Source organism: Perca fluviatilis, chromosome 11 (assembly GCF_010015445.1).
Source record: "Perca fluviatilis chromosome 11, GENO_Pfluv_1.0, whole genome shotgun sequence".
NCBI lineage: Eukaryota > Metazoa > Chordata > Actinopteri > Perciformes > Percidae > Perca > Perca fluviatilis.
The window spans coordinates 7,841,305-7,964,816 of NC_053122.1; the positions used below are offsets into that span (position 1 = coordinate 7,841,305).

At 41.2% G+C, this 123,512-nt stretch overlaps 4 protein-coding genes across 13 annotated transcripts; 1 reads left to right on the plus strand and 3 right to left on the minus strand.

The window, feature by feature from the left end:
• Positions 1-25,089: 25,089 nt before the first annotated feature.
• On the minus strand, positions 25,090-28,813 carry shhb (sonic hedgehog signaling molecule b). Its single transcript, XM_039814952.1, has 3 exons — positions 28,391-28,813; positions 27,146-27,407; positions 25,090-25,923 (listed from the first exon to the last, which is right to left on the minus strand). Exons 1-3 carry the CDS (start codon positions 28,685-28,687, stop codon positions 25,241-25,243), a joined length of 1,242 nt encoding a protein of 413 aa, XP_039670886.1. The 5' UTR covers positions 28,688-28,813; the 3' UTR covers positions 25,090-25,240.
• Positions 28,814-44,193: 15,380 nt separating this feature from the next.
• dnai4 (dynein axonemal intermediate chain 4) lies at positions 44,194-60,983 on the plus strand. Of its 4 annotated transcripts, none has more exons than XR_005640625.1 (18): positions 44,194-44,894; positions 46,067-46,235; positions 46,361-46,524; positions 47,322-47,428; positions 47,534-47,690; positions 48,112-48,251; positions 49,282-49,446; positions 49,527-49,712; positions 50,707-50,861; positions 52,403-52,489; positions 53,384-53,538; positions 53,710-53,870; positions 54,237-54,361; positions 54,556-54,654; positions 56,790-57,016; positions 57,862-58,015; positions 59,264-59,367; positions 59,748-60,983. XR_005640625.1 is itself a non-coding variant. In XM_039814950.1 (18 exons), exons 2-18 carry the CDS (start codon positions 45,919-45,921, stop codon positions 59,356-59,358), a joined length of 2,388 nt encoding a protein of 795 aa, XP_039670884.1. In that variant the 5' UTR covers positions 44,911-45,730; positions 45,822-45,918; the 3' UTR covers positions 59,359-59,514. The 4 variants fall into 4 exon arrangements, 3 of the variants coding, with proteins under 3 accessions (XP_039670885.1, XP_039670884.1, XP_039670883.1); XM_039814950.1 differs by lacking the exons at positions 44,194-44,894; positions 59,748-60,983 and adding exons at positions 44,911-45,730; positions 45,822-45,962 and having other exon boundaries at positions 56,790-57,014; positions 59,264-59,514; XM_039814951.1 differs by lacking the exon at positions 59,748-60,983 and having other exon boundaries at positions 59,264-59,514.
• Positions 60,984-62,900: 1,917 nt separating this feature from the next.
• asph (aspartate beta-hydroxylase) lies at positions 62,901-97,473 on the minus strand. Of its 7 annotated transcripts, XM_039814956.1 has the most exons (13): positions 88,407-88,634; positions 85,722-85,883; positions 83,812-83,856; positions 81,797-81,865; positions 70,336-70,425; positions 69,034-69,114; positions 68,633-68,736; positions 68,257-68,328; positions 67,089-67,526; positions 66,572-67,055; positions 64,684-64,734; positions 64,453-64,485; positions 62,901-63,576 (listed from the first exon to the last, which is right to left on the minus strand). In XM_039814956.1, the coding sequence occupies exons 1-13, from the start codon at positions 88,489-88,491 to the stop codon at positions 63,569-63,571; spliced, it is 1,722 nt and encodes a 573-aa protein (XP_039670890.1). In that variant the 5' UTR covers positions 88,492-88,634; the 3' UTR covers positions 62,901-63,568. The 7 variants fall into 7 exon arrangements, with proteins under 7 accessions (XP_039670890.1, XP_039670891.1, XP_039670893.1 ...); XM_039814957.1 differs by lacking the exon at positions 88,407-88,634 and adding an exon at positions 97,276-97,473 and having other exon boundaries at positions 66,572-67,526; XM_039814959.1 differs by lacking the exon at positions 88,407-88,634 and adding an exon at positions 90,835-90,951 and having other exon boundaries at positions 66,572-67,526.
• Positions 97,474-110,707: 13,234 nt separating this feature from the next.
• On the minus strand, positions 110,708-119,763 carry ttpa (tocopherol (alpha) transfer protein). Its single transcript, XM_039816546.1, has 5 exons — positions 119,509-119,763; positions 116,904-117,057; positions 115,814-116,007; positions 113,265-113,375; positions 110,708-113,106 (listed from the first exon to the last, which is right to left on the minus strand). Exons 1-5 carry the CDS (start codon positions 119,686-119,688, stop codon positions 112,876-112,878), a joined length of 870 nt encoding a protein of 289 aa, XP_039672480.1. The 5' UTR covers positions 119,689-119,763; the 3' UTR covers positions 110,708-112,875.
• Positions 119,764-123,512: the final 3,749 nt, after the last annotated feature.

A 123,512-nucleotide genomic window follows, 5' to 3' on the forward strand; every position in this document is an offset into this window, starting at 1 on the left:
AGGAAGGTCTGGCAATGCGAGACTACACCCGAGTTGACCGCGTTCCAGTAAAACAAGTTGGCATAACCGTTATTTCACAGTGGGGTTTACACTAGCCGGGTTAGCCATTGTTAGCAACACCAGTTGATAACAACGCATTACTCTGTTTTCTGTGCATACAAACAGCCTAGCAACATGTCCAGAGATAGAAGTTGAACAGTGCTGTGTACGAATGATATAGTTAGACATAAATAGGACAAAAGAGCTAATTCACTTTAAATTACTACAGCTTTCAGTGTAACAATACTATCCTCTCATTACTATCCCCTATACTGTCCTCTCAAGAAGAACGACAGCACCGGTCGTAGTAAATGTGACTCTTGTCTATAGAGAGGAAAGGGGGAAGTCCAGATAGCTCCACAACAACTGACCACAACTTGTGCAGGTTAAAGTCCGGACTGCACTTTACGCATTCAGGCAGCCGTTAGGGTCCGAAGGTTCAATTGACATACAATTTGTTATCTGCTTGTGACATGCAAACAGGCCGCACAAGGTTTCACACGGATACTTAAAAATCTGTGACCATGCGCATGTGCGCCTAAGTGTTCTGACTTCACGTGTGGGAAACACATCCGCACTGTGGAGAATCCCAATGTATCCGATTGGGGATCCCGGGACAAAATCTTATCAAATGGGGGTCTGTGGACTAATTTGTGTCATCTTAGGGGTCCTTGATGTGAACAAGTTTGGGAACGACCGATATAGTCCATCTCAATGCCAAATTAAAACACAAACATGCAATAGAGACGGACAAAAGAATATGGTAAAAAAACACTAATATCTCGTGCTGTAAGCTACTTATAAATCCACACCTATTGTTAGTCTCATCTGGACAACCAGCACTGTTACAATGTGCCCTTGACAGCAGAGAGTGCTCGGTGTCTGTGATCAGCTGTGACAGCTATCAGTGACAGCTAATTCAAAGCTCCTCAATCTAAACTAAAGGCCCGCTCTGATAAACTCTGCCTCGTCGAAAGGATTATTGACCTCCTCAGTGGTGTATAATAAGGTGCCTGCGTGACAAGATAATTGTTTCTCCTCTTTGTGTGTGTGTGTGTGTGTGTGTGTGTGTGTGTGTGTGTGTGTGTGTGTGTGTGTGTGTGTGTGTGTGTGTGTGTGTGTGTGTGTGTGTGTGTGTGTTGTTGTTGAAGAGGGGGCACTGATTTGCTGCAGTGGCAGATGTTAATGGTGTGTCTTTCTGATACAGGGCATGGCTGTTATAATGAAGCATCAATTCCAGTGTGTTTCGGAGTAAACATGCTCACTGGATCAACAGAATCTGACAGGTGGAATAGACTCACAGCGTTGAAACAATGTTTCTTCACTCTATAATCAGCCAAGTCGACGAGCTAACTAAATTATTAAAGAACGTAATGTTAGTATTCAAAAGCGCCGATGTTATGCTGCAAGCATTCTCCTCTGCTCAGCGTAACGGGGCTTGGCCCCTACAACTACGCTTCTGCAATAAAACCTTCGCAAGTTAAAGAGCCGAAGTCCCGCCCCTTCCGGTGGACCTCATGGGACCTAAACTCGGAAAAAATATGAATGGTAGTGAACGGGGAGAGGCAAATTATTTTTTTATCCCGTTTGAATTGAGCCATGGATTACAAATATGATGTTCGTCAATTTAAAAGATAAGTTTTCAACCGAAGAAAGTCTCAGTTAGCCGTAGGTTTGTCATATGACCACTTAGTTTTGTGTGAAACCGCTCAGTGGACTACATCTCCCGTCTCACACAATCTACCTCACCTAGCTTGATGATTGGCTTGCTCGCTAGCTAGCTAGCTTAGCTCTGTTAAAAAACACATGTAACGTTATCTTAACTGCTGTGTTTTATCCAGTCAAGTGTTTTCAGCAGGTAAGCAAAAGAACAAGCGAGATCCTCTGCTCATTAGAGTAACATCACATCCCCGGTACGATACACAGAGACATCGTAGCTTCAGCCAGACGTCATCCATGTGTGTTTCACAGTCTTATACTTCAACAGTTTAACAATAAACTGACACTTTCTTCGGTTGAAAAATTATCTTTTAAATTGACGAACATCATATTTGTAATCCATGGCTCAATTCAAATGGGATCAAAAAATAATTATTATCTCTCCATTGACCCTCGTTCATATTTTTTCGAAAGATAGGTCCCATTGGCCGGAAGTAGAAGGGCGTGACTTCGGCTCTCTATACGTTCTCAATACACCTGTTCAACAAGCATGTAAACATGTCAAAAAGAGATATTTCGATCTGCTCTGTCCACTATAATTTACAGAAGCTCAGCAAGCTAGCTTGGCCAATAATGAATAGTTACGGACAAGCTAAAACAATAGCTGACTAGCTAAACAGACCGGTAGCTTTATACTTTTTAGCAACTGCTTCCGGAAGAAAAGGCTGCTCCTGTGCATCCTCGCTCATACCTCCTCAGAGATTCATCCTCGATCCTCACTCCTCTGGGCGGGAACCCGAGCTTTGAGACGGCATTCACAAAGGAGGGCCAGAACAACTTCCAGTTCAAATGAGGAGCGAGAAGATATCAAATAAAAGACTTGGGAAGCAGCCGACGTCTGTGGGGCGTGTGCAGGGTTCAGGGCCACAAAAGCTCTCCTGGCTTTGCCGGTCAGAAGGGGAATGAGACGACCAGCCCAGTCTCGTCGTTGTCAGGAATTGCGAGGCTTGGACCCAAAAAATGCAGAGTTGAGGTAATTTATTAAACAAAAAACTTACAAAATAAGGTGTCCTGAAGAAGGCAGGCAGGCACAAACGAAGATACAAGAAAAAAACAGGAGCAGAAGAGCAAGACAAACGACGCAAAGACAGCACAAAAATGATAGGTAGGAAAGGGAAAACAAAGGCCACGAAACAAGGGGCTCAGGAACAAGGGGGTGAAATACGCTTCAGAGACAGGAAAATAGGATAAAATCTGGGTGGAGAAAGTGAAAGAACAGCGCTTTGTCCCTCCCTCATTACCACCACTGAGGTGCCGTTGAGCAAGGCCCTTAACCCCAACCGCTCCAGTGGAGCTGCTCAGTGGCCAGCAGATCAGACTGTGGTTGTACTGGGCAGCTTCCAGGTATGAATGTGGAACTGTGTGAATGTGACAGGTCGTCGTTGCAAATGAGAAGTTGTTCTCAATTGACTTACCTGGATAAATAAAGGTTAAATAAAAAAAAGAGAGAGAGAGAGAGAGAGACTACAAAATAAAACAGGAAACACTACAACAGAAACGCACAATCGTGACAGTCGTGGCCATTTGTACACTGGCGCCGGTCTTTTAAAAGTGGTCAGGAAATGTCCAATGTCATGCGACTCTTCTAATCTGACCAGTTTGAGTTCTCCCCCCGTGGCTCTTGACGCTGACCTGTTCACAGCTGCAGTTGGGCGAGCTGGTGGTTGAGGACACTTAGTTTCTGCTCCCGTTTGAGCTCCTCCTTCTTCTGCCTCTTGTCCCTCTCATGAAAGTTTTCAAACATCTGGGCTATAGGCTGGAGAAATTTGCCGAAATTTGCTGAAGATGGCCGTGGATCCACCACGGGCTGCCAACTCATCGTCCGAAGCTCCTCAAAGGCTCAGCTTGATGCTGCTGTGGTTGGGGCTGCGGCTGCTCTGGAGGCATCGCTGTAGTTACTTCAGACGCCACACGCCGATTAGCCAGGCACGTGAATGAGAGGGTTCATCACCAGTATAAGTGAACAGCAGTAGAGTCCCATGCAGATATGAATACAATAAGTGATCAAAATTCTATTCAATTCTATTGAATTTATGGCGTTTTTTATTATTATTTGCTTTTACCTGTGTAATCTGTAAAGCATATTGGGTTGCCTTTGGGTATGAAATGTGCTAAATAAATAAATTTGCCTTGCCTTGCCTTTGTACACGCCCTTATTAGCAAAGACATATCCAAATTAACAGATCAAATATCTGACCAAAGGGTGAGATAAATAAAGGGAGAAGAAAAGGCCGCTGGGCATGTGTGTGCCTTTCTTTAGGGAACGGGTTTCCCCGTGACACCAAGTCAAAATACTTTTGAATTCAAAACAAATAATGAAGCAATATTAATCCAGCAGAACAAATCTGCAGATTATCATTCTGGATCGCTGCTGAAAACTGGAAAACATATCTGCAGATTTGGGTCTTCTTATGAGTCATGAAAGATTTAGAGGCAAAAAGAAGAATTCCACTGTCAACTCTTCTCCTCCATCTTTATCAAAATCTGATTCAGGCCTTTAAAAGATTTTTCAAAAAAACAGAACAAAGGACATTGTGTTTGCCAGTGCACCAAAATTGCACCTCAAACAGCTCTCAACCACTGAATAGTAGATGGAGCTCCTGGAGTATGTGAAGGAAAAAGCTGGCACTGGATCAAACCTGACAGGCAATCTTTAACGCTGGGAATCCTAAATTACAGCCCTGCTACTGAACGTCAAGGTTAATTCCCTCGCCCAGTGTAATGAAATGATTCCACGTGACACCTCCAATTGGTGCCTTTGGATCCCTGCCCACCACAGGAGCTCCCTGTTACACAGGCTTTAAAATAGACATTAAATGGAAATAATATTGGCAAGGCGACATTCACCAGGAAAATGACTTTTTTATTGTAAAACTCCCTGCAGCTCTGTGTTCTTGTGTTATTAATTATTATGATGGCAATTGATAAAAAAGACATTTGACAAAAAAAAGAAGTACAAAGTAAAAAGCTCTCCTTTATATGCATCAAAATAATATATATTATATATTTATTACAGTATGCCCAACAAAACAATAAAATGTGCATGCGAAGACACAGTCATTCTGGAATTAAGCCAGCTGTCTTGTTTACGTGGCATACAATCTGCCATTTCCCTGCTCCCCCTCTCTCCATGCTCCACCAGTTCATGTGCCCCCTTTACCCCTAACCATCCCCCCCAAAAACCATCCACATACCCTCCCTCCGTCTGACTCCCCCTCTCCCTCCCATCACCCTGTGTCTTTTGTGTTCAACGCCATCAGGCAGATAATGTCACAGGCAGCCAGCTTCATTGGCTCTGTACCTGAATGAAGTTAGACTGAGATCAAATCAATTTACAATTGGGTCTCTTATCCTCCCTGTTTTGGCCCTTCAATGCTAAGGCCGCGGCGCCTCTGTGTGCTATTTTGAAAACACCTTTTCCACGCATTTGAATGCGTCAGAAACACATGCGGCGAAAACTGGGAAATGTGGAAAACGGAGCATTTAGAAAACATTGACACAGACATGGTTGAATGTGTCAGCGTGTCAAGGTTGGGCGGGTGGTGGTCGAGGGTGGGTGGGTGGGTGGGAGGGGTGGATGAGCAAGCAGCTCATGTGACCAGAGTCCTATCACAGAATGTAAGTGTAAGTAATGTATTAATCATAACTAATAACTTTAGTTCATTTACAGTAAACTAACCATAACTGTGCTGTTGCTGCCATGTGCAGATATTGTAGAAAGTGAGAATTCTAGAGATTTTGATCTTGAATGTAAGAAAGAAAGAAAGAAAGAAAGAAAGAAAGAAAGAAAGAAAGAAAGAAAGAAAGAAAGAAAGACAACGTGATTCAGGGTTTTGCAGACTCATCCAATACCAATCAATCCAAATATATTGTCTGGCGATAGAGCTACAGGGATTAACTTTACCTTGTTTGTTAATTGATTATGTACTGTATATCATCATTTTCTGATGAAGACCACAAGCTGTGGTTGAACGCTCCCAAGAATCTAGTAAGTAAACCTTTGTGATTATTTTGTCAACCTATCGGTCAATCAATCAATCCGTTTTTGTTTTTTTGTCAGTGAAATGTAATCCCATCAGCTCCTTCAATTTGTGCATAATTCACCATTCAACTCACAAATGCTCCATGTCTACCTAAAGCATTTCTATGGCCACTATGTTGTTTACAGGCATTTACTTCTCTAATCTACTGTATATTGTAGGCTAGAGCTGAAGATCTTTGCCCTAACCTGGTCGGGTTCGGTCTTAATTTCTATCATTTTACAAGGGCTCCGGCTTGCGCTCCGGCTTGTGCTCCGGGTTGCGCGGTAAATGAGCGGTCAGGTGATGCATTTCGATTAGCGCGAAAATGGATGCTGAGGAGGTGAAACGGAGGCTGGCCTCTGGAGGACTTATTTTATTTCTTTGTTCCAACTTCCAAGTAATAAATAATAAAAAAAAAATTATAAATGACTCATTCTTGCCAAAATGCAAAAGACCTGTGTGTGTGTACACATTTGAATAATGTCAGGCTGTAAACAGGTTTTTAAAAAGCTGTCAATCAATATGTACTTCTCAGGCTAACTTTTAAGGCCCGATTATAGCCCTACTGTAGGCTACCATGCATCTGTACATCAGTTTTACGGTAGATATGTTGGCCTGTGGAAAGCAGCAGGGGTCTAGTGTTGTAATTCTGAAAACATGTCCGACTATTAAATTCTTTTTTTAGTGTGGTACACTACTTCCTTGTAACCAGGTGACAGTTGCCATGGTTTATGAAGTGCTTGACTTCTGCAGGGAAACTATTCCACCTTGGTCTTATCACAGTAATGTGGCACCAAATGTTAGTTGTTTATACATAAAGGGCTGTTGGTTTTAACAAGCGCTTATTCTTCTGTTTACTGTGTGTCCTCGGTGATCCTGCAAGTGTTTGTTTTCCACAAAATACCAATTAACCCCATCCTCGGCTCGCCTCCTCTATGTTGGTAGATGGGATTACACACTAGATGACTTGGCTCTGTTCCTGTTGTCAAAGTCTACAACATGACATTTTAAATGTGCCCCAGTGATATTTTAGTTGGTTTGCTTCTCCTGACTGGAATATAGTATAACGGATTACACCTCAAAGCATCGCTGAATCCAAGATGGTACAAAGCTCCGATCAGTACGTGTTTTTCATAATTGCCGTTCTGGTTTCATCGGACAGTTGTATTGCTCCATGTTTACATGCTGTTAGATTTAGTGTTTGACTGCTGCTTCCACGTCAGCCCAATATTGGCTTGGCCTGGCAGATACTGGGTGTTAGGAATGAAAACAAGCGTTGGGGTTAGCAGTTGCTGGTTTTAGTGACACTACTACGCAGGGTTGTAGTACTTGAGTCCGGACTCATCTAGTCTGGCTATCACCAGACCAAGCTCAATCTTTTAAGGTTGAACATTAGTCTGGGGAGTCTGCTCTGTATTTTCTACTGCACAAGAGGCGTGATCAACGGGCACAGTTCAAATGACTCTGTGCGCGATTGGATAGTCTTTCAACCAATCAGACCAACGATCTGGGTGATGTGGCAGCGACAGCGGCAATCAACGGGTTGGTGCGCCTTGGTGGCCGCCATGATGAATGTAAACAAAAAGCTGCTCTGTCACTTCTCTACCATCATCGTGTTAAACCCGCCAATAGCACGCCAGGTGGAAAAGCCAGTTTGTGATTGATCTCTGCAAAATTGTAACGGAAGCAGGATAGATAAACGTACAGGTTGCCAGCCTTAGCTGCAGGGCGAAATCAAATCGCCGGCAGATCGGACTCGGCCATTGTACTCGCTAAATATTCTGGATGGTCTCGACCGAGTCCAGCACTATATGCTTTTTTTCTAAAGTAACTTCCTCCTTTACAAACAGAATCATCGATGAAGCGCGCTTGTTCAGAAAACAGGTATTAGTTTAATTCAGAATCCATCTAGAACAGGCATCGTGATTGGTCCCCTGATTTGCGCCTGGCTCAATCATCAGGTATCAATCATTTTGATTTGGGCCACAGACAAGTGATAAGTTCAAGAATCTGAACATTTTCATTTTTAGTGACACCTGTGTTTCTTGTTATATGTTACATTTTCCATCGGCAGTCCAGAATGTTCTTGTTACACCAGAATACCATCTAAAATGTGAAGTTGCACATCATTTTTATGTGACTTTAAGCAAAATTGTTATACTCAAAGTAAATAATATGGCCTAATTTGATCCTACAGCGTGTTATTTTGCAATTGCTTTTTGATTATTACAAATAATAAAGCAAAATGGTCATCTTAAAATAAAAGATATACTGGCCCTCACATCACATAAATTATGAACAGGTAAGTAAGTAGTCTGGAAGATTTTTATTTTTTTTTCTGTCTTAACTGTCTTTCATTTGGATTACGTTTTGACTTGGACTCAAACCTCTTTGGACTCGGTCTTGACTCAGTCTCTAGTGCTGGCCTTGGTCTTGACAAATGTGGACTTGACTACAGCTCTGCTACTAAGTTTTCATTGTTATGCTGCGTTTTGAATCCAAAATTAGTTTTAGAAGCAGAAATAATCTCCGTCCTTTCTACCCATCTGACAACGCACCGGTGCGCCGGTGAAAACGGGACGCAGATTGTCTAACTTTACTCTGCGGTTGAATTTAATGTATGTATAAGTTGAAAATAATTGGGGGCCAGTCCAGGTCATGTCAGTCTCTCCATCAGTGTTACTAAAACTATAGTCTTGCATTCCCAGATCTGCCTACACTGCCTATCTATTCTGGGATAGTGGAAAAAAAAAAGTGTATTTCTTTGAACCACTCACAGTGATCCTGGGCACCACTAAGCCCCGATAGAGCTCAACAGTGATCGCCCACTTTTTGAACAACTCTGGTTCCGGATGTGATTTTCTCCATTTAATATCTCCATTGTCATTTCAGAAATGCTTACAAAAATAATTTTAAAGGAACACGCTGACTTATTGGGAATTTAGCTTATTCACCGTAACCCCCAGAGTAAGATAAGTCGATACATACCCTTCTCATCTCCGTGCGTGCTGCAACGCTGTCTGACGGCTCCAGCATTAGCTTAGCCTAGCACAGATCCTGCAGGTAACTGGTTCCAACTAGCCTACTGCTCCGAATTGTGACAAAAGTGACAAAATAAGCTTTACAGCACGCACGGAGATGAGAAGGGTATGTATCGACTTGTCTAACTCTGGGGGTTACGGTGAATGAGCTAAATTCCCTATAAGTCGGCGTGTTCCTTTAAGCCTGGAACCAAGCCAACCAGCTACGAGATAAATCGTGACTATAAAACATTTGAGGCACAAGGTACAAGTCTGTGTACAGAAACGATCATATGGCAGGTGCGGTAAACATTTCCATAGCACCACCAGTCAGAGACGCAGTTACGCTTAGGAGTGTGGGTAATGTTGTATTTCTCCATGACATCGCGAACAAAACATGTTTTTCTAAAAACATTCAGACTCGGCATACACCTTTGTTTTACAATCTCGTAGCTTGTGGTAAGTCTACCTTGGATGGTTTGGACATTACTGGTTAATTATGGAGAAAAGGGACGGGATTTTCACTTCCGGAACCACAGTGTTTAACTCTAAAGAGGAGAATGCCAGAGGGGAGGAAAACGTGCCCGGATGTCTGGTTTTATCCCGGCAATGTACATCCGTTGAGTCAGATTACTGAAACTATAATGATTACCAGCTCAAAGATTGATTCTCCCCTCTGTAAAGATGCATACAGTCACTGTACATACCACACATTCTCCACATTCTGTCTCCATATTGTACACGCACTATCCAAGCAATTCCAGTCAGAACGCAGCAGTGAGCGTGCCTGGTGTGTGATGCTGTCGGCAGGAGAAGCTGTACCATGGCTGAACAGCCCAACATCTTCATTCACTGCCTGTCGCAATGATCTGACACACTCCATCTCAACACCGGAACCTTTCACTGAGTGTGTGTGTGTGTGTGTGTGTGTGTGTGTGTGTGTGTGTGTGTGTGTGTGTGTGTGTGTGTGTGTAGGATGCAGTGTTCTGCATATTGCCTGAGGACAGTATCCTGTCACGCTCATCAATTTGCTTTCAGTCCTGCAGGTGCACAACGCTTCTGCTAATCTTTTCATGATAACTGCTATACCAAACTGTATATCTGTAGAGGTGTGTGTGTGTGTGTGTGTGTGTGTGTGTGTGTGTGTGTGTGTGTGTGTGTGTGTGTGTGTGTGTGTGTGTGTGTGTGTGCGCGTGTGTGAGATAGAACAGAAAGAGAGAGAGAGAGGACATGACAGACAAACTCCAAAGGCAAAGACACAATAAACTGGAAACAGAGAGAATATTGAATATTCAATTCAATTCAACCTGAGTCTCAGCGGGCTGGTGGCCAGCAACAGTAACTCCGCTAGCTAGCTGCTACCTGAAGGAAATGGCAGCAGCCGGGTGTTTGATCCTAGCAAACTTTGTGTTGCTCTTTGTTGCTGTTGCAGCAGTAACAGAAAGTTTGCTGATCTGGGAGTCTGATCCTGGTGGTCCAGGATCAGACCATGGGGATCAGACTCCCGGCGCTGGGTGTAGCAGCTGCTGGTTTTTTCAAGCAGCAGCACAGTTTGTGCTGTCTTATAGATATGTGTGCTGTCTCTGGTCTGCTAAGCTCAAGTACCATTTAAAAAATATATATATGTTTACTGGGATTTAAAAGGCCAAAGGTCATGCAACAGTGGACCTTAAGCCAAGAACCAGAAATTGAGTTTGAGGTTTTGTTTCAGTTTATTACTGAGTTGGTGTTTATTTATTTTTTTGTTCCACCTGATTTCACTCTCTAGTTTCTCCCTGTGAAGAATACTCTATGTTATACACCTATCTATCCATCTGTCCATCCTCAGACTCACCACTTATACCAGCCCCAATGAAAAAAGACGTTAAATTAAATCCTTGAGGCTCATATCACACGATACCAGTCGTGTGAAGGGATGCGTGTCAATGTTTACCAACCCTCACAAATGGCAAACAAGCATGGCAGAATTGTGTGTATGTGTGTGCGTGTGTGTGTGTGTATGTGTGTGTATATAGAGCAGCTGCTACTCTCTGGGCGTCTCCTAGGACCACAGCAGGTCTCTGAATGTTTGTGTTGTTTGTTATATGTGTGTGTGTGTGTTTGTTTGTGTGTGTGTGTGTGTGTGTGTGTGTGTGTGTGTGTGTGTGTGTGTGTGTGTGTGTGTGTGTGTGTGTGTGTGTGTGTGTGTGTGTGTGTGTTTGTGTGTTTGTGTGTGTGTGTGTGTGTGTGTGTTTTTTGCTTAGAGAGGCATATGAAGGACACTTCAATGAGACGGGCAACAAAACCATCAGACAAAGGCCTAGATAACACACATACAAAGTTACATTTAGAGGAATGTTCTTTCGACATTTCCTCTTTCTCTTTAAAGTAACGTGGCCTCCAAAAATGTTGTGAAATTAGCGTGATCTCTCAAAATGTTACTGTTTTCCTCTTTCTGATTTTGGTATCGGAACCTGTGACTTGACTTGCCCAGGAAAAAATGGCTCGGGGACCAGTCACATGTCTGGAGATTAGCTGAAATTTCGCCTGGACCTAAAACAACTTTCCATGCATTAAATTGAGAGGTGTCATAGCGAAGGGGGCTGCCCATAGACAGGCGCCCATGCAAGCAGATGGCGGTTCAGTGCCTTGCTCAAGGGCACATCAGGAAGTGAACTGGCATCTCTCCAGCTACCAGTGCACACTCCGTACTTGGTCCATACAGAGAATTGAACCGGCAAACCTCCAGTTCCCAAGCACAAGTGATGTTCCGACAGATGAGTAGGCTCAACACATTCTCACTCTCCCATCGCGTAAAATATGGACACTTGGTCATGGGCCTTTGGCATTTGTTATTCACGCTAAAAGTCTCCTTTAGCACCAGGACTCATGGCGTCCTTTGGCGTTTGTTATTCACGCTAAAAGTCTCCTTTAGCACCAGGACTCTTGGCGTCCTTTGGCTTTTGTTATTCACGCTAAAAGTCTCCTTTAGCGTTGGGACTCTTGGTGTCCTTTGGCTTTTGTTATTCACGCTAAAAGTTTCCTTTAGCGTTGGGACTCTTGGCGTCCTTTGGCTTTTGTTATTCACGCTAAAAGTCTCCTTTAGCGTTGGGACTCTTGGCGTCTTTTGGCTTTTGTTATTCACGCTAAAAGTCTCCTTTAGCGTTGGGACTCTTGATGTCACTTTTGAGGCTCTGGGTCGGGACCTATACTGACTGACATGCGGCACAAGGAGAGGACAGATAAGTTTGGGAAAAGATTGTGGGTGGGGTTACAAAATGTGTTTCTGTGAGACGCAGGACAAGAACGGGAAAGTCCTGTGTTGTTTGACCCATCCAGCACCCCAACCAACCTCCTTACGCTGCATTTTGGTCTTCATACTACTCGCTACCGTTGTCGCACTTAATACTATTTCATGTTACAGCGCCACGGTTGCGCTGCTGCTCTGCCCGGTGCGTTCCATACATATGCTTTTTGCATCGTATCTGACGCTGAGAGCCACTGCCCAAGCGTCGGAGCGAGAACGGGTTGGTAGAATGCAACAACAAATGCTTTGAACTCACTATCCAGATGAAAACGTCCATAACCACTGCATTGCCTAGCAATGTTGCTAGTGCACGCTATACGGTGTCTAAAAATTGTTTTGCTGTAATATGCGATGGTGGCAGCAGCCGCTGGGCAGTTAAAGTGATGGTTCGGGGTAATTTCACCCTAGGTTCCTTTGCACTATGACCTCGAGCCAAAAACCCCCCATAAGCTTTTTTCACCTGGGTCTAACATTGGGAGAGTTAGCGTTATCAGCAGAATAGCTTAGTGCAGGTGCTAATGGATCCACGTTTGTATCTTGTAAGTTACCCCACTAATAATGCCCGAAATGATACCAAACGTTTACACTAGTACAAATAGGTTCTGTACTCATAAAACGATGGATTGGAAAGTTTGTAAGTACACCAGAAGTTTATGTAAATAACACTTGCCTGTTGGCTTCTGCTCTCTGCTGCTACTGCTGCTACTGCGTACAGCGGGGTAGAGCGCCCCTACAAATTACACCAATCGAAAGAACAAAAATATTTATTAATTTAACTTTTTTTTTTTAAGTAAGTGCTGTAGTATAACTAGCAGGAGACAAGTTACAATTGAGGTAAGTTTGGAGACATTACCTTATTTAATCATTAAATTAATAAATATTTTTGTTGTATCTCTTTTCGGTGTTGTAATTTGTAGACGGCCCTAAGCACTCGTCTAACTGCACGTAGCAGCAGCAGCAACAGCAGCAGCAGCAGAGGGCAGAAGCCAACAGGTAAGTGTTATTTACATAAACTTCTGGTGTACTTACAAACTTTCCAATCCATCATTTTATGAGTACATAACCTAGTAGAAGTTTAGTAGTGTAGAAGTTTGGTATCATTTCGGGCATTATTAGTGGGGTCATTTACGAGATACAAACGTGGATCCATTAGCCCCTGTGCTAAGCTATTCAGCTGATCAAGCTAACTCGTCCAATGTTAGACGCAGCTGAAAAAAGCTTCTGGGGGGGTTGTCTGGCTAGACGTCATGGTCCAAAGGACCCTAGGGTGAAATTACTCCGAACCATCACTTTAATATTGTTTAGACAGCTCCATGTTGTCTGCCTTGGTGATGTTTTATTCTGCTGTTGAAGAAGTGTTAGGTCATTTAATTTGTGCAGTTTAGTGCCGTACAGAAATAGAATGTACTATTGGTTCGGACATAAGGGGTAATGTTGCTGATATTGTTCCACTAGTGTGTACAGCGCTGTATTAGCATAAACATTTCAAGGCCTTACCCCAACCACCCTCCCCTTTAAAAATGTAACGCGTTTACTCAATTTAACTGACCTACTTTTGCTTTTATTGTAGTATGTTTTCATACAAGTACTTTTACTTTTACTTGAGTAAAGTAACAGTACTTTTACTTAAGTAGCCTACAATATTCTAGTACTCTTTCCATCTCTGCTAATTACAAGGAAAATAGAAAAGGTTTTCACATGTTACCCTTTCAATTAATTAATTCCAATCCAATTAATTGCTGCTGTAACCTCAAGATTAATTTCGTGCACAGCAGAGCAGCTGAACATGCAAAAATGTCAAATGTGTATAAGCTTACAACTTGACATATATGGAGATTAATAATAAGATCATATAATACATATCCTATAATGAATGAGTGAATGAGTGAATGAATTTAGTAAAGCACTTCCCTTTAGGAAATTCCTTCCAACGCACTGTAACTTAAATAACAGCTACAGACTATTGTCTGTATTTGCCCTGTATTTATTGTAATTATGATAACCTAAACTGAGCTAAAAACCCTGTAACTACAGCCAACCAAATATAGGTGTTTGCCAAGTGACTGCTGTTGGGCTCTCGATTATGGAGAAAAATCATAATAACAATATTTTGTCAATAATGAAATCCCGATTATTTAACAAAATTACTCATTGACTTTTGGAAAGTTGTTACATTTATTGAATTTAAAAAACAGTGAAACAGTTTAACAAATCAACAGTGAAAACACCTTGAACTGTGACATTTACCTTAAAGTGCTCATATTATGCTTTTTGGCTTTTTCCCTTTCCTTTATTGTGTTATATATCTTTTTGTGCATGTTATAGGTTTACAAAGTGAAAAAGCCCAAAGTCCCCCCCAAAGGGACTTACCATCTCCAACAGAAAACACTGTTCACCAACTGCTCCAAACAGCTCTATTGTAGTCCAGCCTTTACTTCAGAGACAAACGTGGTCACTTTGGAACACACGTTATAATGCTCGCCTAGCTGCTAGCATGGCAAACCCTCATACTCTGCTTCTGACTGGCTAGTAGTCCTTACCTAGGTACTGTCAGGGCACGCCCTCATACTCTGCTTCTGACTGGCTAGTAGTCCTCACCTAGCTACTGCACGTGTGCGACTCCCAACAAAGATGGAACTCTGTAGCTAAAACAGAGAGTTCAACACACAGGGTGAAAAGAGGAGCTGCAGCAATGTGCAGCACAACAAAAATATGGTGTTTTTTGAAAATTAAACCACATAAACCTATTCTGATAAATACAATTATGAACCTGAACGTGAGCATAATATGAGCACTTTAATCCTTTTCCCGTTGAACTTTTTGAATTCCCCTTGTGAACACAAGTCAAAATAAAAGTCTACTTGCAAAATGTAATGTGTAATATAATAACATTGTTCTCAATTACATTGCTTTCGTGATCGTTAGGAGCCGAAATCAAAATTGTGATCAAAATTTTATTAATTGCACAGCCCTATGCTGTGGTAAGGACGCTGCAGAAGTGCTACTCTACTTACTTTAGAGGTAGTCTAAATGGCCAACAGGTCCGAGTGCGGCCTGTGGATTTACTCACAGAACGTAAAAAGTGGCTCATGGCATTTCTAACACAAAGTGAATGTTGACTCCAATACATAATGTTTTCAGGTCAAGTGTGGTCCATGTTCCTCATGCTGTCATTGTCTCAGAGCTGTGCTTCCCTCTAGTGTTGAACATCTGTCTGCAACAGATACAAACACATCTGAATAGAATGGACTAGTTAGTGACAAAACAAGCAAAAACTGCAATTTTTCTAAAGAGTATCATGAAAAGCAATATTTGAGGTTTTGATCTAACCTGGTTTGGGTGGGTTTTTTTGTCTTGGTTTGGCTGCTTTTCTTCTCTGTTTAGCTATTTTTTCTTGCAGGATAATTAGTTCCAAATGGAGGCCATTGTTGTAAAAAGAAATCTCAATGTGTGTGTTAAAGATCTGACGTTTAGGATCTAAAATGCGTCCCTCGGCTCAGTGTATTGTTCTGATGTTTGTGCTGTTAGCTCTCGCCGCTCAAGGTCAGGAAGCGTTTCTATTCAGGGCTTTATCATTAGACTAGGCGATGAGCTCTGACAATGGCTCGGAGACAGATCGATTCACCTGGCCGCGGCTCTTTCACTCGCTGCTCTCTCAATCAATATTCCCTGTCAGACTCAGCACGAGCCCAGCACGTCCCGTCTGCTCTGCTCGGGCTCTGATTGAAGGCCAGAGGAGGAAAAGATAAGTGTTTTTTTTTTACTTCATGAAACGTAAGTTAGCAAATATATCAGGCTGAATTGAATGCGTGTAATGCCTTCATACACTCTGGAGAAAGTATATATTGAAAGATTAAAGACAAGACTACGGCTCTGTGGGGTCATGCAGTTTCAAATTGTGGTCAAAGTGTGGTCTTGACTAGTCTAATGTATTGTAGTGGGTGTACTGTACTGTATATAAATATTGGCCAGAATCTGCATTTGGAGGAGTGGGGGCCATATCATAGTGGGGGGGGTCAGGGTGTCCTCCCCCAGGGAAGTTTTGAGCATCAACGACTTCATTTCCTGTATTCTTATACACTTTTATGCACCAATTTACAGTGGAAATACCTTTATTTAGCCTATGTGAAGAAGAAACACACAGATGACAGTTCAAAATATATCAAAAATATAATGGAAAGTATGTTGTTATGGGTCATCGGGCATTTTTAAGTGGGTATATGGAAATCCTGGAGCTTTCTTAGTGGGTATACTGCGTATACCTGCGTATCACGTAGACCAGTGGTTCCCAACCTTTTTTCCTTGCGCGCCTCGACTCATGTCTAAGAAAAGCTGAGCCCCCCCGAAACCAAAGTTGAGGTAACTCTCGAGATAGAGCCTTACTTTCTTTTTTGATACAGAGGAGTTATCAGCACTTTTACGTTTCTCCGCCATGTTTCATTCATAAAATAGTGATGCTGTGGCGGCAGGAAAGACGAGGATGATAGCAGCTAGCAGCTAACAGCTAGCAGCTAGCAGCTAGCAGCTGACCTGATGACAGCAAGGGTCCCAGGTTAAGAGGTCCCGGAGGTTTGGCCTACTAAGTAGCCTGCCTACAATTTTAAGCGAGAACAAAAATATATAGTTTTCATACAGACTTTTGTATACATTATATATTCTAGTGTATTATCATAATTTGTTTAACATGTGCAAATATTTTTATTTTTTTTACCTCAACCTCAAACTTGGGAACCACTGACGTAGACTACACCACTGGTCTAGACCGACTCTATTTGTAAAGTGTCCTGAGATAACTTCTGTTATGATTTGACACTATAAATACAACTATATTGAATCTAGAGTTGGTCAATAATAATACACACATTCTGGGATACGAGAAAAAAACGCTCCGAGTTGTTTGCATTTCTTTAAAACAATCACAGACGTCTTGGGCGTCGCTAAGCTCTGGACGCGACGACGCTAGCTCTGCAAAATAGTTTTGGGAAGGAACTTGTTTTGGTGGAACATTTGCACCCGGCAAAAGAAAACGCCACATCCAAAATTAAATGAAGTTAACTGTTCACACAATACAGTAACGTGAGCAATTTAAATTAGCTGATACATGGTTAAACCTCATTAGCTCTTACCAGTGTATCGCCGTGTGTATTTCGTCCACAGCAATCCCAACAATCGCTCCCAAAACGTCCCAGTTAGCGAGTAAATGCCCTAAATATATTCTTTGTAAATCTTTATGAAGAACCAAGCAGGCCTGCCTTGTTGCACGATCCATATTTTCTTCAAAACGTGACATTTTTCAGCGTGTAGCTCACTAGCTCGAAGTTTGCTGTTTGTTTCCCGAACCGATGGGAGAGAGCGGAAATAGAGGGACACCCGGCTCAATGTCAGGCAATTATCCTGGAAATGTACCTCCGTTGATCCAGACTAGTGTTGATGTGACGCTTAGATGCCACCATGTGTTGTTGGTTCTGGTCTATTCATGGAGCTCATTGACAATAGAAAAACCATGATAATTATGCCAGCCTTATACCAAAAATGTTTCAAGATTAGTAAATGGGGTGTTTGGTTGCCTACAAATTAGATGGGAAATAGTCTCAAACTAGTTTTAATCACAGAATGTATTGCATCATATTCTGTTTCTTTGCTTTCTTACAGTAGAACAGCTTCAGCTCTGTTTTTGATTGTTTTCAGAGCTTTGGTGTCTAATTGCTATGACTTCAGCCTTTCTGCCCCCACAAAGGAAAAAAGCCTGTGTGGGAAATGCAGTGTATGTATGTGTGTGTGTGTGTGTGTGTGTGTGTGTGTGTGTGTGTGTGTGTGTGTGTGTGTGTGTGTGTGTGTGTGTCCGTAGCCTATGTGTAGGGATTAAAGACAGTCGACAACAGAATCAATGTGTTTTCTTTTGACATGCCCAAGCAGGATGACGCCTCGTTGCCCGGGGACCTCCACCGGCTGTCTGCTCTGTCTGTGAACTGAACCTCAAACAATGTTATCTCCTTCTCTCTGTCTCTCTTTGCCTCTGTCTGCATCTTTATCTCTTCATATTGCTCTGTTGCCACCACCCCCTCTTAAATTACAATCTTTTTTTTGTTGTTGTTGAGATTTCTGGCTCTGGCTCTCTCAATTAGTTCCCCTAATTTGGTTCCTTCAGGTAAATAATAGGCCTACGTGTGGCTAATGTGGCTTTTACGTATGTATATATATATATATATATATATATATATATATATATACACTGTGCAGGAGTGGTGTGTGTGCTTCATGGCAGGAAATAAAGAAAGGCCTTCTTATTCCCAGGGGGGGATTTGCTTTTCAGGTTTTTATTGTGATAGACAGCAGATGAGTGGAAATTACATTTTCCTTACCAATGATACCTGAGAGCTTAAGGGAAGGGAACAGTTCAATTTAGCCGAGAAAATGTTACTGTGAGTGGGGTACAGGGTACCGTGAGGTCCCGGTCGTTTAAATGGCCAACCCTTATTTTATTTTATTCCACTTCCTATTCATTTATTCTCATTTCATATGATTTTATTTATTTTAATTTATCTGTCTTTATGCTGCTGCAACACCTGAATTTCCAGGTGTTGTAGGCTTGTAAAGGTGTCTTGGCCCTGTTCAAAATTTCACTTGTTAAAAAAATAAATCATAATTTTTAAATATGTTTTATAACAATCCAAAGCAGAAATGCTGTTTGTATAAAATTTAAAAAAAAAAGCACAGGTCAAGGTTCGGTCTTTAGCTTTGTGTCATTGTACTTTATATATGTATGTGTGTGTGTGTGTGTGTGTGTGTGTGTGTGTGTGTGTGTGTGTGTGTGTGTGTGTGTGTGTGTGTGTGTGTGTGTGTGATAGTCTTGGGCTGCTCATTAAACCTGTGGGGGATCACAGTAAAAAAATGGCAGGCCATATGCAGATTTTCAAGGTCACAGGAACACACACACACACACACACACACACACACACTTTCAAGGTCCACATGCCGCCTTGACCACAGATTGTCTTTGCTAATAAGCTCCAACAAACAAAGGTAGTACTGAAGTAACCTTTAAGGAGACCAAGCCAACCTTAGTTTTTTTCTTATTAATGAATCTTCTTTTATATTACAGAAACCGGAAAAAAGCATTCTCAAATTGTAGACATAGTGGCCACATAGTGTTTACAGTTCTGTCCACCATAGTGTCTTCAGATTGTTTTCTAGATGTTTACCTGCCTTCCCAGCCCGTCCTCACCCAGAAAACGACCGTATGGGTCGATTATTCAAAGAGCTCGTAACGATTACAATTGTGTTTTTTGCTAGACGAAGGCTCTGAAGGCCGGGGCTCATGTCCCTCGTGAAACGAAAAGACGCAGCGGATGACAGTGTCTGGACGGATGGACACAATGACGTCCCTGACGTCCTCATTTTAGTAGTTTTACGTGACTCCTTTCAAACCAATCCCTGATGTGTTTCTAACCCTAAGTATTTTTGGTGCCTAAACTTAATAAGTTTCGTATCCCGACATGTACTACGTGTTTAAAACTGTGCCCGTTATTTCAAACAGAACGGTCACATGATTAAACCGCCACCACGTCGTATATGTGTTGATTTGGGAGTCTTTGGAAATCGACCTATAATGTTGTTTAGGTATGAGGATGCGTTAGCCTCACCGGACTTCCAGAGCAACAATAATGGTAGCAACTATAGTTACAAATGTAAGATTTAGTTCAGTGGCAGATGCAAACAACACAATGGTCCATTATCATCCAGAACCATTATCTGCTGAAGAGCACTGCTTAAACATGGTCAGGTACTTTTTTACCTTCATATTTTCTCCTCGACAATGTTCTGCCTATATGTAAACTATTCATCCAGTGCTCCATCAATACTCTGCATCCCGAGACAGTTGCAAACCTGAAAAGGCAAATTCCTTTAAAGGTCCAGTGTGTAACGTGTTTAGTTGTTCTTTATCTAAATCGTTGTTGCCCGTTCACAAACATGTCCTTTTTCATGAATATTTACCACCACCATCAATTCCTTTTGGCTTGAAATTTTACATTTGCATTCATCATGCGCCATCTTGAAATAGGTTAGCCGGTAAGGGACATACAGGACATACTGCTCCGCCTTTTGCGTTTTTCGCTGTCACATGATAAACTAACAGGTGCTGCTAACGCTGCTAACGGGTATCGTAGCTTCCCGGCCGCCGGCAAGTTTGAAGAAGGAAACGTATTCAAAATCCAAATTTCAGGAACAGGAGTCTTCTTCTTCTTCTTCGATATTGAAAAGAGCAAGCGACCGGCTTTTTGAAGCGTGAAGGCTACCGTAGCTGTAATACGTACTTTGAACTGCGTGGCGCGAGTGAGTTGATTGCGATATATGATCTCAACGCTAGATGGGAGAAATTCCTACACATTGGACCTTTAAATTGTTGCTTTTGAAAGGTAAAAAATATATACTATATATAATACAAACATATGGGTGGCTACTTTGAAGAATCTAAAATATAAGACATGTTTTCAGTTATTTCACACTTTTTAGTTAAGTACATCATTTCATATGTGTTCATTCATAGTTTTGATGCCTTCAGTGAGAATCTACAATGTAAATAGTCATGAAAATTAAAAGGAAACGCATTGAATGAGAAGGTGTGTCCAAACTTTTGGCCTGTACTATATATATATATATATATAGAGTGTGGATGGAGGGAGCGAGAGCGAGGGAACGAGAGCGAGGGAACGGAGCCAAATAAAGAGGAGGGGAGTGGACAAACAGAGGAAGCAAAAGAGGAAAGTCAGGCAAGGAGAAGAGCTTTGGGGTTATGGGAGGATGGAGAGTGCTGAGATGGGATCTGGCCCGACTGCGTTGTTCTGTGTCACTTGAAGGTCTTTTTCCATCAGCTGCCAGCGTCCTGTAGAGAGAAACCTGCTGATGGCAGGAAGATCCTCTCAGCTGGGTCAAAGTTACCTCCACATGTTTCCTCCGAGGCCTGTTAAGGACTGGGAGGAGCGCTGACGGCTGATACCATCAGAGAGCAATCTAGTGTGAAAACGGAGCTCTTTAGCAACCACCGTAGTGTTAGAATGCAGGTCAGATTATTAGACTGGAGATAATGGATTAGAGGGCCTGTGAAATGCAACGACTGTTAAATGTGACGAGCCGGTCTGATCAAACATTGTGTAATAGTAGGAACTGTAACATGCAGATTTTTTTTTAGCGCTGCAAATCCAGCCTATCCTAACTTCACCTTGTAATAAAAACTGAATTTTCTTCACCCTTCAATCGTATCCTGCAAAAAAATACTTTTTTTGAATTTTTTGTTCTGTTCAGTTAAAATGTAAACATTAAGACTAAAGAAGAATGTCAGCTTTTATAAGCTGCATGATTGACGCTAGAATTGATAGTTCGGAGCAGGCTATCTTTCATGAACACTTTGTACATATAGCTAGGAAAAGTAATGCATAGGAACGAATGTGTATTCCACGTGTTTATAATTATAACTGTATGCAGCACAATGACTGCTGATGTATAATAGCGGGAAGTGCCGCGTAGGGAGGATGATGATAGTGAAATGCACGCCACCTGGAAGATATCAGTTGGCAAGATGAATCCATAGCTTATGATCAGGACCAGCCTCAGCACACATGTTATCAAAAGTAAACAGCGCCATCTAGTGGTTATCACAGCACACTACAAGGGGCTAAAGACTGCTGTAGATCAGAGGGGAAAGACCTGTGGCAAAGATTGGATACTCGGTGAGAGTTAGGGTAATAACAGCAAGTCAGTTATTTATCTTTGGCCTCTGATTTGGCAGTTGTGGGGCAGAGGCGTTTCCAGTGGCGAGTCAAGTGGGGTGGCACGGGGGGGACCAATAATCAGTCAAGGGGGGACCTGGGGGTATTTTATCAGAATACAGAATAGAAAATCTGCATAGAAATATTGGCTAGAACAACATAATGCAATTCTACTAAATAAAGCATCACATTCATTATTAGTTTCACTTGTTTTGTTATTTTAAACAAATTGCACCTGCGTGAAGCTGGTCCCCCATGTCATCCAAAAATTATTTCAAACACTGCTATTCGTTTGTGCCGGTTTGTGCCGTAATAATTATTGTTTGTGCTGTTAAGGGTTTTATGTAATTCAACTTTACATTTTCTGGCCAGTGACATCACCCAGCCCCCCATTAATGCCCAAATCTCCAACAAAATGGTCTCAATCGTTTGTGCTGATTTGTCCGTTAAAAGAAACATTTGTGCTACTTCAGTTTTTACGTCATCAGGATTTCTTTGTTACACGGCTACTGTTTGTGCTGCAAAGGCTTCTGACACCAGCCATCACTCCCATTAACGGCACAAATCAGCACAAACGTAGCACAAACGATTGAGAGATTCGGACATTAATGGGGGGCTGTGTGACTGTTTTTTTCACTGTTTTTAATAATTTTTTGATGACATGGGGGGCCAGCTTCACGCAGGTCTGGTTCCACGGTATCAGAATTTTGGATAGTCATCATGGAAACATTCATTGGTCACGTGACCAGGGCTGGGAAGATTGGCAGAACAGGCAGCCAAGGGACAGTACTCCGATCCAATGGAAATCACAATTGTCACATTGACAGCACTCTAACCCAATGGATTTGGAAAGGCACCGGGGTGGTGGTGGTGGTGGTGGGGGGGGCGGCGAGGGGGGACACAATCATATTTCGGGGGGGGGGGGCAGGTGCCACCCCGTGCTCCCCCTCTAGCCCTGCCTCTGTTGTGGGGGCCACAGTGTCAGACTTCAATGTATCGGAAAATTTCGGAAAAACTAGGTGGAAACGGGTGTGGCGTATATTGAAAAGTCTGGCTTGATTTAAGGTTTCGAATGCAACTGTTGACCTTTTTATATCATGAACACCTAGTCACAGAAACAGAAAGGGATTTTGAGCCTTCTCTGTAGTAGCCCCCAAACTCTGGAATTCCCTCCCACCCCATATCAAATCATTTAATACAATTGCTAGTTTTAAATCTAATCTGAAGATGCATTTTTACTCTCTTGCTTTTAACTCCCTTTGATTCCTAATGTTTTTTTGTTTTTTTTTAAGATTCAGAGCTATGAACTGAACTTATCTTTTTCATATCTTTTTGTATTTACAAACGTTCCATTGTTGTTTTATTTTAGGTTATATTCTACCTTTGTCTAACTATATTCATGGTACCTTGCACATGTGATTATGTATCTTTAAGGCATACTGTTTCTGCCTTCCCTGCTCTACCTGTAAAGCACTTTGGGTCAACTGTTGTTCATTTAAATGTGCTCTACAAATAAAATGACTTGACTTGACGTTTCCATAAATCTTGTATTTATATTTGACGATAGCTGGGTCTGGGGAAGGTACATTCACAGCCCATTTCCAGAGGGGCGTCACCAACGGACGCTGCTCAAATGCCTCTGGGCGCAATTGGATAGTCCTTCAACCAATCAGACCAACGATCAGAGCAGCGACAGCGGCATCAACGGATTGCTGCGCTTCAGGTGGCCGTCATGTTGAATGTTGAATGTAAACTATCATCAATATAATGTCTCGATTTGGAAAAATTGGAAATGGGCTTGAATGGGCTCTTGGCCAGACTGACTTGCAGAGCAAATCTCAAATTTGCCGGAAGTTCATCAGGGTTTTCCCAGTCTAATTTGATGAGAGTCTCGAGTTCAAATGTTTTGCAATTTTTAGTTCAAGTGAAGCAAATGCCAGCTCTGGAAAATTTCAGCTCCTTTATGGCCCCAACCAGCGATACATGGCTTTAACAATGAACAGGTTTCTTCCTGCAACAGCTCACCTTTGAGGAACGTTTGCATAAGACACTCCTCAGTGCTCCATAGTTCAAACAGTTGCTAGAATGCAATCAACATTGTATTTATCTGTGAAAAACCTACAGTACATTAAATATGCTGAAATTATATTAAAGTGTTATATAGCCCTTGAGTCAATAATACAGTTAGGGAGATTGAACCGTGGGCTGTCTGCCCGCAAGGCTTTAGTACCTAAATGAAGCAATGATTGCTTGAGGCCACTTATTAGTTAGAGGTCAACAAATATGATGTGTATGAATATGATGTATAAAAAATATCATTTATTGATTCCAACATATCATCCATGTAAATATAATTGGCTGTAACAGTCAGTCATAACAATCACATTAACTCTGCATTCATAAATACATGATTCATATAATAATACATCATTCAGCACGGTTCTTAGACACAAACACGTTAACAAATGTAACATTCTCATATAGCACATAGGTCATTCACAACCATTCTGTCAGTAACGCAGGAAAAAAAAATCATTTAACCATCTCCCATATATGTGTGAGTGTGTGTGTGTGTTTAGCCTAGCTTAGCATGAAGACAGGAAGCAAAGAAACTGCAAGCATGCTATTTTGTTACTTCAAATGTGTTTTTAACACCATTTATATAGGGTTGTAAAATATTTGACAAATTCCTACAGTATGTAACTAACTGTTTCACTCATTGCCCGATTACAGGATGTGATTCTAATAGACAGACAAAGTTATTTTGTCTGTACTTTTTTGAGCATTTTTAAGAATTAGCAATTTAGCTATTTACTGACTTTGACATGTTAATGCACTTTATTTTGTAGCCTAAAGGTGTTCTTTAATTTCTTGGGGCTATTGACTAAAATCATCATCATCATATAAAACAACTCTTGCCCGTTTACATCTTAACTGACCTACTAACGTTTACACACAAATAAGTTTACTGGAAATTTCTTTAAAGCTATAATGCGTAGTTTCTGTCGCCCCCATGAGGAATTCTAAGTAAGTCGGCTCGTCCACATGATACAAGCCTTTCGTGATCGCGCACCGCCCCCACCCCTCCTCCTCCACGCAGTTGCTAGTAGCCAAGGAGGACATGGAGGAGTAAAAAAAACATGATGGACTCTTCAGAAGAGGTAATAATCTTCACTTAAGTTTCTGCGCGCGAAAGTCGCCGGACACCACAATCTTCTGAACATAGTCATGCTGAGAAATCCAGAGAGAGTTGTGTGGAGCTGATAGTCTTAATTAGCTTTGTAACAACTCATTTGGCAATGGCTTGAATGTATTGGCTAGCAACTTTACAATGTTACCCGCCCAAGTTCATTTCTACCTGCATTTGGCAGGTGGGCGTGTGTCAATTTAAAGCCCCGTTTGTGGGTGAAAAGAGCTGCTGTCCAGAACCCAACTTCCCACATGGTAGAGGAGCTCGGGGTACCAGTGGACGCCCTCCGTTTGGTACACACTGCTGAGCTCTTTCACCATCCCGACCAGGGACAAGAATGAGCGCCACAGCCGGACTGGCACAAAAACCCAGTGTGCAAGGTCATGATCCTCAACCACCGCATAGCAAGATGCCAAAACCCAGTCAACTATGATGGTTCCGTGAGATGTTACGGGTGCATAAGACCCTCGATATTTCTCCACACGAATTCTTGTCACTCTTGCAGGAATGAGGTGGTCCGGACGGTCATTCCCAACAACAAGAAGCCACTGTCCTACTTTTACATTGCTGGAGAACACGGCCCTAATGTCGCTGCTGTTGGTGCCGTTGTTGTTGCTCATAACAAAGACCAGGTGAGCTGCAGTCAGTGTTAGTCTGCAGCGTGGCTCTTCAGTCTCCAGGACGTGGAACTCTCTCATAATCTGCTGGTCCTGGTCCATGAACATTAGAAAGTCACTAGGAACAAGATTTCCTTGTTGGTCGGCGGCCAGCACCTTGTCCCCCAACTGGAGCTCCTTCAGTGGTTTAGTCCTTCCGTCTGACAGGATCACGATGGACGAACCAGGGAAGCAACCTCCAGACTTAGCTGCCACCGAGTTTTCTGCAAGTGGCAACAGCATAAACACTAGAGTTGATGAATAGGTTTAGTAAGAACTATAAACATGCTGAATTAATGAGTGGGTTACCATAAAGGCTGAGGGAAAAACCTAAAAAAACCTAGTACAAAGTGTAGTCCGACCATGTTTATGAGCAAAAGTGCTTATATGTGTACTAAATGGCCACACTCCGATACCGATACATGAACTTGCATATCGGCCGATACAGAGTCCTGATCCAATACCAGTGCGTAAAACAATTATATACAGTATACTGTATAGATACTATTGCTAAAAAGTTTGGAGTCACTTAGAAGTTTCCATTCCACTCCATTATAGACAGAATACCAGCTGAGATCAGTTGCATTGTGTTTTTAACAAGGGCAGCAGTTTTCAGATTACATTATGTGCTTACATAATTGCAAAAGGGTTCTCCAATGTTTTCTCAGTTAGCCTTTTAAAATGATATCAGATTAGTAAACAGAATAAAGCCTTTGGAACATTGGCTGAATGGTTGCTGATAATGGGCAATGTAGATATTGCATTAAAGATCAGCCACTTCTTTCTACAACAGTCGAGAACCCTTTTGCAATTATGTAAGCACATAATGTAATCTGAGAACTGCTGCCCTGGTCAAAAATAGCAATGCAACTGATCTCTGCTGGTATTCTGTCTGTAATGGAGTGGAATGAAAATTTTTAAGTGACCCCAAACTTTTGACCGGTAGTGTATTTTATTATGTTTTAAAGCTGTATACTATTAACCCTGTGTGATATGATTTATATAATTGCTGTGGGGCCTGGCTCAGGTTAAACCCTAAACGTAAAACATAGAACTCGCCATTGGGCTGGACAACTTTTAGCAAACATAGCCTAAATAAACTACTTTAAGGTTGATTATTTTCAGGGCTTCATATTAGGTGGCATGGGATCAGCTCATAGCTTGGCATACTCGCTGATGCCGATACCGATACCACTATTTTAGGCAGTGTCGGAGGCATTTCCAATACTGGTATCGGCAACTTTTATGCAAACAGGGTTGCTGGTGCACACTATCAGACTGCAATTTTGCCCTTTACATTGTTTCATTCAGTGATATGTTTTAAAAAAAAACATATACAAATAAATGGCCTTAAAAAAAGTGCATCCTGCGTAAAAGAGCTGTAAGTCATGCCAATGGGACTGTGTGTATAAATATCATAGGTTATGACAGATTTGGTCCACCCACCTGCTTTCACAGAGCAGTGGATGTGGGCTTTGGACTCATAGTATACCCAGTCGAAGCCCGCCTCGACCGCCAGCCTGGACAGCATGCCGTACTTGCTCTTGTCCCGGTCGGAGGTGGTGATGTCCACCGCCCTGCCCTCATAGTGCAGAGACTCCTCAGAATGATGGCCGTCCTCATCCCAGCCCTCCGTGACTCGAAGTTTAACCCCGGGCCACTGATTCATGACTGAAATAGCCAAAGAGTTCAGCTTGTCCTTACACCTCTGAAAAGGGAAGAGACGTGTCACGTTCAGATCATTGACATCCCAGATCTCAGCAACTAACTCGGTGACAAGTTGTTATAAAGTGTAATGACCCATCAGCTCTCTCACTGTAAACATAGGCTATTATTATTATTATTTTGGAACCATGCTGATTTGTATGAATACTATTTGGTCATGGCTTTGATGTGGGCATTTAGTTTTGGTGTGTGGTCATTTTGGCTACATCTTCTTTTTGAATGTTGGCACCCATGATACTGTACAGCCACAGTTCACCAGTCCACGGATTGGACTGACAGTCACAGCCAAAGACAATGTAGAGATGTCAGTTCCCTGACCTGCATGTCTGTGGGGGAAACCTGAGAAAACTCATTTCCAAGAAGAAAATAAATAGAGTGATTAAAAGTTTTACAGATGATTTATGTAAGACTCCAATCATTTTATAATTACAAGGTTGTAATAATTTAGGGTATTTGGGGTGAAACCATAACCCATATACATCTTTTATCTTGTCTGTCGCATGTAAAGACAAGAGCAGCTAAGTTTACTGAAACATGAATGTTGTCATATAATGTCACGGCGACCCAACAAATCTGAGAAATCTGCCGATTTGGACCTGGCTGCTGACAGACCAACATATCTTTCACTTCGAGTCCCCCGCAAAACGAAAGAAGCTGTAATCACATCACATCACATCACATCACATCACACACACACACACACACACACACACACACACACACACACACACACACACACACACACACACACACACACACACACACACACACACACACACACACACACACACTAATTGAAACTCTAGACGCGCTGTACACCAGACATCACGGTTCACCGGCAAGAGAGAGAGAGAGACAGCGATGCGCTCTTGTGCCGCTTCACGTCCCACATTCATCTTCCCATAGCGACGAAATAAATTCCAACTAAATAAAACAGACTGAAACAGGTAGCCTATTCTTACTTACTTGTGTCATGAGTCGGTCCGCGTTGGTGTTTTCCTCATCCTTAAAAATAATATCGGGGTTGTAGCTGGGAGTCAGGTCCTTGAACCTGTCCGAGTTGCGCGTGATCTTGCCTTCGCACTTGCCGCTGGCCCCCAGGGTTTTCTCCGCCACGTTGGGGATGAACTGTTTCAGCGCCAGCGGCGTCAGCTTCTTGGGGTGCCTGCGCTTCCCGTGTCCCCTGCCCGGTCCGCAGCCCGAGCCGACGGACGTCAGCAGCAGGCAGAGGGACGCCGACAGCATCACTCTCATCAGGACCATCTTTTGGTCTACCTGGACAGTCCTGCAGCCTTATATCCCGCTAGCTCTCCCACTTCAATTGGAGCAGTGCAGGTGCCATAACTACACTACTGTAGGTCCGTCTGACTGACTGTCCATCTCACTCTCTCTCTCTCTCTCTCTCTCTCACTCTGACACACACACACACACACACACACACACACACACACACACACACACACACACACACACACACACACACACACACACACACACACACACACACACACACACTTTCTATATAGGCCTATTCTTTATTTATTCAATTAACTTTTTATGAAATTATTAAGGATTATTATTTAATCTTGCCTGAATTTTTTTGACTTTCTGTTAACTGTAGGCCTATTATACGTGCCTGCCTGGCATTATGTGCCTGCAAGGAAAACAAATCGTTATGCAAATGTGTTCATTCCTTCAGGTATCAGGATACTAAACACAAGCGGTTGATGTGTCCGTGTTGTCACTGGGATGATTGTTGTCATTATGTATTTATTTATTTATGTTATTTACATGGATGCGACAGACTGTAAAAATGAATTGCCCCTTGGGGATTAATAAAGTATTCATCTGTATCAATATGGAGTCTAAAGATAATCAGCCTGTAAAATATTCATCAGTAGAACATGAACTTCCCTCAAACCTAGGCAAGAAGAGCGCACCTCAGTGTACTCAATGGTAGCTGCTAATATTGACAAGGAGTGTTTAGTTGTGGATGAAAACATTATATCTCCAGTTTAGGGCATGTTTATGTTTTTCAGTAGCCTGATAAGCCAGACCCACAAATGACATTTGCTGCATGCTAGGGTGTGTCTAGATTTCTAGGAGAGTTTTTCAGTGAGTTGAAGAAGAAAAAAAAGGAAGAAAATAGGCAACAAGAATGTCTCACAGTAAAGCAGACTAATGCTATTTTCAGAGGTTTTGAAAGGTTGAGATTTTACCTGACTACAGCCAAATTCACTTCATGTTGAATGTCACATTAATCTGCAAAGTAACAAGCAACTCCCGTGGACGGACAAATATCAAAGCTGATCCTGAATATATAGCCTAATCCCACAGGTGATTGAGGTCTTTGGGAGAGACTACGATCTGTAATTATCAGCGGTGGAAGAAGTATTCAGATCCTTTATATAAGTTAAAGTACTAATACCACACAGTAGAAATACTCTGTTACAAGTAAAAGTCCTGCATTGAAAATGTTACTTAAAAAGGTCCAATGTGTAGGAATTTCTCCCATCTAGCGTTGAGATCGTATATCGCAATCAACTCTCTCGCGCCACGCAGTTCAAAGTACGTATTACAGCTACGGTAGCCGTTTGGTGTCTCTTTCGATTCCCCTTTACCTTCATCAGATCTTTCCATCTTTGGAAGGCAGCTCCTTTTTCTGGGCGAAGAAGACTCCTGTTCCTGAAATTTGGATTTTGAATACGTGTGGTCCTCCGTGTTTCCTTCTTCAAACTTGCCGGAGCCCGGAAGCTACGATACCCGTTAGCAGCATTAGCAGCACCTGTGAGTTTATCATGTGACAGCAAAAACGTGAAAGGCGGAGCAGTATGTCCTGTATGTCCCTTACCGGCTAACATATTTCAAGATGGAGCATGAATATAGAGCGTCTACCCCAAGGGGGTAAGCTTCGCTTCAGAACTCGAATCTCCAATGGCGCCATTTTGTTGCTACAAAGGTATCACCTCCTGTTAGCATTCCACTGACCGCCATTTTTTTTTTACGTCACTTGACAGCGAATAACTTTACATCTGAAGCATTTAAAGACTCCATTTGTCCATTGTTTAGTTCTAAAGTAACACAACAACGTATAAAAGGCTCCATTACCTTGTACCTCACGTTATGGCTCCGTAGCAGACGTTTTTGTAAAAATAGGCTAACGATTGTGTCATAACCACGAGACTTACTGTCACACAGCAGAGGAATTACCGTATAGTACAGGAGAAGCTCACAGGAAGTTTCGACTTACATGAGCTGTTTAGGTTTAATTACTAATGTTAACTAGCATGTTAGTTAGCAATAATTAGCCTGTGCCCATGTTATCTCCTTACATATACCTACATATTGGGAATGACTGAGATTTCTCTTGGCACAGCTACCAGAAGACTTACAACTTTCAGACAGGTTGCTCACGTCACATTTACGTTGTCTCTCTCAGTTGGAGGCTGCGCAGTAAAGCAAGAGATCACTGGAAAAGTGATTCTAACAGCCTTCACTGGTCTCCGTCCAGAGCAACGGGGTCTATTGGTCCATTATATATATGTCAATGGTCTACCCCAGTTCATGCGAATGCAAATGTAAAATTTCAAGCCAAAAGGAATACTTGGAATTGATGGTGCTGGTAAATATTCATGAAAAAGGACAAGTTTGTGAACGGGCAACACAGATTTTGATAATGAACAACTAAACACGTTTACACACTGAGGGCTCTATCTTGCACTCAGCGCAATTGCCTTTGTACACCGACGCATGTATCATTCCTATTTTGCACCCGACGCACAGCGGACTTTTCCCTCCACAGACGCACGTCGGTAAATTAGGGAATGTATTTGCGCTCCCGGGGGCGGTTCAGCAAAAAGAGAAGGCGTGTTCCGGCGCAAATGTTCCCTGGTGCTATTTTGCAGTTTCAGAAAACAATTCCGCCACAGACCAGGAAAAACCTGGTTTAAAGTCAGTGGCACTAGTTTAAAGTCAGTAGCACGTTATTCAGATGCTATTTTAGGGGCGCATGCTTGGCCATATAGTAGCGTGTGCACAACACGCATACACTTTGCTTCTCTCATCTACACGGACGCAGCAGTTCCCATTTTTGCAAAAAAAACATAATTACAAGGAAAAATATTACTGAAAATGCGCTTCAGGTGTTTGGATAGGTCAGGAGGCACTTTACAGTACAGTCCTCAAAAAGTCGCAGCATTCTTTGTGGCTTGTTGTGTTTTACACAACATTTCCATGAATCCTGGATGTGTTGACATAAATGAGGAAATATTAGAGGACTTAAGGAGACGTGATGTTGAACTGGACACTCTGGCGGATTCTGGTCCGGGAGTGGCAATGCGCGATGCGGTCCTGGTGGAGCGGGTGGACGGAGATGGAGTGGGGGGAGGAGGAAGGGGCACAACAGGTGCAGATGGTGCGTTTGGAGGCCCACGCTCCATGACTGCAGCAATCCTCTGCAGACTTGAGGAGATGCGCCCGAGAGGCCGCAGCAACATCGCCACCCGGCCAAGACGGGCATTTATTACTTTGCCGCATCCCGGACAGCTCCCGCTGGCGTGCGCCAGGCAAATCCGCCGTCATAATAGCAATCCGCCATGGAACAAGCGCGCCTGCTCTTAAAGGGAATGTGAGATGACGCTCTGATTGGTTATTTTCACGTACCTAGCTACTTCAGACCAACCCATTTTAGATTTGCGTCGGGCGCAAGACTCATTTTTCCCGCCGGTATAATACCAACAGCGCCCGAGATCCGCCCACAAAGCTACTTGCGTTTCACGTTTGATACTTGCGTTTCAGATCGTTAAAATAGGGCCTTGAGCCTTTAAGTAAAAGTATGTAAGTATCATCAGGAAAATGTACTTAAAGTATTTTAGAAACTGGAAACAATCCCAACAGTTCAATCAACAGTTCAGGTCAATCAACTAAGTGTTTAATCAGCTAATCCTTTCAGCTGTATGTAGGTCTATATATTGTTGGGTAGTTTAATTTATAATAAAACATGAATTAACCACATACGTTTTATGTGCAAAAATCTTAATTTGTAAAGTAACTAGTAACTAAAGCTGTCAGATGAATGTAGTGGAGTAAATAGTACAATATGTCTCTCCGAGATGTAGCGGAGTAAAAGTAGAAAGTGGCATGAAAAGAAAAGACTCAAGTAAAGTACAAGTGCCTCAAATGTTTTTGCCTCAAATTAACTACAGTACTTGAGTAAATGTACTTAGTTACAATCCACACACATTGTGGGTTTTAAAAGGCTGCTTTAATACTTTTTAGATTAAATCTGTTCTCTGCCTAAAACCAGTTAAAGACATTATTAAGCTGGTTTAAGGCATACATGATTTCATTACAGATGTAATAAATAGAACGTTTTAAAACAGCATTTTGCCATCATGACAGCGAGACACTTGAACTGCTCCTTCACTTGGGGCAGCTGAGCGACTCACTCCCAAAACTGGAGGTAGCAATCCATTATTTTCCAGCAGATAACCGTGGTCTAAGACTTGCTGCTTCACAGTCGAAAACCACCCCAGTACGTGCTGGAGGTCACGGTCTGATGAATCCCTTTCCCTTTGGAAAATACAAAAAGGCAACAAAAAAAAAAAAGGTGTAAACACAACATTGCATACAGTAGGTTATTTATTCCTTCCCTCTAATACGACCCACAGAAGCGTTACCTAAATTAGCGCCCCTAGGAAATATGACCCACAGGCAACATGACATCATGACTTCGCGTAAATGTACACGCCCACTTTCCTAAGCCAAGCGGCTTGTTGTCTGTACGCATTTTGAGCTATCCGGGTGTATGTCTACGCTGTATACAGTGGACGTAAACATACACGCCACTTGGCGTGTTACAGTTTTTTTCGATTGCTAAACGACAGTGTGCACAACTGGAGTCACATGTGCAAAACTCAAACTACAGTCTGCACTACCAACAGTCACCTGAGCTAGGCCTAAACAGTTCACATCACCTGCAAAACTCAGTCAAAGCAACACAACTCTTAACACACGTCTCAAAACAGGCTCAGTGCAGCCAAACACTATGAACAGTCCTCACTGAGATAACACACTGTCACTCAGAACACACTGAGGGTAAACACACTAGCGTCAAACACCAATACAGAAATTACAAACTTTCTCATCTTTACAGTTTGAACAATTTGAGTGACTTGACACTACTCAATAGTTTATTTAAGTAAAATATATATATTGTATAATATACCAATTTTTACGTAAGGTAAACAAGAAGGAATGAAAATCAGCAGTTTTCTTCAATATAGAATTTTGTCTCTAGTAATTTATTGAATTACTGGGGGAAAAAACTAAAAGGTACATAATATTAAGTTTTCTTCATCACATTGGATGTCTGCATCATCTCTAAATACAAATGAGTGTGGTGTTTCCATTGCCTTCACCTCCATTTCTTTCTGAAAAACAGTAAGAATGCAGTTTTACTATTGTAAAGATATAGTATTTTTCACTTTTTTTTTTATAGCTGTGTACATAACCTCAGACATCTTACCTGGACATATTGGTATCTTTGCTCTTTTACCTGTTTCTCTCAAACGGTACAGTGTATAATTGTTTCATTCTTACTGTATTTGGTGTTTGTATACAAAAAGGCTTTCTAAACTTTCTCTATATAAATACCGTATATGTTCACTAACTAGTCTAAAACAAGACACCTCCTTAGGCTTTCAGCTAAAATGGGAGGGGGGAGAGTTGCCAACGAGTTTTTACAACAGCGTTGCCAAATATCTATTCCGAAGCTGTAGGTGGAGCGCTATAGAGAAACCTGCGAGCAAAAAGCAAAAACAGCGAATAAATGGCCAAAACTACATAGCACCCCTTTAACAGAGTACAGAGGACCTAGGCACGAATTGTTAAAATGTTGGAATTAGAATTAGCATTTCTTACAATCCTGATCCTCAAACTATGTTAAGAGTCTTAAGTGGGGAATCAGGCTGGTTAGTGCTTTTAAGTACTAACAGTCACTTTGGGGCCCTCACTCTGTATGGATACGTAGAAACCCATGGGACAAAGGTCACTGGAGAGGAACTGAGGAATTAAGTCCTATATAGTTGTGATGGAAAGTGTGTGAAACCTTATCCTGGTCTGTTGCTTTATTAGTATAAAAGTACTGGGGAGGTTTTTCCCACATTGACATTTGTCAAAGTGAGTCTACATTTTCAGACCTAACTTTTGTGTACTACTGTTTGTTACTGGGCAACACATTCATTGACTCTTTTTGTTGAAGTTATTGAATTCCTTGATTGGCCATATTATGGTGGTAAGTATGGCCAATTTTTTTTCTATATAAGACACAAAATCTAATTGCGATAAAACATAGTTCCGTACTAAAGACTAGATTTCATTACTTAAAGTACAGTCTGGCCTAGTCTTACCCTGCCTGAGTCAAATGAGAAGGTATTCATTTCCCGGGCATCCAACACAGAAATACAGTACGCGTTTAGCACTATAAATTTGATCCATTATTTGGATGGATATGACTTCACCTCAAATACCCTAAATACAGCCTACTAATTAACACTAATCAATAAATGAGATGGAGAGAGAAAGACCAAAGTGTGTGTGTGTGTGTGTGTGTGTGTGTGTAGAAGGGCAATTTGCAAGATTAAATATTTTTCTTGTCTTAAGTGTGATTGAAAATGTTTTGGCTTTAGGAGCTGCCTCAGACCTCAGAGACAGAATGTGTGTGGTCACTGACCTCAGTTCACACACCAACATGGCACTGACATGGAATATTCACCATTGAGGGGTAGGGTTGGGTACCGAAACCTGGTTCCACTATGGAACCGGTTCCAACGCCACTGGTAGGAATCGGACCGGATTAGAACGCAAATTTCGGTTCCTCATTTTGGTTCCACTTAATGTGTCCTGACTGAAATATTTTCCCTCTGTCGCTCAGAAACGGACGTAAAAATATCACACTTTCTCTGCAGTCTACCGTTAGCTAGCTACCGTAAATGTAGGCTACTTTTAAAATGCCATATTTTCCCTTTGAGCTCACCAAAAGCTTATTAACCATTCAACTGCACGTGATCGCTAGTAAACATGTTACTTTTTCAAGAATCGGTTTAGGAATCGGAATCGTTTTAAAAGTATCTGTTCGCCATCGGAATCGTAACAATCCAAACGATACCCAACCCTATTGAGGGGTTATCAGCTTTTAATTAGCCAAGTTTATGATCAGTAGTTGTGGTTTATTAGTTATTGATAAGCCAGGTCTTTTGGAGTAGTGAGCTGATAGGTGATAGGCACGTCACACGAGGGGGGGCCGTGTTTGTGTGATGTGGTTTAGCCAACGGGGCAGGTGTTGATGAGGGAGATTCTTGGAGAGATTGTCTTTCAGCGGGAGACAGTCTTCGGGAGGCGGCACGCTTCAGGCTGCAAACCAGACGCTGCCACGCGGACGTTTGTGAGAGAAAGACGGTTTCGGACGGAAAAGACTTTGCCTTTCTTTTTTTCAACAAGACAAACTTTTTGTAAATACACCTTTTAAAACCTGAACTACAACAACGAGGAAGAGCGGGGCTGGATTCAGCGCTACATGGTCATGATCACCCACCGCAGCAAGCAGCGAAACCATGCAGATTCTGGGTGAGTCAGTTTAACACAGCACCAACCCCTCTAGAATATGAAAATACATACTCTCATCTAGAGGTCGACCGGTATGGGTCAGCCGACTGCCGATAAATGCTGCCGATTTATTTTGACCGATATTTGGCCGATATGTGCTTGTTTTTAAACCTCTATCTGAAAGATAAAATGTAACACTAATAATTACTTAAGATACACAAAATTTCTCAACAAAAACATTTATTGAACGCTTCACCAATCTGCACTTGTATACTTAAATTAAGTCTAGGGGCAGCGTGCGTCGAACACGTGTTCCACAACAACAACACTAATCTGCCCGCAGATGCGCCTGCCTATTAATCAGCTTGATATACTCGGATATCGGCCGATGACGATTAAATCGACCTCTACTCTCATCCAGGCAAGTTAGTCTCATTCTCACGTTAAACACAACGCATAGGCAAACAAGACAGGGGGGTTAACGTCAGCGGCTAGGTTAACCTTTAGCAGCTGTGTTTTGTTGTTTAACGAGCCCAGGTTAGCGTTAGCCGTCTGTAACAGCAATGTTAACAAAATGGTATTATTTACACTTTATTCATCCAATGAATGCAACCCAAACAAAAACACTAAAGTAGTGTTGGTCTGAGACGGGATGCAAATGTGTTCGAAGCCTCTCTATTTACGTGGAGTGTAGCTTAAACCTGCAGGGATTAGAATGACCTGCTGTGCAATGGGGGGGGAAAAACAACAAGGAAACTGCTTAACATTTCTGACCTGCTAATAAGGGTTGGGGACAGTGTGGAATTTTGTACTTCGCCGTGGATGAAGGAGTCTCAAAACACACTCAGACAGTATTCAGACTGCCTGCCTGCAATTCTCTCGGTTTCGAAATTGTGGTTTCAGGAGTCGTACTAGACAGGTTCAGCAAGATCTGGATACATTGGTAACAGGATGCAATTTCGCTTCGTATATTATCCGTCTTTAAAGTGAAAACAATGATAGGGTTATAGTGTGAACTTCTGCAGACCTTTTGGTGATTACATCCTATCTATATCTGTTCCTGTTGATTTTTTTTCTTTACACTTTTCACTTTCATCCATCGCCCATACTCCATTTGGTATTAACCTGCAATCTATATCTGTTATCTGGATGTGAACGTCTGATCACAGGCCTTTACATTTACCTGGTATCAATTGTCCCTGAAGCTATGGTTTCATACGGGCAACAAAAGATGAATGGTGCCTCTCATTTGAATGCTTACACACTCTTGCTCACACTACAGAACACTGACAATGTAATTTTTACAACACTGGAAATAACATGTTTGAACATTTGTGTTACAAAATGTCTCACACTAAATTGACAGAATGGAGTAGCAGTTTCCGAAGGAACACTTAATTTTTTCTAGGGCTGAACGATTAATTGCATTTGCGATAATATCGCGATATGTTAAAACGCGATTTCCTAATCGCAAAGGCTGCGATTTGGTCTCGATTTGATGACTCGCAAGAGCAAATCAGTCTGCACTACGCAGAGAAAGCATCAACTTAGCACGCTAACGCTACACTGTACCTTGAGCTGATCTCTGTCATTCAAACAATTCTGAGTTGAAGTTTAAAACTTTTACAGCCATTTTAATAAAATGAAGGGTTTTGTTTGGGCTCGAGTCCATACATGCACTTAATGGATACAGGCACGCAGAACTGAAGGCTCGGTTGGCAACGAGCTAGCTCTGATTAGCGGTTAGCTCCGGTTAGCGGTTAGCTCCGTTATAAAGATATAAAGATATGGGTGGAGGAGCTGCCACTGAGAGGGGTAACAATCAGACTGATAAATGACGGTTTGGGGAGCTTTCACAGCAGCGTGGCCGCGGTGTTTCAACGGTTTTATTAGTACAGTTAATCCCACGGCAAGACCACAGCAGCTAACGTAACGATAGCCTCTCTGAGCAAGTGCAGTGTTGACGGTGTCGGCACGCAACTTCACGAGGGGGAGGGGCTGGAGGCAGCTCCTCTCTGTGCACTGTAAAAAACGTGTGTGTGTGTGTGTGTGTGTGTGTGTGTGTGTGTGTGTGTGTGTGTGTGTGTGTATATATATATATATATATATATATATATATATATATATATATATATGTGTGTGTTTTTACTTATTTAACTGTCTAGTGTGTAATTGTGTGTTGTTCATACTATACAATGATTTATTGTTTGTCTTTGTTGAATAATACAGAAGACAAAGAGCTTAAAAAAATAATCGAATATCGAATCGCAATCGCAATATTTGGGGAAAAAATCGCAATTAGATTATTTTCAAAAATCGTTCAGCCCTAATTTTTTCTTCTCTTGGTCGGTGAATGAAGTTAAAGAGTCTAATCTGCCAGACACACAGGACCAAGACCTATTGATCCATAAACCGATCAATTAATGTTTTTTTTTTTATTACTTTGATTGTTGGGAATAACACACCGGAGTTTCCTGGGGGTAACAAAATAATGGCAGCACATTTGTAGTAGTATCGTATTTGAAGGCCATTATTAAAAACAGGAGAGTTGTCACTTCTACACTTAAAATGGACACTGCACTGACCATAGATCATCAATGTGCTATTAGTAGTAAATATGATAAGACGGGTAAAAGCCTCAACTCAGGGAATAACTGCAGAACAATATTCCTGGGACGTTCTGCCGGACTATTTCAGTTTCCGCTCATATTATAACCTGAACAATATTACAATAGTTTGTGGTTATGCAAATGCTGAGCCAAGATTAAACTATTATTTAGAAAAGCTACTTAAAACCAAGGCAAAAGCTCAGGTTTGCTGAGCATGATTTACACAGAGAAACAATAGTTTGTCCAACATGTTTACATTTGACTAAAATACAGTCGGAGTTTCAGTCTTTACACGGCATTATTTGTGTATACGAGAGTATTGAGACAAACACCATTAGCTGGAATGAAATAAGTCATGCACACTTGTGTTGTCTCACAAGCCAAACTTTTACCCAATCAATACTTAATTGACCAAAGATAACAGCACAAAGCTGCTGGATGTCCAAATAACTTGACATGATTAACTTCATTTTTATGTTTTAGGTGCGTGGTTCATACTAAACTGTAAGCACTGGCCGCTGTTCTGATGTGATCTTAGAGTAGGGGAATTCAGGTCCCCTGAACAGTCCCTCATCCAGGCCTAGTGGGGACAACACGAGGCTCCAACACTGGACTGGCAAAAGAGGATTTTGTGGGAAATGTGTATGGGAATTAGTGGCAAATCTAGCCACTAATGACATTTCTTTCTATTTCCTAATCTTCCCTCTAGCCACCATTCAGAGGATCAGGGCAGCACAAACAGCTTGAACCTCATCACCTCTCACACCAACATCGGCTACAACAACTCAACAACATGACTGGTCTGCTTAATTAAAATATCCCTGTCCCTTTTAGATGTACAATATTATTAATAAACTGACATTTTGGAATGTTGTCCTACCTAGAGTCTGATCTGATCGGTTTCATTTATGTGTGCCGACATGAATGAATGGTTTATTTCGAACATAGAAGAAAATAACATTTATATTAATAATAATTATATATTAAAAATACAAGACACAAAAATAGTATATATGAAAAAAGCTAAAGCAAAAAATGAACAAAATAAATAAATAAATACTCTTGTCCAAAAGGGAGTAGGAGGAAGCAAAATGCTTTTCGGGTCTTACTCTTTTTGAAATGTCCATACCTTTACATCTTAAATTAGAAAAATAACCCTTACCAAAGTGTTTTCAATCTATCGTTTGTCAATATCCAACCATACAACCCTATAACAGAAAATATTGTCAAAATCCCAGAAAACATTTGCTGATCAATCAATTGGTTAAGTTACTATTCCATCATTTCCTTAATTAAATCATTTATTTATGTACCATCCTTAAGCTACTGTCTATAACAAGTGTCAAACTCAAGGCCCGCGGGCCAAATCCGGCCCGTTGCAGATTTAGATTCGGCAGATTTGCCGACTCTGAGACTCAGAAATTCCCCCAGAAGCAGAGAGTCTTCATATTCAGGCTGTGAAACCGGTTGTTGTTAAAAAGGAAAAATTATATGACGGGTAAGGAACTCTTTTGAAGACTTTTGTAGCGCTTCATGTCAACAAAAAAGCGACAAAAAGTGTACAAAAATGTTGGAAAAAGCAACAAATTTACAAAAAGGTGACAAATGTCTGAGAAAGTCACAAAAAAGTCGGAACAAAAATTTGGAAAAAAGCTACCATAATGTGTCATTAAGTGACATGCAGTAACAAAAGCATGTCAATAAACTCTACATGTCTGGCCCTTGGTGTGATTCTTTTTTTCTAGTGTGGCCCTTAGTGAAAATGAGTTTGACACCCCTGGTCTATAAAGTATATTTGTCAAGCACAAGTCAATTGTAAATAGAGGATATATTTTTTCCCAGGATGGCAGCTAAGCCATCAAAAAACCAACAACTTCATCCATGTTTGATATTCCTCCCCATTTACTATCCAGTTCACTAGATTCTTTCTTCCAATTCATTATATTCATAAACGTATGTAAATGTTTAAAATCTGCGATTTGAAATCAATGTGGCCTGGATGGACTTCCGAGCAGATCGTGGGATGTAAAAAAACACTCAAAACATAGGTCATACCACAGGAAAATCTGGCAAGATAATCTTTTTGAATCATCAAAAAAATCGTGGCTTTGCTGACAATTGTTGGGGGTGGGGGGATAGGGCCCAAAATCGGTTTGATTCTTGTGGAGTACGTGTACCCCGCGTATGCTCACTTCTTGCAAACTTATAATCTTCAGCCCCACCCAACGCTGAGTCAACACGTCATCAGACTTCACACAGCTCCCTCTGGAGACAAACAAGCTATAGACTAACTCTTCTCACATCTGCAGTATGTAGGCCTACTCCCCGACACCTGGGTCCCCCTGTAATGGTATCAACAAGACATTAAGCATCTCTTGATCCACAGTTATGACACCATATAAACATTAGGCTGTGGAGGCTCCGGCACAGCGAAGAAAAGTGACATGATTAATGAGGGTTAACTGTTTGAGCTTCTCCACGAGCAAAGACACTTTTACAACCAACCGTTTTTATGTGCATCTTGTATCAGGGGGGGCATTTCATGTACATAAACAATCAGTTATCATCCAAATGCTGTAAGATCAACGATAAATCATTTAGATATTCAATAAAGCAAGCCATTCGAAACAATATAAAAAGAATAGTGGTGCGTAAGTAAGCTGTAAAACGCCCACTAAATCAAATATATGGCTTTAGAATTATCTTTAATTATTTTTTATGGATGGTGATGAGTTGGTGTCCCAAGGACACCTGGACGACTGCTCCGGACTGCCTATAACTCATCTCAAGTGTCTCCTAACAGCAGCCATATAAACTCCGTAGAATCCCTGTCCCCAGTGTCGGCTGGTCGTTAACCGGCCTGAGACAGAGCGTCAGCAGCACTCATCCTGCTCCCCCGTCTGTAACTTCACATCATTACCTCATTTAACCCATAAAACCAGCTGCTCGTAAAGCTGACAGGGATCACACACTGCTGACGCTCTCTGTTCTCTGAAAAATGCCTACATTTAAAGCAAATTATTTCGAAGTAAGTCCTGGAACATTTTAAAGACAATTTTTTTTCGGTGCTTCAAAGCCATCTGCACATGTAGTAAAAAAAACTCTCTGCGCTGGCTGTGCCATTGTTTTCCTATGGGGAAAGTGGCGGAGACAAAAAGCCGGAAGCAATGATGACGTAGACTAAGGGGTGGGAATCACAGGGAACCTCACAATACGAGACACGATACATGGATTACGATACCGATAATATCACGATACAGAAATTCTGCAATAATATTCCTAGGAGGTTAAGTAAGTGCAGTTTTTTTTCTTCTCTTAATTCACTGCAAGTCCAAACTGTTAGAAAAGAGTTTCAGTCTACACATTTAAATTACAGAACTATAGAGCAACTATGGTTCCAGACTTTGGACTTCAACGTGGCTGGGGCATCTGTTAATTTCCTCAAATTGCTGTCTGCCATCCAGTTAAAAACCTCTTCCTCTTCGACTAGTTAACTTATGTTCAAGTTTCCCTCATTCATGTGTTGGGCGTCACCTCGAGGAGCCATGAAGTAGCGACGCTGGGAGCAGGGAAATCTATTTAAAGCACCATAGTTTATTAAAGGTCCTATGACATGGTGCTCTTTGGATGCTTTTATATAGACCTTAGTGGTCCCCTAATACTGTATCTGAAGTCTCTTTTATATAGACCTTAGTGGTCCCTATACTGTATCTGAAGTCTCTTTTATATAGACCTTAGTGGTCCCCTAATACTGTATCTGAAGTCTCTTTTATATAGACCTTAGTGGTGCCCTAATACTGTATCTGAAGTCTCTTTTATATAGACCTTAGTGGTCCCCTAATACTGTATCTGAAGTCTCTTTTATATAGACCTTAGTGGTCCCCTAATACTGTATCTGAAGTCTCTTTTATATAGACCTTAGTGGTCCCCTAATACTGTATCTAAAGTCTCTTTTATATAGACCTTAGTGGTCCCCTAATACTGTATCTGAAGTCTCTTTTATATAGACCTTAGTGGTCCCCTAATACTGTATCTGAAGTCTCTTTTATATAGACCTTAGTGGTCCCCTAATACTGTATCTGAAGTCTCTTTTATATAGACCTTAGTGGTCCCCTAATACTGTATCTGAAGTCTCTTTTATATAGACCTTAGTGGTCCCCTAATACTGTATCTGAAGTAAGTCTCTTTTATATAGACCTTAGTGGTCCCCTAATACTGTATCTGAAGTCTCTTTCCCGAAATTCAGCCTTTGTGCAGAATTACAGCCACTAGAGCCAGTCCCACAATGAGCTTTACTTAGGATGTGCCATTTCTGTGCCTGTAGCTATTGAGGAGGAGAGAGGGGGGAGCAAGGTGGAGGGTGGGGGTGTGGCCTTGACCAACTGCCACTTTGCTTGTTTGAAAGCCATGATGTCCCTCTCTCATGGGTGGGCCAAATTCTCTGGGCGGGCAAAGCAGAGAAAGGGGAGGTAACCTTGCTCCTTATGACCTCATAAGGAGAAGATTCCAGATCGGCCCATCTGAGCTTTCATTTTCTCAAAGGCAGAGCAGGATACCCAGGGCTCGGTTTACACCTATCGCCATTTCTAGCCACTGGGGGCCCATAGGCAGGCTGGGGGAACGCATGCTGTTAAAAAACCTCAAACTAAAATGTTCATGCCATGGGACCTTTAATTAAAATATCGATATTTGGCGTCGGCGTACTTATTCTCGTAGCACACGAAGGACAACAATATATTGCCATATTGATGTTTCGTCCCACCCCTAACGAAAACCTGCGCTGTGCTTTGCCTCTCTGCCTGCAATATGCTCTGTGTCACACCTTGCTGTTTTACCTCTGATCATGTGTAGGCGGCTTTAGAAAGCTCAAATGATGTCTTAATGCACAAAATCTATATCTGTGTGGTGCTGCAATGGGCTTTTCCTGAACTCTCTGTTCCACTGGGAGCTCAGTGGCATGACATCACTGGCAGTCAAGGCAGTTCTTACCTAAGCTGCCTTTAGCTGCCCTTCTGTCTGACTTCACTGCCAGACATGCACCATACACACACACTGCTGCTTAATTGATGACATCACATAAAAGCTTTAGTCCACTGAAGTTGGCATCTAGTTTAATATCCTAAGTGGCCTGGCTCGTCTCACAAACTCCCAGAGGTGCCATACCCAGAGATTCAGTCAATATAGGCTGATGGACGTCTCTGCTCTCCCTCAATGTCCAAATATACGTCAGACTGAGAATCCAGGGCTTCTTCTATCAATACCTATTATAAAGTGTACATCACTGGTTTCTTTTTATTCAGATATTTAAGGATAAAAGCACCTGCAGGTGCAGCATGTTTTTGCCAATGAGCAGATCCAGTCCCACAGCAGTCTGAAACAGGGCAGTTAGGAATAAGATCAAAGTACAGCTTATTATTTTACAAACTACTATTATTTCTATTTTTTTTTGGTAATCACATTGTGACTAATCTGTATCAAATTAATTAATACTTACTGAATTAATACTGAAAACTATACTTTCAACTATTCAATTTGAACTCAAACACTGCAGTAACATCTATGTCCTCTTCTACTTGTGTATTGTATACTTGTATCTATATATATTGTTACTCCGTTTCTGTTACCTGCCTAGGAACTACGTAGCTATGTAAATTAGCATTCTTGCTAACTCAGGCATGTTTACATTTACATCTTGTATTTTATATTGATGTGTGCTGTGTCCCTGTGGGGGGTTTATCAGATTCTACCACTTGCACAACAGCCAGTTACTGTGGTTTACAAGCAATTATCTCTCTCTTTCTCTATAAACTGTACCAAGTAGCCTTAAAGCTGCTATCTGTAATGCTTTGCTGTATTTATAAATCGTTCATTTCTATGTGGTGTCTAAAAACACAAAGGCGGCACCGCCCGCGATATTGTTTTTCCCACTATGGCCACGCCAAGATCCGCCCTTCAATAGCATTCACACACTACTATTGGCCAGGCGTCCATGCTTCCTATCATCTGACCAATCCTTTAACCCTAACCTTAACCACTCGAGGTGAAATGCCTAACCCCAACCAATCGAGCTGCTTCGTAGGGCGGGTCTTGGCGTGGCCATAGTGGGATTTGTAATTTTGCGCACCGCCCAGCAGGAAAGGCCCGCGGCGTCCCGTCGCTATGGCAACTTAGTAGGGAAGGCACAACAACGCTTCAATCATGTCTACCTCTGTGGCGAAAGAAGAAAGAAAGAAGAGACGTACTCTGGTTCTAAGGCCGTAAGTTGACATTTCTTCACTCATTTTGTCAACATGCTTATGTAAGGTTCCATGGTCAATTGCCAAAGAACATTTGAAGACCATTATTTTAATATAATTTGGCAGTTAAAAACTAAAAGTTTTTCAAACAATAACTCCCGTTTCCCTGGTAACACTTGAGGGTTTGACTAACGGCATTACCTGGAACAATAATTTCCAAACCATAAGGTTCTAATGCAATGGAAAGAATGTTCACTGCTCCAGTAAATAGGACGGACCTAAGATAACGTTACGTCCTTAGACGGGTAGCTATATGGCAGCAGCCCTGGAGCTTCCCGTATCATGCCTCCCGTAAGGGCATGAGACGGAAGGCTCCAGCCTGCAGCCATACAGTCTTGGCTCAGCTAACGTTACGAGCTACACGTTAAACAGCGAACGTTATGCTAGCAAGAGTCAAAGTGAATAACATTGTGTTTGGTTGACAAACAGCAAATGTAATTTTAATGCATGTTTAACAACAAGATAAGCTAGCTAGCTATACAGCCATCGATATCAAGACTTTCACCAACAAATTATACGCCACGTGTAACATTATTGTTGGACGTGAGCTGAACAGCTAGCTAGCTAAGTGAGACAGAAAAGTCAGTTCAGAGAGGGTCAGTCAGTGTAACGTTGCCTTACTTCTTGCAGCTTGTGTGGTCAGGGCACGAGGCACTCGGTATTTTCTTTTAATGTAGAGTTAGCGCATTAATTTAGAACGATAAAGTTAAACAGAGCGTTTCACCGAAACTACTTAGGACACCCTGGAGCCAATCAGAATCGAGTATTCACCCAGCATCTGAATTGGACCAAAAAAGGTGCCCATGCAGTACCCTAATTCAGCGGTTCCATGACATGATGATCACGTGTGTCTTAGATATATAAATATTCATACTGTATATCTTGTAGGCAGGGTCCACAATTAGCACCATTTACCAGCCAAATTGGCTTTCCCCATAGCAAATGTTGGTATAAATATCAGCCTATAAATAATACTGTTACAACAATGAGAAGTAAGGGTCCTCAAAAATCAGAAGTGCCTCAGTACTGGTGAGTACAGGCCTATTTCAGCCCCTGCATAATGCAAATACTGTATTTAACTAACTGGAGCCCTGCTAACTGTTATACTAATGTTTCATTTTGCTGTTTCCTAGCTCTTCTCGAACAATAAATATTTCAGTGTCAGGCATACACGGAGTCAACCAAAGTACAAGAGACATAAACAGCGTCGTCGGTTCCCCGAGCAGGAAAAGTTTCAGCCTGTGCGGTGGCAGCAAAGTTCTGGAGAAGAGCTCCATTCAAACTCAGAGACAAGCTGTTCGGGTAACTTACACTAACAGGCTACAAGTATTACCTCAGTGCCCCATTCCTTCTATATTTGTAGGAGCAGTAAGCTAATATAGCAGTCATATTGGAGATACGTGGCTAATTGTTCTCCTGTTTTGCAGGTGTTTGATGATGAAGGCAATGACGTCACTCCTCAGCCGCTGCAGCATGCAGATCCAGCTGCTGCGCAGGCCAAAGCCAGCAGGTTGTTTCTGGATGAACTGTCCGCTGGATCCGCATCAGATCAGACGACAGCCACTGGGAGCTTTGCTATGCCTTTCTCCAGGTACCACCACTCATTGTTATACACCATCTAGTCTATATCGAAGACGTTTCATTTCTGCGATTGTTCAGGTGCCGCTGGAAATTCCGCCAGATGTCCCTCATTTCGGCCGGATGTCCGTCACCTTCCGCTTTCTTTGTGTTGGCGTTCTAAACTCCGGTGGATTCATGAGGACTATGGTTAACTGCTCCTCAGATCTCTGCAGGGTAAATCCAGACAGCTAGCTAGACTATCTGTCCAATCTGAGTTTTCTAAAACAACCTTTGAACGTACACGTTCCACCAAAACAATTACCTTCCCGAGGCTATTTTGCAGCGGCACCGTTACTCCATCCGCGGCTTAGTACCGCCTAAGACGATTGTGATTGGTTTAAAGAAATGCCAATAAACCAGAGCACGTTTTTCTCCCATCCCGGAATGCTGTGTGGACTAGCCAGACCCTCCTCCGCAGCACTGTGGAGGAAGGTCTGGCAATGCGAGACTATACACCAGCTGATCTGATGGTCAAACAGCTGGAGCTGATCCGAGGTGACATTGCAGTGTGTGGGATCCTCGGGTTTAGGAAAATTGAGGAAAACCAACAGCAAGTTTGTTAGACATATGCTTGTTTACCACAGGTGGCTTTATTAAATATGAATCAATGAAATTGCCTTTTCATATTCCAATGTATGAGTTCTTGATAAGAGAGATGATGGGCAGGAAAATAATCATTTTATTTACTTTAGTGTTGACATCCTATTTTGTGCCTTTGTTGCCACACATTTTCACCTTGTAAAAATGTACTCTGACATTGTTTTCCAGGTCAATATTAGGAAGCAGCAGAATATCCAGCCAGTCTACCATAGAGTCGATGAATGAGGAGATTGAGGATACATTTTCCAAACGGGACATGCCCATCAACTTCCCAGGTTCATCACATTAATTCTAAAATACATATATAATATAGCAGATATTTGTGACCTATCTGTGGTATTTGGTACAAGTTTCCCTTTCATATCTTTTGTTCGGTTCAGATGTGCAGGGGAAAAGAGACACCGTGAAAGAACAGGTGACAGAAGACATGTTGAAAGAGGTCATAGATCTCTACATCTCTGAGACAGACAGCATTTCACTGCTGGACATACGTAGCACCTTTGTGTCAGTGGACGCCGATGACGCAGAAGCTATCATGTGAGTGAAGTACTCTAAATTTTTTTTTCTTTCAACTAATTGACAAGCCGAATACACATGGGAAAGACACACCACTCCTAATCTTTTTAAACTGCAAAAAAAAGACAGAGATGTCTTTTTCTTTGGAACTCGGGCACACATATTAATACAGTATGTGATTGTGGAATAAAAGTGAATTTTATCTGTTGGGAAGGGCGTAACTTTGGGTTCAACATTTCTGGTGAATTTTTCTGCAGCAATTTGTGCCTTTTCTGCATCAATTTATGGTGCAAATGTAATTATTAGATATTTGGGGGGATTGCAATGGCCAGTTTTGATTAGTGGGGGGGGGGGGGTTGTCTGTTGGTCATTAATCAAAAGATGTATTTTCTTCTTTGGTTTTAACCAGCTGGGGTTATCTTCCCCTTGTTTTGTTTTACAGGGAGAGAAACAATCAGTATGCTGAGGTTTGCAGGAGCAGAATGGACAACGATAAGTATGTGGATCAATCAGTGCAGACGTTGAATGGAGCTACTAAAAACAAACAGGTCCAGAGCGACAGCATTGTCATGGTGGACAAAGGTTAGGCTCATTATTTCCCTTTGGAGCTTGCAAAGCTAACGCTGCATCAATGAATATTTCTTATGGTCACTTGGGGGGCAGCGGAAGAAGCCGAAAACACAGCACTCAAAAATATATAGACAGTTACCTATTTAAACAATATTTACTCTCCTTTTAGCTCTGTTTTGCGCAGTGGTGGAATGTACTAATTTACTCAAGTACTGTACTTAAGTACACATTTGAGGTACTTGTACTTGAGTCTTTTCTTTTAATGCCACTTTCTAGTTCTACTCCACTACATTTCAGAGAGAAATATTGTACTTTATTAACCAGACAGCTCTAGTTACAAGTTAGTTTACAAATTAAAATTTTTGCACACAAAACACATGTAGTTTATAAAATACAATGTTTTATTATAAATTAAACTACCCAATAATATACATGCCTACAAGTAAAGCTAAGATGATTAGCTTATTAAACACGTAGTTGATTGACAGAACTGTTTCCAGTTTCTAAAATGTGAGGATTTTTCTGCATTGAGTACTTTTACTTATATTTTAAGTACCTTTTCCTGATGAGGACTTGTAAAGAGTAATTTTAAATTGTGGTATTACTACTTTTACTTAAGGAAAGGATCTGAATACTTCTTCCACCAATGGTTTTGGGCTCCGTCATTTCCAAAAAATAACATCTGGCTCTTTAGCTTATGTTCCCTAGCCAGTCTCTAACTGTGTCTGCCGTTTGGTGCTGGGCAGGTAGTGGGATTATCTGAGCTTTTATAACTGAAACAGCCACCTGTTGTTGCTGGATACGAGGCAGACAAGGGGGGTGGGGGGTGGGAGGGGTTTATGGGAAAGACTAAACGAAGACAATTAAAACGATGACTTAAAATCGTCAAGGGGATACACATTCCTGCTGCCAGTTTCACTCTATTCAATTCACGGAAATTTGTTGGCGGTAACACGCCAATAATGTTGAAATATACTTCAATAATCAATAAGACTGAATGTAACAAGGAATGTGGTAATGAATATAACTTTCATGCCCACAGCCACGACTGTTACCAGCTGGGATGTGTATGACACTTTGATCAGCCCTGAGCAGGGTGAAAAGCTGTGCAGCCCTGAACTGGGGAGGGCTCAGTGTCCCGAGGCTGCTGTGGACAGTGGCAGAGGTGCAGAGAGGAGCGTGTCAGTGGGCAGCACAGCCAGCACAGGTAACAATGCTTCAGGCCTGGGGTTTTATCGCCTGTAACGACCCTCCCTGCATGTATAATTTTGTTGTGTTTCTCTTCAGCCAGTGCTGCCAGCTCATTGAAAGAAGTGGAGCCGCTTGGGAACAGTTTAAACGCTGAGTCAGACTTGCAGCTGATCATGCTGTCAGAGAAATTCCAACACTGCTTACTAGTGATGGAGAGGAGCATTCTGGGAAACATTTTCCAACCCCAGCTGGCTGCTTACAGACAACTGCCCGTAATAGAAGGTAAAGCCAGCTCATTATCACATTTTTTCACTTCAAAAGCGCTGATACACTACTAGTGCTAATGCAGATGAATCAGGATGCGTCCTGGACACATGCAGGGGCATAGCACAAAATTCTGGGCCCTGGAGAAAGGAATTTTCTATGGACCCCTCCCTGTATCCACAGCTGTTCATTCTAGCATATTTTTGGGGCCCTGGGTACTCAGTCCCCTTTTTCTCCCCAGTCCGACACCCCTGGACACATGAATTGCCTCCCAATTATTGGTCAGGTCAGATAAAATGTTAATGGGTACTCAGGGTTCAGGGTTAAGGTTTTTTTTTTATTTATTTTTTTTACTTGCAAGTGAAAAACAATTCTACTTGCCCAAAGTCAGTTTTTACTGGCCCCTATGCAAATCAATTTTTATGTGTGGTTTAAAATGACAACAAAGACTCAAGTAAATTGGTATATTTGACCTTAATTTACAATGTTCATACTGAAAGTGGAGGCAATTATTTAAAAAGAACCTATCAAATGTAATAGCAATGATTAACTTACCAGAGAGACAGTGGATCCTGTCTGTAATTTGTTTGACCGCATGCATTTTTAGGTACCCTTATTTCTACTATGCCATAGAGTTTGAACATTTCTTATTTGCTTTAGCTCGTACGCAGCCATCATCTTCCTTCCCTTCTAACAAGACAGACGCCAGTCGCACGTGTCGCTAGCACCAAGTCAATTCTTGACCAACGGCACATTCAAATCAAATTATTCAACAAGCATTCTCTGTTGAGGGCAAGAGAACGATAACATCATTTATGATTGAAAAACTTTATGATAAAAAAATGATTGAAACCTTTTTCTTTTTTTAATCCCTTGTCTGTTCATGTTTACTTGCCCAAAGTGGCCTTGCCCCGGGCCATTGGGCAACCCTTATTGTTGAACCCTGATACTAATGGATAAAAATGTAACCATTTGAATGAAAAGGTGGGTATAAATGCCATGATTGTGTCAGACCCAGACAGTCCGGTGAAGCCTGGGATCGGGGAGCAGAGGGAGGAGGATGCCGAGAGCCCCAGATCTCCGGCCGTGGAGCGTCTCTGGGCTTTCAGCTGCGAGCTCAGCCGAGGGAGCAGCGTCAGCAGCATGGCCTGGAACAAGAAGAACCCGGTAACATAGACGCACCTGCTGCGGTCGGCAAAAAAAAACTACTGCTCCTGTACACCTGAGTCACTGTCATTTTATCTCCTTTGATGAGGTTTTGGAAATGCTTCTGTTAGCCGGTATGGAGCTCAACAGTGAAAATCCCATTCACAATTAATCGCAATTTTATTGAAATCGCAATATGGACCACTAGTGCAATATCTAATGTGTCAAACCATTCTGAATGAAGTGTTGTGGTGCTGCAGAGACGTCCCGGCCTACAAATCGTATCCTACAGACTATAATATAATATGCAAAAATCACACTATACAGTATACAACTTTTTTAATTTTAATATTTTTCACTGAAAATTACAATAATTATTAAAAAAATCATCATTCCCTTCAATGTCGTGTATCATATCACGGTCGCAATATCAGTCAAAATAATTGCAATTAGATATTTTTCTCATATTGTGCAGCCCTTATTCATATGCTGCATAAGGATTTTGATTATTAGCCATAATGTAAGCTAGACCAACCATGAGTTATGAGATTGTGAAACAAAGGTTTTTGCTCCTGTAGAAGCCACAAGTCTGTATGAAATCAACCTTGTTTTATTTGTGATGTCATGGAGAAGTACTACACTACCCAATATCCTAAGAAAAACAGGGACGTCTCTGATTGGTGGAACTCGCCGTTACCATGGAAATGTTTACCGCGAACAGCTAGCAGGCTGCTACCACTGAAGACTGTGATCGTTTCTGTACACAGTCTTGTAACTTTGCCTTTTTTCCCCCCGTTTTCAAAATGGTCTTTTGTGCCGAATCAAATGTTTTATGGTCACGATTCATCTCGCAGCTGGTTGGCTTGGTTCCAGGTTTAAAACTCTTTATTTAAGCATTTTATGAAACGACAATAGAGCAACTGAATGGGGAAACTTATTTCCATAACCGGAGCCGTTCAAAAAGTCGGCGGTCACCGTTGAGTTCTATTGTAGGATGTCCATTTAATGGTGTTCACTACTTATATTAGCAACATGGGGAAATTTAAATGAAGTGTTAATCATGTTTGCAATATGTCATTGCAGATGCCAACATTTTTGTTAGTCTGTATTCTTTAAAAGGGGTAGTTCACCCAAATCACAAAAACAGACTTTTTCCCCCAGTAGTGGTTGCTAAAAAACTAAATATGTCAATTTAAGAATTGTTTCTTTACATGGTCTTACAATAAACCATACAGTTGCATCCATGCTCGTAACCAATATTTCTTGGTTGTTTTTTTTAATCATGAGTGTAGTAGCCAGGTAGCTAGCTAGAAATGTAGGAAGATGATGTACCCATTCTTAAGCCTGCCTACAAAGCTCTGATCGGTCAATTGTTTCTTAAACCGGGGGAAACAGCACCAGACACAATGTTCCGGTTATGCTGGATAATCCCCAGAAAATTATGTCAGTAGTTTTCACTGGAACTACTTTCTACCAAAAACATTGTATCTATTAAAAATGTTTCACAGTTGACAAACTGTTCACTTATACAGATTTGCTTGTGCTCTGCTTTTCTCTGCTAGGACCTTCTGGCTGTGGGCTATGGTGAGTTTGGCTCCAGTAACCAGAAACCAGGCCTGGTGTGCTGCTGGTCTCTCAAAAATCCCACGGTATGACTTACGTATGTTTTTAACCTTTATTTACCTCCAATCACCCATTTTAAATGGTATCACACCATCCACTGTGCATTACCAGTGGTTATGAGCCTCATAGGTATGGGTTACAAACGGCCTGCTGCACATACTAGTAGGTTCAGAAGGCAGTTATCATCAATTCATATGGTTCATATAGAATTTTAAACTCTGGCCGATTTATGAGGACTATGGTTAACTGCTCCTCAGATCTCTGCAGGGTAAATCCAGACAGCTAGCTAGACTATCTGTCCAATCTGAGTTTTCTGTTGCACGACTAAAACAACTTTTGAACGTACACCTGTTCCACTGCACCGTGGCTCCATGCGGAGCTTAGCGCTCCCCAAGACGATTGTGATTGGTTTAAAGAAATGCCAGTAAACCAGAGCACGTTTTTCTCCCATCCCAGGATGCTGTGTGGACCAGCCAGACCCTCCTCCGCAGCGCTGTGGAGGAAGGTCTGGCAATGCGAGACTATGGTACCATTGACATTTGGTTCCACACAGGACAGGACCGCCAGTCTCTCGGGTGAAAGTCATGTGCGTTTGTTTGACTCACCCACCAGCCCAACCGACCTCCAGTCCTTACGCAGCATTTCGCTCCCTCTTACTGTGTCATTTTCCGGCGCCGCAGTAAGCGTAGAATATTGACGCAGATGGGTGATCAGTTTACCAATGGATGATAACGGCTGACTGAGCCAGCTAGGAGGTAGAGTAGGGCCCTAATGCCTCATATCTTTGGTAGTGATAGAAACCGATAAAGCCCAATCGGCTAATAACATTAGCGGTACGCAGAATGTCGACTGAGAATTTAGTTCCTGTGTGTGGAGTGCCAGCTGTCCATTCCAGATGTTGTCACGTGTCACCTCTTCAGTGGCCGGAGCGTGTCATCCGCTGTGACAGCGCTGTGACTTCCCTGGATTTCTCATCCAATAACCCCAGTCAGCTGGCTGTGGGCATGCAAGATGGCGGTATCGCTATCTACAACGTGAAGAGTCGAGACAACAAGGCCTGTTTCATCAGCAGCAGGTGAGGACTGTGTGTAGACAGTGCAGCTCTTACATCAAACTAATGGTTACTGCTGCTACTACTCACATTAATGCTCTTTACTTCTTTCTGTGTGTGTGTGTGTGTGTGTGTGTGTGTGTGTGTGTGTGTGTGTGTGTGTGTGTGTGTGTGTGTGTGTGTGTGTGTGTCCAGTGGATGTCCTAACAGGCACTTGGATCCAGTGTGGCAGCTTAGGTGGACCCAACAGGAGTTGAGTCTGACAGGAGAAGAGAAGGTGGAATCTCTGTTTTCTGTGGCTGCAGATGGCAGGATCAGCAAGTGGTTTGTCAGCAACAATGGCCTCGACTGCATAGGTACTGTACTCAGCACCAGGCAATGCTTTTACCAGTGTCAATTCAGCTTAAAGTGCATAGCGATGGACTCTAAGAGTATACATTCATCCAGAAGTAACCAGAATTGTAATGTAACTCATTCACGAAGAGAAACACCTTTCTAACATTTCATTTAGAAGTTATCGGACACAAGACCTTTTAGATTCTTTAACTCAAACATGCTCGGAACATTTTAAAGGACAGGGAAACAACAATGTAGTCAATAACCATTCTGTCAATACACCTGATTTGTTACGTTCAAATCTTTTTTACTGTTGTCATATTGGCACTTCAAAGGCAATTTTCTTTTCTTTTTATGAAAAAGTCTGTCTGTCTGTCTGTCTGCAGACCTGATGAAGCTGAAGAAGAGTCATAACCCAAAGAAGAGGGCTGGAGGGACCACCACAGGGAAGAAGACAGAAAGTGTTCTGTCAGCACTGACTCCTGGTCTGTGCTTTGACTTCCATCCAACAGTAAGTTGGGGGCTTAAAAGCTTTTTTTCTGTGGAAAACTACATACATATGAACAGGTATCTTTTGTGCTAATGCCCTGGCTGCCAATTACTGTCAACATTGACAATTTCAATAGTTCTAAGGGTTGTTTTTTGGACTTTGGCTTCTAAATGATTGCAAGCATGCCTCACACCAGCGTTTCATTGTTTCACCAGGATGCCAGTGTCTACTTGGTTGGCACATGGGAAGGTCTCATCCACAAGTGCTCCTGTTCCAACAGTCAGCAGTTTCTGGACACGTACAGGAAGCACTTTGTAAGTCCACCAGAATACAAGTCACCACCACCTCCTTCTGATAAGACTGCTAAAATATTGTACTCCAATAAAAGTACCAATACTTTGATGAAATATTACTCAAGTACAAGTGAAATTACCTATCTGATAAAGTAATCAAGTAAAAGTAATAAGTAGTTCATTTAAAATGTACTTTAAGTAAAAGTGACTTAGTTACATTTAAAACTGTAAAACAGGGCGAGGGAGGGGGGATCTCTCCCATGTAGTGAAAATAGGACAAGGGGTCATAAATCCAAAACTATTTGGTTTTTAATTAAAGAAAAATCTATACAAATGTATAAACAAGTAATTTGCTTGAAAGTACCAATGCACAAATACTTCCCAAAACATGTTTCCGCAGATTAGATGTGGAGTTATTGAATGCTGCCAGTTCAGTCACCTTTGGCAGGTACGGAAGAGGATTAGGGCCACTGGTGAACAATGTATTTGAGGTCTGACTTTATTCTCAGAATTCTGAAAATAAAGTCAGACCTCAAATACATTGTTCACCAGTGGCCCTAATCCTCTTCCGTAGGCAGGCACATCTGCCATCGCATGATGATACTGTTGGCCCGCTTGAATTTAAATGAACAGTCTTTCAAATGTGGCCAAGGATTTTTGTCGTTTTGGGCAGCAGAATTCTATGTTTCAGCTAGCATTTCTACTGAAACAGTCTCTGAACCTGATCCACCTCCACCTCGTTCTCCGTCTCCTAGAGAAAGACTTGGCGCCTGGTAGGCAGCCTAGATGCCGATCATTCCTCACTGTCGTGGTTCCGGGCGCGATTTTTTTTTCTTCTTCCTTTCGGTTTTCGTTAGTCAAAGTTTTAGTTTTTTTACTCAGTAACGGAGGGATTTGTAATGTAGCGTAAATACAATACTTCACTCAAAACATAATCAAGTACATTTTAAATAACCCGATTTTAAAAACTACTTGAAAAATACACAACAAAACTACTCAATACAGTAACGTGAGTAAATGTATTCCATTACTTTCCACCTCTGCTGCTTTGAAGCAAAACACAAAAAGACAACAATATGGCGTATATATATGTATATATGTATGTGGGCCTCACTCCTGACCAATCCCCCCCGTAGATTTGTTTCCTGCTACTGGCGATCTAATTGGAGACGAACAGCCAATCAGAATTGACCTTTAATTCTCCAATCGGTTGATTTTGTGGCACACTTATAACGCTGTGACAATTTGAGCGAGTGTGTCTAGAGTTTAGCGCGCAGAGAGAAGAGGTTGAGAGGGAGGGAGCCGTGACCGGAGCGCAGCAGCGGCTACCTGAGTGCAGAGGAAGAGTTTTTGAGAGGGCCCACGAGGAAACTGCGTGAGAGGGTTATTATTAGTGATGGTCGAATGACGCTTCGTGAACTATTTTCTTTGTTTTCTGAGCTCACTAGATGGCGATGGCGCTCTCTGTTCAAAGAAAAAGGTTAAAGCAACGGCAATTCAGTGGGTTTTCAACCCTTTGTTGAAGAGAGAGCGCCGTCTAGTGGGCTCAGAAAAAAAGACCATTTGGCCATCACTAGTTATTATTGCCGAAATTAAAGTTAGTTAGAAAGAAACCAACACAAACATACGGCTAGTGGGAAATCTGATTGGCTGGTAACTTTAAAAATCTATTAGCCGTTTTGGCTGGTGATTAAAAAAGTTCATTTAAAGCACTGAAGCTGCCCATATATGGAAAAGCGGCTCGGTATAACAATCACATGGAGCCGTAAACTGTTGAAAGCGGCGCGTTCAGAACAGCGTGGAATCTGAGGTTTTGGCTCACAGGGATTTCTTTAAAATATGTTTATCTCATTATTTGAAGCCTCTGGCCACGTTTACCATGAACATCTGTCATATCTGTAACAGAAAATACAGAAAAGCATGTCTCCTTGAAGATTACAAAATGACCTTTTCTCTCATCTCATCTTTCTGTCTCGGACCACCGTTTCTCGGGTCCCCGCGGTACATTTTTGTTGCAATATTTGTAAATGTTTCCTGCTAGATGCTTAAATCTAATTAGCTCAAATCTAATTCCGTGACCACTTGTTGCTGATGTTTTCATTTGGGTTGAGGAAATCCGAGAGAAGTTCAGCAACTGTCACTTCTTTGCCCCTCAGTGTCCTGTGAACCGCGTCACATGGAGTCCACTCAGTCCAGATGTGTTCCTGAGCTGCTCGGCTGACTGGACCATCCAGCTGTGGAAGCAGGACCACCATAAACCCCTATTAGGCTTCATCTCCACCCGGAGAACGGTGTGCGACATCAAGTGGTCCCCAAAGTGGGCGACAGTATTCGGAGCCGTTAATGAGGGACAGCTGGAGATCTGGGACCTGAATTTAAGCGTGTGAGTGAGACTGAGGGGGGGGGGATCTGTCTGTCTGTCCGTTTGTTTCCCTGATGTCAAAACTACAGCCGGGTAGCGAGTTCAATATTTTTTTAGGCACAGCCGAATCGCCTCCTTAGTATCGAAAAATGCCTTTTCACTCAATACCAAATTTCACTACCTAAGGAGTAAATCTCATCAGCCTCAGTGAGCCAATAAGCACGCAGCATGCTTCTACCAAGATCTAATAATGTTTGTGATTGGCTGTCAAGTCTTGCATTGCCAGACCTTCCTCCACAGTGGTGCGGAGGAGGGTCTGGCTAGTCCACACAGCATTCCAGGATGGGGGAAAAACGTGCTCTGGTTTATTGGCATTTCTTTAAACCAATCACAATCGTCTTGGCCGGCACTGGGCGCCGGGCGGAGCCCCTGTGCCGCTGCAAAATACCCTCGGGAAGGAACTTGTTTTGGTGGAAGGTGTGTACGTTCAAAAGTTGTTTTAGTCGTGCAACAGAGAACTCAGATTGGACAGATAGTCTAGCTAGCTACAGTGACATCGGGCGGAATTTTCCGTCAGAACGACAGCAGTCCTGGAAGTGGAACGTCGTGGATATAGTCTACTGGCTGTCTAACGTTACACGTCAAAGGCATGCAGGAAAAACTATGTTATGCACTCGGCTTACGTAGTAGGAACTGAAAAAAATACATATATGTGCCGTAATGTTGTAATTTATATTTGTTAAAATGGATTTTATAATATTGGTATCCAAAAAAGTATCCGGTGTCAAAGTCACGGTACCAATCCCTAGTGTAACCTGTGCCAGGAGTAATCCTGTCTGCCCACCTTGTACACTTGTCCCCTTCAGCTTGGACCCGGTCATTGTGCAGCCTGCTGCCGCTGGTGTGAAGATGAGCTCCCTGCTGTTCGCCCCCCAGACGGACTGTGTCCTGGTCGGAGACAGCGATGGACAGGTGACCGTCTACCAGCTGAGGAACCTCTGTGTGGGAGACAGCAGCCAGGTAACACTGAAGGGAAGGTTATTATGCAGCGCCTGCTGCTGGCGTGGACCGTTGAGGCTAAATGCTGCAACTGCAGGGAAAATAAATGAATACATAAATGAATTGTGCAAATACATAAAGAAACAAACTACTCAGGATGCTGGAGACAGAAGTACCCCGTGTGTTGTCAGTCGATTAGGTTTCCCTGCGTGTCTCAGAGGTTCAGAGCGAGTTCTAAGCACAGAGACAACGGCTGGCTTGTTATACTGCAGCAGGTGTAAGCTGCGTGTGCAGTTCTAAGGGAAATGGGTTTGTGTTTTATGACCAACTGCAGATGTAGCCCTGTACAAAGTACTTGAAAGCAATACTTGAGTAAAAGTACAAGTATCTTACCAGAGAATAACTTTGGTAGAAGTTTAAGTCTCCTTTTAGAAGATTACTTCAGAAAACGTCTTAAAGTATCTAATATTTACTGAACTTAAGTATCAAAAGTAATTTTCTGATATTAAATGTACAGTATATATTAGAAGTACATGAAAAAAACTGAGTATGAACTTCATGGCCAAAGGTGTGTAACCTTATCTTCATCACCACTGTCATCGGGGTGGTCATCATCTGTTACCATGGCGGCAGTGCTTCCATGACACTAGTCATTATGCTTCCTCTTCTTCTTCTTTAGTTTTGGCCTATGGTTGTTTTTTGCCTCTTGGCAACAAACAGGCATTAGGTCACCAACTGGAACAGAGGGTGCATTATTTTGGCAACTTAAGGAGCAATGATTTGCCTACTAAATTCTAGTTTAAATTCCTGATAATGGACACCTCGTTACAGATTTGTCGCCGAGCAACACCAGAGACAACCCTACCGGCCTCTATGGTTGGACAGTGGAGGAAATTCAACACTGTCCACTCCTAATTTAAGTGAACCTTTCCTCTGGAATGTAGCATTTAGCTAAACATTCAAGCCCAAGGATAGATGAAGGGAAAGAAAAAAAACAAAAAACGCTGCACTGTCGCTCAGGGAAATGTATTTGTGACGGGTTTTGTGCAATTGATGAGCTTTTAATTGATCGTACTGTATTATCACCCCATGTAATCCTTGGCTGTCTGTGCTAATGTGCATCAGCTGGGAGGCATTTGGTGCAGTTTGGAAGTCAGTCAGTCAGCCAGCCAGCCAGCCAGCCAGTCAGCCAGCCATGGATACACAGATGCTCGGCTCACATGACAAACAACTCAAAGCGTCTCTCTCTCTCTGGATCTTGTCTTTCAGGTGGATATTCTGGAGGGCATCCTCTGCTCTGCAGCTCCTGGATAGCTTTAAGAAACAGACGGATGTATACCCAAGCCATTTGGGTTTCTGTCTGAAAGAAAGATGTAAATAAGTAGACCTACAGTGCATTTTGGCAATGGTCATTACTGTACATTTGAGATAGCATGAGACTTAACATCATGGTAACGGAGTTTGTCAAGAGTTCAAGCTTTAAGGCAAGGGAAATAATAAATCATGTCATTTTATTTGAATTCAACTTAATTGTTCTGCCAAAGATGCACAGAAGTGCGCACGCACACACACACGCGTATCAACAGCAGGACTCCAGACCATAGAAATAAAATGAGATTCATTAGATTTCTATGCTCCAGACTGCTAAACTCTCAGCACAAGTCTATTGTTTTCACTCAAACTAAACTTCTAAAATCAGCCTGATATCTTAAAGATTGCCACTTTAATCATCCTATCATCCTTGTGTATACAGAGCTGCTGACTGATTCCTGTGCATGATGAAGTGCTCCACTTTGCCTTCCTGATGACTGCTTTAGAACTCAGCGATATGGGGACCCCTTGTGGTCAGATTTGGTACAACAGAAAATTGAGTAATACTGCCTTTACATGGCCAAAATATTTAGTAGTGGAAAGTAACTAAAAAACATTTACTAAACTACAAATTTGAGATACTTTTACTTTGTGTATTTCATTTTAATTGGATGCTACTTTATACTTTTACTCAACTACAGTTCAGATGCATTTAACTACAGGTGTAGCAGAAAGAGGGGAAAGTACACAATAGCCCTTTTCAACCTTGAAAGGAAGCTGGGAGAGAGCGCTCTACCGAGTGAGCTACCCAGGTGAAAACAGTGTTTTAACATTGTGGCATTTCCTTTTAAGAAAAAGTGTTCATAAGTTATTGTCCATTTGAGAGACAAATCTTTGAAAAATGTTGCGCCTTTCACCTTTAATGGGAACCACATGCACAAAATACATGAATCATAAAAGACACGAGTCATCACTGTTGTCCCAAACCTTTTATTGCAGCAACAGATCATTTACAGAAAACCGTGACACTTCAAATCTCCACAATCCATCGTTACTTCACAATAATTTACATCGTCATCCTCAGCATCTACAGGACCGTATTAGATCTGCAGACAACACCGAGGCAAAGAGATGGCCAGTCTTTAACCAGCAGCTTTATTTCCCCTGCACAGTAATTAAACCGTTTCCAGCAACTGACACCCCCAGTGTGTGGGAGCAAAGCTGTCCACGTGAGCACAAGCCTTTCCAGCGTGACCACGACTTCTGATCAATGATCCGTAATGAAAAAGACGCATTTCACCAGGTGGCTCTGCAGTTTTATTTTATTGCCCTTCCCTATTGTTTCGTTGGAGAATAAAAAGTTTTCCTGAAGTAGCCCAGTCCCTTAAAACATGCCTGTCACAAACCGCTTATGGCTTTGTAAAAACCTTTTAAAGCATTTTCAGAAAATTATATATATTTTTTTTAATTATTTCTCCAAGTCCTTTTTAAAAATGTTCCTTTTAAAAATCTAGAAGCTCTCTCTTGGTAAAGACTGTAATCTTCAACTGGTAAAAAGGTTTTTGATTTCACACTGATTTACAAAATGTGAGGGAGTAGAAAAGACCAGCTAGTGGACAAGACATCCTACGAAAACGACTACTGCACACCATAAAAAAAAAAAAACAATATGCCAGGACTAGAAACACAAAATGGGACTAGGACACCCAAAAGATAGAATTAAAAAAATAAAAATAACTGTATGTTTTACTTGGTCTCTCTTCTTCCACTGAGAGTAGTGTTGTAATTCATCTTAAATCATCAGATCTACATATTGTTTATTGTCAGTATCACAACAGAAATGAGTTCTCCACAGTGCTGCACCCATTGTCCTAAAACTACTGTAGGGCATTTTCACACCTTGTTTAGTTTGGTGGAATCGAACCATGGAGCATTTACTACTACCACCTAGTGGACCACAGTCTGGTAGGACCAGGCTAGTGGACCAGAGTCTGGTGGACCAGAGTCTGGCAGGACCAGGCTAAAGCTCGGCGTCACGTCACTCGCATCTCAGTGGTCAAACTAAACGGCGCTGAAGTTGGAGACAGCCGGCGGCGGAGCAGAACGAAGTCTCAGTGACCGGAGCAGATGCAGTAAAGTTGCTGGCGAAAGAACCTATTTTAATGGAGATGTGCCCTAGTCCAGAACACAGGACCTTCTTCCTGCATTTACTTTCTTGCTCCCGCGCCCCCTCCCCCCCAGACACACAGGCTGAGTAAAACGTTCTCGCACGGGTTTTCTCGGTGCGAAATGAAACCGAACCAAAAAGGGGAAACGCTCCAGGTTTACAAACTCCTCAACCGAGTCGGACCAGAGCAAACCAACTGTAGGTGTGAGAACGCCCGTAGTGTCACAGTTCTATCAAAAGGATGTTCACCTGCAGGCTCCAAACTAAATCCATGAAGCTCTCAATAGGCCTTCTTAATCCTTAAACTTGAGTTATGTGATGGAATGGTTTGTAAGATGATGTTTGGCCTTGCAGGGGCCCTGCTACCATGGATCAATGATTAAAAAACAAAAAAAGAAAAACACACCAAGACAGATTCTGATTTCACAAAAGGAAAAAAGGAACAGTGACTAAAGAAAGTCTCCCTTTTGGAATAAAACACACGCCAACCGATGATAGAGACCACAGATCTTGTTCACTGAACTGGTTGGCAGTCAGCTAGTTATGGCCGACTTCCACAGGATCTGTTCAACCCTCCGGGAGCCACAGATAACTCCTCTTTTACACTGAAGCTAAAGTGGAATCAGCCTGACAGCCAGATCCATGGATAGCTGATGGATTTAAAAAAAAAAAAAAAAGAATCTTTACACCACAGTGTGACAGCTTTGCACCGTCCATGATGTCCTCATTCACATCACAGTTTAAAACTTAGAGCTGAAGTTTAAAGTTAGAACTTCATATTAAACTTTAAGATAGTCTAGTCAGATGATCTAGGGAATCATATCTGAAAATGGAGAAGAAAAAAAACCAGCTAGGAATCTACAGAACACAAACACACGGAGGTAAAGTTAGCTAGAGAACAAACGAGAAGAAAAAAAAAAAATAAAGTTAAAACAACAAACTCCTGAAACCACATCATGACTTCTACTGCTCACAGAAAGTATTGTAAAGAAAAAATTTTCCAAAAAAAAAAAACACCCCCTCATTTACAAAAAACAAAAAAAAAAAAAAAAAAAAAAAAAAAAAAAAAAAAAAAAAAAAAAAAAAAAAAAAAAAAAAAAAAAAAAAAAAAAAAAAAAAAAAAAAAAAAAAAAAAAAAAAAAAAAAAAAAAAAAAAAAAAAAAAAAAAACAAAAAAAAAAACAAAAAAAAACAAAAAAAAACCCCAACACAAACCAACCCCCCCCAAAAACCCCCCCCCACACCCCCGCGGAAGAAAACACACACCCCGAAAAAAACACGCCCAGAGACACAAAAAAAGAAGAAAAAAAAAAAAAAAAAAAAAAAAAAAAAAAAAAAACAAAAAAAAAAAAAAAAAAAAAAAACAAAAAAAAAAAAAAAAAAAAACAAAAACACTGCTAAAAAAAAAAAAAAAAAAAAAAAAGAACGGAGATGGGCTTCGAAATTCTGAACTGAGAGGGGCAGAAAATAACATTTCGCTTGGATTTAAATGACCTAAATTTAAATTATATTGCGTTACTCTCCGTCAAGCGGATTTAAAAAAAATAAAATAAAATAAAAAAAGGCCCAGAGTGGAGAAAATCTGCAGTCCGAGTCTTCGAACTCAGACTGATTTCAAACTGTCCGCCGACGGCTCGGCTGTCAACTTTGGTCTCCGTTTACTAAACCGAATCAGCTCCAGGAAGCCAGACCATCAGCGGTTTAACGTTCCAGACGCCAGCAGACCGGCTGTAAGGGGAACACACACGGCTTTCACATGGCCAGTCACACGGAACTGAAGCACCCCGAACTAAACTGGAAATGGGCGCTTTAAGAACGCTGATTGAAAGAAGAAAAAAAAAACGAGAAGGGTAAAAACAGAGAGTACCATATTAGTAAAGAAGTTATCCATCATCTCACGTTTACACCAAAAGAAAAAATTTGAAAAAGGAAGGTGGGAAAACAGAAAGGGGGCAGATGGGGAGAGAGAGTGTAGTCGTAACGACTGTTGTTTCTCTGGAGGTGGAGGGGTGCATCATCGCTCTGAGCACGCTCAGATGGTGCTGATGCAAGGTCAGTTGGGTCCCTGCTCCGTCACCACGACGACCGCCGCAGCCTTTACGTTTCTGTGGAAAGGCACAAACAGGATGTTGAGTCTACACGCATTCATTTGACTCATGGAAGGAATTATATTATCTGGATACCGGATGCCAAAATGGCGAGTATTCGGTTCAACAGAGTTCCCTCGCCCAGAGCATGCGTCAAAAAATTTTTTTTTTAAATAAATAATCAGGCAACATAGCTCTTTATCTTCATTTAAAGCTCTCAAACTACATTATTTCAGAATTGCATTTCCTTAAAAAATTGTTTTTATTTTTTGCTCTACTGAATTTGTTCTTTTGAACTTAATTTGGGAAATTGCTCCTTGTTTCATATTATTTGTATTTTATACTTTGATAATTCTGTCTTTTGTGATTAACTGTGTAACTGGCTTTAAAAAATGGTATATAAATAAAGCTATTATTATTACATATCGTATTCACAACTCTAATAAAACTAATTCAGGGATCTGAGAAAAAAAAAAAAAAAAGGTTTCTCAGTTTCTGCGTTTACTTCCGTGATATGCGGCCCGCTGATCATGTGCAGCAGTGTTCCTCCTGCTGACCCATTGATCATCAAATACCGTTAATAGTCAATTTTCAAGCAAATATACCAAAAACATTCTCGTTTCAGAGTCCCAAAATATGCTTTTCTCGGGTTTATAACATTGTAAAATGAATATTTTTAGGTTTTGGACTGTTGGTTAATTAATAAAGGATGAACAGTTAATTGAGAAAATAATCAGCAGATTAACGGATAATGAAAAGCGTTGTTAGACAGCTTAGTGTGGACCGGAGGCCAGAGCGGGAGAAAGACGGTTTTAGACGGCTACTTGTGGACGTAACCTCCGGTCATATTTAGTCCTCATTAGGAGCGGGACGTTAAAAGGAAACAAGGTTTACCTGTGGGCTCATCCTCAATCGGTTCCTCTGCTGCTGCAAACACAAACACACACAAGTAAAACCACAAGATCCTAAAAATACTGTAACGCTGCCCCCTCACAAAGCTTTGCCCCCTTTACATTGAATCTATCCTGTGTGTGTGTGTGTGTGTGTGTGTGTGTGTGTGTGTGTGTGTGTGTGTGTGTGTGTGTGTGTGTGTGTGTGTGTGTGTGTGTGTGTGTGTGTGTCTACCTTCTGCTGCTGCGTCCTCCGCTTCGTGTGCCACTTCTTCAGTCTCCTTTGCTGTGGATTAAAAACGCATGATACCATGAACCAACAAAAACAGAATCAGTTAAAACCTTCGTTCAGCACCGGTACAACACTGACCAAAAAAAGAAGTCAGCCTTGGATCATCAGCTCCACTACTTCACGATTTGACTTTCAAATTTAAATAAAAAATTATTTAGGTGCACCAGCACAAAATTTAGGTGCACCCAAATTTTTCTTTGCGTCGCCATTAGTGCTGAATGGCGATACACGATATATAGCTCTGTATTTTTTTTACAAAGTGGGCTAAATGTTAAGTTTTAAGTCAAAGCCACTTTTCACAAGCTCTTTTATTAAAACAGATTGTGATTAAAATAAAATGCAAAGACAGGGTTTCCTTTACAAGTTTGAAAATATACAGCAGCAACACATGTAAATGAAAGTTTAGATAGATAGATAGATAGATAGATATACACGGGGGGGGGCAGATGGGGAGAGAGAGTGTTGTCGTAACGACTGTTTCTCTGGAGGTGGAGGGGTGAATCATCGCTCTGAGCACGCTCAGATGTATGTGTGTGTGTGTGTGTGTGTGTGTGTGTGTGTGTGTGTGTGTGTGTGTGTGTGTGTGTGTGTGTGTGTGTGTGTGTGTGTGTGTAAAAATAAATAAAAAAAGAGGACGCCCAGATAGCTCAGTTGGTAAATATAGAGGTTCGACTCCGACCTTCATTTCCTGCATGTCATTCCCCCCCCCATTTCATGTCTTCAGCTTTCCTATCAAAATAAAAGCCGAAATCTTAAAAAAATAAAAAATAAATAACAGACCGAAAGACACAGGGAGACCGAGGAAGAGAGGGGGGAGCGATGGACTGAAACGTATGCTACACTCAGACCGACGGCTGACTCATTATGAACGGGTCCAGCACGGGTCGAATGCGCTTTGGCGGGTCAGCGGCGTTACACCCGTCGTGTGTAGGCTATGAAGCGTCTGTATCGTCACTGCGCTGCATTTTTTATGAACTATGATCCAGCAGGCTCCGTCTTACACGCTATTACTCAACAAACTGAAGTTAGTTGCATTTAATAACTTCTTATGGGTTTCACCGTGGCGGCCGCAATAACAGAGTTACCAGCGGAAACACTGGTACCAGTACAGGTTCCCCTCTCATACTTCACCATATACAGCTGGGTTAATAACAATTAACAATTAAAAATGTAGACAAATGTAAGTAGTATGGACCGGCGGCGCTGTGTGTCTCCATGTCGCAGGGGAGCAGGGTGTGAGTGAATGGGGGGGGGGGGGCTGCACGGAGGAGAGATCCAAACAGGCACGGCTTTACACAAGGAATGGGTCATGTAACGCAACATGAAACCATATCCATATAAACAACATGAAACCATATCCATATAAACAACATGAAACCATATCCATATAAACAACATGAAACCATATCCATATAAACAACATGAAACCATATCCATATAAACATGAAACCATATCCATATAAACATGAAACCATATCCATATAAACATGAAACCATATCCATATAAACAACATCGCTTCGTTCGTGGAGAGGTAGCGGATGCGAGGACGTTAGGTGCACCGGTGCAACCTAGGAGAAATCTTAGTCACACCCTTACAAATTTTGGTCGCATTTCTGAGCACATTGGTCGCACTCTAGAGCTCTGAAATGGCAGAAGGTTATTTGTTTAAGTTTCTCCGTTTTATTTTTTTTTTTATTTTTATTTTTTTTTAGAGGCGCAATCGAATTTTAGTTTACCGAGTTGTACCTGAAGAAAAGGTATCCGCCATCTTTAAAGCACCAAATACAACCGGATTAGCTCGTCTTTTTACTTTTATGCTTTCTTCTTTACCTGGTACCGTTTGCTCCTCCACTACAACTTCTTCTGGAGTAGCCTCCGTCTCTGCAACCTCCTCCACTGCCTCTTCTGAGGGAGCTGCCTCCTCCTCCTCAGCAGCTTCCTCCTCAGCTTCTTCTGAAGGTGCTGCTTCCTCTTCTACAGCCTCCTCCACTGCCTCTTCTGAGGGAGCTGCCTCCTCTTCATCAGCCTCATCCACTGCCTCTTCTGAAGGAGCGGTTTCCTCTTCTACAGCCTCCTCCTCTTCAGCAGCCTCCTCCTCAGCTTCTTCTGAGGGAGCTGCTTCCTCTTCTTGCACTAACTCCTCAACAGCTTCTTCTGAAGGTGCTGCCTCCTCTTCTTCTGTATCCTCCTGCACAGATTCTTCTGTTGGAGCTGCCTCCTCTTCAGCAGGTTCCTCTGAAGGTGCGGCCTCCTCTTCAGCAGGTTCCTCTGAAGGTGCGGCCTCCTCTTCAGCAGGTTCCTCTGAAGGTGCGGCCTCCTCTTCAGCAGGTTCCTCTGAAGGTGCGGCCTCCTCTTCTTGCGCTACCTCTTCGACTGTTTCTTCTGAAGGTGCTGCCTCCTCTTCAGCGGGCTCCTCAACAGCTTCTTCTGTAGGAGCAGCTTCCTCTTCCTCTACAGTAAAAGCATCCGATGCCACCTCTTCAGCAGCAGCCTCCTCTGTCTCCTCCACTGCAGCAGGCTCTCCCACGGCCTCGTCGGCAGCCTCCTCGACTTCCTCCAATGCATCCTCCACCTCTGCTAAAACGTCCTCCGCAGTCTCCTCATCTTCCTCCACTGCAGCCTCCACCTCCGCTACAAATTCCTCCACAGCCTCGCCGGCAGCCTCCTCCTCCTCCTCCTCCTCCTCCTCCTCCACAGCCTGCTCTGTTGCAGTTTCCTCTTCAGTCGCTGCCTCCTCTTCAGACTGGTCTGCCATCATCTCTGCAACCTCCTCGACTGGAACAGCCTGAATCAAGAAACATCATCAAAAGGTTAGATAAAGATACAGCTATTCACATTTTTTACTAGCTATTAAAAAACGTATGGATAAGTATTTTCCTAGAAGTTATGTTGTCAGAAAGTTGCCCACATACAGATAACACTATTAATTATGAAGGTCTGTCAGAAAAGTTTGAAATTAATAAATATACCAGCAGTAGTTGCGAGACAGATGTGGTCAAGTAGCATCGAACTCCTCAGAAACACAAAAAACAGCATGCATCCATCCATCCATCCATCCCACTCACTACCAGCAGGGGGTGTAAGTTTGACATTTCAGCAGCTATTATTTGAGTGTAGGAAGCAGTGTTGACATCTGCAGATCTACATTACTGCTGCTATACTTTCCTTATGGGTGGCACAGGTAGGCATTACAACTGCAGAACAGTTTAGAAGGGGCTTTACACTCAAAGCAAATGGAGGAACTTAAGCAGCCTGTACAGAAAAACCTGTAGACCGATAAGGAAATTGGAAAGGAAAGATTGTTGACTAGTATTTGTTTTAAGTGCATACACTCATCAATCTGAGGTTGTGCTAATCTTTTTTTGTATCCTGCAGGGAAGATACGAGACCTTTCTACCACCTCCATCCCAGCCCCCACAAAGACAAAGAATTCAGTTTGAAACCGGTATGCAGTTACGATGCAGGGGGTGGCAGTAGCAAGGACATGGCTTCTTTTAATAACACAAACCAAATACCTCCTCCACAGGGGCATCCTCTTCCACAGCAGGAGGCTCCTCCTCCAGCACCTCTGGATCCTCCTCAATCACCTAAAAAAAGGTATCCACCGCCCAAATGTCAACAGCTTCAAACTTGTATTTGTGCAAGGGAATAAAGTATACAGTTAACATACTACATGATAGTATAGCAGTCATGATTCCCTGAAGGAATATGTGTTTCACTATTTAATTAACTATTAAGCTTCTCGAGTACATTTGACTTTACAAGTTCAAATTTCAGCAGAGATGTTTTTATGAAAAGGATCGATATTGAAAGAGCATTCAAAAACGGCTGTCTGCAACTGGACCCAGTTTCACTGATGGTTTTAGAATAATCAACCTGGCCTGTACCAACCTCAGGAGTCTCCACGAGCTCGGGTTCAGGCTCTGGCTCTGGTTCTGGCTCGGGCTCTGGTTCTGGCTCCGCCTCAGGCTCAGCTGCTACCTCAGGTTCAGGCTCTAGAGGGAGGAGCAGACAGTTTTACAGATTCTCTCCCTCTCTCAAACACACACCACAGCTTGGCAATGTCACAGAATGTTGTGCTGGGTCCATCCTGCAGGAGGCAGTTCACGCCAAGCCTTGTACTGCGGAAGTCCTGTTGGTGTCATTTGTATAATGCCCCAGCATTATAATTTTGGCTACCACTGGCTACTCAAATTGTGAAGCAAAAAAAAAAATATCACAGTGCGCATGAACACTCAGTTAATACAGCCTGCCTGCATTGATGAAGGACATGTACACAGACACTCACGTACCTGGAGGAGGGGCAGAAGTGTCCTCTGCTACAGCAGCTTCAATCACATCTTCCACAGGTTCAGGCTCAGGCTCAATAACAGCTGAGGAGGGGAGGGGGTAATGTTATATGAATATTTGCAAGAAAAAATGGGCAGGGACATATCTTGGGAATGCAAAACATTTCCATTTTAAAATTCAAAAAGCACTTTCTTCTGGCCAAGCAGATTATTAAAATAAGCAGTTCAACTTTGAAGACTCATCCGTATGCTATATAGTCCAGGGGTCTTCAACCTTTTTAGGCCAAGGACCCCTTAAAGCTGCTGAAACACCAACCAGACGGCCAACAGTCGGCAGAAAAGGCAGTTGGACTGATCAGTCTCCCCGAGTTGGTCAAAAAAGTGCCTCAGATCGCACCGAAGAGACAAGACGTAACACATCTCCATAACAGCAGGCCGCGCTAATCTGTATTGTTGCCCAAAAATTTAAAACCGGCAGCTGATTGTCACGTGGGTTTGTTTTCTCAAGAAATTCAAAGACTGTCATGGCGGCTCGTTCAGAATACGATCTCATATCGTACTAAAATAGTTCACTGAAACGTGTTTCTGAAAACATTTTAAGCGAGAAATAGGCCGTGCAGTTGCTGAATCTGTCTTCATTTCAGATCAACAAAAGGTCAGTTTAAAAGATTTCAGATTTTGAGAGACTCCAGTCACGTTCATTCCGCTCCCCGTTTCCAGGTTAGCACTCTACCAGTCAGATGGGTCGTTTGAGTCTGACTGCCGGCAGTGCCCGCCCTGTCGATTACACAAGTCAAATTGGCCAAAATGAACGCCGACGGCCCCTCGGACTCTGTGTCAGGGCCTTAGTTGAACGAGAGACGGAGCTGGGTCCCCCTACTATATATAGTAAAAGACTGAGCTGCATATTAACTGGGTGAATGGATATTTATACATCATGCATTACTGTCAAACATAGTACACGCGGAAGGCAGAGCGTTTCATATAATGTACATTTTCAGACATTTAAATAGGGTCGCAGACCCCCTGTCCACTGCCAAACATGATCCACTAGCATAATCTTTCAATAAATAATATGAATAATATCCTACATTCATTCATTGCAGCTACATCACACAGGAGCAGAATAAGCTGTGGCTTCAGCTTTGTGCGATTTAATTTTGTGTTAGTTGTAATTTGGTTTAAAATGTTCCAATTAAAACAAATGTATTGTCAACTTGTCCAACCTTAGCCAAAATGACCTACAACACTGTCCGACACGTAGAACTGAAAACGCGTCGAATTTATAATAAACCTGTGTGGTACCTTCTGGTGTAGGTTCAGCGACAGGAGTCTCCACTGGGGCAGCGGCTTCTTCTTTACGGGAAGTGACGACAACAGCCTTCTCTTTCAGTCCTACGTGAGATGAATGCACATGTTGCTTGCAGGAAACATATGTAGGTGTACATTATAGACAAAGGATAGGTTTGTGTGTGTACCGGGTCCTTGATATTAAAATGATTTCATATCATGTTTAATGACTGGGGTTTTAAATATGCCAATTTGTGGCTGTCATACACACGTACTGTATGAAGATCCAATACATAATAGTTCAGCTGGTATTGCTGACAGTGGGGCATGTAGGTCATGTATTGTACATGAAACAGGTACAGGACTTTGTAAGTAAAAAATGTCTGCAGCGAAAAAGGTTATAAAACATTGGTAATATTCACATGAATGAACATTTCCTATCAAACCATCTCAAAAAAAAAAAAAAAAAAAAAAAAGGTATGGGGTTTCTTTTGCTGACTGACATTTTAGGATTTGTCTTAAGCTGACAAATATGTTGCATTTTGACACAAATATTTTTGACAATTTTGTTTTCAAATGAATTGCCATAAATGTAATGTGCTGAAAAGTAATGTGTTATCCTAAAATAAGGGACCTAAAAAAATAAAAAGTGTACGTCTTAACTGGATGTTGATCTGAGGTCAAAGATTTTGAGTTTCTTCCCAACATGCATTCTGGTAGAACCACAGAAGATTGGCTTTCACTTAAGAAAAGAGGCACTTACAGGGACCCAGAAACTTTATTGACAAAATAAATCAACATTTATGATAGTGGAACACAAATCTCCCGAAATCTTTTGGGAAAAAAAAGTCACATTGTAAATTTCTAGCAGTGGAGAAATTGGTGGAACAGATATCCTGTTTTCTAGTCAAACCTAAACACGATCACAAACCCTACATCACACTTGAAATCAACACGTTTAGACAATCTTTCAGTGCTCGTTCCGACCCCTGTGATTTTAATCCTATTCTTTTCCATTACTCCCATCTTCCCCATTCATGCCAGTCTTTCCTCACCCTTTAACTAAAAGTACAGATTGCGAGAAAAAAAAAATATCAATAATTCAGCCTGTACCAACATCAATAACAGCGATTCCCAACTGGCAGTTCACAATCCCAAGTGTAGCAAATTGTCAGCGCAGCACAAAGTGCTTGCTGGTGTCTGCTCACTACGCAACCTTGGCTTTTAATTGGTTGCCAATGGAAAACAGGCAACCATCACTCTAGAGCCCTGAGCTAGCTGGTTAGCTTCAGACCAGGATCAAAAGTACTTTACGAGACATGATATATAAAAAAAAGGTACTAAATCTAACAAGCCTGTCTAGCTAGAAAATTAATTACTTTTTTCTTTAACCTTTTCAGCAAAGCAACTGTTCTGTGCTAGAATACCTTTTAACTGGGTTGGGTTAAAAGCCCCAACTGCATTTTGCAACATTTTCAACAAATTTCTTTTTCCCTTCATTTGACAAGATGCCAAACGTCTATTCTGTTCTGTTGAATGATGTCTAAACACAAGCTAAAACAGCTTAAAGTTGGCAAAAGTGTGATCAAAAATCAGGAATTGAAAAAAAAAAAAAATAACTAGAATAGTAATAAGATTATGAATCCGACTCGACATTTGATTGCATTCCCGCCCTTAGGGTCTAAAATTAACACAGTCACCCAGTCGCCAAATGGGAGTAAATTTACTCTTTGGTGAGTTCATTATGGAGACAACCCGCCACTCTGGCCAGTAGAAAAAAATAAATTCTGCCGGGCTGTTTTTCGTGCGTAGAACGTAGCGCAATTCTTTGTTACAGTACACGAGGTAGGCAGACTTTTCTTCCATACGGCCAGTTGAAAGAAAACCTGCTTGCCATGTGGAGATTTATTGCGCGAGTGATTCCCTGAACGCTGTGAACCTCAGGCCAAAGAGTATTACTCTAAACATATTACCGTTAATTATTCCATGTTAATATTCTCAAACTTCTAAGTGATCCTTCTTGCACTTAAGATGAAAACCACTGAGTGCATCAATTCAAATGTGTTACACTTTAGTGTTGAAAACAAATTAGTATTCTGCATAATGTTCAGTGTAACTAGAGTAATTACTGCACACTTCTATAATATTTATTGAGAATCGCATACAAGACCAATAGCAATAATGGCAATGCAATAGTTAAAAGCATAGCTGATATCATTTTTAATCATTTCATCTACCAGCCACCTTGGGCCTTGATTTGAAAAAGTTAATTGCGGATGTTGAAATGGCTAACATTGGCTGGATCAAAACATTCCTCTAAAAACCTCTTACTTCATTTCCTGCCTCTGTCAGATTTCTCAGCTTTGTTTCGCTTTTTTTCTTTCGCAGACTCTTTCCCTCTCCCCTTGTCTTCCTCCTGTGCCTTCTTTCCCTCCACCTTTTTCTCTGACTTCTCCTCTTTCTCAATTCCTTTCTTAGATTTCTTCTCCCCTTCTTTCTCCTCTTTCTCCTCCTTTTCCTCATCCAGTGGTTTTGACTTTTCCTTCCTTAGTTTTTCCAGAGCCTTTTCCATCTCTTCTTTTTCTATCTTCTCCTCTTCCTCTTGCAGCCTGGTGGCCACTCTTTCCTTCACTCTGGCCGTTATTTCCTTCCTCCCTAGCTCCAGCTCCTTGTCCTCCTCCTCTTTGACCAGGAGCTGTCTGACCTCAGCCAGAGCCAGCTTGGCCAGCTTCTTGGCCTCCACACGTTCGTGGATGATGGCCAGCTGCTGCTTTAGAGCCTCCCGGAGCTTCGAGCCCACATCTCTGGTTGGAGAGGTTTCTGGGATGGATGAGCAACAACACGGTTTGTGTTTCACCACTCGTTATAGGACGAAGACCATGCTCAAGTTCACTCTGTTATTGGACATCACCACACATTAGGCGGGCGTGTGCATGTCTGAGGATAAATTAGAACCACAGACCAGTTCCATGCCATACTCACACTTCACAAGCAGTGTGTAGACTTTGTAGACCACATTGGTATGTTATACTGGGTTATGGAAAACAGCAGTCAACAGGACTTCTACTGGTTTCTTTAAAAGATTACCAAAATGAAGGTATACTCAATGAATTAAAACCCATGTTAAGCCTGAGTGGGGTACTAATCAATCGCAGAATTAAGCCAAAGTTTTTTTGTTTGTTTTTTAAATCACTTTAAATCACTGGAAATAAACCCTTTTAAACTCTTCTGTGCTGGGCAGAGCAACAGCAGCTCTCCTGCTGATACATCTACAACCGCCAACAAGCACAGTAAGACAGGCTTTCATCCATCTTGACTACCAAGAAGGATATACTCCTGGCTCTACAAGCCCGATATTGTTAAGTAAGGTTAGGTGCAAAATTAACGGTTTGTTCAGCTCAAAATATTCTGTAATATTGTAAATAATTGGGTTAGCATCCCCCTCCAAGCAGTCAATCTAGAAGAAACACTGAAACGGGTTAACAAGTCATTCATAAAATAAACCTAGCGGAGATCCAACGCGGAGATCAAACGCTCCGTTGGATCCGAGATCACGAGTTGTGAGTAGTTGAAACTTCATCCATTAGTCTAGCTCACACTGTAACACAGCACAGCTTCATGCAAGAGCCTGCATAACGATACCTTTCTTAGCTCCTCTCCTGGCTGCATCTCCAGGTTTTTCATCTGATGTCGCACACAAACAAGACAAGAGTTACAACACTGGGCTCTTTCACAGTTCTACCTTTGTTGTTGTTGCACACCATAAAGTGATCAGGCCGTTAACACAACCGTTTATCATTCCTACTGTCTAATATTAGATTATCAGTACTTTATGCACAAGCCATGTCCACAGCTCCATGCTATCAAGTCCGCTAAAAACGCTGCATGAAACTAATCTCAGCCTCAAGCAAGCTGAAGCAAACCACATTAACTTTTTGCAGCAGAAGGTCACGGTTGCTAAAAAATGAAACTTGACTAGGAACTTGGCTAGATTTCAATGAGGGATAAGCTGTGCAATACAAATAGCATTATCCCTGACATGTCTTAGCCAGAGTAAATATAAATAGTCCAAAAGATGTCTTCACTGTTAAACTAGCACCATATGTAGGAAATGCTGTTGGAGACCTTTCATCCTCAAAAACTATTTGTACTTCTATTGCAATGGCTGAAAGACCTAAGAAATTTTACAATTACACCATAGCAGAAAATAGAAATAAACATAAAAAAGGTGAATACGGCCACTAACCGCTCGGTAGTATATAGTATTCATATGTGAGCTGCTTCTTAACCAGACGTGTCCAATAACTGGGTGGGAGGATAATTGTCTGAATCCATAGAGTGGCTGGAAACTGAGGCAGGAGTCAATGTTCTTTTCTGTCCCAGTAACCCAGTAAAGTAATAGGCAGTGAGCTCAGCATCATTCTCCAATCTGCTTAGCTAATGTTAATACGAACACAAACATAGGATGACAAAAGGAAAAATAAGCTCATTATGCTCATTGTATGGTTATCTTATATGCACCAGCTCAGCAAAAAGCCACTAATAAAAAAACATTAAAAAAAGTCTTGTAAGTGTACGCACACTTAACCAATAAAGCAGATTGTGATTCTCAATGAGCTCTCATTCACAGGCTCTCTCAGTATCATTAGGTTTCACTCGGCTGCTGTGTCAAGTGGTAAAATTCGGTATTCCGGTCCGGTGTTTGCCTTAAAATCAAACTGGTTGGAAACGTTTTACACTGGCCCAACCCTAGCTTCAATACCACCATGTACACTCATTCTTCTACAAAGCCAAAGCTGGAGTCACTCCACCCCAAAACAGGAAGAGCCTGTTCCAAAAAAAAAAAAAAAAAAAATAATAATAATTTTAAATCCAGTGCATCCACGCATTCATCACAGCCATCAAGTTCAGTGCAAACATGTCGACACAGAAACAAACACACACACACACACTCAGCTGGCGTCGGCCGTCTAAGCCTGTAGCAACGATAGTAGTAGATTCAAGCGTAATTAATCAAACATGTCTTTTCTCTGTATCACCTGACTCATCCCTCTGAAACTCTTAACACATCACACCTTCCTACTGCAGAGCACTCCTCTCTCAACTTTGACCCAAACAAACTGGCAACAATTTGGACATGAATGGATTGTACTTGTGCATAGTCCCAAACTTGAACCTCAGATTTAAAAAGAAGTTCATGGCTTCATGGCTGACAATTACTGTAGGTGTGAGACCATTTTAAAGCATACATTTTGACTCATCATTCATGTTGTTATCAAGTTCACCTTTGCCTTTCCTAAGATGACAACGTAATTGAGCAATGGTACATTTTGACACCAGTGCTTTTCCTTCTATGGCATATCAAAATGAGTGAAGTAAAAATATCTATACAGTTATATACGCTGCCAACAAACAATCTGTATAAAAGTTCAAGACCCCATTTTCACCTGGTATTAACGTGCAATCTGTTACATTATCTGGATATTGACATCTAATCATGGGGCTTTGCTTTTTCACCTGGTATAAAGAGTGTTCCCTTTATCTTAAGTTTGCCTGCATTGTTATTTCATCTCAACATGCAAATTAGGCAGGTGGATTGGCTGCAATTTGTTGCCAAGGTCTGCAATGTGAGGCCCACATCACAGACTAAGACAGCTGAAAACATTTGTAGGCTAGATGTGACTGAACGGAAATTACGTTAATATAAAAAAAGTGTTTCTTGCTAAAAGACTCCCCTCGTTTGACTTTAATTGTATCCATAATAAAATAATGGGGGAAATAACAGATCATGAAACAAAAATCTTTCTAAAAAATAAAGTAGTTTGAAGTCCTTTTGTTATTCACACCTACAATTAACAGATTTTTATCTAGACAGTGATCAGAAAACAAAACTATAAAACTTGGGAGTGATACACTGAGTTAAATCTGTAATCCGCCTTCACCCCGGTCCAGTGAGGTTATGTATCAGATCAGTCCGATCAGCTGCAGCATCCAATCAATAACTGATATCCAAAAAGGGGACTTGTCGACCAGTAAGACTTCCGTGAGGGTTCCTCTTGTGCATCCTTGCTCAAAGCTCCCTCGTTGATCCTTGATCCTCGCTCCTCAGAGCAAAAATAAGAGCTTTGAGCCTTCTAGCTGGCGGACCAGAACGACTTTTAGTTCATGTAAGGATCGAGGAAATATCAAATTAGAGACTGCGATGTACCCAAAGACAAAACCCAAGATCCTTCAACTTAAGGTTTAAAAAGAGTACAAAATGTATGCCTATAGTCCCAGAGTAAATGTTGAAGATAACGTTTTATGGCATGCAGGAATAAGAACTGTCAGAAGAGTCAACCAAGCAGCTGTCCCAAGTGCAAATTATCCTTGTATTTTGTATTATTTAGTGTTACAAAACAGGTTTGTGCAGAACCTAATGGTAATAGATTCTAAAATAAACGTTTCAGAGGACTTCTAAAAAGTGTTCCTGAGTATTATGTCCATATCCCAGCACAGAATCAACATCATAGAAAACTTTCACCCTCTCAAGATTCCGCTGATACAAGAATGGAGCTCGTTTGTCGAGTTTGACAATTTTTGGGATTCCAGTTGGTGAAACCTCATGTGGGTGGGGCCTACACCACAAGTTTAGACTGGAGAGATTCATATCCAAAGCTACTAGTTGGGTTAAGTTGCCAAAACACGCAAAATTTTGCACCACACTGTAGCTTGGGCTGTTGGATGTTGAGGCCCTTCGGTCGAAAACAAGTGCGCAAGAGGATAATTGGGCTGCTGAAGTTGGCCAGAGGCTATTGGTTATGGAGGCCAACTATGACGATCTTTTGCCCCTGATTTCCATCATCATCCGCTCCTCTTTTTCCGAACCTTCCCTCATCATCCTCGTCCTCCTCGTCCTCCTCCTGTGCCTCCACGAGTCCTCCTGAGGCACTGCGCTCGTCCTCCTCCAGGGGTTCCAGGGGGTTTATCAGACCGTACAGGAAAGTGAAGAAACCGTTTAACCAATCAGAGCTGCCCTCCTCCACTTCTTCTAACCAATCCAGAATCTCGGATTCACCCTGACCATCGCCCTCACTGGTCAGGCCCTACGCAAACAAGAGGGGAGGTGGGGCATGGGTGGATGGAAGATAAAAGTTTGGGGAGCGCAACATGTGGAAGTGAGAAGGGAAGGAGGTGGAAAAAAAAACTAATAAAAAAGGCAGGAAGACAGAAAGGTGGAATCAAATGGAGAGAAGCAATGTAATGAAAGAGGATTAAGAGCAGAGGAGGAATGAGGAGGGAAACAAGAGGAGAAGGTAAGAGAAGTTGTAAGCGTATGTTAGGCAGCGAGGGAACTACTAAGGCTTTATCATAAGCAGCTGGAGTCTTGCTGTCTACACATGAACAAAATCACCTTGTGCCATGATTTTAAAGTTCTGGTTTATAAAATCATATAATAACTAATCAGTTTTGAGCTGAGCTCTGTGCACTGACTCTGCGCCTAAAAATCAGACCGTTCAGCTCACCATCCTTATCATGTGGAGACAGCCTTAGAGTCATAGACTTAAGAGTTAAATACAGAAAAATGAGAACTGAAGCTGGATTTATTATGGTGGAGGACAAGAATTTGTGAGCAGACAGAAAGCCAGTGGGACAAAGAGTATTCTGATAATACTTTCAGAAAAAAAAGGTGTTATTGTAAACTAGTAAGTGTGTTGATAATGTTTCAATGATAAATTACTTTGCACTGCACAATAAAAAAAATTTGTGTTTTAATACGCATAGCTCCTGGGGTTCTATAAAATAAAAACTACTGAGTTAAAAAGATAGACAGGCTCTAGAGCTGTCAATCTTCCTCTATAATACCACACAAACTGCATTCGTTCTTATTTATATTAAAATTACATTTTAAATTACACAAATTCAGTCCATTTCTAATATTTACTCCACTACTCAAGCATGTGGTTGTTAGACGTGTTGTACACTAGAGGGTAAAGGTCGACCGATTAATCGGTTTTGCAGATTAATCGGCACCGATAGTTGATTGGTGGAACTATCGTTATCGGCAAAAATCCATACCGACCATTTCCTGGTTGCGTCCGTTGCTGGAGCGGCTGGGAAGCGCGTGCTGTCATTCATTACACAGTACACGAGAGCTGAGAAGGGTCTGCTGGCATCATGCGTTACAATAGCGGCCTCTAGAGGCGAAATAAAAATCACTGATGCCTCGTGTGGTTTATTTTCGACACGTGTTACTGCGCGCTGCACGGAGAGAACATGCTGTGCGGAGAAGGCTGACATCAGATGCGCGTTTAAAGCATCGACAGCAAAAAAGGTATATATACAGTTCATTTTGTCATATCATAAAGTTATTAATTTGTTGAATAGATGCTGCATTAGTAGAGAAAGAACAGCACAACAGTATGTTTGTTTGCTTTTGAGGCTGAGATGACGCTAAACATTAGTAGTAGGCTAACTTACCTCAAGCGGTTAAACACTGACAAAAATTAACGCAAGTCCGACCCAAATCGTCCACGATCTGTCTAGTGGCTGGCGCTGGAGAATTGAGATGTGTAGAATCGACAGCACGTTCATTTTAAAATCCTCAGCGGAGGAGCATCAACAACTGCCCGAAAGCACAGTAGCGTTATATGGTGGAGCGAGATAGAGCGTGAGTGAAGAGTGAGAGCGCCCAGCGACGTTAGAACAAAGCCGTGACTCATTGAAAAAAAAAACGTGTTTTCGCCGATTCATCTCTAGAAATGCGACCGTAGCAAGCATGTCACTATCACTAACGTTATCCACGTTTATATTTACACGCAACAAATGATATATCTAGCGTCAAAAAAAGTCTAAAAGTCAGAAGTTAGAACGAATGCATTGTGCAAAGAGTGGTTGCTATGGAGACGATACACAGTGTTGAGTTCTGTTGACAGTTGCGTTTCGTTGCTCCGATTGGTTGTAGGTCTATCCAATGAATGCAGAGGCATTTTTTTCCCTGGTTCGGTTGGAACACGCCCCATAATCACAGCCCAATGGAGCGGTTTCAGACTCACATTCTGACTAGAATCTGAGTAGGACCACGTCAGACTAGTTCTAACCAAGGGGGTAAGCTTCGCTTCAGAACTCAAACCTCCTATGGCGCCATTTTGTTGCTACCTGGCCATCACCTCCCGTTAGCATTCCACTGACTAGCATTCATTTTGGCGCCACTTGACAGCGAATAACTTTACATCTGAAGCATTTAAAGACTATTTGTCCATTGTTTAGTTCTAAAGAAACAATTTATAAAAGGGTCCATTACCTTGTACCTCACGTTATGGCTACGTAGCAGATGTTTTTGTAAAAATAGGCTAACGATTGTGTCACATAGTAGAGGAATTACCGTATAGTACAGGAGAAGCTTGCAGGCAGTTTCGATTTACACGAGCCATTTAAGTTTAATTACTAATGTTAACTAGCATTTTAGTTAGCAATAATTAGCCTGTGCCCAGGTTATCTCCTACATATACCTAAACTCTCCTTCTCTGTAAGATAAGGAATGATTGAGATTTCTCTTGGCACAGCTACCAGAAGACTTACAACTTAATAGCCTTCACTGGTCTCTGTCCAGAGCAACGGGGTCTGTTGGTCCATTATATACCGTCTATGGTTCTAAACCGTTCTACAGAGAAGAATGGCCGAATGTAAATAGTTTGTCCTTTATATGAATTATAATGCTCATTATGTTTATTTTTGCACTGGATGACTCCAAATATGCAGGAGAACTGTTTTAGACAACACACATGCTTGTGTAGCACTGCTGTGGGTGTAATATCAATAAATATGACATTATTATTTTGATTATTGGCAAAAGTGTCTGGACTTTTTTTGAAAAAAAATTATGTATTTTGTCAACTGTTTTATCCAGTATATAATTCTAAATACTATCGGTCGATTAATCGGTTATCGGCAAATACGGCCCAACCTAGCTATCGGTAAAATCCACCATCGGTTGACCTCTACTAGAGGGATTTCCAATATTAGCCTAAAAAGGGGCAACTACGTCGTGGTGCATTGCAGGTACACTCATTATCAACCACCAACACAGAGCAACAAACAAATCAACTAAACAGAGCCCTGTAATATAACATTATCTAACAGGAGAAGCGGCTGTGTTTTAAAAAGGCTAACGGAATTGCACACTCCCAACTTGAAGAGGAAAATGCTAAGCATTTTGAATACCGCAAAAAAGCATCGAGTTTCCTGTATAAATCACATTTAGTACAAGTGTGCTCTCTAAAGATTCAGACAAGAGCAAATAGTCTGCTTTTGATCCTCACTAGCCTCCATGTAAAAACATGTTAACAAGGACAAACTGCAACTTGTGATTCTCATCCCTGTCCGTCTAATTTCAGAGCCAGAGAAAGGAAACCATTTTACTGGGCACAACATATTAAGGAGGTACAAAAACAATGTTCAGGTTCTTTGAGACTCTATGCAGGGCAAATAGTCAGGCCAAGTTCAAAATGTTGACTCTTCTGTTGCAATGAAGCCATTTGCATACAGCTGTGGTCCAACATGTCCCAACTAGTCTAACACCATTCAGTAGGTTTGGGAGTTAAATAAACAAGATGGAATAAAATAATTGAAGTGGATCCTGCATAAACCATGCAACAGACATCACATGGGGAATACCAACAATGACAACTACACTTTCCTATCAAGCTCCCAGCTGTCTTGAACGCTTTGAGCTTCACATAGGAGAAATGTTCCAGAAACGATACCACTACAACATAGATATCATCTTAACAATATCAAAACAGAAAAACACAACATTTCTATAGATCAGGAGTGGCACAGTAGAGAGAGAACTGTTGTTTTTAAGTTGATTAAAATGTACTTAAATATTTTATCTCTATCTATCTATCTATCTATCTATCTATCTATCTATCTATCTATCTATCCCGCATCGTAGCCCTCTGAATCGAATCGTGAGGTGCCTAGAAATGTGCACCTCTATGAGGCACCTACCTTCTTAAGTTGGGACCTAAGCTTTAGTGATCTTAGACTAATTCAAACTTCCATACTCTTAATGTGGAGACATTAATATGGTTTATTTTGTATTATAACCTAGTTAAGAAAACACAGACATACACATAAGGTCATAAGTGTTTGGGGAGCTCAGCTTTTCTGCCATTTTCATTATTGAGATTGTCTCTATGGTAACAGTCAGCTGTACAATTGTCAGTCATGCAAAATAAACCCAAATTGCCATTTAATGTAATTAACAAAACACACAACACTAACAGTGGCGTGCAGAAATGCTCAAACTCAAAACTAAATCAGTTCTGACGGCATCATGACTGGGAAAGCATGTACCTAGTCACAGATAATGCAGTGAAGATTTTCAGATGTTTGCCACAATAGACATATAGATTCCCTTTGTTTTCCTTTTTTGCAAGACACTGATAGTAAACACTAAAATTAGTTGTAAATTAGAGATAAATCAACTTGCCTAGCAGAACTTTAGCATCCTCGACATCAAAATCACCATCTCCATCTGTATCGTATGCCACCAGTTTACCTAGAGCAGTAACAAACACACATTTAGACTTATGGTTTGTGATCACAGGAACTACACTGACACATTGACAATTGTACATTTACATGCATCATTAGCCACAGACAGACACTTAAAGACATGCACCAAGCTTATGTCTATAATAGTTAGCAGCAGAGGTGTATAGTCCAGGTGCCAGAAAGTAAAAATCCTGCCATGTTTTTGGATCTGCCTCTACATCTAGAACAGGTGTTTTCACTAACGAGCTCATCTACCTGGTAGAGGAGCTGGTTTAGTGATGGTTGGGACAGCTGCTGGACAGGATTTCTACTTTCTGGCACCTGGACTATACACCTATGGTTAGCAGTTAGCATGAGCAAAAGGATTCCTCATAAAAACAAATTCATTTTGTGTCCCTTTGCCAAGGTTACCATCGGCTAAAAGCTTGGTGAATTCCTTTAAACGTAAGGGAATATGGGAGACGGTGGGTACCGGGAATGGCAACAGTTTTAGCTAGGATGTCTATTACTAAACAGAAAAACACTATGGCAGTGTGGGATATATGGCCAATCGGTTTGTTTTATAGACAATAACGAACACTTGGAGGAGCCTACAACTTGTGTTCTAGGTTTAGGTAGTATCAAAGCTGCTGGGTTTGGGTCTGCCAGCTACAGAGTCATGGCGTTTTTCCATTACATGGTACCTGCTCCACTCGCCCTCGCCTTTTTTTTGGTTTTCCATTATGAAACAGTCCCTGGTACCTGCCAACAGGTAACTTTTTTTTTTAGTTTCACCTCCATCGAGGTTCCAAGCGAGCCGAGGCCATACCAAAAGGGGACGTGAAAACCTGCAGACTACTGATTGGTCGGAGAGAATCATCACTAATCACTGTGTCATAATTGCTAGCGAAAGACGGGGGCGTCCAGAACAATTTTTAAATAGTTTAGCCAGTGGCGTTTTTTTTTTTTTTTTTTCTGCCGTCTCCAGCTTCTTTTGAAACAAAATGTCTTCTGGCGACAGCCACGTGCCGAGAATCAAAAACAACACACCTTCGATGTTCTGTGTGTGTCGCGCTAAGTCACGGCAGTTTCCTGCGGCGTCGCTATGACGACCAGCCACGCTCGCCCCACGCATGAGGCGGTAGCAAATCTGCAATGGAAAATGGACGGGGCACCGCGGTCGAGTTGAGGCCAGCTGAGAGGAGCTGGTACTAGCAGTGGGTAAGCGCCATAACCTAACCACAGAGAATGGGATGGCCATGAGGTTAGACAGAAGCCCTGAATCTGAAACCAGCTGAGAGAACGGAGGAACGGTTTGTTACAAGTCAACGCAGTAGAGTCGTCACACGTTCCAGCTGAACAACACTTCATTTAACGAAGAGGATGTCGTGACATTTTTAACATGACTTATTATATTTTGAATTCTATCATTGATCGATATCTTTAAAACCGTCTCTACTTTTTCTGTCTGATATATTACAAAAAGAAGATGAAGACTGTTTAAGACAACAGGTATTCCACTTCAAACAAATATTTTCAATTTGTGATATTTGGGATTGGATTTATGGGAGTCAAAGCTTTATGATACAGAACATTGATTTTGTCTTTCTAAATGCATTCAGTAAGCATGTTGTTAATATCTCATTTTGAGTGTAAGAAACTTTGTATTTACTTTTTTTCTACCTGTAGTTAATGGCTCTATTAAAACTTTGTCATAACATAAAGGTTAGACGTATGTACCAAAAAAGGGGCCAAAATGTTCTCTCTTCATTGGGTATTTTCACACTGAATGACCTGCGTGCAGCATACTTTACTACAAACCCATTCATGGTAGGTGATTGTTTTAGATTCAGGGCTCTGAGAAGGGTGAGTAAGGGAGTGACAAAAATATCTTGAGTGTACAACAATTACCACAAGACAGTCATTAGTGTTAATACAAGATGTAAGAGAAATATGCCTTATATTTTTTACCTTGCAAGGCCTCAGACAGGTTAATTTGTAAGCCCTTAGCCTTGTCTGCATGCAAACACAAAACATACATATTGGAGCAAAAAGGTAAGTTAAGAAAGACAGAAGAGATTCATAGTTCAAGCATAAATAATTGCGTAATACACAGACAAGAATGTTCAACAATAATCATTAAGGGTGCAGGGTGCAGTTTACTGTGGTCAAAGATAACAGACATGCATCTGACAGTAAAACTCATTAAAGAAGATAGATTTAAGGGGGTAGCAGTATAAAATTGGTCCACGGAGGTAAAAAAAAAAAAAATTAAGAAATCAATACAGCATAGTATCGCAATATTTTCCAGAGCAATACTGTATCGATACATGGATGCCAAGTATCAATCTTTCATTATATGAATTGCACATGAGAACTTAACGTTTTGGTACTAAAATAAAGAAACTGCTTTTTAAGTCCACTAGATTGTGCAGTTGAGTTTTTTCTTCTAGCAAATAAATTTATCTTTTAAATAACAGTCCTTTGGGGACATAATTTGATGTTGGAAAAAAAGGTAATAAATATAATCGCAGAATATCACAATGTGTTTGAAGAAGTGCTGTCAGTTAAACGCGTTATTAATGGCGTTAGCACAAACCCATTTTAACGGTATACATTTTTTTTTTTTTTTTAAATCGCGAGATTAACGTTCTTTTTTGCCTAGCAAACTTGTAACGTTAGAAAAACTACAACACCACACCGGATTCTAGCTAGACCGGAAACAAAACAGGCACGCCGCACACACTTGTTTGGGCTGGCGAGCCGGCCAAAGAGTAGTAGGCTAACGTTACGTTTTGAGTGGATGGCGAGCGTGAGACGCTGAAATGGATGCCAATAAGATTCTGAATGGAAAGTTTACTTTTAAAAAGTTGCCAAATGGTTCCATTGACGAGACCAAAGTGATCTGTGTGTTTTTGTCGTTGTGAACTGAGCGATCATTGCAGCACATCCAGTCTAAAATACCACTTGATGGCCAAGCACACAGCTGATGCAAATTCTCCGCCCTCTTGTCAAAGCCAGGCGACAAAAGCACAAAGCAAGCCGATCCACTTTTCCATGTTGATAAGAGCATTAAAATGAGAAGCAAAAAAAAGAAAAAAAAAGGACAAAAAGAAATCAAGGGACATTTAGAATAGATAAAAATTGACATTGACTATGACATTAATGCGATTACATTTTTTTAATCATTTGACAGCGCTAGTTTGAAGTCACAATAATATCGTATCATCACACAAGTATTGTGGGGCCTCTGGTGAGTCCCAACCGTAGTCCACATGCTACAGACCAATGAGATGGGTTGTTCATGAAGTGGCAGCGTCATAAATTTAAACATTAGGGCTGGGTATCACCATCGATTCGATTCAGATTCACAAGCTCTTGATTCGATTAGTTTTCCGATTCGATCTCAATTAGGTTAGGGACATTTCTGTCACAACACCAATTTTATTTGGAGATTTAAAAAAATAAATAAAAAGATTGAGAATTTCTGTTGTAAAATTGTCCAAGCAAGAAGCAACCCTTAAATATCTTTTATAATGCACCAGGTTAATGTTTACATTAACCCCAAAAAGTTTGTTTAAAGTACTTTTACATTCATGGTGAAAAGGCACATTTCTGAATTTTATGAATCAATGTCATATCACATTTAAACAAAGATCAATTTTAATCGAAGAATTTATTATTTTAACCAAGCCCTAGTAACCATCTTAACAAAAAACACTTTACAATAAAAAAAATTGTGACAAAAGTGATGTTCTATAAACTCAGTTTATATGTTCAAATTATTAATTAAAATTAAGTGATGTTAACTTCATTTGACTGAATAATCTGCAACCATTTTGATCAATTTAAAATGTATTTGTGTTGCAACAAGTACTTACCAACGACTCCCTGATAGTCGACCAGGTCAAAGTAAACCACGGCTACAGATGTCCAGACACCCAGCAGGGCCAGGACAATGAACCAGGTGAAGAAGCTGCCGCTGCTGGACCCAGAGTCTGCCTTCTTCCCATTCTTGTTGGCTGACTGGGCTTTATTGACATCTGCAACCCAAAGACAGTATATGATGTCAGATTCACTTGTTCACACTTGACAGGTTTTCTTGGAGGCATCTTTCTCACATTCTGAAGTCATGCTGTACATTTAAATAATGATGTTAAGTCTATAAAAGAACAGAAAAGACCAATCACAGCAAATGTAATGCATCACTCACACACATTGCCGTGCTGGTAGGTTTGTTGCATAACCAGCAATTTTGTCAGTGGTTGGACTTTGAGAAGGTGGCAGCCAATGTTACAGTTTGATCACATACTTAGTAAGGAACAAAGTAATACCAATTATCCCAACCCCCACACACTTTAAAACCTAATAAACCTCTTCAACTATAAGACATTAAGTCCACCTTTTGACAACAGTACATACACTGACTGCACAATTGAAACCATACCAACTTAGTTGTGACTTTGTTCTGGGAGTATAATGGTAAATGAATTAATCCTGAAGCATTCAGTAAGGAATGTTAGGTACAGCCCTGGGAATAAATAAGACGTAGACATGCATTAGGCCAATTTTGAGTCCATGAAAAGCGCTATATAAATTCAATTTATTATTATTATTATTATTATATAACTAATTAACCCTGGTGGAACATATACGAAGGTGTGAGTTTCATCCGAACAGCTTTTATGGAACAGCTGTCTTTAAGTCTAACCCTGTTATAGTCTGGTTAACCGCCAGATGTAGACCTATTACAGTTAATGTTGTCAGTATTGCGAATGCAAATTAAAAACCAGAGCTCAAGAGTCTACCAAGTCATTAACCTGCTTCATTTTTGATTTCCCAGCAAGTTGCGACACTAGACGAAGAGTGGAATAAACACAAACTGATGGACTTGAAGTAATGTATATCTTAAGAAACACAATCACACGTTAAACCATTTGTCACGGCATCACCTGAATGCATCTGTTACAAAAGATATAGGTGAGTGAGTGTTTTTCATGATATGTTCCCTTTAAGACAGTAAGAAAAGTTATATTTTTACACTTCAATCTGGGCAAATCTGCTAGGAATCATGTCATCTGCAGTATCCGCACTAATCCCTCAGAATTGGCTCCGTGGAAAGGAGCCAGGTGATGGAAACAGAAAAAGTTATCCAAGAAGCTATTCCATGAGTGCCAACAACCCATAATGCATGATTGGATAAAATGGTGGCCGAGAGAATGAACAGGTGTTGAAGTATGTTACATGGTGCTAGGACACACACACACACAGCATAGTTCAAAGTACTCCCATAGCAAGCTGTATATTAAAATATACAGTCACTCAATCTGCACAGACAGAGACAGTGTTACCTCTGAACAAACATGTATCATTACAAAATCCATTGACACCCTAGCTTGAGCTTTAAAGTCAATACACGGAGATCAAAGTTTGAGTGACAGACTTTTCTAGATCAATTGTACAGCTCAGAATCCACTGAAGAAAAGTAATTACTCCCACGCCTCTAAAAGTCTCCAATATTTATAAGAACCCCAGTTTACCGAGTCAGTTGAGGATATCAACATCAGCTTTGATTCTGCACTTCTATTGCAGAGATTTGTCTGTTCAGTGGTCAGCCTAGTTTAGCACAAATACTGAAGCATGTGGAAGGTATGTTTCATTAAACCTGTTCTAGATTAATTTAAAAAGTGTGAGCATAAGGAATGTATAATATTTTTTTTTTTTTTTGGTATTCTTTTAAGTTAAAATACTTAAATGACCTGGCTCACCAAACTATGTAACCACCATGTTGGTTACATATTCCCAACATAATAACGTGTAGCGCAAGATTGTGCATTGATCTGACACTATCAGGCCAATACTGACTTAAATAGCTGGATCTGGCATCGGTGACAATAGGGCTGATCTATTCAAGTATACATTTATATTCTATATACATTATATACATTGGAATTTGAATTCCTATTTAAGTTTTGGCCAATTTGTTGCTGCATTTAAAAAGGTTTACACCAAGAATTGAATTTCCTGTTAATTTTGAAGAGGTTTTATCAATTTGCTGGTGCCAAGGTTTTATTTAAAAAATTAACAATTCAGTCAATTTATGAATTTGTTATGTTGTTTTACAAGGTTAGGAAAGCAATGTTAAAGCCAAGCCTGATGTTGCCTTTCACATAAAAGAATCCAGTCACTTCAACACAGTGGGTCATACAGCTTATTAATTAAACACCAGTATTGGATCGGTACTCGTATCGGCGGAGCCCAGTCAGATCGGTGCATCCCTAATATTGTGCGTTCATAGTTTAGAGTTAGTTTTTGCACTACTGAGACAATACCCACCGAGCTAACAAGACAGAAAACCAATAAACCAGATCGTGGCTCCAGGACAAGAAAAAATCTCAAGACACTAAACCTGCTTTCAGTCCTGCAAGATGTCAACTTTGTTGCTCAATTCCTCACTTACTCCTTTACCCAGCAACCAAACAAGCAGGCCCAAACGATGACCTCCACACTCCCTTTGTCCTTCTCAGCGATCTCGTCAGTAGCCATTGAACGTAGGCTTTCCTCACCTTGCATTTCCCCAGCTATCACCGTGGGGATTGCCGTGACAACAGGAGTTGTGACGGACTCGACCAGGGTCGCTGGATCACCCATCCCTGCCAAGTGACGGCCTGGCTTGCCAACTAACCGAATTACAGGTTAACTGGCCACAAAGACAGCCTACAGTCCGAGCTAAAGGGGAAGGGTATCTCTGCCTCCTGGTCTTGCCTCCTCTCAGTCTCTCTGTCCCTCCCCTCTTTCTCTACTGGCTTTCTACTCTTGCTCATATTTCAGTACTCCTTGCTCTCTGTCATCTTTTTTTTCTGAGCCCGATATGGCTCTGGAGGTCAAACACAGCTATATATAGTGCTGTTAGACCAGCTGGGCCTGACACACAGACAGAGGGAACAACAGGCTGACTGCACTGCCAGCTTGACAGGACCACCCTCTTTCATCTTCCTGATCTGAAAGATCAGATTTAAGTACATTTACATACAAAAATAAAAATAAAAGTCCACTTTACTACCCTCTGTGTCGCCAACTGAGACAACAAAAACAGGGTTCCACCTTCATTTTGCATTTGAACAAATATCAGCATGATAAGAACTACCTAAAATGACAATAAAAACAAATCAAAAAATATTTGACAGGGGTTGATGCATAGACTGTATAACTGAAGCCAAAACATCTGGATCGCCCCCTGGTGGCTGGATGCAGTATAGGTCATAATTCCCTCTGGGTCAAACTAAAAAAAAAAGAAATAATAAATCAAAGTACAGTAAAAAAGATTTTTTCCCAAAAATGGTTTCTGTCAGTTTCATAGTTCTCATCACGCTGATTTGTTTAAGTGTTAATTTTTATGACAAGTTGATGCTATAAAAACCAGGCGGAAAGTCCTGATTGACAGCTGTGATTGACTTGCGATTGGTCGGGTTGGTGTCTGGGCAGGACTTTGATATCGCAGCTCCACCACCCGATCACTACAGCGCAGAGATTAGCTCCATTATTACAAGATAACGGCCCTCGTATTTGGGATACTTTGGCTTCACTTTTGTACAGTGGGAGGAAGTAGAGATGGGTCGTCCATCTTTATATACAGTCTATGGTGTGTAGGCCGAGCTGTGGCACTGAAACTGAAAGCTTGACCATGTGATGGCTAGCAACACGGCTGCAGTAAACAGGAGTAGAAGTAGTAGAGGTTGCGAACTGGACAAAACGCCCTGGCCGGATCTACAAGAGAAAAATGAACAGGTCTTCAGGAATTTAATTCAATTGAGCAAGTTTGAATTGTTCTTTAATGTCAAGTATTGGCCACGTTATATGCTGTACGGAGACAAAGGCACGTTATGGAAATATCCGAAAAGACGCTGCCAGCAGAAAACAGCTGATTAGTAGGGGTGTGACGAGAAACTCCGCTCATGAGAGGAGACGAAGATTTTAACACCATTTTAAACTTCTAACTTTTAACGTTTGAGAAATATCGTAACGTTTTAATCTCGCAAGATCTCGTGGAAGGAGAACTTGTCACACCTCCTTTTTTAATGAGTTTAATATTTGTTTTTACATCACAGTTTATTCGGCAAAGACGTTTCCATATCCCATTTAGCAAATCAACTATTTGACAAGGGCAAAAACCTCCTCAAGTGAGCGTAAAAGACATTTTGTACAATTGAGGAAGTTTTATCAAATATTGTAGTTTACTCTCAGCTTTTGTAATGAGCACAAAATAGGTGAATAGAAACACGACAGATACTGTTACCTCAAGATAATACCTGTATGGTGACTTATTAGACACAGCAAGAAATTCAGGTTTACATATTTAGGTAATTGTTATCTGAATAAGCAACACTCAGAACAAAGAATATAATAGGGTTAAGCTAAGGTTCTTCTCCTCCCAACCCATTTAAAGTTCTCCAGTCCTACAGCAAACAACTGATAAATACCGAAAACCAAATATAACCAAAGTGAATTTTATACAGCTTGTTTTCAACGTTACAAAACAAGCCTACTTCTTTAATAAAAGAAAATTATACACAACTCATGTATAACCCCCCACTGTGTTAATGAGTACTAGAGCTGCAAAGATTAATCAATTAGTTGTCAACTATTAAATGAATCGCCAACTATTTTAATAGATTAATTGATTTTAGTCATTTACTTACTGATTCCAGCTTTTTAAATGTGAATCTCTAGTTCCTTCACTCCTCTATGACAGTAAACTGAATAGTTTTAAATTGTGGACAAAACAATTTGAGGACGTCATGTTGGACATTTTATAGACCAAACTAAACGATTAAATCGATAAAGTAACGGACAACAAAAACAGTCGTCAGTTGCAGCCCAACAGAGTACCGTTACAAACCGATACTGGCACAATCTAATATGGACATATCTCACACACAAAAATTAACACACACAAACGTTGTGCAGCAACAGAAAAACCATGCAACAACATACCGCTCTCTTCCTCTATGCACTTCATTCTTATAGGACCACAACAGCTAATTCACACACAGTACAGTCTTCTTTTCTAAACAAATGGAAAATTTTCTCTGCTCAGTCTATTCTCTGTGAAGATCAGTACACATTGTTCGGACTGAGTAGCTTGTTTCAAGTCTTATGTAAGGGCGGCTGTGTACCGCCTTCGAGCCTCCTTCTCTTCCCTCTGGCTTTTGATGGGCGTGCAGTTTCATGTGTGTACACACAGATACAGGTTTTTATGCCTTGGATGACATCTCACTCACATTCAGTGAGCTTTGAAAATGGACTTAAATGAGCAGGGTGTAGAATTTAGTGCATAGCGATGAGGTTGCAGATTGCAACAAACCGAACACCCCTCCCCTTACCCCTCCTTTTCCAAGTGTGTAGAAAAACCTACGGTGGCCTGCAGGTAACGTCAAAAAACTTTAAAAGCCAGTGTTTGGTTTGTCTGTACTGTAGAAAAATGGCTACACAATCCATTTCTTAACGGCTAGTTAACTTAGCAAGTTGTGTTTTTAAGCTGCTCTTTTTTTTCTGCTCGTGGCTCTCCGCTGGACGGCGCTCACAGCGTAGAGCTACGTGACAAATGCCACTTGTTTCAATGAGGGCTAGCGGGTTGAATCGGATGTCCTACACACGAGAGTATGCCAGGCAGACACAGCTGACAAGCGCAGAACATCGTGGCTGTGCCATCGACAAACAACAAAAAAGTCAGAAAATAACTCCAAAATTAGCATCCCAATTATAAATATTAAATTATGTTTCTGTTAACAAATCCTCCTAAATCCTGCACACTGGTCCTTTAATGCCCACCTCTAAAGCTTAACCAACTAAGGCATGGATACCCGACCCGAGGCCGACTGGTCCCAACGGGCCGGGCCGGGTTCGGACAGATATATTGAAATTATGGTCGGGCTCGGTCACATCAGCGCGATAAGGAATTTGTTGTAAAATGGTGCTGCGGCTCCTTTTAAGAGAGCTCAATGCGTGTGGGTTTGTTTGTGTGTGTGTGTGTGTGTGTGTGGTAAGTGGGTAGAAGAGAGATAGAAAAAGAGGAAGCAGATGTGTTGTAGATGCAACCGGAGCAGAGTTAGTGGTTATTCATGTTATAACGTGGGCCCTGGAGGTAACGAGTCTCTCCTGGTTTTCTGACAACGGTCGGAAACGAAGCGATCAGGAAAGGTTAACACACTGAACATGTTAACAGCTGATTAACGTGCGCTTGTTTCCCCGTATGCGCTGATTCGCTCATCTGTTGACATTTCCGAATGCCTTCCTACAGTTGCTTAATAAAAAGGGCTTTCCACACAAACGTAGCCTACATGTGTCATTAGCATGAGAGGAAAAAATATGAGATTTTAACTGTGTCGGGCTCAGACATAAATTTCTTAATGTCTGTCGGGTTCGGACAGAATAATTCGGCCCGATCTGGACTCTATAACTAGCGTAAAAACAGCTGCTTTGGAGAAGTTCTCACACACACACACACACACACACACACACACACACACACACACACACACACACACACACACACACACACACACACACACACACACACACACACACACACACACACACACACACACACACACACACACACACACACACACACACACACACACACACACACACACACACACACACACACACACACACACACACACACACACACACACACACACACACACACACACCTTAGGGTCTCCTGGCACCAAGCAGGTACATTTCTGATTGTGAGGAACAGCTCAGCAAAAACCCTCAACCTAGCAGCCAACTACATTCACTCCTTTAGTGCTGCACTTTACTGATTCAATGTCATGGCGCCAGGATCTGTAACGGTGCACAGTACATTCCAATGATGGAGGCTGTGATCTAGGCACAACAAAAAAGGCAGGAAACAAATCCTGTGCCTGGCTTTGTTGTGACAAATCCCCAGAAAGTCACTTGTATTAGCTAGAGCTGTTTGTATGAGCTAGTGGCAAGCTTATTAAACAAACATGCTGGTCAAACATAGCACAGTAGCTTCAGCTTTTTTAAAGTTCACAAATTCAAACCCTTTTTCCAACGACAGACATTTTTATTTATCACTAACTTGGTAGACTAGACTTGCAATTATGTGCCATTTCTGATATAAGATTATACTGTAACATAGCAACAGAAAACACTGGTTTCTGATATGCTGGCAGGTATCACAGACTAAATAAGGAGTGTGTTTTCTTTAAGAATTTCACTAAAGCAAAGAAAATCGACCTGGACACGTCCAACATATTCTGCTACAATGCTGAATGAGACACTAAGGAAATGCCATACTTCTGTCCAGATGACTGGAAGAAATTATTGCCAGCAGGTTCTCTTTTATTTAAAAATGTATTTCAATCCTATCACCACGTACACAGGATTTATATCTTGCAACAGACCGTTGAAATGCTAAATAGGGAGGTCACCATTTTGATTAAATCGATCAAAATGAGCTTTTGATTTCCACTATCAAAATCAAGAGAAGGATGGGCGATTTTCTCTCTCCAACCCTGCCTACTTGCACACGCCAATGAAAAACAACAACAAACACAGTGTAGCTTACCGGCTGGTAGCATGCAGCTAAAGACACAGGGTATTGTTAGCTTACCGGTTGACTGCAGCTGCACTTTTCAAGATACCACTGCCAGAGTCTGAGATAACAGGGCAACAACAGAACTGAAAAATCCTCCTGCTTCCCTGAAATGACCAGGGTGGCAACATTTTGCCTTCCCCGTGAGTTATGTAAACAAACCACAAAAGGTAAAGCACGTGGGCCCCGACGAGACTGCATGGGGCATTTATATCGGCTCCTTCAAATAATAGTGCATTCGACTGCACTTCGTTAAATTTGAGAAACTCAAACTGATGTTGCAAAGTACCCTTCACCCTTCTCTTATTGTGGCATTGTTGTCCCTGTTGAAATTTAAAAAAGTTTAAATATGAAAATGTAATTGAATCATGGTTGTGGAGAATCACACCCCTAAAGCTAAGCATTTAAAAATACAGGAAAAAAAAAAATCCTATTCTGAGGCATCCTATTCCTGGGATGCATCAGAGATGCTGTCTGTTTTCCAAATACTGCGGCCTTTTCTGTAAGATCTGCATAGCAAACAAGGCAGATATGACAGCTGGGAACTGGTTTTCCCTGTAAAGCTCGACAACAAGTTCATCCAGTATGTCATGTTATCCAAGAATTCTAGCACCAATAATCGTAAAGACCCGTCTGATCACTAGAATCTGTTTTTAAAAGGAGGTTACTGTTAAATATATTCGAACTTGTGCTGTAAGGTTTAATTCACCAGCAGACAGCATGATGCAGCACCAAACCAAAACATGGTGATATTTCCATCTAAAAAGGATTTAGTTAAGAACACACTCTGCACATGCAAAGAACACCACACTGCATCACACATCAGTTCCAGGGGAACAGGCTTTTACCCTTTCAGCTGCATACGTCAGCAACTCCCAGCCCTTTGGAGAGGGGAGGAGGCGGCCTGAGGGATTGAAATTATGCATAATGTAGAAAAATAGTGCATGACAACAAAAATGTAAATGGGTGAACTATGAGATATAAGAAAGGAAAGTGCAAATATATCAAGATAAATTGACTAATCATGACAAAAAGTTGCCCCCTGCCCTGTGTATTCTCACAGAACACTGATTTAACCAACAATAAGATTAGCACAACTGGAGATATTTCAGAGTGAATGCCTCTCAACTGTGTAGTGGGATGTGCAAAACACACAGCATACCTGTTTGCACTCTCCTATAAAGCTTGACCGAGAGCCAAAGTCAATATTTGATATGACACTTTACAGCGTTTGATCATATGATGTAACGCAACTAAATACAGGCAAACTGAACCGGCCTCTCCCTTTCAGTTGTGGGTTAGTCAAATCTATAACTCTTAGAATCTGCAAATATGTTAAATACATTTATAATTAATATAATTTCTAATACATTTGCCTTGTGTTGTTCTGTCACATACCTAAGAAGTGTAAAAAAAATAGGCCATGCTAAATTATTCCAAGGGACAAAGATGAGGGGGTTCCCCTCCCCGGTATAATCTCTCTTGTGAGGAGTCCTTGGCTGAAATTTTTTTTGAGAACCTCTAGAGTTAACCCACTATTGCTCCAGAACACCTCACTTTGATGTTTACCTATAGCAAGGAATCACTTGTTGAAACTTCCTTAAGGAAGACAAGTTCCTGAACAGTGATGGACCAAAGTTAAAAAGGACACTTCCCCCACGTCGGTGTCAAAGCATCGTAAATTTGGCATGGCTCTCACATACTTCTGTTAAACATCCTCTCATTCCAATGGGTCACACAAGCCAGTCTGCATCTTTTAAAGCTGCACTCTGTAATAAGAAACTGTATAAACCTACATGGATACACTTGTCAACTGTCACTGATACAGTATGCAATTACCTGTCATGTATCCTTGTGTACACAGTATATAATACTGCATCTGTAGTGTGCTGTAGTAGCATTTTTCCCCCTTTGAAAATAATAAAACATTAGGCCATATATGGCCATCAATTGAATGACTGTGGGCTTTTTAATAAAACATATCTAATGCATACTTTAATGCATCTCATCTACTGCTGCAAAATGAGTGTTCATTCTAATACCAGTCTTCCTTCATATAGCAAAACCTTTGTACGTGCTGCTGGTTTCATAGTAATCACCACTATAGACCGTTTAACCATACAGCATGCATAGGGGCTGTGGTGGGCGGGGTTAGGAAAAAAAACAAAAAAGACACGGAAAAAGAACTGAACATTTTGTTCCCTGGACTTTTTTAACCATAGCTGTGCACTTTGACCTGCTACAGCATAAGACATTATGAACTCTGCAGCTCAAGCTACAAATCAGTCAAAAAGCAAAACGGCACACTTTTTTGAAGCTGCATTTACATTTCTCTTTCCATCATTTCCAGCTCTTATTCATCTGCAAATCGGTGTGTAGCGCTGCAATTACCGTAGCAACAAACGCAGGCAACTGTTTATACAAAATATATAATATATACATATTTTAAGGTTTATTTGATTTCTGTGCTAACTCTCCTATCCCATATAGACATTTTGTGGAATCAGGATAGCATCCGACTTAAGAGACTTCCTGTGCAGTCGGTAGAGGACAAAGTGTACGCAAAGTTTTGCCACACTCTCATATTATAGTTTGTATCGACACAACATAGGCTCAAGCTCATCTACCCATACAGCCACATGTCGGCATGGGGCTGAAGGTTAACTTTACCGCTGCCTGGTGAGAATGTATAAGTGAAGTCGGCGTATACTACCTAAGCGGTAGATTTGATCGTTTATCTAACGTATCTTTGGCAACTATAAGCAGTAGACTATTTTGGAATAAACCGCCAACATGCTGAGTTTGGTTTATTTATTTAAGAGTAACGTGTGGGACGTTGGATGCGTGCCATGCAATTAAACATGTGGCACTACACGATATTTGAACGGAGCCGCGCGACGCTCTCTTCGAGAGCCAATACAACAACAGAGCTATGGATATGAATTTTCTATGGGTTCGGGGTACTAACAGAGACCCCAAGAGCCACGTATAACCCCACCCCCTGCTTCTCATATTGACACGTGAGCATTTGGAAGAGTGACTCGACTAAATTGGGGGCGGGGTGCTTTGCGCCCCGGGGTGCACACAGCCTACTCGCAATGCTGATCCAACTCGTCGTCTCTAACCAAAGAAGCTGGCCGCGGACAGGCCTGTATTTCTGGCTAAGCTAAGGGGCCTTCAGGCAGGACTCTGTAAAAAGCTGTAAACCCGCACACGAGAGACGCTGCGTTATCTCTCCCGTGCGAGTGGGTGCTCCACTGTAATCCCATGGGTTTGAGTCGCCATGGCCAACCAGCCTAGGCAATGGATAAACAGCTGGCGTATACCTACTAAAAGGCCATATTTTAGTGCAACAATGTTGTTTAAAACATTACGCGGTGTTACAAGCAATGAGCGGTTACATTGAGAGCGGTTGAGTCAGAATGATATTTGCCAACTGAAGGCAGAGTCGAGCGTTAGGAACTATAACGTTAATGTGTAGCGACGTCGGAAGCCCTGTGTGTAGAGACAAATAGTAACGTTACAGTGTTGCCGTGTTAGCGCATTAATATGAAAAAGACTGTGCTCGAGTGTTTACATGCTCCAAACCCATAGATTAAGTACGGTTAAACCAACTCATTTGCACGGAGAAGCTAACACGTCGACACATTTAAGCTAGCTAGCCAGGACTACGGCCCTGAATGAAATAACAGCTCGTCACCCGATTAACTTTGGAAGGCCTGCCAGTGAAAGCTGAAGGCTGCAACGCAACATCCCACCACTGCAATCCATGATAGAATGGGACAGAAAGAAAAGCAGCAACGCACCTTTGGGTTTTACGTGCACTTTAGCGTTTTTCTTTGAAGCCATGGCGAAACTGTGGCAGCAGTGCTGGGAGACCTCTGAGCGTAGCTAGTAGAAGAGCGACTGGAGCGGCCGGGAGGCTGTACTTCTAGCAGTGAAAAGAAATCAAAATTGCTTCTCGCGTCTGATAAAACCCAGAACCCCTCCGTTCAACATTAAGACTGACATCTCTCTAAACCAATGACGTGACTTGCCACACAAAGGTAGGCGGGACAGGGGGGATTGTCAGACCAATTGACTTCGAGAGGCGTCGCGCATTCAGATTCAACCGTGTGTAGTTTTATCTTTGGCCCGCCCTCTCCGCTTCTCTGGAACGTGGCAAGATGGTAGATCCCCTGGCATCGGCTATATAATAGGCTACATTATTCATAATGGCAATTTTATTTATAAAGCATCTTTAAGTAGGCTACACGTAAACTTAAAGTGCATTACATTAAAAGACAATGACATGTGGCCATAGTCAGAATTGCATGACAAAAGTGTTTCTGACTAGTAGGCTATTGCAACTTGCCAGGGATTTCAAATTCATGGGCCATTTTACAATATAAAAAAACAGAGGACTGGGGCCCTTGGGTATAGCTCACCTGGTAGAGCTCGCACCCATGGGTGTTTACTCCTCGACACAGTGGCTGTGGGTTCGGTTTTGACCTGTGGCCCTTTGCTGCATGTCATTCCCTCCCCCTCTATCTGTCTCTCCCCTTTCATGACTGAAGCTGTCCTATAAAATAAATCCTAAAATTCCCCCAAAAATAGGCTAATCTTAAAGAAAAGTTTTAAAAACAAACAAACAAACAGAGGACTGTGAGACAAACAACAAAGGAAGCCAGTAGGCCATTCAACTGCACACACTTTGAGTAGTATTCAAAGGTCCATGCACAATAACAGGACCTGAAACAGGATCAAATATTGAGCTTTTTTATAAATCTGGTATGTACTGTATTATTGATGAGATTCTATCAGAGAATCAAAAAGAACTGTTACAAATAATCATATGTATTGTATGCATCAAGCTGTGGAAAACACGATGATGTATGATTACACAACAGACTGTCATTAACAGTGACGATGTGTGCAAACAAGTTCTTACTGAGCTCAGGAGAAGAAGAACCATGGATAAAAAACAGCTCCTTCCTTGGGACACCTTGAACTTGTGAACTTTAGCACCTTATGACAGACTCTTGATGCACTTTATGAAATACTCCATGCACTTTATGAGACTCTCCATACCCTGGACACACTTTAAGCTCAATTTGCACATTTGTTTTACTAGTTAAATTTTTGTAATTGTTGTATTGTTTATATTGATTGTTTTTTGCTTATTGTATGTTTAAATGTATAGCCTATAATTTGTAATTTGTAAAACCTTAAATAAAGCTCTTTTAAAAAAAAAAAGAAACAGGATCAGCAAAATGAAAATTTAGCCATAGGCCTAATTCATTTTGTGATTTACATCTCCACTCAACTGTGACATGTCAAAATATCTTCCATGAGAAAGGCATCTCACGACCATAATCGGCTGTTGTTCATGCTAATTCACCCAATCAACTATTGTTCCCCTGGAGAAGTACAGCCATTTTCTTTGATTTTTCTTTGAAGTTGGCTAATGCTGGCTGCCAGGATATGATTTATCTTCAGTTGATGTTTGAATGGTGATGTCAGCCTATCCCTGAATATCTGGTTTGCTGGTTCACATGAGCTAACACCAAGTGATGACCCCACTTCTCACTTGATTTATTATCTCAATAAACATCTTCATAATGAGTTTATGGTCTCAATTGCTACTTTCAAGTCTTCTTAAACATAGCAGCATGATTTTCATTTAGTGAATTACGGTCCCATTTATTTTAAATTAGACGATAAAGCAGGGGATACTTTAGGGGCGTGGCTACACGCCACCATGTCAGTCAGAGTCAGAGGCTTAACGTTGCTAACCATGGCCCTGTGTACATTAAAATAGAGCTGAACTTGTTTTTGTGTGTTGTGTGTTTTCTTTTAAAAATGTGACCCTCTCCCTGTGTGTTTTCATTTCATCAAAGTCAATTATAACATTTAGTGGCCTAAAAATGTTCAACCAAGCTAGCTAGTTACCGCTAGCGCTAGCTGTTAACTTCAGGGAAAGATGAATGGTTTAACTTTCCCTCTTTAGCGTTTAGCTTAGCGCAGCGCCAATTACAAGCAACCATAAACAACGCTGGCTTGGCCGTGTCTTCTCTTCGCCAGCTCCACCTTCTCTCGTAAAAAAATTGCACGTTTCGCCAAACTCGAGACTCCAAAAATGGCAGTCCACAAACCAGTGGGTTACGTCATGGATGCTACATCCACTATTTTTACAGTGTATAGTTATTATATTTGGTCCATTGAAGTAACCTACAGAACTTTCAGGCATCTTTTCACTCAACCAGACAATACAAACATTATGCAGATGACACCACTGTAGCATAGGCCTTAGCGTAGGCGTTGGTTTCAGGGGGGGATGCAGGGGATATGTGCCCCCCCCCCCCCCCTCAATATTTAGAAGAGGTAGATTTGTCCGCCTCAAGAAATATGTAAGACAACCCACTCCCCAAAAGATGTAAAAAAATAACCATTCAGGGGGCTCAAAACATGCACCGAAACAAGAACTGTGTCTACTTTGCTACATGGGGGGGTTAAAGAACACAACAGGAGCGAGAAAAATAAAAATACATTTATGTAGATTTAAACTTTGCCGGTTCTGGCTTTGACAAGGTCTCATTCTCTAAAAGATTTGATGTTGCGATGAACATGATTCCCAAAAAAACTCATCCCAAAACACGGGATGTTTTGAATATGCAAAACGTTTTACATAAATAAATCCATTTACGCCATAAATTGATGCAGACATATTCACCAGAAGGCAGGAAATGAAGCGTTTGACGCTGAACACTTGGGTTATAATGTGTGTGTGTGTGTGTGTGTGTGTCCCTCCCCCCACCCCACCCCCAATGTTAAATGTGTGTGTGTGTGTGTGCTGTTCTCACATATTGTAGCCTATGTATGGTTGAGTGATTGAGGAGAGCTTTGAAATGGACCTGATCACTGTGTGGAGTAGTGTTTTTGGGTGTGAGAGGTGATTTAATCACCTGAATGGAATGGAATTTGCATGATGGTTGTGTGTGGGTGTTTGTGGTGGGTAGATATGCGCTTTCACCTACAAGTAAACTGTAATGTTAAAAACTCCTACTGGCTCCCTGTACAGGTTGATTTGGGGGAATTACAAATACCATTAGTATAGCAATCCTGTATCCTATGTTCAATTTGCACGGAGGAAATGTAATGTCTCCTTGGGAGACATTCTCTATAGCCTTTTTCTTGCAGCGTTTGGTGTAAATATCCTTTAGGCAGCGTAGGGCACCGTCTATTGTATGTTCAGCGGAACGAACCATGTGTGCATATGGATGGTGTGTATATGATGATGATTTTGGATACAGGCATGAAAAAGCAGGGTATGGAGGGGTGGGGAGAGAGACAAAGGTAGAGAAGTAAAATTGGACCATTTCTGTTTTGGTTAGGAGTAATGTTGGGTGTAATGATCCGCTAGCCAAACGGAAAAGAAAAAAAGAGGAAAATAACAATCTCGTTTTTTTTATATACAAACCTTCCCAACATGCTGAAAAATTCACATAATTGAAGGTGATATATCAGTTTGTGCCAAAACTAAGTTCCGAAAAGAGGGCCTTGGAGATATAGAAAGAGCTGACGCACATCTCAATTTGGTTTTGGGAAAGATAAGATGTTTATTCTTTTTGATAGAATGCAGTATCATACAGTGACAATTAGAGTAAGCTACCCATGCATTAAGGAAATTACTTTTGGGGTTTATTATGCATTTAATATATGTCCGTGTGTCTTCACCTCTTTGGAGAAGCATGAAGAACCTTCTTTTTTTTTTTACAATTATTCTGCCAGTGATTTTCTCCATTAATCAAATAATTGACCAGTTTATAAAATTTCAAAAAATGCTGAAATAGGGTAAGGGTCCACCACAGCATTTATATTTGCACCTCAGGCTCCAGACAAATAGAGATTCACAAGGATCCTATGAACTGTGATGTAACACAGAAACGAAAGAGACCACAGCCAGAGTGCACACATTCCTGCTGTTGTTTGCAGGTAAGCAACCTGTTGCGTTATGAGCCCTTAAAGCAGCACAGGCCAATCACCTTGTGTGCTCACTATCTGCTTGGTGATGGATAAGGGTGGAGTGCAGTATTTGTAGGGGCAAAGGGCAGAAAGAGACCTTTCCACAGTGAAATGGAGAAAGGTGTTGTGCAAAGGGAAATTAGCTGGAAAAAGCATCTGGGCCTGGGTGGTTGAGCGGAATGGTCTCTCCTTTCTGAATTTCAGATGAGGGTCCTGCACATTATTGTCAAATAAAAAGTCCATAGATTTATGTTTTTGTTTTTTTTATCTTTGCAAGGCTTTGACAGGAAATGCATCACCCTCTCCTGTTTCTTGCCCTGGAGTGTCCTTTACAGAAAAGGCAGCAACGAAGGGGAAGCATGTTACAAGATGTAGATGCAACAAGAGGATTGAAAAATATTCCTGCCTCGTATTAACTCACTGTATTAACAACCAACTGTAACTTGGTTCCAATGGACTTTTTGTGCTTGCAGATACACATTCTAAGAAACACTTAACTTCTGCACCCTTTCCATCACTACAGAAGGTAATTGAGGCCAACGTGAAAGATGTATTTGAGCTACGAGTTTAAAGTATTCTGACTTCATTCGCAGAATTCTGACTTTAAACTCAGAACTTTTTTTTTCTTACATTTTTCACATGTGGTTCTTATCGTACATCACAGCGAGGTGCATTGTTTCTGTCAAATTGAACTGTGGAGCATTTTGCTCAACAGGTTGTTTAATGACAGAATTGTGTTTTTCACACTGTTTGACATTTCTGTTGTGTATGGCATGGACTCAAATAGCTGTTGCTCCAAAGTTTTTAGTCCAAGCAGCCAATTTTATTATCAATAAAAAATAAACAAAAACAACTGAAATTGAGAAATGCCCATTTTAGTTTATTTAATTTGTAAGAAATTGTTTGTTGGGATGTGCGAGTGTGTTTTCTGGGTTTCTATGTGGTGACAGGTGTGCAACAGGCCTCCTGACTCTGAGAATCTCTCACTTTGTCCAACAGCTCTCTTGCACCCTCTGCTGACAGAGCATATAAGACATCCGCTCTTTCTGGATTGGCTGGATTTCTCTGACCCACTTTGTCCATACACACAGTATCAGCACTGATGTAACTGTAACCTATGGCTGTTCTCCAGCCATCCGAATGTGTGTGTGCGCTCTCTAGATCTCCTCGCAGATGTCTCATCCGTTTAAAGAGAAGTTAAGGTGCTGAATGCTGAATGCCAGATCAGTTGGCTGGGTGGATTTCTACACCGAGGAGATGCTAGAGGAGCCCTTTCAGTCTGAAAAGATACCCCACTATTTCATGGCAGAGCTGCTATGTAAGATATGGCTATTGTTGACTTTTTATTTTATGCAATTAATGGCCTAGTAGCCATGGAAATAAACATGTGCTTGTGTTTGTTAAGTTATCATGATCCAACTATCCAAATTTGCAGGTTCAATGCCTTACTCAAGAGCACCTTGGCAGTGCCCAGGAGGTGAACTGGCATCTCTCCGGGTGCCAGTCCACACTCCGTACTCTTGAACCGTATGCCCTCCGGTCCCAATATGGAGCCCTACGGACTGAGCTACTGCCACCCAATTTACTCCTAGAATACTCCATGGTAGAATCAATGGATAGGTAGACCTGGAGCAGTGTTCCCCAACCTTTGGAAGCTGAAAAATATCACTGATTCCTTCCCAAATAAATGAGCTTCATTGACCTTTTTCACAGTAGGAAATTTGTCTTATCATAACAGATAAGTAACAATAACGATGGATCTGCTTCACTAACGATTACAATGCAATGCAGCAATTAGTAAGCTTTTTGTGTATTTTGCTGTGATATTAAGGTCTATCCAACATCAGATTTAGTTTCAGGGTGTAGACAGCAGGGCAACACAGACGGGCTGCTTCGTGGCTTCAGCTGCCTGTGTGGACACAGGAAGCTGTTGATCCACTTGTAGATTTCATCAAGTCTATTTGCATCACATCCCATCAATAGACCATAGCGACCAATCAAATGTCTCCCAGTCTGTTAAAGCACTCTGCTCAAATGAAATCTTGATCTTGCACGTACACACCTTTAGAAAGGAGAGTGTAAACAAACAAACAGGTTATTAAAAAAATTCATGTTTGTGAAAGTGTTGTTTTCACTTGTGATATCTGTAGTTCCAGAAATCCCATCTAGTTACAGTATATGTGATACTTTAACAGTGGAAGGGCATTTACTCGAGATTGTCTCTTTAAATGTGATGTGATGCAGTGTATGGCAAGGCAGCTTCATTTGTACAGTATATTTCAGCAACAAGGCATTTCAAAGTGCTTTACATAAAACATTAAAGGGCAGTTAAAAACAATTCAAAACATTCTTAAAGAGAATATATAATAGCAGCTGAAATAGAACAAGACAGGTATGAAATACAAGAAGAAAAGTTCCAGTTAGTGCAGTGTAAGAAATTAACAATTATTAAAAAAAAATAACCCAGTCAAGGAAAGTATATTTTTTATTTATTTATTGTTTACACCTCATTATCAATTTATTTGATTCTGGTAGTCCATAAAGGGACTTTCGTAGTTTTTTTGTTCAACATTTTGCATTTATCCTCTGTTATAATAATAAACCCATGTATTAATTGTTATCCAGTGAAAGTACTGATTTAGCAGGGGGCGGGGGGGTTAACACTACTGCCCCCCTAAAAGTCTGATCCTAGAATCGCCCCTGCACAAGACGTCAAACTCAAGGCCATGTCATTTTATGTTCACAATAAAAGCAGCTGAAGCCACGAAGCAGCCCGTCTGTGTTGCCCTGCTGTCTACACCCTGAAACTAAATCTGATGTTGGATAGACCTTAATATCACAGCAAAATACACAAAAAGCTTACTAATTGCTGCATTGCATTGTAATCGTTAGTGAATAAATACCTTGTTTTTGTAGCTTTTTCCGACATTTTTGGCGCTTTTTTCATTGATGGCCATGTTACTTTTTAGGGGCTTTATGTAGACCAAACTGTAAGTGAGAAGGCTATATGAGACATGCAATAATACAGTACAATATGCTTGACTTTTTCAATGAAAAAAAAGCATGTGAATAAACTAAACATGTCTGGCCCTTGATGTGATTCTTATGAGTTTGACACCCCTGGTCTTACATATCTCTCTATAATAAAGCCCTGTAAATTAATATAGTAAGTATTTAGTGTTTTAAAGATATTATGCAACCAGTAAGTCTGCATGGTCAGTATCTGTAAGGAACCAAAGGGTCACAGCGTGGTTTCTAACTGCTTCTAACAGTTGTTGGTCACCAAGCTGTTCAAACAGAACATTTGCATTAGAACTCTTTCAGGGAATTGTGTATGTATGGTAGGTGGTGCAACACTATTGCAACGTCGCCTTAAGGGGAAGTTATGGTTGGAGAGATGATGGAAGATATATTTCTGCAGTACTGTTGACACCTGATAGGGACACATGATTTTCAGTCCGTTGACAGGTAGTCAAAACAACACACGGGTTCCTACAGGGGTGTCGGACTGGGGGTGGGAATGGGACTGAGTACCCAGGGCCCTCATGGGAGGACGGGCCCAAAAAGATGCTAGAATGAATAGCTGTGGATGTGGGGAGGGGCCCATAGAGACTGTCTAGGTTGGAAAAGTCTGGAAAGTATGAATCAGAAGGTTTGCACAAAAGTCTAAATGACTTTGGGTGGGGGTCCATTTATGTAAAAAAAAAAGCAAATTCAGCAGCTCAGCCTTTTTTTAACTATGCACTTAAACTGTGGAACTCGCTACCCAAGGCTATTAGAGATGCAAGCTCCAAAAATGTATTTATTCAGCACTGCTTTTGACTAACTGTCACTGGTTGACTTTATTATCATAGTTTACATCTTTCATTGCTCCAATGCTTGCCCTTGGTTAATTACTATCTTTTACATATTCTATTGTTCTTGGCATACCTGTTCTTAATGTTTGCAGCATCTGCTGTTTGATGTCCATTAGATTGTTTGGCTTAATCACACAAGTGTCTGCACTTGTTTTAATTTGCGTCGTTTTATTTTGTGGTTTCTCACTTTGTTGGAAAGCACTTTGAGCTACACTCTTTGTTGCGTATTTATGTGACGATAAAACCGGAATATGGCACAGAGAATTATGTTGTATACAATTTGTCAAAAAGGCAAAGATCTCTATGTGCTCAAGTGAGATTTGGGGTTTTACCTTTGACTGTTGAAACAGGACGATATGTTTGTAGAAGAGGAAAAACGGATCTGTCCCATTTGTTGTTTGAACGATATAGAAAATGAGTTCCATTTTGTTTTCTACGGTCCTTTTTACTGTGAACGGCGTGATTTTTTGTTTAGTAAGATAAAAGCAGATATTGATTTGGTAAATATGGAAGATGCTCAAAGACTGAGATGGCTGTTCACATGTGAAATCTTGTAAGCCCATGTGGGATGGGCCAAATTTTTGGCATGACACAAAAGTAAAAGTAAACTAAACTAAACTGTATGAAAGATGCTATGTAAATAAAGTTTATTTATTATTATTATTATTATTATTATTATTATTATTATTATTATTATTATTATATACAGTCCACAGATAATCTATTATAGAGGTTTTTCTTTATTTCTGCAATCACAGTAGGATCTTGGTAAAGAAGGCTACATCCTTAGCTGGTGATATTTGGACTATATCTATGGATTTAAGTAAAGCATGTTGGCTAACTGACTACCTAACGGACAGATCTCAGAGTCTGGGTTAATGTAACCCTGTCCAGTAAACTCTCACCTTCCACTGGGCCCCCCTCCTCTGGGCTGTCTGTTTTCATCACTTTTATTTGTCTATGAGTGCCACTGCCAGAACAATCATGTGCCAAGATTTGGCCTTAAGCATGCTGATGACTCGAATCATGAGACACAAAAAAACCCCTTCATATTTATCTTGTCAATAGTGAACTATGGTTCTACAACTTGCAATGTAGATTGGTCCCAGGCACATTTGGGCTTTGCAGTTTTGTAGAGTAGATAGTGTTCTCTAGACTGAGTGGGCAGATAAACATGTTTACTGAGCTGCTAACGCTGATCAAAGGTCTGCACAGCGACAGTGCACAAAGAGAGAAACAGAGCGAGAGGAGGGAGGACAGGAAGACTGAAAGACAGGTAATGAAAGTAAACCGTATGGCTTTATGAAGCTGCATTACCCAGGGTCTAATGACTTAATCAAATCTATCCCCAAATCCGCCTTTTTTCAATCTAAAAAACAGACTCCGGCCATCACTCTCTGACTACGTGGCAGAAACCCTCATACATGCTTTCATTACCTTGTAGAGGGAATTAAGTCTAAAATAAGGCCCTAAGGCCTGTCAAGTCTGACTCCAATTTATGAATTCCTGCGCCTTCTTACATCGGACTTAAGTTTACCAGGACACAAGGATCAATCTGAGACGAAGAGTTCAGTTAAGCGAAGTTCACTGAGTCCAGCATAAGAGTTACGACACAATTGTGGGTTCAGAACAGCATCTAAGTTTCCCTGGCAACAAACGTTAAATCAGAGCTGGTCCACCAAGATCTCGTCTGAAGTGAACCCTGATCTGAGTTTTCCCTGCGAACCTCCCATTTGGACTACTGCAATGGAGTCCTGTCTGGGGTCCCCAGCAAAACCCTAGACAGGCTCCAGTATGTCCAAAACTCTGCCGCCAGGGTCCTCACCCACACCAAGACCTGGCAGCACATCACCCCAACCCTCATCCACCTTCACTGGCTCCCAATTAAGTCCTGCATCAAATATAAAATCCTCCTTCTCACCTACAAATCCCTCCATGCCCTGAGCCCACAGCACCTCTCCGACCTCCTCCATCCATACACCCCACCTCGAAACCTGCGGTCCTCAGACGCTGGCCTGCTCTCCATTCCCCACACCAGACTCTGTACCTTCTGAGACAGAGCCTTCAGTGTTGCAGCCCCATCCCTCTGGAACACCCTCCCTGCAGATATATGAAATACTACATCCCTAAAACAACACCTGTTCACCACAGCCTACAACCTCCCTTAGCTTAGCCACAGTAATTCTGTCAAGTCTCCTTGGGTTTCATGAAAGGCGCTATATATAAATAAAAGTTATTATTTAATGCTATGCATTACTAGGGACATTTTTGTCGTTTTCATTTATGTCACAATTTGGGCTGTGTTAATACATATGGTATGATTTTGGGTAAGAGGGAGTTATCCCTCAAATTTTGGAATTTTTCGGAAACAAATGAAGTGCTTGATCACTTTTACACCATATCAACTGCTTTCTGAGATTCAAACCTAATCTCAGCCCCTTGACAATCCCACTCAGCTTCATGACCTCTTTAGCATTGACATGTTGATCAATACCTTAACATGTCTGCCAGTGGATATCTGATATGAAATATGTATCTACTGTATATCTACTAGGGGTGGGACTCACAATACGATATCATCACAATACTTATGTCACGATACTATTGCGATTTTAAAACATATTACAAAATTCTGCGATATGTTGCAATTTATTACCTTTTTTCCCCAACTTGGCGTGGACCAAGCAGTCAAAAAACACAGGATTAAAGTTCAAAAGGTTGGGTTTATATCCCCCAAAACAAATATTCATAAGTAAATAAGGCAGAGTTATAGGGTCCTTAAAAAAAAGGTCAACAAAACATAACTCTACTGAAAAATAATGCTCAAACAAAATCAAAATGTTAACTCAATTAACCCTTGCGTTGTCTTCCCGTCGACCATGCAACTTTTTGTTGTGTTTTGGTCGTCTTTAACACCAAGGGTTTTGTCACTTTTCCCGATGTCTTTGTCGATTTTTTCTGCGCCTTTTGATGTTTTTTCTTCCCACGTTTAATGAATATTTCTTTCGACATTTTTTACACTTTTTTCAACATGCTTTTATGATTTATTTTCTCCAAATGCTATTGAATTGAATAAAACACCCAAATTCAATGAAAGTAGTGAACTTTTATTTGTGAAGAGCGTCGTACCGAGCCATCCACGTTACTTTTATTTATTTATTTTTGGTTAAAAGAAACCCAAATTTCTGATGTTTTTTTTTAAAATGGGTCAAATTTGACCCGAGGACAACAGCAGGGTTAACAGACCTCTCAAATGAGACGTTAGGGACACTTCTATATACCAACTGTCCAAACCAATAAACACACAGAGGGGAGGACAACATGAACACTAACAATTTGCAGGAAGAAACTCTGATTCAACCCCCCCCTCCCTGCTGTCAGAAGTTTTTTTTTTTTTTTTTAACTTCTTCCTACTCCTTTTTGAACATAGAAATCCTTATTTGAATAATTTACAATCATTTAGAAATGGGTTTGCTGAGTATTTCGTTTTTGTTGGTTTTCGTGCGTGCACTGAAATGTACACGTTATTTTTTATTATTATATATGTTTAAAAAAAAAAACTAACCAACTAACAAAAACCCAAAAGGAACTGAATCCCAGACAGATTGCTACACACCATTTATTTACAACACTTGATTTCATTGAGCCACATTCATGTGCACAAATCCATTACCAGACACACACACGAAATACCTTTCCAGTTTCAAAAACAATTTCAATCATATTGTATACATCATATTAGTGTAAACACTTCAGCATGTGTTATCACATGGGAACATCATGAGTTGAGCTTTTGCTTTTCCTTCAATACCACTGAATGTGCTCAGAGACCCGAGCGCCTACTGTAAGAAATACATTCGTTCTCTTTGTTAAAGGGCAACGTAAATAAATAAACATTCTCTTATTATTGACCTATGATAGGTTGTTTTTCTATTCATTTATTAGTAATATAACATTACAAAACTGTGCAATTAGTGCAATATAACACTAAACCTATTCTAGATTTTGAAACCATTAATGAAAAATACTTATAAACTCAGTGTGAACCACAAATTCATGTGCATAATTGCATAATATTGGTCCTGACAGTCAAAGGTTTCTTGTCATAAATGAAAAGCAAAAAAAAGGTACACTTTTAAACGGTTAAAAGACGACCAAAGTTAAAATCCTCAACCGGGAACAAATGGTGGGTTAGTAATGGATTACATGCCATCCGATTACAACAAAATAAGAAACCGTAAACAGCCCAGATTACATTAGAGAAATGTGCAATTAGATATTTACATTGTCAAGGCTCGCTTGATTACATTTTTTAATAACCTCTTTAAAACATGGCAATTTTAAAATAATGAAACCTTACAGTACAACCTAAAGTTTATAACAGCATGTTTTTACGAGTCTTATTAGATTTGACCAATTAATGCCGAATATGTTCTACTGTATATATCCAAATAAGTTACTACCTTCAGGTTGCCAGTTTGGTTAATGGCGACTTATCTGTTACTATATTTGTTTCAGTTTATTATTTTTTTTTTTAAGATAATTTTTGGGGCGTTTTTATGCCTTTATTTTGACAGGACAGCTGAGTGACATGAAAGAGGAGGGGGATGACCTGCAGCAAAGAGCCGCAGGTCAGAGTCGAACCCGGGCCAGCTGCTTCGAGTAGTAAACCTCTACACATGGGTGCCCGCTCTACCAACTGATCTATCCGGGCGCCCTTGTTTCTGTTTTTTATTGATGATTTATGAATAATGGAGTTTTTATTCTTTTTTTAACACTGAAAATGGGGGCTGAGTTAATGAGTAAGTGCTCCTCTTGCGTGACAAGAGCAAAGTCCTCCATGTGGCCTTTGGTTAAAAAAACAGCAGCAACAGAAACTTGCACAAAATAAACCAGCATCCTACAGGTTGTAGAAAACTCACAGTATAACTGTAGAGTAGAGCTGCAAATATGAAACAATTAGTTGTCAACTATTAAATTAAATGAATCGCTAAGTTACTTTTTTCCATAAAAAAAAAAAAAGACTCAAATACTCTGATTCCAGCATCTTAAATGTGAATATGTTCTAGTTTCTTCTCTCCTCCGTGACAGTAAACTGAATATCTTTTGAGTTGTGGACAAAACGAGACATTTGAGGACGTTGTCTTGGGCCGATCGACATTTTTCAGCCCGAACCACTAATCGATTAATCGACAGTGAAAATAATCGTTGGTTGCAGCCCTACACACACACACACACAGTACACCTGTAGCATGTGCCAGTACTCTGTTTCTAAATGTTGATTTGACCGAGTGTAAAAGCTAAATATGCAAAAGGAATTTTATTTGCTCTGAAAATGTTTGAGATGTTTAAAGAGAAAAAATGTTATGGTTGCATTTTTTTTTTTTTTTTTAGCATAAGGTGCAAGATTTACAATGTTTCATTTTGAAGTCATCCAAAAGTATTCAGATTAGATCACATTTTCTTTGTAATCCAATGGATTACATTACTGATTACAAAAAAACTGCCATGTCATTTGTATTCAGTAACTGACCACATTTCCCAGTAATCTGGCCCATCCTGCAGACAGCAGCACTGGATGGATTGGGTTTTTGGCTGGTTAGATAAGATGACTGTCTGGATGGATGGATGGATGGATGGAGTGATGAGTCGGAGGGGAGGTCAGGGTTCATGCTCATCTGCAGCGTTGCTGTCCATGGGGAACTTAAAACACACACTTGTGGAAACGGTTTGAGAGTTTGATGCCTAGGAAGCCACAGCGGCGCTTAGATTGAGTTGACAGGACTTTACAGCCGAGAGGACTGCTGGGTTTTTCTTGGTTTCTTGTCTCTTTGGTCCTCTGAGTGAAGGTTGTGCCCTGCAGCTGCTACACAGATCTCCTTTCTTGCACTCCATCCCTGAGGTCCACTGGTTATTAATGTCTAACTACAGAACAACTACACTACAGCCAGCCCTGAAAAAGAAGGTAACACTTTACTTGAAGGTATCTACATAAGAGTGACATGACACGGTCATGAACATGACACTCTTATGTAGATACCTTCAAGTAAAGTGTAACCAAAAAAAGACTTGTCTTGGTGTGACATCCAGCGACATTCCTGTAAAAAGTAAAAGACCTGATAAGGTAGCTTTGTTTCCAGTCCCTACCTCAAAACACTGAGAAGAGTCTGCTCAGATAACACTGAAAAAAAATCTAAAATAATCTTAATACAAGAATAAAAAGTCTATTTATTACATAAAAAAAGGTCAACATTGTGGGAAATATGTGCTCGTATGCTTTCTATTTTCTTTTTAAAGAGTAAGATAAAAACATCGATGCTGCTTCTATGTTTGTGCTTAAAGTACAGAGCTGGATCAGACTAGCTTAATGTAAACACGGGGGGGGGGGGAATCAATAGCTTGGCTCCTTCCAACGTTTAAAAAAAATATCTGAAGTGGTTTTATTTACACATTGTATCTTGTATGTTTTAGAGCCGCAAAGATTAATCAATTCATCGATTAGTTGTAGTCTATAAATGAATTGCTAACTATTTTGATTTCATCAATTTGAGTCATTTTCGTTGATAAAAAAAAAAAAAAAAAAAAGGAAATATTGTCTAATTCCAGCATTTTAAATGTAAATATTTTCTGGTTCAGTAAACTGAATATCTTTGAGTTGTGGACAAAAGACATTTTAGGACGAAATCTTGGGCTTTGGGAAACATGGATCGTCATCTTTTACTATTTTCTGACTTTTTATAGACCAAACGACTAATCAGTGAATCCAGACAATAATAAAAATAATAAATCGGCAGTGGCTAAGCTTTGGAGGTGTTGACAGTTTTTCTTTTTTACATACACATGCAGAGACCAGATAGAGTTTCCTCCGTTTCCCAGTCTGCATCCTAAGCTAGGCTAACTACGCCCGGACTCAAACTCAGCACACAGACGTGAGATTGGCATCGGCCTCTTCCTGTCTCTTTTGGGGAAGAAAAAAAAAAGAAGCAAACGTGTATTTCAATAAGATGATGCAACTTCTCGCTTTGGTCAGATTTCAATGAGCAATGTAGGAAGACAGCTCACAGGCGCACATACAGTAAATCAATCAGATGGACCAGAGCTGAAAAGTTTTAAGGCAGCACAGACGGCTCTCTTGATATGCAGCCAACACCTCGTGTCGCGTCATAACACAACTGTTAGCTGATTGGCCGCCTGACTGCGGGGTGGGTGTCGGTGCGGCTGCGTCATAGGGCTTGAAGCAGAACGGAAACAAGGGAGTTTGGAGAGTTGCGTGAGGACACGTTCGGAGGAAAACAGACCGCACAGCAAGTCCAGCGTATCCTTAATGAATTGCCGTCCCCGCTCCTCTTCCCTCCGGTAGACGTCTTTCAATGTATACTAAATAATCATTGTCAAATTGTCATTTAAGTGACAACGCTGAAGTTTCCACCGATCGACAAGGGTAAGGAGCCGGGCTGGCTGGCAGCACCAGGGCGCCAGAGCGGAGGCCCCCAGCCGAGGAAGGACGAAAAAACAGCAGCGTGTAGGTGTGATCCGAATAGTCTCTCATTCTCCCCTTTCCTCGGAGATCAAGGAGTCCTCAGGAGTAACGGCGATGTCGCCTGTTGGGTGAGAGGCAATCTGCTGCAGGAGCGTCTCTGATTGAAGCAGCTTATTGGTCCAGTCCTGACAGGCCCTCTCTATGCCGGGCCCCTCCCCTCCGTATTCTGGTGGCAGGACGGACGGGGGGAAGAAGTCGCTCAAAGTGTTGTGGAAATCAGCGCCGTGCATGTGGATCTACAGTGGGGAGGGAGAGGGAGAGAGAGGGAGAGAGAGAGGGAACTTGACTTTAAAAGGCATTTCCACTCATTGTCTTTGTATATAAAGAGAGTCTAAGAACAGAGATGGGCATCTTTGCAGTGTAGTGTAATCAGTGTGATGGAAAGGCTGCGGACCCTCTGTCTGATCTTTTCTGGCAGAAAGGGACGAATCATGGCGAAGACTGGCCGGAAGAACATTGGCTCGTTAACCAGGTGGATTCCTCTCACTTTCAGTGGAAAAGAGTCCTAAACACACGCACGCACACGCACACGCACACGCACACGCACACACACACGCACACACACACACACACACACACACACACACACACACACACACACGAGTGTAGAAACAAATTAAGGAGATTACTTGGTCAGCCAATCAGGTCTATAAAACAGTATGTAACAGCAAATAATGGTCATATCAAACACTCGCGTTTTCCCCAAATTCGGCGGCACAATTACATATAAAGTCATCAATGCAAAGATGCGAACAGATGCAAATTTTTGGCGCGAGTGACGCAAATTACAATGTACATTACAATAACCGGGTCACTGTGCAACAAATGCATGCACAACTACTGCATGTCTTAAAGAAAGAAATAGTTTGACTTTAACGGTGTATTGTTTTTGCCGTGTTCCTTATACGTGACCGGAAGGTTACGGTGACGCCATATGTGACTGGAAGGTTACAGTGATGCCATTCACACGTCTTTCCTGTGGTGTAACATACTGTCATAATGTGGTTAGTTGAGACTTCAAGTTCTCCCTTTTTGATAGAACATGTATTAAAGTGTTGGGTGTCATCTGCCTAGTAAGAAATGTCATTGTGGATGAAGACCCTAGACTAAAAATAACAGACGAAGCTTCTGGGTCTGAAAAGTGAAGCCAATGTGGAAGTGCCTTAAACTCGCATTCTATCTAATTTCCAGCCGGGGGCCACTCCAAAGAAATCTGGTTCTCTAGAAGAGAAAATGACCCTACTTCTCACCAGAGGTGTCAAAAGTATTCACGTTCATTACTCAAGAAGAAGTATAGATACTAGGGTTTGAAAAGACTTCTGTAGAAGTTGAAGTATCAACTCAAGCTTTTTACTCAAGTAAAAGTGTAAAAGTACTGGTTTCAAAACTACTTAAAGTATAAAAGTAAAAGTAATATAAGGGGAAAAAATGCCATTAAGGACAAAAGCTTAACCTGCCCCACAGGGGCCTATACTGCACTACCCCACCTCCACAAAAAAAAAACATTTTTCTATAGGCCATAATGACTATAATGTTATATTAAAATCATACGTTCAAACTCAGAAGGGCTGAAAAAGGTGACACATCTCTTCTGTGTTTTTCAGACAACGGCAGCTACAGTCTGGTGTTACAGTCCTCTCCAGTGAAATACAGACACACTTTTACACCGTTTAGCTGTCAGCATTTTAACCATGTTTACTCCAGCTGCTAGCTAACAGTAGGCTAATGTTACCTGCTGTCGAGTGTAGTGTTCAATGTTTATACTTCTCACCCAACCACAATCAAATTCACTCTCGATTTATCTGGATAGATTTTTTGTGTGTGTGTGTTTTTATTTTTTTAGCAATGACAAGCCGGAATGAAAACAAGCCGAACTGAAATAGGAGTAACGAGGCTATTTTTAAAATGTAAGGAGTAGAAAGTACAGATAATTGCATGAAAATGTAAGGAGTAGAAGTAAAAAGTCTGCTGTAAAATAATTACTCCAGTAAAGTATAGATACCCAAAATTTCTACTTAAGTAAGGTAACGAAGTATTTGTACTTCGTTACTTGACATCTCTGCTTCTCACTTAATTTATTAACTCAGTGAACACGTTTAGTGTCTTAATTGCTACTTTCAAGTCTTCCTCAATACAGCATGGTGTTCATTTAGTAAATTATGGTCCTAGTTATTTTAAAATAGATGATAAAGCAGGGGATGCTTTAGGGCGTGGCTACCCGGCGACCTGTCAATCAGGACAGAGGCTTAGCGATGCTAACAATGGCACTGTGGACATTAAACTAGCTGTTAACTCGTTTTGAGTGTTGCCCATGATTTCATCTTAAACTTTGGCCCTCTCACTGCGTGTTTTCACTTCATCAAAGTTAATTGGAACATTTTGGTCGCCTAAAAATGTCTTGTACAGCGATCGGTAGCACCTTGCCAATCAAGCTAGCTAGCCAGTGCCAGCGTTAGCTGGTAACTTAAGAGGAAGTTGGCCGATTTTCTGTACTGCTGTGCTGTACTTTCTGCTTCGGTTAACATTTAGGGACCCTCATTATGCTAACGTTAAGGTGTGGTGATATTTTGAACCTTTTTTGTGGTATTAAATAGCAATTTAATTTGAGCGTCCCCGTGCCCCATATACTAGCGTTGTAAGCTAATAAGCGGTCCGCGCTAGCATTTTCCAGAGAACGACAGAGTGGGTACACATCGGTTATTAACCCCTAGGTTCGTTTTGCGCCGGAATTGTCCTTTAAGGCTTTAAAACGGCAGTCCACAAACCAATGGGTGACGTCACTGCTGCTAGGTCCCTTATTTTTACAGTCTACGATGAAGACTCAAATGAAGCATAGCACCATAGCATATACAGAGTTAAGTGTCCAGCTTCATGGAACACGGTAGAAGTGGTACATGGTTGTATCTGCAGTGAATCCAACCTGAAGTGTGATTTTAGGCCTACCGAAAGCACAGAGGATATCTTTCTGGCGAGGGAAGGGTTAATCTGCAGGGCGTGGCCCAAACTCCACCCCTGCAAGTCAAATATGGCCTTCAGACCCTTTCTCTGCGTCTCCGTCTCCATGGAGATGATCTCTGATGTCATCAGGCTGACCCTGAACACCTGGAAGGCCGACCAGTCTTTCGGGATCCACTGACCTGCAGACAGAGACAGACGTGTTGCTGCACTTTCACAGAATACAATCAATCAGTCTTTAAGCTGCATTAAGAAATATTTGTTAACCAACATTGAATCAGTCTGTTGCTCTACGTAGGTTTCAGCCTTTATCTTAGGTTTCCAACAGAAAAATCTGACAGTGAACTATAAAGCAAAACCTATGTTGTAGGTATCTACATTGGGACTGCCGGTAACCTCTTGCATCAACTGTAAACCCTACCATTAAGCCATAAAGCGGTGTTGTTGAGTGGTTTTTTGGCCACTTAGGAGAAGCAGAAGAAGCAGATAACACAACATTGACATATTATGACCTCATAAAATGGTTATGGGAAATGTCTTAGCAAACGATTGCCTAATCACACATGGACAGGAAAACGATGCATGCATGCTTAATTTGCTTGGGTTTTGTCTATTTGCATGTGTATTTTATTTTATTTTATTTTTTTTGTTGCAGTGCGTTTTGCCCCTGTCGGCCACCGTATTATCGCGGCCACAAGAAAGTTTTACAACACTATGAGGGTAAAAAAGGGAACACAAGCACGTAACTGCCCGGGAGTGCTTGTTTCCTGCGACAACAGAGCACTCGCTATGTCTCGCTCGGCCCTGTTCTTTCTCTCCTTCTCCGTGAAATGAAGCTGCCTTTAAATGCAGTTGGAAACGCCGTTATTTATGAACAATCTGACGGAAAACAGTACCTGTGAAATATAAAGTCTACTTGTGCTACAGTGGGGGGTTAATGAACATAATACACAAATGGGCCGCTCCATTGACACTCCTCCCGCCACACAACCCTGAGGTGAATTGCTGGTTTGCATTTTTTAATCTGAATGCCCCGTAAACCTTAAAAAAAAGAACACACACACACACACACACTGACCAATCCTGTAGATGAGCACCCTGCTGCCGGTGCGGTCCCGCTGGGGGAGGACGGTGTGGTATGTTGTGTTGAGGAGGCCAAGCACCGAGGAGGGAGACAGACAGGTGCTGATCTCAGGACTCTCCCTCCGCCACCGCTGGTAGTTCAGTAAGAGCTGCACAGGACATATGCAACATTCAGGGACATCAGGAAATCGAGAGGAATTCATAGGATTATATCAGCACCGGTGACTGCAGTTGAAACACCGGTGCATTAAGGAAGATATGAACTGCAAAAATTTATCGATTAGTTGTCAACTATTAAATTAATCGCCAACTATTTTGATAATCAATTTATAGGTTTCCATACGTTTTTTATGAGAAAAAAAAGTTTCAATGATCTGATTCCAGCTTCTTAAATGTGAATATTTTCTAGTTTCTTCACTCCTCCTAGGACGGTAAACTAAATTGTGGACAAAACAAGACATTGGAGGACGTCACCTTGGGCTTTTTCTGACATTTACTAGATCAAACACCTAATTGCTTAATCGAGAAAATATTGGACAGATTAAATCCACAATGAAAATAATCGTAAATTGCAGCCCTAGGAGAAGATATACGTTCCAGGAGTTGACACGTATCAAATGTAATCTACTCTGTAATCTGCGCCAAACCCTCACAGTAAATGCTCCTGCTGCTGGAGATCAAACAGAACAAATAAAAATACAAGCTCGGGCTGTGATAGGTTGTAATAAAAGCTAATTCTAAGGACTATTTGCCTATACATATTTCTATTTAAATCTTAAATCTCAGACTATACTGATATTGCACTATTCCTTCCCTCTCTTTAATTGTTATTGTATATTTCTTGTACATTTTAATTGTATTGTTACACTGTATACTTAACAGTATTTGTTTTATATTTCTTACTGTCCTTTCTGTTTTTTATTCTTTATATGTTAAGTGAGTGTTGCACTTTGAGAGCAAAGATTAACCGGAGTCAAATTCCTTGTTTGTTTACGCAAACCTGGCCAATAAAGCGGATTCATTCGGATTCGGAGATTTGTGTGGTAAAAGTCAGAGTCAGTATGTGCACGTGTATCAGTGATTCAAGTCACCAGTACAGACTGCTGAGCTTCGGCCCAGTTGGGGGAGCTCCAGCTGTTTTCAAATGAAAATAAGCAACCAAGCCTTCCTGTTGAACCAACAACTGTGTTCCCCCACACTGACTGGACGTGCTCAGAGGTGTAGGCCTACAGTGTCTGTTGCAGCGGTGGAAGAAGTACTCCGATCCTTTACTTAAGTAAAAGTACTAACACCACACTGTAAATATATACAAATATATACTCTGTTACAAGTAAAAGTCCTGCGTTGAAAATCCTACTTAAGTAAAAGTTATCATTGGGAAATGTACTAAAAGTAAAGTTCCGTCAAAGTGTTTAATCGGCTAATTATTTCAGCTGTAGGCCTGTATATTGTTGGGTAGTTTATTTAAAACATTGTATTTTATAAACTACACGTGTTTTCTGTGCTAAAATCTTGATTTGTGAAGTAACTAAAGCTGTCCAATTAATGTAGTGGAGTAAAAAGTACAATATTTCTCTCTGAAATGTAGCAAAGTAGAAGTAGAAAGTGGCGTGAGAAGAAAAGACTCAAGTACAGTGCAAATGCCTCAAATTTGAAATTAAGTACAGTACTTGAGTAAATGTACTTAGTTACATTCCACCACTGGGCTGTACTGAGTTTACTTTATCTTACATATTGTTTTTTTAACACAGGATATGTACAAGGAAACTCAATCAACTTCTGGCCAACCAGGAAACAAGTACAGCAGCATGACTTGTTACACTGGTATCAAGTGATATCCCAGAAATATGCAAATGGCTGGTTGATTTCCTTCACTCACCAGCACAAAAAAGTATTGTTAATCTATTGAGTGGCAGAGTTCAAATTTGAACATTCACTAGCCATTTGGCTGCTGGACAAAAAAAGTTAATTTTGCAGTTGGTGTGAAAGTAGAATCAGAATAATCAGAATAAATTAACTTTACATTGTAGGATACTTGGATACAGTGGCCTTGACTACAGTACTGCCTATTCTATTATATCAGTATTTGACCTCCTCTAACACTACATTTAAACCAGCTGCATGTGGACATGAGTTCATGAGCCTTATTTTGTGACAATGCCATACTACTACTATTATTATTGTTATTATTATTAATAATAAAGTTCACAATAACTAATCTTGTTTAGGGACATGCTGTAAAGTCCATAGGCTACTTGTGTAAACAATAATAGGCTACGGTAGCCTATATTAAAGCCTAACCTATTTTAAATAATCCAATAAACATGATGTCAGTCAATAACAATTTTGCAATATGGTGCTATAAAGACGTAAAACGCATCCAAAATAAACCGACTAATACACGTAGGCTACTGTTTTCCCGATAATTGCCAGACTTCGGTCTTGCGCAGTCAATCAACGGCTTCCACAAACTTTCATAAAGTCAACGTTCACTTCAGTCTCTTAAACTCACTATGAGCTCCTGTACCCTGGTGTACTTCCAGGAGGCTATGTTGTGTGTGGTTGGTTTTCCCCTGACAGGGCAGCGTGGCGTAGCCTACCTTCAGAGAGAGCTCCACGTCCAAGTCTCTGGCCCGCAGAAACTTGAGGAGAAACTGGTCGGAGAAGGTCCTGACGGCGGACAGCTCGCCGGCCTGCAGGGCTCTGCGCCGCAGGCCGCTCACATACGGCCCGAGCTGCTCCGAGTCGTTCGGGAGCTCACTGAGCTGAGCCCCGTTCATGTCGCACCCGCGTTATTATGGCAGGCCCCCGGCTACATATCACTGCCTGTGGCCGCTGGCTGCTACTGGAGCGGGAGAGAGAGAGAGAGAGAAGAAAAAGAGAGAGAGAGAGAGAGAGGTGCTGGGATTGGACGATGGGCGGGCGGGCGCGTGAGTGTAAAGTGACAGATAAAAAAAAATAGATAGAGAAAGATTGTGTGACCTATTGTCCGAATATTAGGGCTGCACAATGTATCGTTTGTTTTTATCATCATCGCAATATCAACCGGTGCAATATACACATCGCGAAAGGCTGCGACATATCGCTATAGACACAAAACATATTTTTTATTTTAAGTGAAACAAAATATCAGTAGAAAACTGCACATTGAAATGTAACGGTGTTTTTTTTTTTTTAGTGCTGCCTTTCATATTCAATTCAATGTTCAATAAAAGAATGTTAGAAATGATTTCATTTGTTTTAAATTCAACAAGCAACGTGGTGTATTTCAGCAGAATACTGAAAGCAGCATGAAATGCAGAACTGAGCTTTAAGATCGGTTTATTTATCGCAAGTAACATCGTTATCGCAATATTCTACAACGTTATCGCATATTTTCCCCATATCGTGCAGCCCTACCGAATATTTGGAAACATTTTATTTGAATGCCTTGGCAACATTGTTATTGAAACTTTTCATGCCAATAAAGTTGAATTGACTTGACTGAGAGAAAAAAAAAAAAAAAAGAGAAAAAAAAAAAAAAAAAAAAAAAAAAAAAAAAAAAAAATAACCACAGTTGCATTGCCTTGCTCAGTGGCACTGTAACAGCAAACAGACCTGTGACCCCAGAATCACTCTGAACTCCAGTTATTAATATCCAGACAGACATTTCTGGAGGATAAACTCACCCTTGTTCTGCAGCAACATGCAGAAAGTGCTCCAACATCTCCCCCTGCTGGTCAGCAGCAGCAACTTCACAGGCTTTTCTCCAAGTCGAGTCTTTTTGTGAATTGTCTGATAACTGGGGTGCAGTACAAAGTATTTAAAGGTGCTGTAGGTAGGATTGGGAAGATCCAGGATTTAGCCAAAGAGTCCCTCCCCCCCTTTCTGCAGTCTCCTAAGCCCCTCCCCCCCACAAGCAGTGATTGACACGCAGTTAGACACCCCCACCCCCACCCCCCAGCCCTGATTGGTGCATCTGAACTGGGAGCTGTGGATTTCTGCAAATCCCACTACAGGCTGTAGGTGGTGCCAGAGGAGCCAGCTTTTTTTTTAATGACCTGCTTCATGTAGTTCTACTGGAACATAGGGTCAGTTTCAGCAAATATGACAGAAAGTTAGTTTTATAAGTCTTACCTACTGCACCTTTAAGTAAGTAATATTTTCAACTGTAACTAATGTGGTGGAGTAAATATAAAGCAATGTGGATCAAAATTGTACTTAAGAACAGTACTTGAGTAAATGTTTTTTGCTACTTTCCAACACTGTTTCTATTCATTCATTGTGTCTATTCAACTTTTTATTTTTTTTATTTTTTTTAAATGGGGCAGAAGTCCAGGCTTTGGCTGGCCCTAAATTAAGCTAAACAATGTGGAGCAAAGCCTTTGGGTCCTTGTTTTGTTGGAAAGTTAAAGGGCCAGTTCAGCCACTATAGAAAACACTATGCCATTAGGATAGTTTGGGTCTAATTTACAGGTTTTAAGAAGCATTTCTCTGAGAGTTCTGCCTCCACCCAAATATAAATGGAGGTGAATTAAACTTTTCTTGTGATGCTGTCATGAAACATACAGTACCTACGTCGTCTACGGCTTAATCAGCAGGCCAAATCCAATTTTTACAAATGTTTATCATGTGATGCACTTTGTGACTTCGTCTGTCAAATAAACTTATGTTTTTTTTCCAAACCTGGACCCTATATTTTCCCATGTTTTTGTGTGACTGATGGGAACAGCATTTTTTTGAAATTGGTCCAGTATTAAGAAAGACAACGAAACAAGCTGCAACATCCAGTCACTGTTCCATTATTAATGTGACTACTATCGCCACTGTTCATCACACCCCCAACCGGCTCGTCAGACACCGCCTACCAAGAGCCTGGGTCTGTCCGAGGTTTCTTCCCAAGAGGGAGTTTTTCCTCGCCACTGTCGCACTGCTTGCTCTTGAGGGAATTACTGGAATTGTTGGGGCTTTGTAAATTATAGAGTGTGGTCTAGACCTACTCTATCTGTAAAGTGTCTCGAGATAACTTATGTTATGATTTGATACTATAAATAAAATTGAATTGAAAAATTGAATTGAATATATACGTAAATGCAATATATACGTAAATGGGCAATTATGAACCTTTCAATTTATGTCCACTGAAAGTGCTTCTCTGACAACATCACAGAAATGATCCCTACAGAGACACCTTTTTTTAAAGATTACTTTTTAGGGCATTTTAGTCCTTCAATTCGACAGGACAGATGAAGACATCAAAGGGGAGAAAGAAGGGGAATGACATGCAGCAAAGGGCCGCAGGTCGGCGTCGAACCCGCGGCTGCTGCGTCGAGGAGTAATCCTCCTCTATATGTGCGCCCGCTCTACCAACTGAGCTAACCAGGCCACAACCGTTCTGTTAAAGAGTAAGATCCTTTTTGTTTAAAATGAAACATCACCAACATCGCTATCACCAAACCCACTAGACTCCATTTAAATAAACAGTAATTTTATCGCCGTAAAACACAAATCAAAGTCGACGGAAACAAAATAAAACTAGCAAAAGCCATCTTGGTTCGTTATCCACTGCTCCAACAATCAACCACTCAGGTTTGGTTAAAATAAACCCTTAATTCTCCCATTTACTTGTGGAAATACGCTGGCTCTATACATGCTAAAAGTCCTGTTTATTTAAATGGAGTCTGGTGGGTTAGGCGATGGGTGATTTCAGGCTGTATCTGGTTAAACAAAAAAGATTTTACTCTTAACAAAAAAGGTCTATCGCTGTAAAAATCCTTTCCATAATGTTGTCAGACACTTAGAATAATAATCTGAGCCTGTTAAGTGGCAAAAGAAACCAGCATTTTTAGTGGACGTACATTGACGGAGCACATTTGCCCGGTTCGCGGCTGCCGGTTACAGCGCCCCTGCCTGGGGTAAACGGTTTGTATTTTACAAAAATAGGCCTACTATGCATTAATGTTATATAGTCATTACAGTATCATCTGAGAGTTTGAGAGGCTTTTTCCTGTCTCAAGAAAAAGATTAGGTTGAACACTGATGACCTGTCACTTTTTGCACAAGAAGGGTAGAATTTGACAAGGCTGAATTTATGCCGATTAGCATCTCAAATCCCCAAATGTTTCTCTAAATCCTAATATGTAATCTTGTGTATGGGTTACTTTAAAATGCATCTGAATGGTGAAGTTCCTGTAAACGCCAGTGTTAGTTGGAGAAGAGAAATAAGACTCCCAGTCACAAAGACCTCTTTGAGCTCCGTTTTTACTGGAAAACTGTAACAGGGGTCGGTGAGCCAGGCACCTCTGTAGCATCACGCTGCTACTGTACATACAAGACAACACCCACAGCACAGTCACGATTATACAATGTTTCTAGTCAACATATTCATCAATATATAATGTAATTGTATAATCAACAGCTCTGGGTCACACCGTAGTGGGGTCAGAACATGGAACAAAATGCTCTCGCTCACGTCTCTCAATCATAAAAACCCACTGGTTCCGGTCCATGGAGACTATAACCAGAAAACGTCTGTCACATTTTGTTGTTTTTTGGCTCCATTTTAACTCGTCTTAAACTACATGGTTGTCAGAGAATTTTGACCCAGGTTTGTTTCTCACAACGT

What these genes read in the sequence shown, in the direction of transcription:
- shhb (XM_039814952.1), bottom strand. Translation starts at nt 28,687, where the DNA reads ATGGTCCTGATGAGAGTGATGCTGTCGGCGTCCCTCTGCCTGCTGCTG. An exon ending in CGGACCGACTCATGACACAA is followed by an intron (nt 27,408 to 28,390) that starts GTAAGTAAGAAT and finishes TTCCCTTTTCAG; the next exon opens with AGGTGTAAGGACAAGCTGAA. An exon ending in CCACTGCTCTGTGAAAGCAG is followed by an intron (nt 25,924 to 27,145) that starts GTGGGTGGACCA and finishes TGCCACTTGCAG; the next exon opens with AAAACTCGGTGGCAGCTAAG.
- dnai4 (XM_039814949.1), top strand. Translation starts at nt 45,919, where the DNA reads ATGAGAAGTAAGGGTCCTCAAAAATCAGAAGTGCCTCAGTACTG. An exon ending in GATGACGCAGAAGCTATCAT is followed by an intron (nt 47,691 to 48,111) that starts GTGAGTGAAGTA and finishes TTTGTTTTACAG; the next exon opens with GGAGAGAAACAATCAGTATG. An exon ending in CCTGGAACAAGAAGAACCCG is followed by an intron (nt 50,862 to 52,402) that starts GTAACATAGACG and finishes TTTCTCTGCTAG; the next exon opens with GACCTTCTGGCTGTGGGCTA.
- asph (XM_039814954.1), bottom strand. Translation starts at nt 88,491, where the DNA reads ATGGGTGATCCAGCGACCCTGGTCGAGTCCGTCACAACTCCTGTTGTC. An exon ending in CCTGTCTGAGGCCTTGCAAG is followed by an intron (nt 81,866 to 83,811) that starts GTAAAAAATATA and finishes TTACTGCTCTAG; the next exon opens with GTAAACTGGTGGCATACGAT. An exon ending in AGCTCGTGGAGACTCCTGAG is followed by an intron (nt 68,329 to 68,632) that starts GTTGGTACAGGC and finishes ACCTTTTTTTAG; the next exon opens with GTGATTGAGGAGGATCCAGA.
- ttpa (XM_039816546.1), bottom strand. Translation starts at nt 119,688, where the DNA reads ATGAACGGGGCTCAGCTCAGTGAGCTCCCGAACGACTCGGAGCAGCTC. An exon ending in AGATATCCTCTGTGCTTTCG is followed by an intron (nt 113,376 to 115,813) that starts GTAGGCCTAAAA and finishes GCGTGTGTTTAG; the next exon opens with GACTCTTTTCCACTGAAAGT. An exon ending in CAGAAAAGATCAGACAGAGG is followed by an intron (nt 113,107 to 113,264) that starts GTCCGCAGCCTT and finishes TCCCCACTGTAG; the next exon opens with ATCCACATGCACGGCGCTGA.